This window comes from Staurois parvus, unplaced genomic scaffold, assembly GCF_062004578.1.
Source record: "Staurois parvus isolate SC_StPar_1 unplaced genomic scaffold, SC_StPar_1.0 ptg000346l, whole genome shotgun sequence".
Taxonomy (NCBI): Eukaryota; Metazoa; Chordata; class Amphibia; order Anura; family Ranidae; genus Staurois; species Staurois parvus.
In genome coordinates this window covers 385,989-496,247 of record NW_028318142.1, presented here as the reverse complement: position 1 = coordinate 496,247, position 110,259 = coordinate 385,989, and the positions used below count along the sequence as shown (strand labels likewise).

General features: G+C 42.3%; 1 protein-coding gene across 1 annotated transcript; it reads left to right on the top strand.

Moving 5' to 3' along the window:
• Positions 1-42,192: 42,192 nt before the first annotated feature.
• On the top strand, positions 42,193-97,358 carry GPR157 (G protein-coupled receptor 157). The gene is made up of 5 exons (XM_089684324.1): positions 42,193-42,362; positions 51,493-51,893; positions 83,432-83,645; positions 88,182-88,370; positions 95,569-97,358. The coding sequence occupies exons 2-5, from the start codon at positions 51,511-51,513 to the stop codon at positions 95,794-95,796; spliced, it is 1,014 nt and encodes a 337-aa protein (XP_089540450.1). The 5' UTR covers positions 42,193-42,362; positions 51,493-51,510; the 3' UTR covers positions 95,797-97,358.
• Positions 97,359-110,259: the final 12,901 nt, after the last annotated feature.

Below are 110,259 nucleotides of genomic sequence, written 5' to 3'. Positions count from 1 at the left end.
AAATCAGACTCCCTTCTGCATAGAAACCAATCAGCTTCCAGGTTTCATTGCCAAAGGTTCACTGAACAAGCTGAGGTTAGAAACTGATTGGTTTCTATGCAGAAGGGAGTCTGATTTTGGACTCTCCAGCTTTAGTAAATAAACCCCTCAGAGTCTGAGACTGATTTGCTAAAAGTCTTAAGAATCTTCACTCAAAAACTATATCCACTTTAAATATCCAACCATGCAAAAGTATGATTGGGGATTCAAGGAGAACAGAAATTTTCTTTTCATATGATTGGATAATTGAAGTGAATATACGCACATTTTGTTAATGAAGATTCTCAATTCCCTTAATGAATCGGTCTCCTTGTTTCTACAGTTAAAGATAGGAAAAGCTGGTACATGAAGTACAATATATATATATATATATAGCCTATCTCTTGTTCAGAAAATGTACAGTCGTTAGTGACTGGTTCTCTTTAAAGTGCACAGTGCCTTATTGGAAATGTCACATTAATGAGTGCAGTGATAAAACATTCCTATGATAACTGTACTTTACAAGGAAGCGTTTGCCCCTTGTAGACTTTAAACTTCCTTTTAGCTGAAAAAGTGAAGGTTCACCAAGAGGTTGGTAACACACGTAAAAATAATTCATGGATCAGAGCCAAAGATCACTAATTTCGCTAGTTTCAGCAGACTTACACAAGGAACATACTTTACATAATGTACTGGACTTGTCAAGGATCTAGTTATCACCATGATAAACTAGTTGGGCACTTATAATTTAGATCAGTGGCCTCCAGACTGCAGCCCCTGGCCCTTTGCTAGCCTTTATCTGACCCTTGGGGCACTAATTATTTCGCTGATGCAAGGCCCTACTCTTACCACTGACACCAACAGAGGGGCATAATTCCTGTCACTGACACTGACAGTGCACTATTCCTTCTACTGACACCAACAATGGATCACTATTCCTTTCATTGACACCAACAATGGGGAACTATTCCTGCCACTAACGCCAACAATGGAGTACTGTTCATACCAATATTGTGGCACTATTTCTTCTATTGAACACAGGCATCATGTAATTTATTTTCTCCCACTAACCACCAAGGCTGAGGCATTGTTTATTTCCCTGGAATCCAGGACATGATCTACTCCCACTGGCCACAATGTGCTCCCCAAAAGTATGAAGGACAGTAAACTGGCCCTTTGTTTAGAAAGTATGGAGACAATGCCTTCCTTACAGTGGTGATCAGAATGCCACCCCTACAGACAGCTGAATAGATCATTAGTGTCATGCTGCTGGCTCTGCTAAGTGGCATTGGACCTGGAATTATGGTGGTACCATCAGATGGGAGGTCAGTTAACCACAGCTCAAGGAACCCCTAACAACCTTGGATACCTAGGGATCCACAGACCCATGGTTGAAAATGGCTGAAGTATACCATTCCTAAGAGCAATATGGAAGCTGCCATGATTATCTTCTGGAAGTGTTACTTGTCTCTTTTCCTTATCTGTATACTTGTGTTTTGGACTAGGCCACTTACAGACCATTTACCGTGATCTACCAGTGAGCCAAATTAATATGAGAATACGTGCACGTGGAAGTAAGACACTGACACTTCGCAGTTTGCCAACTTCCTAAAATTCTGTTTTATTGAGGAACTAACAGTATCATTTATAGGGCATATGATGCAGGCAAAGCATATACATTGATTGGGTGAAAAGTCCACTGGGTTTCTGCGTGTTCTTCCATCAGTGTTGATATCCTCCAATCATTGTCCCCAAAGAGACTCATTCCCTTTTATGGGGGTTGTTTACATTAAAAGATACTTTTCTCCTAATGAGTCACCAAGGGTGAGACTCCGGATGAAGGCGCCATCTTAATTATCATCATTGTTCTGTCAACCTATATCTGATTGTTTACTTAAGAGAGTAAGGAATTTAAAGAGCAAGAAACAGAATGTAGCAAGACTATAAAATTGTCATTTTACTGATCATCTAATAAAACGTGGACTGTCTATCACAATCCACTACACTTGTTTCATGGCAGTGACACTGACACCACACCAGTCAGAGTCATATCCTTATCTGCATACTTGTTCTGGTTCAGGGAATCCATGTTTTAAAGACACATAATTAAACTGCACTCCAGGTACAAAATCTTTGATTTGAATATATTCCTCCATAGCCACAAATGATATAAAGCCATGCTGTGTGCACCAAATCTCCTTGCAAACCTAGTTATTACCTTATTAAAGCAGTGGTGATCGCACCGCCATACTACACATAGCACAGAGCAGAGCTGTGGGAGTGCTTGCAGAAAACGACAGGAGTGGGCAGAAACTAGACCAGTTACCCTGCGCAAGGAAAAAAACAGCGGTAACTGGTCTTTACTGCAGGAAGCTCCTGCATGGAGGCAAAGTTTCACACTGGATTACTGGACAGATCTGGAAGAAATACACAAAACAACGTGAGATTTAAAAAAATAATGCACATGTCTCTTTTATTCAGAGATTATTTGCTTATCCTGGAGTCTAGCCAACCTGGATTTGAATAATGAGAAATCAGAAATGGCTGTTTCTGCGTTTCCTTTACGTTTAACAGTAGAGTGCACCATATACATACCAAAAGTAATTTTTTACTTATTTGCATATGAGGTTCTAAGAAGATAGTACTGAAGAACATGTAGGTAGGTCATGAAATCTTACCCTTTTACATAACAGGCTATAGAAAGGATATGTCAATATGTATGTTCAACCCTCTACTCTACAGGGTAGATGGAGGCTCTTATTTTGTCAGGTAGAACTGTCTACATAGTTAGTCTGGCTGAAAAAAGACAAAAGTCCATCCAGTTCAACCATAAAAAAAGTTATAATCCTACTCCAACAGTTGATCCAGAGGAAGGCAAAAAAACCCAGAAAACTATGATCCAATTTGCTCCTGCAGTGGAAAAAATCCTTCCTGATCCCCGAGAGGTAATTGGATATTCCCTGGATCAACTTTACCTATAAATGTTAGTATCCAGTTATATTTTGTGTATCTAAGAAAGAATCCAGGCCTTTTTTAAAGCAATCTACTGAGCTGGCCAGAACCAACTCTTGAGGGAGTCTATTCCACATTTTCACAGCTCTCACTGTGAAGAAACCTTTCCGTGTTTGGAGATTAAATTTCTTTTCCTCCAGATGTAAAGAGTGCCCCCTTGTCCTCTGTGATGACCTCAGGGTGAATAGCTCTACACAGAGTTCACTATATGAACCACTGATGTATTTATACATGTTGATCATATCCCCCCTTAATCTCCTCTTCTCAGGAGAGAATACATTCAGTTCCTCTAATCTTTCCTCTTAGCTGAGCTCCTCCATGCCTCTTATCAGTTTCTTTGCTCTTCTCTGCACTTTCTCCAGTTCCCCAATGTTCTTTTTGTGAATTGATACCCAAAACTGAATTACATATTCCAAATGAGGTGTTACTAATGATTTGTATAGGGCAGGGGCGGACTGACAACTCATGGGGCCCCCGGGCAATAGAGGATCATGGGGCCCCTGTGTCCTTGCCCAAACGCAAAAAAGCCTATGAAAAAGGTACCAGGGGCATCTCATGGGGCCCCCTACTGACCGTGGGCCCTCGGCCAGTACCTGAGTTTACAAATGGTCAGTCCGCCCCAGGTATAGGGGTAATATTATATCTCTCTCTCTGGAGTCTATACCTCTTTCAATACAAGAGTTAGTTACCAGCAAACTCTAGAGTGAAGTGTTTTCTATAGGAAACAAAGGAATATCATGGTCTTCTGATACCAACACCACCCTTGTTCTGATTCTTGTGCTACAGACATAGGAAAGCTCATTTCGAAGATATTACTTGGACTTAGGGTGGTCTTGGCTATGTCTGACTTGGAGATGACTCCCTTTCCTTTAGTTAAAAATAGCACAAAATAAATGATGATCATTGAGAAACCTAATCATGTGGTCATTTGTTTTTCTTAGAAATGTTGGCAGCTTTCCCAGGGGTTTCCAGTGGGACTTCTTTTGTTTTGACCTATTCCGTGGGGGAGTAGGCCACATATATTTGACATTTGTACCTTGGAATGTAGATTACCATCATGTGATCTCCCAAGAGGGGAATTACTAGGTCACCCTTGCCATTATAGTTCTGGAACCTTACCATCCTTCATTTTAGTGACCTTCCTTGCCAGTCTTCCCTCTCGTTTTTGCTTGTTGGTAATTTTTTACAAAAATGATTTTAATATCTTGCTGCTGAAAGATTTAGACCAGATCCACATCAGAGTAGTGCGTTTTTTTCATTTTTTTTGCACATTTTTAGGTGCGCTGCCATTAAACTCTATTAGAATGTACATTTTCTGTAAGCATGTCAAAGATGCAGCATGCAGGCCTTTAATGCATTTTCATGAAAATGCACATTCTAATAGAATGTAACGGCAGAGCAACGAAAAATGTGCAGAAAACCACAGCGCACTGATGTAAACGGGTCTTAGGCTAAGTTCATACTAGTGCAGTTGCCGCACAATATGATTTTCAGTGCGATTTGAGTAGTGCGACATTTTTTGACACAATTTGTTGCCTTTTCATGCTACATGTGTTTTATTGTAGCTTAAGGGGACTGGGGGCTTTTCAGCTCACCGCAGGGATGCTGGTTGTTAAGGAGTCTGTATCCCAACTACGGCACCACCATATTTTTTTATTTATGGAAGGTGACCTCCACTATATAGGCAGCACAGCAGCTATGTGTTTAGCACTTCCATCTGGCAGAACTAGGGTTGATGGTTTAAATCTCAACCATGGCACTGCCTGCCTGGACTTTACATGTTCTCCTTGTGCCTGCATGGGTTTCCTCCGGGTACTCCGGTTTCCTCCCACACTCCAAAGACATGCTGGTAGGTAACTTGGATCCTGTCTAAATTGGCCCTAGTATGTGTATGTAAGAATGTGAGTTAGGGGCCTTAGATTGTACAGCCCTTGAGGGTTAGGGACTGATGTGAATGTACAATATATATGCAAAGCGCTGCGTAAATTGACGGCACTATACAAGTACCTGAAATAAAATAAATACCCGCCGGTGTCCTAACAGCCAGTGACTCATCTCTGCTGTCAGCCAGGAATTTTTCTGCACTGGATTAATGCAGGTCACTGCTAGGACACATAGAAAACAATTGTTCTCTATGTGTTCTGTGCACACCACAAGGCTTGTGTGATTAGAAATGCGGAATGTCTGTGTGACAAGAGTCTCATCTGAAATTGCACTGGAGTGAACCAGGACTTGGGCTCTTGCAGTCGGCTGTATATTAGGGCATATGGCTGTACAGAGTAAAATATGCCTGTTGTATGCCAGCTGCAGCATAATTTGCTCATTGACATGTGTTACAGAAAATGTCATGTGTTGCTATAACTGCCACTAACACATGTATGGGCACATTTTTCAAAAATTTCAATTTTTTTTTTGTGAAAAGTAAACCCATATACGTGTGCCTGTAAACACAACAGGCGTATTATGTTTTTATTTATATAAAATAGAGGGTTTTTAGTGAAATAGAACAAAATACAGAGATAATGAAGTCAAGTGAACATAGACAGGTACATTTTCCTAGCTATCCTGTTCATTGTAAACCTCCATGCAACTAAACCACAAAAGAAGTTTGTCTAGGGGAGTCAGGACGGTTGTGTATAAGACAATAAATGTGAAAGTACACATAAAAATATACAGACCCGCGGGACTAAACTGCAACATTAAATTATAAGCTGCCATCTGAAAGCAACCCAGGGGGTCTGAGCCTATAAACTCCAAAGTATTATCCAAGGCATGACTACAGCACCAAAGTGCTTGCCGGGTACCTGACAACATGGCTATATTAAGGTGATAGCTTTACACTATCGTAGAAACAGACTAATGCAGGCCATAGATGGCTCGAAAACCGTGCGTTTTTTCAACAGATAAAAAAAAATTGGTTGTTTGTTAAACTGACGTAACCACCAACGATTACGAAAATCGGCCGACCATGTCATAAAGTTCACCCCATATAACAGGCAAAACTTCTGTTCCTTCCAGGTCACGGCTCATGCGCGTATTTTTTTTTCATTAAAAACGATCGTACGATTTGGCCATCATTGATGCGAAAATCATTCATTTTCCACGAATTTTCCAACATGACCGATAATCCAAAAGTGGAAAAAACATGAAAACCAGCTGACGAATTAACCCACTAACAGTGCAAAAATAGGCCGATTAATCTTTCGGAGGAAAAATCTGCTGATTTTCGAACCGTCTATGGCCGGCATTAGGGCTCATGTACACTGCAGCTGATAAACTCACCTTCAGGAGCTGTTCAGCATTTTTTTCAGCCTGAACTCTAATGTTTTCCTATGTGTCCATGTACACTATGTCATTTACAGTCGTTTACAGTAGTTTTTTTGAACGCACCAAACTTGCATTCAGGAGTAGATTTTACCGGCGTTTCAAACGCCAAACGCTTGTAAATATGTGTAAATGCTTGTAAGCGCGGTTAACCGCGTTTATACGCATTTGTGTTTAGAAGCGTTTTTTAACTGTTCCATATCCAGATGTTGTCCAGAGCCTTTTTTATCATCAGAAATGCATGCAAAGTGTTTTCTATGTATTCAAATGGACCTAGTACACCAGCGCAGTCAGTTTCAGGTTTCAAATGAAGGAAAAAATGGTAGAATTATGCTCATGATGGGATCCATAGTGAATACAACCAGAAAAGACAGGTCATCTCAACACATACTGCTCTCTCTGCTACTGCTCTCTCTATTTCTCTCAAAATGTCTGAAGCAGTTAATTATTTACTATTTTTCAGTGCATTCTGGGCATTTGGGAAGGTCTCCTGAGGTTATCTTTTAAAAATGCTTCTAAACATAAACACGCATAAACGCGGTATGCAAATGTGGCTAAACTGACATTTTTTAACCTACGCTTTCCAGCAGTCAGTTTCCATCATTCAGAAGAGTTTTCCAAATGCCCCGTATACATGAGCCCTAAGAAACAGAAAGCTGGAGATGGGAAGCTGAACTCCAGATAGAGAGGGGAAAATAAGAAAAAAAAAGGAGTGAGAGGACAAAAAGACAAAAAAGAAGAGGGATCGAAGGGTAAGGGAGGGAAAAAATGTACTATGTATGGCCATGCTCTGCCATTATATTCTATTAGAATGTCCAAGACAAAAGCCTGAAACCCCTTGTTGGCAGTCACCCCTATAGGCTAGAGCTAAGCAGAAGATTTTCAGTAGCTCAATCATATTCTAAAAATCAATAGCGATTAATTGTTAGCTGTAGCAAATGCTCACAAAAGAAATGGAAGAAATTGTTTCCTGTGGAAGAAGCAACATTAGTATATATTTGCAGCACTTGTAGCAATCAATCACGCAAGATTGGAGCACAGCTCAACCATGCAAGACTGTTTGCAACTACATGGTCCATAGAGAGTGAAAGAATAATGGAACTATTGCTGGAATCAACAGGTAATAAAACAATGTTACAGGGAGGACTCAGAAAAAACAAAATGGCTGTGTTAATGTTATTTTCAGTCTGCATCATAATTATGATTTTTGATTTTGCCCATAGCTCCTCTTTATATCTCTTAGAAGCGAGAGATAGAAATCACTTGTGTAGCTTATCCCTTAATTGGGTGCTATAAAATCAGCTCATAATGCCCTGCACCAAGATCTCTGTTGGAAAACACTTCAGGATTGCAGGATTACATTGCCTGCTATTTTGATCCAAAAAAATGAAGACCCACCCAAATTTAATTATAGATATCAGTAAAGCAGCTGATGAGTGGACAGTTTAAAGGTTGTATACACATAAAAAACATATTTAGATGAACTTATAGGGCTCATTCACACTATGTGCAGTAACCTGCACTAGAATAACACAGGTCACTGCTAGGGCACATAGAAAAAAAATTGTTTTCTATGTACCCTAGCTTGCACATCCAAGAAAGCCCACCAAAGCAACCAAGACCACGGCTGCCAGAATGTTTATATTCCTCAACAGGTCAAACCAGACCGCCCAAAGCAACCACTCATCTACTCTCTTCTGGCGTGTCCATATCATGGCAACAATAGAACAGAATACATGCAAAAAAAATATCATACAAGAGCAGATCCTGTGGACAGTAAACCAGTAGGTGTCCAAATCAGTAGGTTTTCCTGAGGCTGGAGTTGTTAGCACCTAAAAAGTCCCATATACCCCTCTTTTCATTTGCTACTATATTCATTTTGATAATGTGGTATGAGGTATTCAATTGTACCCATTGTTTATTTTTGGACTACAGTTGGCAGGATTGTTCCCATGAACATAGCTAGTGAGTGGAATAAGCTAGCACAGGCAACATACATACCTAAAAAGAAAAAAATGTATTTGGCCCCTCATAGTACTGACGAAGAAAGTAATAGCTATAAATGGTCCAAGTCTTTTAATATAATCTTCATTTATAGATAATATTACAGTCAAGAATAGCAAGACATTCTGTTTTCCACCATACCCACAAGCATTTAATAGCTGTAACTGTCCTTATTGTAGCACCCTGTTAGCGTAGGTTGCTAGACACATTTAGTTTTTTTCACTGTTTGTAGTCAAGGGAGCAGTGATTGTTTGCTCTGGTCCGTTCAGGGTTTCACAGGCTGAGAGTTTGACTTCTGGAAGAAGTCTCCAGAATATGTGGCTGTGAGGGTCAAGTGACCAGCCTGAAAATGTATCATGCCCCAGCCAGTCCCTGGAGGGGAATGCCCATAAGGTGGCAGGGGAGATGATAAATAGTCTGGAGCTCTGAAGAGAGTGTTCTTTCCTCGTCATGGAGGGTTCCCAAGCCTCTGAGGCCAATGCCCCCTGTGGCAGCATATGGACTGTATAGCTGATTTCTGAGGCCTCAGCTGTGTCAGAGCCTGAAGTGGACTTTCTTGAGGAGCTGGCTGTGGGACATCACCAAGGGATTTAGTCTGGAGAAGGATTGTCTCCCTCACTGGGCTGTGTCCGGAAGAAGCTAAAAGATGTTCAGCTGTCCTGGGGACTTGTGACTACCACCCTGAATTGTGATCCCTGGTGAGTGTGTGCTTTTTGGATGTGCCAGAGGTAGCTTTGGACTTACATGGCTCTCATCGGGTCTCAGAGTACTGGCCATCCCCCTGTATCATCAGCAGAATATGTGTATGAATTAGAGCAGGGGTCTCCAAACTATGGACCTCCAGCTGTTGAAGTACTACAAGTCCCATCATGCCTCTGCCTCTGGGAGTTTTGCCTGTGGATGTCAGAGTCTTGCAAGGCCTCATAGGACTTGCAGTTCCTCAATGCCTGGAGGGCCACAGTTTGGAGACCCCTGGATTAGAGGATAGTGCCCCCCTGTTACTATGCAGTGTTTTAGAGTATCCCATGCCCTAACCCCTCTCCCCCTTGAGCAATACATTTAAAAAAGACATCCCCTAGACTAATTTATTGGAGCTGGATTGCATGGACTGGTGCCCTGTACCAGCTATTACCAGCTTCCCCTATGGGAGTAGTGCTACATTGTAGTAATCCATTGATCTTGTCACCATGGAAGACATTGGAGGATGGTAAATAGTTCCATTTGAAAGTGTTTAAATGGTGTATCAGACTGTACTATAAGTATTAAAGATGAAAATGAAAGAACCAAACAGCAAAGCTCAATAAACCAGCACAGTTACTCCTACTTCACATTCAGAAATTTAGGGGAATATAGAGTGACACAGACATTTCCAATATATTTCTATATTTATATGCCAAAAACTTTGGTAAATTTTCTCCACTATGTGTATCATTTAAACAATATCTTGTGACTGGAAAGGCCTTAATGTTTGTATACAGAGAAAATATATATATATATTTTTTTTTTGCTCATGAAAAAACATTGATTGCCAATAAACAGATAAACAGCAAACAGAAGAAGAACCTACACATATACGAACATCCTTTTTTTTCTGGCCAAACTCCCTGTAGCCCTCCAATTGTAACTCCTGAAATTCAGAGCATAGACAAACTCCACCAGCATCCCACAATGCAAAGTTAAGTCCTCAGCAACATTTCAAGAACCCCAGGCTTTACTATTTGGGAGGCAAGTCTGTGATAAAGTCTTCTAAAAGTTATATTTGAATAGGCAATTTCTGAATGCTCTAAAAGGCCAGTAAAATAGAAGTTAAGTATTGATATCTAATGGCCACTTTTCTTCTATGCATTTTCTAATTTAAATTGTTTTGTTGTTTTTTAAATGTTATTTTGCAGTCACTGAGTTGTTTAAAGGTGCACTCCAGTCAACCACAGAAAAATTAGATTCTACGGTTACCTGTAGCTTGATGTTTCTATAACATGCAATCGCAAGCCTGAGATTTTGCATACTAGTACTTTTCACATCTATCCACACAAATTTTTCTGCAGACAGGGTTACAGGGTTATTGCGCACACCCCAATCAGGTCTACCCCTTTTTAATTGTTCACTATTTTCATTCACTCGGTTTTCTCCTCGAAGCACAGAATGAAACGAACTGTAGTTTAAAAGGAGTAAAGTTAAAAAATCAGTGAATGGACTGTGCCAGTGGCAGCAGTCATGGTAAGCTATCTTCACATCACCATTTAGGAACGGTAAGCCAAATGCTGACCCCAAATGAAATTCACAGGGGTAGAGGCAACCTACCTAGGAGCCCTATAGACCACTCTGTTAACATACTCTCTTTGGCAAGCTACATGGGATGGAAACCTTCTAGCAGGTGACAATAATGGTAATGAACACTCCAATCATTCCCATCATTGTCACCTGCTCGAAAAAGGTTGATGCAGTTGGGACTGCATGGTCAAGTGACCTCTTCTTTAAACTCTGTAAGGCCAATATTGGTTCCCATATCACCATCCATTATAGCACCCTCATCCTACACCCATGTTTATATATTTAAAAAATGTCTGCATGATTGCTTTCTGTTCTCTGAATTCTGTTTGCCTGCTATAGTTTATTGATTCAGTTGAATGATTTAGGCCTCTTTCACACAGGTGGACTCCAGCAAGTGGATCTGCCTGATCTGAGCAGGCAGATGACAGGGTCTGCTGTTCTTTATGGGGCAGTCGAATGTAAATGGACCGTATGTCCATTTACACCCAATGGCTATCCAAACTGCTAGACGGATGGGGAATGGATCCCCATCCATCTTTTCAGATGTCGGTGGGTGTAAACTAACACATGTCCATTTACACCCGCTACTCCATAGAGGGCAATTGAGGGTCCAATCAGGCGTATCTAAAATACTGACAGGTGGACTCGCTCAGTCCACCTGGGTGAAAGGGGCTTTCCTATGCCTAATTCAGGTTTTGAACCTGATCTCTACATGGGCTTGCAACCACAAACCTGCTAGCCCCAACCACACCCTCCTACCATGGGGATATTCCTGGTCTTTAATAAGCTTATGCCTTCAACTAGTAGCTTATTTGCCTGACTGTCAATTCATCCTATTCATTACAAGTAGTGGATGCCTATCTTTACCCTTCGGGTTGAAATAATCGTTTGCTCATACTGAATTATGCACCCATAATCCTCATAGTTCACTCTTCTTGCTGTTACTTTACAGCTCCTTTTCTGGGTTTTTTTCTCATCCCTTCTCTACCCATTCCTTCCCTGCCCAGAGATCTGGACGGGGGAACCTTTCTGTAATAACTTCCATATACAGGAGCAGTTTAGAGGCTACTCTACTACCTACTGTCTACTGCCTGTTCATAATGGCCTAACATTAAACGTACAGGTCCTCAACACTTCTGCTAAGCGTACCACCATGTTTGACTTCCTGTATTTCCACAGAATAAACATAGCCTGTCTACAAGAAACCCATCTCCTGAACACCCTCATATCAAAATATTTCCACTGCAAATATCCAAGTTTTTTGGCCTCCACCTCTACTAAATACAGGGATCTTGCGGCCTTCTTAATGAATTTTGACTTCTGCTGTTCATAAAAAGATTCCAGGCCCACAAGCCAGGTACCTTCTCTAAAGTGGGTCATTACAATGCTCCAATATTCTCACATATTATTCCCCCAACTCTTCCCAGCTTCCATTTTTGTGTTACTTGCTGAGCTCCTACAGGTCCATGGCAAGGGGCTCTAACCTTGTTTCTAACCCCAAACTAGACTGCTTCCCTTCTTGGTCCCATACAAATGCGTCAGCTCAAAATAATTTCTATAATATTTTTGGGCCTTAGTTCTGTAGACCAACCATGATCCTATCGTAATCCTCTTTTGGTCCCTGATACACAAACCTATAGCTAACAAGTGGTCATCTAATGACTCCCTTCTCTCCCTGCCTGAAATAATGGACAAGCTTTGTTATCTATCTAAAAGTACTACCAGCATAAAATCAGTTTTGCCATTTCCATGATCACACTTTGGGAGGTCTACAAAACAATGCTTTGGGGACACCTGATAGCTTCTTGATGCCACTGGGAATGTGACAAAAACAAAGGTAAACCTCAAGCAGAGTTGAATAAAATATTGCACATTCACAAAACACCCAACCATTCCAACTTTCACCACCTTGACCAACTCATAAGAGAACTTAACCTATGCCTAAACAAACAATCAGAAATTGTGCTGGACAAAACAAAAAATTCTATGCTCAATGCAATAAACCAAGAATGATGCTTGCCAAGAGGCTTTGTTACCTAGAGCCTAAGTATCAAGCAATCTCCCTATAGAAAAACAACTATTCTTTAACTTTCAACCCTGTTGTAATACTAAAGGAGTTCATAACCCAGCTGACCCATCTGTACAACCTTCCTATCCTCATTGTATAAAATTTTTTTTGTGCCATTCTCATTCCCCACCTAACATCTTCCATTAATTATATGAAACAAGGCCACATATTTTAAGGGGAGCCATCCAAAGGAAACCTAGTCATGCTCCCCAAGCCCTTCACAGACCCACACTCTGTGGCAATCTACAGCCTTATTTCACTTTTCACCACTGACATGGGACTCCTAGCAAAGACTTTGGCAAACAAAATGAGACACTTTCTAGGCCAGCTTATTCAAAAGGATCAAGTAGGCTTCATACCTTTTCAAAAGGTGGGAGACAGTGTTTAAATCACCATATAGTTCATTCCTCTAGTCCAATTCTATCCCATACAAACTGCTACTACTGTCCCTTAACATATGTAAGGTATTTGATTCCATATCATGGCAGTATATGTTCTTTGCACTTTGCAAATGAGGCTTTGGCAGTGACCTTTGCTCATGGGTCTCTGCCCTCTATGCCCGTCCTTCAGCTGCTCTCAAATACATAAGCTTTGAAGCAGAACCAAAGCCTTTGCAGAAATCTCAGGTCTATATAATAAAGAGAGGTAGGCTGGCCATGCATCATACGTTTTTCTTTTAGATTTACCAAAACTATATATGAGGTCAAACCTAAACACTTTCAATTTGTATGCAATTAGCCAGGCCCTTACACTACATAGTTGAAGGTAAATGTAAAGAATATTGAACAAGAAAATTGTATAATGTATGGCTAGCCTAAGGCTTCGACTGCCACCCTCCAACAGGATACTCTCCAACAAATCCAATCGATTTATAAATTCACCTGGACTGTTAGTTTGCCTTATCTGAGGCGCTTCCCTGCTTATTTGCAGCATAACAATCCCCCTGATTTTCTTGGTTTGGCAGGATCCATATGCCCAAAATGACATATCTACCCAAGCTGCTTTATTTCCATTGGCTCCTGCATATCCCTGTACCCAGTCATATCCTACACATTGAACTGAATAGGATTCTACATTTTATTTGACACCGCAGACCGAGAACAGCAAGTAAGCTATTCTTTCATTGGATATTGTCTGGAGGCAGCACCGTCCCCATCATAGGCAAGTATTTGGCAGTTGTGCAGATTTACACCCTTAATATCGCTACATACAAATTACTCTTATGGACATATTCAGACATAGTTGAAAGCACACCGACTCCCATTTATATTCTTATTTGTTTACCAGAGAAAGGACAGGCCACTGATTACAGACCTGACACTATGTAACTCTCTTCTATAGTGGAAACATTCTCTAGTGGACTGGCCTTCCTGCATCCACACATGGCTGGCAAAGTGAACCTTTCCCTTTTCCTCCCATCCCAGTCAGCGAAGATCTACTGGCTTTTTGTTGGTGAACCTTCAAGGGTGTGAAGTACTGCATGGAAACCAATCAGCTTACAGCAGGGGTAGGCAACCTTAATGAGGCAGAGATCTACCTGAAAAACATGGGAAAAGTCAAAGATCACAGGGTACAGGGTCACCTCCTCACACCTGATTCAAACCTCTAATTGTCTATCATGTCGCAATTGCACAGCAACCATAGGTGAAGAGGAGGCAATATATCACCTCCTCACCACTTTTCAAACACACTTGGATTGCTTTTCAGAGGAGCAGCAGTACCTGCTGCACTTGTGAATGATCCTTTAGTTGCAGTCAGGAATTTTGGTGCACTTTCAGAAAGTGCACCAAACCCACAAGATATAATACAAGTCTATAGCTATGTGCAGCTAACCCGCAGGAAAACTACAGGTACACTGAAATGCACCCGTGGTGTGGGTAAACCGCAGCACACCAGTGTGAAAGCAGCCCTATACTATTATACTCAGTGTATTGCTTCACACTGACCTGAACATCTCCTTTCCTGCTACTGGCATCACTCTGGAGACCACTAGCTGGGATAAGAGGTGGAGTACAGTTAGTATCACTCTGCATGGGACAGGAACCAGCACTACAGAGGAGGTGTTGGCTTATGTTGCTCTTGATCCCTACTACAGCTCCAACTTTACAAGTACTCCCTCTGCATTGCACTCTGTTTGATACTCTGGGATGGCAGGCCAGCAAGCCTAGACCGTGATCTACCAGTCACCTGGCCACGATCTACTGGTTGCTGACCCCTGGCTTACACATTTTATTACTAAAGCTTCATTGAACAAGCTGATATTAGAAGCTGATTGGTTACCATGCAGTGGTGCATGAGATTCTGAGTGAACCAACTTTAGTAAATCTCCCTCTAAGTGTGCTCCCTTGTAAAAGATTGCACAAACACTCCCATAATCCTCCTATCTTTCAAGGACCAAAGTCTTCAGAACTCCACCCTCATGGGCTTGATTTCTCAACTGCACTATGCTGTGATTTCTCACTCCCTGTTTTGGCTACGGAACAGTAAGTGAGGTGAAATCCCTCCAATGGGACACAAAGGGCAAAAGAAAACTGACAGGCAAGTTGAGTGCTAGACTATTTTGCTCCCTTGGAAAGACCAGCTTGCACCCCCCCCCCCCCCCCAAACACACACACACAAAATAAAAAATTTAAAACAATAGAGAATATTAAATCAACAAAATAAGAAACCACCAGCACCAATAATAATGACAAAATATATATTAAACAAATTTTTGTCCACACAACTGGATATTTTCTCTTTTTCAGACCATTCTCTGTAAACCCTAGAGATGGTTGTGTGTGAAAGTCCCAGTAGATCAGCAGTTTTTGAAATACTTAGACCAGCCCGTCTGGTACCAACAACCATGCCATGTCACTTAATTCCCCTTTCTTCCTCATTCTGATGCTCAGTTTGAACTTCAGCTAGTTGTCTTCACCACATCTAGATGCCTAAATGCATTGAGTTGCTGCCATGTGATTGGCTGAATAGCAATTTGTGCTACCAAGTAATTGAACAGGTGTACCTAATAAAGTGGCTGGTGAGTGTATATGTACTAAATGGTCATGTGTTTGGACAGGCTGTGAGACAATTGTGCAGAGTAAAGATACCATCATTCTCTGTGTATGAGGAGAGGGAGACTGCAGAGAAATTAATAATTCATACAAGAGGTCCATAGGCCACACACACAGAAAGTGCCAGCCTGTGCTGCGCCCAGGTGCCCCTAGTTGGCAGTGCACCCTAGGTGGCTGCCTAGTTTGGCCCTGCTGACAGGGCAAAAGAAAACCCTCCCATACTCTATCCAAAATTAAAAATTCTTAATGCAATAAAATTTATTGGCACATTAATGGCAAGGGCATTATTGTGGGAGCAATCATTATGTTTTTTTCAAAAGGTGGACTATATCTCAGTTGCAGTGACAATGGTTATCATGAAAAATAGAGAAGGTGAAGTTCCGCATGGTAACAGGCAGCAATTAAACCCAGCAGAAATTTTAACTCTTTCACTTTGTATCCAAAGCAAAAGAAAAAAAAAGTGGCTTTAGATACACTTTAAATTCTAGGCGTACTAGGCAAGCCACAATGTAGCAAAACATGATTACAGACACAGTGACGGCATCTCCTGTTATCAGCAGCCAGAACTGTGAGAAACTGGCAAAAGGTTTATACATCTGTCCTATCACATATGTCAGTTTGTGAGCTCCAAGAAACAGCCATATTTATACTATGCAAGTATAACTATTGAAGGACAGAGATGAAGGTATGTGTCATATACACATTCCACAACCAAACACACTGGGGTGTGACACAGAAACTCAGCCACATCCCTTCTCATTAGGAATCATCAAAACTTGAGTGACAATAGGACAGGCTGGATGGGTACAGAAATCAGGCCTCTCTCACAAACATGACATTTAACTTGTTAAAGCTGAACTCCTGGGCTACACAAGTATTGTCTGAATACAAGAGGAAGGTGTATTTTTACTTGAATTTTGGTGTGATTTCTATACTTCTTCCAGATCTGTATAGTAATCCAGTGCAAAACTTTTGTGAGCGAGCTTCCATAATAAAGACCGGTCACTGCTGTTCTCTCTCTTTGTGCAGGGTGGCTGGTCTTGTCTCCGCCCCCTTGAAGTTTTCTGTAGGCAGCATGTAGTGGATGGAGCCTGTTGGTTCCCTCCCACAGCTCTGCTCTCTTCACAGTCTATATATAGCATATTGATGATGTCACTGCTACTTTTACTAGGTAATATCTAGGTTTGTGAAGATGTATGGTGCACACAAAGTGGATTTATATCCTTTGTAGCTGTTGAGGAATATACACTGCTCAAAACAATTAAAGGAACATTTTGAAAACACATCTGATCTCAATGCGGAAAAATATCATGCTGGATGTCTGTTATGATCCGCCAGGTGGTGCCTCAGGCTGCCAACTGACAGACCTACTCAGAGCGTGGGGTCTAAGCCCGGGCTGTGCTTTCACCAGAGCCCCTGATGGTGGGGATGGACTTGAAACAGTCCCGGGCCAGGTCACGACCTCCGAGCAGGCCCACCAGTGGCTGAGGAGACCTTTGGGGACAGGTACCGGGAGAGCCAGATATGAAGAGGATGGCGGCCCCAGCAGGGTAGTAACGGATCGTGGGCCCGTGAGGGTAAGCAGGGTACAGAATCGGTAGGCGAAGAGTAGTCGGGTCACACGCAGGGTCAGCAGGGAAGTCAATCCGTAGAATGGTCAGGGCAATCCGGGTCAAACGCAGGAGCAGGCAGAGTAGTCAGGACAATCCGGGTCAATCACAGGAGCAGGCAGAATAGTCAGGGCAATCCGGGTCAATCACAGGGGCAGGCAGCGTAGTCAGGGTCAATCAGGGTCACTAGACAGGTGCAGGAACTCGGGATCACAGGAAGACCTTGCGGCAAGTGACACTGTGACAGTGCAGGGCATCTTTAAATAGTGCGCCCTGCACTGTCATTGGCCGGCTAGGACGCGCCCCCGGCTGTCATTGGGCGCCTGAGGCGCGCCCCCGGCACCTACTGCGCATGCGCGGCGTCCTGTCAGCCGCGGCTCGCCGGGACCTAGTGCCTGTGTCCCGGCGCGATCTGCCGCCAATGCGCATGCGCGGGGGACAGAGCCGCGATCGAGGAGCACGGAGTCGCGATCCCTGACAATGTCTATACTGATATGGACAGGGTAATGGGTTAGGGACATAAGGATGCCCCATTGTTTGATGGAAATGAAAATGATCAACCTACAGAGGACTGAATTCACAGACACCCAGAAAATCAAAGTGAAAAAATTATGTAGCAGGCTCATCCATTTTGCTGAAATTTCATTGCAGCAACTCAAAATGATACCCAGTAGTTTGTATGGCCCCCACGTGCTTGTACGCATGGCTGACAATGTCGGGGCATGCCTCTAATGAGATGATGGATGGTGTCCTGGGGTATTTTCTCCCAGATCTGGGCCAAGGCATCACTGAGCTCCTGGACAGTCTGAGGTGCAACCTGGCGCTGTCGGATGGACCAAAACATGATGTTCCAGAGGTGTTCTATTGGATTTTGGTCAAGCGAGCGTGGGGTCCATTCAATGGTAACAATTCTTTCATCCTCCAGGAACTGCCTGCATACTTTCACCACACGAGGCAGGGCATTGTCGTGCACCAGGAGGAACCCAGGACCCACTGCACCAGCGTAAGGAACCTGACAATGGGTCCAAGGATTTCATCCTGATACCTAATGGCAGTCAGGGTGCCAATGTCTAGCCTGTAGAGGTCTGTGCGTCCCTCCATGGATATGCCTCCCCAGACCATCACTGACCCACCACCAAAACAGTCATGCTGAGAGATGTTACAGGCAACATAACGTTCTCCACGGTTTCTCCAGACCCTTTCACGTCTGTCACATGTGCTCAGGGTGAACCTGCTCTCATCTGTGAACAGCACAGGGCGTCAGTGGTGGACCTGCCAATTCTGGTGTTCAATGGCAAATGCCAATTGAGCTGTAAGGTTCTGGGCAGTGAGCACAGGGCCCACTAGAAGATGTTGGGCCCTCAGGCCATCCTCATGAAGTCTGTTTCTGATTGTTTGGTCAGAGACATTCATAGCAGTGGTCTGCTGGAGGGCATTTTGTAGGGCTCTGGCAGTGCTCATCCTGTTCCTCTTTGCACAAAGGAGCAGATACCGGTCCTGCTGATGGGTTAAGGACCTTCTACAGCCCTGTCCAGCTCTTTTAGAGTAACTGCCTGTCCTCTGAAGTCTCCTCCATGCTCTTGAGACTGTGCTGGGAGACACAGCAAACCTTCTGGCAATGGCACATATTGATGTGCCATCCTGGAGGAGTGTTGGACTGCCTATGCAACCTCTGTAGGGTCTAGGTATCGCCTCATGCTACCAGTAGTGACACTGACCCTAGCCAAATGCAAAACTAGTGAAAAACAGTCATAAAAGATGAGTAGGAAAAAAATGTGAGTGGCCTCCACTTGTAAAACTATTCCTTTTTTGGGGGTCGTCTCATTGTTGCTCATCTACTGCACCTGTTGCTAATTTAATTAACACCAAAGAAGCTGAAACTGATTAACAACCTCCTCTGCTACTTCACTGACCAGATCAATATCTCATGTGTTTAATTGACTTGATGCTCTACTCTGATTAAAAAGTGTTTCTTTCATTTTTTTGAGCAGTGTATTTAGATAAATGCTTTTCTGTTAGAAGTTCAGCTTTATCTCTTCACCTGCTACAAAGTCCAAATGCACTATGTTGTCATGGCACACTGCTATAAACATTCATATTCTGCAATTTATATCATAGTGCACATTTTTCTAAAGCAGAAACTGGAAATTCTACTTCAGATAAACAGCAGCAGATTAAAGCACTCGCTGGTTTCTCACTCTTCCCAATAACTACAACAAGACTTTGGCAATTGTTCCAAGTCCTGTTACTTGCTGTCACATCAAGTGTTTTAGTCACCCTGGTGGATTCTTCATGTACAGAGAATAGAGCAGGGGAATTTACACTTGTGGCCAAAGCAGTAATATTTTAAGTGAGGGATAGGAAGATGATTTTACTGATTGATATTTATGAGGACATGCAGATCTCTAGGAGACCTCAGTGGCTCCGTTGGGCTCTTGTGTTCTTCTGTATCTTATAGTAGGTTCTTCATAACAGTTTGGGGTTTTATCAAATTGTTACTCATATACAAGATATGGTTTGTGGACACCTGATCATCACACTTATGTGAGTTTGTTGGACTTTTCAATCCAAAACTATGGGGATTTTTATTGAGTTATTATATGGTAGTCACCCCTACACACAAATACACACCAGTTTTTACCCCCACTATTTCTAGGATGACTTTTTACAAGATTATGGAGTATTGGTAGGTTAATTGGCTCCTGTCTAAATTGGTCCTAGTATGTGTATGTATGAATGTGAGTTAGGGACCTTAGACTGTACACCCCTTGAGGGTTAGGGACTGATGTGAATGTACAATATATATATATAAAGCGCTGCACAGCGGTGGACTGACCATTCGAGTACTCGGGCACTGCCCAAGGGCCGGGGTCAGTAGGGGACCCCATGACATGCCCCTTGTACCTTTTATAGGCTTTTTTGGGTGTATTTTGAGTGTGGGCAAGGACACAGGGGCCCCATGATCCCCAATTGCTCGGGGGCCCCATGAGTTGTCAGTCCGCCCCTGGTGCTGCGTAAATTGATGGCGCTATACAAGTAACTGAAAAAAATAAATAAATATTTTGGAGGTCAGGTGCTGACTATGAATTCCTCCAGTAGCTATTTAATAGGACTAGGGTCAGGGCTCTGTGCAGGCCAGTTTAGTTTCTCCATACCAGAATTAATAGGGGCAGTAAAGCCCCTAAGACATCTTTGGCAGTATGACCCCCTTAAAAGGCCCTGCCTTTTAAGGCACAGCTTTGAGAAATTTCTGTTAACATTTCTAAAATTTGCTAAAAATTCTCTAGGAGTCGCTATTGCTGGTGTAAATTCACAAAGAATAGTCTCCAGCTCATAGAAAATTAAACTAGATAAATAAAATCTACTCTATTCTGGCATACAGAGACAGGCCAGAGAACTCAGAGTGGGGCCATAGTGTTTAAACATCTTTGCGTGCACCACTGGGATTCTGTGTATCCAATAGAGTCCTAGCAACCAGTGATACTGTATAGGCAACAGTGTCCTAGCAACCAGTGATTCTGTGTAGGAAACAGTGTCCTAGCAACCAGTGAAGCCAGGGAGCAGATCTGTGATATGGACACTCTGACCCCAGTGCTGGCCCCACACATGCCCATACATGCCTCCATGCGATAAATATATGTATATGTTTCCAGCAGGTACATGAATCTGTTGCATTCATCAGCATTTATCAAGCATAGGTGGGACTTTATTCTCAAAAGTGTCTGCAACATTCTTTAAAGTGAAACTGAAGGTATAATACTCACCTGTGCAACGGTCCTGCAGCAGCAACAGCATATTCTTCTGATTCACAGCTGAATTGATGCTTGTCCCGCCCAGCCATATATATATATATATATATATTTATTTTATTTTTTTCTATGGGACACTATACCATAAATACTCCGACAAATGCCGGCCATTAATTGCAAACAAGATTTGTTAATTTGCACACACAAAAAAGTTTTTTTTTCGAAAGAAATGCATTCAAGACCATGTTGCAAAAATGAATACACCCCAATGAAAGCCTTAGGCTGGCCATACATGATACAATTTTCTTGAGATTTTTGGTTTAGATTTACCAAAAACCATATAATAAGAGGTCAAACCCAAACAATACTTTCAGTTGTATCCAATTAGGCAGGCCCTTGCACTACATAGTTGAAGGTAAATCTAAAGGAAATTGGGTAGAAATTGGACAGAAAACTGTATAGTGTATGGCCAGCCTTAAGAGCAAAGCTACATTTTAGACAACAAAAACCTAATTAACAAGAATTCAGGTGTGTAAGGGACCACCCGGCGGTACCACTAGCACTCCACTAAATAGGTGTTTCCAGAGCACGGAGTCTAAGTCCCAGGGTGCTTGTTCACCAGGGCCCCTGATGGTGGGGATGGACTTGGAGCCCCCCGAGACCAGGTCGTGACTACTGGGCAAACCCGTTAGTGGTAGTGGTATTCGCCGAGGGCTCCTGCAGGGAAGAGCCTGATATGAGGAGGTCAGGAGACCCCACTGGGAGGGATGGACGGATGGATGGATGGCTGAGCAGGTGCGGGGTCAGACAAGCCGGGTCGGTAACAGGGAGGACGATACGGTACAAGGCAGAGAATAGTCGGGTCACACGCCAGGTCAGCAACAGCAGGTCAGATCCAATAGGGGGCATTCAAGAGAGAGGTCAGGCAAAGCAAGGGTCAGGGCAGGAGAAATACAGCAAGGTCAAGCACAATCCGGGTCAGCAACTTACAATTCACAGGTTCGCAGATACAGGATACAGGTAAGACCAGAAGGCACTGAATGACAGCTCAGGGCCATTTAAATATCCCGCCCTGCGCTGCCATTGGTGCCCAGCGGGCGGCCGCGGCTTCTACTGCGCATGCGCGAACTCGAACGCCGCGGCCGGCCCGGACCTAATGCTCGAGTCCCAGCACAGGGCGGCACACTGCGCCTGCGCCGGGACCATCGCGGCGGGGACCGAGGGGATCCCTGACAAGGTGAGTCTAATTATTCATGAAACATGTTTCCAGCAGACAGTTGATTATAAAAGGGCAATGCTTAACAAAGAAAATCCCTTCCCTGTCAGCAATGGCTCTACATGGAAGAGAAATGTCACAAGGCCTAAGAAAGAAAATAATTTCTTTACACAAGAAAGGTGAAGGCTACAAGAAGATCAGCAAAGCTTTACTTATCAGTCAGAATACTGTAGCCAAAGTGATACAAAAATGGAACAAAGATGGAACTGCAACCATCTCACAGAGATATTCCGGCCATCCACAGAAGTCAACACCACAGGTGCGTCTTCTGATGAGAATGGTTGAAGAAAATCGCCATGCAAGTTCACTGCAGTTAGCTAAAGAAGTAGAAAGCCAAACTGGGGTGATTGTTTCCTGTGACACAATACGGCATACACTGCATAGGAATGGCATGCATGGGTGTTGTCCACGAAGGAAGCCTCTCCTAAAGCCCATGAGCAAAAAATCCCACATGGAATTTGCCAGGGCCTATGCTGAAAAAGAAGACTTCTGGGACCTTGTACTGTGGAGTGATGAGACCAAGATAAATGTTTTTGGAAATGATGGCTTCAAAACTGTATGGCATTGCAAAGGTGAGGAGTACAAAGAAAAATGTATTGTTCCTATAGTGAAACATGGTGGTGGCAGTGTCCTTCCGTGGGGCTGCATGAGTGATGCTGGTGTCAGGGAGCTGCATTTCATTGATGGTATCATGAATTTACAGATGTACTGCTCTATGTTGAAAGAGAAGATGCTACCATCACTCCATGCCCTTGGTCGTCATGCACTTTTCCATGATGACAATGATCCAAAACACACATCTAAGGCCACTGTTGCATTTCCGAAGAACAGGGTGAAAGTGGTTCAGTGAGCAAGTATGTCTCCTGATCTAAACCCAATCAAACACCTATGGGGACTTTTGAAGAGACAAGTTGAGCATCACTCTCCATCCAGCATCCAGGCTCTAAAAGAGCTCATTCTTGAAGAATGGAAAAAGACAGATGTTTCAACATGTCTCCAATTTGTTCATTCAGTGCCTAGAAGAGTTTTTGCTGTCCTTACAAATCATGGAGGTCATACAAAATACTAGATGTAGTAGTTGTTGAGGGGTGTATCCATTTTTGCATCAACTAATATGAGTAAAAAGGAAGATTTTGTAATCTAAGTTATTTTATTAACCTTACTTTCATATAATGAGCTAAACAAATGTTCTACAAAACTCAGTTTTGTCAAAAATTTGCAAATTGTTCTTGTGTTCATTGAGATATTGATTAAAATCTTTTCAAAAGGGGTGTACTCATTTATGCTGAACAATGCATGTATGTATATATTGGGAAGTGGTTAAAGTGGTTGTAATCCCTTATATACAGTATACCCACAGGATTGACTAGCCTCAGGTGATACACAGAGATGAAACAAATCTTCCTATATAGGTTGTACCTGTTTAACTGCAGCCTTTCTCCTCTACAGCCTTCCAGAGCACACAAATGAAAGTTTTTTTTCTCATCACCAGGGGGCAGGGATCTGACATCATATACTGTACTGCACAGAATACAGAAGAGAGCTCAGTGTAATCTGAGACCTGAGTTGAGGTAAAGAACACCCTACCCCCCTCTACACAGTCTCATAGGATAACATGGACAGCTGAAGTTGTCAATCACCTGCTGTTTTCTGGAAAGGGAGGGGGTGGCATCATCTCCAAAGATTGTCTGGTGTCGACATAACCAGTTAGAAGTGATTCATGCACATAGAGAATGGAGACAGCAAAGAGAAACAACACTCAGTGGTTTAGATTGAAGCAAGTACACACTATGGAAGGCTTTGTACATTTTTAATTTCAGAGGTTTACAACCACTTTAAAATGGACTTTCATCCTAAATTAACATCAGGGCTGGATCTAGCCTTTTTGAATTGTGGGTGCAGTAAAAAAAAGTCAGGGGGGAATAATGTCAACACATTATCGTTTTATCCCTTCCTTTCCTAGTTTCCTACCTCTCTATATTTCTGTAAAAAAAAAAGGATATATGTTAGGCCAGCATTTCTCATTTTCTTTAGTCATGGCACACTTTAAAATTATGCAACATCCAGAGACACCCCAGTATTGAACTGTATTTATAGGGCTTAAGGACACTGATATCTGCACTGGATTATGATGTCACCCACTCCTTGCCACCACATGGGGAAGATCCCCATTGACATCAACATTTCCCCTTCACATCAGATTCCACCCAGGACTTTAGATTCAGCTCCCTTTACATCACTGTCCCTCCATTATATCCCCTCCTTCAAATTCGAGTCACCCCTATCCCATCAAAGTTCCACTTCCTATTGGAGTCCCCCATCACAACAGTGCCCCCTCTTACAACCGAGTCCCCACATTGCAACAGAGCCCCCCTATTCCTCCAATACAACAGAGTTACCCCCCCCTGCAAAGGAATGATGCTATGCATCCTAGTCCAATCCCCTGCACCATGGAAATAAATTATGCCGTGCAGTGGATAGGGAAAGGGCACTGTGCAGCCATGCCAACTTGGCACTGATGAGGCTGTGCACTGCCTTCAGCTCCTCTATTTTGGGGACACCACTGAATCTAGGGAGGAGGGCACAGCACACCCCAGCACCCTCCTAGAACATTAATCTTCCTGTCTTCTCCCCCCTCCCACTCTCACATTTGAATATATTAAGCTTTTCTGTCTGCACAAACAAAAAAACCCATGTGTGCAGATGTACCACACGGCTCTGCTGGGACCTAAAAGCTGGATAGAGCTCTTTGGTACATCTGCACATCTGCCGGATTGGGGGGGGGGGGGTTAGGGGGCATAATGAAAGAGGACTAATGTTTATTCAACGTTACAGGTTACCGAAAATAATTATACTTATCGCAACAAATATTAGAGAATAGTTGAGCCCATAAGGGGTACTAGAAGGTGAACACTGGCATTTAACTAGTTCCAGACTTTGGGCATGCTACATAGGCTCAGTCCTTCTGCCCTGCTCAGCCCCTCCTTCTGTACCCAGAAATTAGCTGTAGCTCTGATTAATCAATGGTGGATTATTGTGTACACAGAGAAGGTTGTCCGCTTTCAGCTGTCAAAAAAGAGTTTATAAAAAACACTGCTCAGGCACTATAGAAAGATACAATGTAACACATTGGTAATTTTGTATCATTCTGTTCATTCATCAACAGATCAAAAGGATAAACTTTGATTTTCAGATGATGTCAGTTTAAGCAACCTGACAAGTAAAAAAAAAAAGTATTTTATTTTCTTTTAATAAAATGTTTGTTTAGCCCCTTATTAACCCGTAGTTTACTCTATTCAGCCCCAATTCCCTCCTTTTTTTTCCTTATCCATTCAATTATTTTCCTGCTGATATTTTTTTTGTTTATTTCTAATTTATTAACTATTAATATTTAAACATTGTTTTTGTTTGTTAATATTTTTGCACACTTAACACATATTTATACTGTATGTTTCCCATTTAAAAAAGTGCAAAATTTAAAAAAACAAAACACTTTATTTCATTTGGAAATAACTTTGCAATGCTTTGTACCAAAATCACAAATTTAGTGTCATTATAATTAGGACGAATTACAGAATAAATGCACACTTTTATTTGCAATATATGTATTACCTTGTTATCTTACTGAATGACAAACTTTTCTTTGAATAAACAGGTCCATAGCAGAATTGTAAAAATTGCTGTGGTCCAAAGGGGGTGAACAGGTGTGCGAGGCGAAGTGGTTAAAAAAGGGCACATATACTTAATTAAAAACACTGCAGTAAATGGATGACTTTACTGTGAGGTCACCAGCTCATAGATAGTAAAGCGGTGAATCATTACACACAATTACTAAATCCTAATGAAAAACATAACTTAGCAATTAAATTTAATGGGATGATCCAGAGTTTTGCGGTGTTGCCAATAGACCTCACTTCCTCCAGGTACATATTTCTTTCCTGTTTTTAAGTGTTGAAGATATGGTCAGACCCTACAGGAACCCATGTAGTAACAGAACGTATGTTTCTGTAGACTGTGGGGGGAGAGTTACTACAACTGAAGCACTCAGAATCTGGTGCAGCTGTACATGGTAGCCTATCAGCTTCTAACTTCATCTTGCTCACTTAAAGTGTTACAAAACCCAAGACCCTGCATTCACTATATCTGGTGTCCCACGTGGAAATGCAATTAGTTTAGTAAATATAAACTGCTACATACCTTTTCTCATCGGAAGTATATAGCAGTCTTATGACTGCTATCAGTGTCCAGCTGAACACTGATTAAAGCTTGTAGAAGAAGTTTTCATTCTCCTCTCACTGTCCTATGAATCTGCATAACCCCTGAACCTCTGTCTGAACAGTGCTGATTGGCCCTGTGCTGATCACATGCACCCTCCCAAACAAAAACAAAATCTCTAGCAATAGACACCAAACTGAGCATGTCCAGAGTGACTCCAAGATCTCTGTGCTATCAAGAGATGGATTGGGGACAGTAGAAGAAGAGGAGGATCAGAGAAGACAGGATCAAACAGCCATTTCACTCAATGTGGAAGATTAACCCCTTAGGTTCCACAGTGAGTATAACAAGCATGCTTTACTGCATATACAGACCGATTTTACTGTTGTGGATAGTAACACTTTAAGCTTTCACAATAAAACCGTGAAGCTGTTTGGCTACCCCGGTTTTTACAATCTCCAGCCTTTTTAAATCCCCCCCCCCCTTGAGTAGTACTATCAGACAATGTCCATTCAGATTATTTCAAGGCAAGTAATAATGATGGGGAGCGGTTTTTCAACTTGCCTTACTGATTAAAAACAAATAAATACTGCTGCCACTTGAAGACTGGTTTTCAACCTCTCTACATTCTACAAGTGAACGCCTCCACTTTGCCAAACTGCTAGTTCCATATACATAAAAGCAGATGATGTCCATGGATAAGGGGAAACACTGGGAGACTGTATTTCAAAACGCGCGTACAGCAGATCAGTGCTCTAACGCATTTCAAGATACTGTACTTATTAGGCTTATGATTGCACAGTGGCTAAATGGTTGGCACTTTCACCTGGCAGTACTATGGTGGTCGGTTCAAATCCCAACCATGGCACCACCTGCCTGGAGTCTGCATGTTCTCCTTGTGCCTGCGTGGGTTTCCTCCTGGTACTCCGATTTCCTCCCACATGGATGGGTGTACCCATACTACATATCTATAGCAAGATAAATGGGTTGAGGTGGAAGAATAATATTTAGTCAAATAGATTATATCTCAATCTTTTACCTTTTGTATCACCTCCCCCTTCCTTTAGATTGTAAGCTCCACAAGCAGGGCCCTCCTATTCCTTCTGTACTGAAAAGTATTGTAATTGTACTGTCCCCCTTTTATTGTAAAGCGCTGCGCAAACTGTTGGCACTATATAAATCCTGTATAATAATAATAATCTTTCACTGTAAAGTAGTTGACACAATATAATTGACCCTTTTGCTACTAAATTAGTATACTGGTTGCAAGTAAGTATGTTATGTGTTTATTACAACTGGGATGGCATGCATGGTGAATGAATGGATGCTCCCCTTGCCCTATGGGTATTAATCAGTGACAATTCCATATATACCTTTATGACAAAATCCTATATACAGGTTTCTGGATATTTTGAGTGGGCTTCATTGGTGCGTAGGGACACACATCTACGTACAGTTGAATACGTATTGAGGATAAGAAGATTGGAGGTAAAGCACAGAGACCCAGTAATGCCCCTGGGTCCAAAATCAGGTATGTCATGAATATGTCATTAGCATGTATATGAAGGAGGAGGGAGGAAACGGGAGAAGCCAAAAATATGCAGAAAAAACTTTACCTTTAGGTTTACTGGTGATTTTTATCATGACTATCCAGATTTTGTGTTATAATCACATCTGACCACTAGGTGGAGCAGCTTCCAAACAAAGTAGAACACCAACAATCACAAGCAGACTTTGTAATGGAGCCAACATACTGCCTATGCCCCATTGTCACACACCAAAAGACAGATGTTTAAAAATCAGGCAAGTTTGAGGGGCCTAGATGTGCTGACATTTGCCCTACAGTTTATTTATAAAATGATGTATTGTTATAGGAGAGGGTGAATCCAACCTGTCAGTCGGCTATGACAGATTATCTATCGAACAAACTATTGTATAGGGTTTAATATGATCCTTACTAAACTCCTACATCATAATGAAATAACAGTAATAAAAGTGTTCAATTATGTTAGTACATGAGTGTCTTGGAGTAAGGTCCATTACACTAGTAATGGCTTTTATTATTATGCATTTACCATTAAGATCAACAGCACAAGCATTGGTCCTTCCCCTCATGCCAGGGTGCTAGGAGTAGTCCTAGACTCTGACCTCTCCTTTGGGCCCCACATCCAATCACTGGCTAAATCCTGCCGCCTCAACCTCCGGAACATTTCCAAAATCCGCCCCTTCCTGACCAATGACACCACAAAACAACTTATCCATGCCTTGGTTATATCCCACCTCGATTACTGCAACTTCCTCCTCACTGGTCTACCGTTACACGTTTGCCAAGCATCAAAAATGCCCCACAAATGCCTATAATGAAGTTTGAATGGTGTTAACGCTCCGCAAACGCCCCGCAACTGCACCGCAAACATCAACGGGTGTTTGTGGAGCGGCACTATAGACTTGAATAGGAGGCTTCAACTCCTCCTGACTTGACCAGAGGCGTCCGTTTTGCCACGATGCGTCGATAACGCTCCCGTTTCAACAGCACTATGTGCTGCAATGTGCAGAATTTTCTGAGGCGTTTGGAAAATGGTAAAAACGCTTCCCAAACACCTGTCTAACGCTTGCTAACAAAGCTAGTGTGAACGTAGCCTTACACCTTACATCCGATCAGCGACCGCTGCACCTCTCTGCTAACCCCTTCACTGGCTTCCACTAACCCAAAGTATAAAATTCAAAATACTAATCACAACATACAAAGCCATCCAAAACACTGCCCCTAGCTACTTCACCAACCTCATTCGCAGGCACTGCCCAAATCGTCCACTCCGCTCCTCCCAAGATATCCTCCTCTTTAGCTCCCTCATCACCTCTTCCTACACTTGCCTCCAGGACTTCTCCAGAGCCTCTCCCATCCTCTGGAACTCCCTACCAAAGTACATCTGTTCAGCCCCTACCCTGTCTGCCTTTAGGCAATCTTTGAAAACTCACTTATTCAGGGAAGCCCACCCCACCTCTACCTAAGAAATGTACTTGAATCACCTCCGCCAGATCATCCTGTGCAGCTATCACCTTTTGTAGCACCTCCCCCTTCCTTTAGATTGTAAGCTCCAGGAGCCGAGCCCTCCTATTCCTTATGTATTGTAATTGTACTGTCTCCCTTATATTGTAAAGCGCAGCGCAAACTGTTGGCGCTATATAAATCCTGTATAATAATAATAATAATATATACCTATACACAATTATAAGTTGATATATATAACATTTAATATAAAATGCATTTTTCTATTTGTAATAAGCAGCTAAAATGGTGTCTGATTAATTTTTGTTGTTCCTTTTGGTCCACTATACATCACAGCTGTTGGTAAACTGATAAGCAACGATGGGTGTAGCCTGTGCTAAAGAAACTCTATAAAAATGTGAACTGTGATCAACTTAATTAGAGCACTAGGTGGCCAAAGGGCGTGCTCTCATACAGCTGTATCTTCACCAATAAATATATAATTTGAAGCTGTCATGCTGACAGGTTGATTATGTCTGGTTGAAACCTCAAAATTGCATACTCACTATCTACTGTATCTATCTATCTATCTATCTATCTATCTATCTATCTATCTATCTATCCCAATGGTTGTATTTCTAAAAAAAAAATTGCATAACAATTTGTCCAGTAAAAGTGCATGTACTTTCATCCTGTTTGAATAACTGAATGTTATTAGGCTATTTCCTTTGCTATTTGTATTTTTTCATTGATCTAAAATGTAAAATACTGAATTTAGCCACTAAATGGAGCTTAGTATCATAGAAATTTCTATAATTCTTAGCATCATCAGTGCAAGATGCAATATTTTCAGTTTTAAATTAAAACAATCGACCAGCACAGGGAAGAGCCTAATAACGTTCAGTTATGCAAACAGATTTCTATTTGAATAACTGAATGTTATTAGGCTCTTCCCTGTGCACTTTCACTGAGCAAACTGCTGTGCATTTTTTTCACAAATATAACCATTGGTGTATACAGATAGATCAATAGATAGCCTGTCATCTTTCTCCTATAACATACATTATTTCATAATCAAACTGTAGGGCAAATGTCAGCACATCTTTGTGCCCTATTCACATAGAATGTACATTCTTAAAGTACATGTACTTTTACTGGGCAAATTGCTAAATTCTCTACTATGTGTCCTCTTTTTAAGAGATACCTAAAACAAATAAAAAAAACCAGGCAATCGTGTCTGAAATGTCATATGTACAACTCCCAGAGATGGTCATGAAGTTCAGCTGTTCCTAAATAAGCATTAGAGTTGATAAGATGATTTAGGAGACTTCAGAATATAGAATGACTGTTGTTGCCAAATGTCAATGTTGCAGTATTGTGGAAACTGCTGAGCTCCTGGGTTCTTCATTCTACAGTTTACACAGAATGTAATGGAACAAAAGAGAGCAGCATTTTTTGGAAGGAAATCCCTTGTAATTAACAGAGACTGGGGTGAATGGCAGTGTTGAATGGCAGTGTTGTACACAACATGAATCCATACTGTCCTGTCAGGAGATATTTGTACAAACACAAGACACGAGTGAGATCTGCACTCCAATACACACACTGCACTCCCCAGTGTCTACACCATACATGAGATCTGATCATCAGCACACCTCCATATGCATACCACCAATGAGATATCTAGTCCTAGTTAGTCTCATACAACTGCCGCCATTAGCAGCTACAGATGTCAATCAGCAGGTCCCAGACGGAGATTTCTCGCCGGCACCCGGCGATTGCCGAGTATCACTGACAGGGGAGAGACCTCGGGGTGTAAACAATACAGGTCTCTCTTCTGCCAGCAGTTTCACACAGTAAAACAGCACACAGTTAACCCTTTCATTGCCACAGATGTTAACCCTTTCCTGCCCAGTGTCATTACTACAGTGTCAGTGCTTTTTATTAGCACCGATCACTGATTATTATTATTATACAGTATTTATAAAGCGCCAATAGTTCGCTCAGCACTGTACATTACAAAGGGGGACAGAACATGTGACAGAACAATACCAATACAATGCAAAACATGAGGGGATCGAGGGCCCTGCTCTTACGAGCTTACAATCTAGGAGGGAGGGGGTGGTGGCACAGGAGGAGAGAGCTGTGGGGGATGGAGTGGTAGGAAGAGTGGAGGAGGTCGGCAAGTTAGCAGGGGGTGGGGTAGGCTTCCCTGAAGAGATGGGTTTTCAGGGTGCGCCTAAAGGAGAGGAGAGTAGGTGATAATCTGATGGGTTGGGGCAGGGAGTTCCAGAGGATGGGTGACACCCTGGAGAAGTCCTGGAGGCGGGCATGAGAGGAGGAGACCAGGGAACTAGAGAGAAGGAGGTCTTGTGAGGAGCGGAGTGTGCGTGCTGGGCGGTACTTGGATATTAGGTCAGTGATGTAGTTTGGGGCAGTGTGGTGGACAGCTTTGTACGTCAGCGTTAGGATTTTGAATTTGATCCGTTGCGCAATCGGAAGCCAGTGGAGGGATTGGCAGAGGGGGGTGGCGGAGACAGAGCGGTTGGAAAGGTGAATGAGTCTGGCAGCCGTATTCAGGATGGACTGAAGCGGGGATAGCCAGCGGCGAGGCAGGCCAGTGAGGAGGGAGTTGCAGTAGTCGAGTCGTGATATGATGAGGGAGTGGATGAGCTGTTTAGTGGTTTCTGGGGTTAGGAACGTGCGGATTTTGGCGATGTTGCGGAGGTGGAGTCTGCACGAGTTTGTTAAAGATTGGACTTGGGGCTGGAAGGATAGGTTGGAGTCCAGAATGACACCCAGTACTCTGGCCTGCAGGGCGGGTTTGATGGTAGCGTTGTTGGATGTGACGGAGAAATCAATGGGGGGTGGTGTCCGGGCTGGGGGGAAGACAAGAAATTCGGTTTTGGAGAGGTTCAATTTAAGGAAGTGGAGCGACATCCAGTCTGATATGTCGCTCAGTAGGTGTGTGATTCGGGCTGAGACCAAGGGGGTGAGGTGGGGGGTTGAGAGATAGATTTGTGTGTCGTCGGCATAGAGGTGGTAGTTGAAGCCGTGAGAGTGTATGAGTTGGCCAAGGGAGGAGGTATAGATGGAGAAGAGAAGGGGCCCGAGGACAGAGCCTTGAGGGACCCCAACAGAGAGGGGGAGTGAGGGGGAGGTGGTAGCATTATAGGTAACGCTGAAGGAGCGTTGTGACAGGTAGGATGAGAGCCAGGAGAGAGCAGAATCTCTGAGGCCGAGGGAGTGTAGTTTTTTGAGGAGGAGGGGGTGGTCGACTGTGTCGAAGGCCGCAGAGAGGTCAAGGAGTAGGAGCACTGAATAGTGGCCATTAGCTTTGGCGGTTAGCAGGTCATTGGAGAGTTTGAGTAAGGCAGTTTCGGTGGAGTGTAGGGGACGGAAGCCGGACTGTAGGGGATCGAGGAGGTTGTTGTCGTTGAGGTGAGAGCATAGGCGGGTGTAGACTAGGCGCTCGAGGAGTTTAGATGTAAATGGGAGCAGGGAGATGGGTCTGAGGTTGTTCGGGTCATTGGGGTCCAGGGAGGGCTTTTTAAGTATGGGGGTGATGTGTGCATGTTTCAGAGGGGAGGGGAAAGTGCCTGAGGAGAGGGAGAGATTGAAGATGTGGGTGAGGGAGCGTAGGATGGAGGAGGAGGAAGGTCGTAGGAGTTGTGAAGGGATAGGGTCAAGGGGGCAGGTGGTGAGGCGGGCATCAGAGAGGATCTTGGAGACTTCCTTGATGGTAGTAAGGTCAAAGGTGCGGAGTGTGGGGGGAGCTTCAGTATGAGGAATGTAGGGTGGGGTGGAAGAGGAGGTCAGAGCAGTGGTGGGGCCGTGGGAGAGGGGTGATGAGGGGGTAGCTGAGTGAGGGTGAAGGGGGTTGGAGAGAGTTTGAGCAGCGACGAAGTCCCTGCGGGTTATGTTCAGGGGGAGGGGGGATAAGGGGGTAGCTGTGTGAGAGGGGACGGGTTGAGAGGGCGTGTGAGTTGCGGCAATGTCCTTGCGAATTGTGTCAATCTTGTTTTTGAAGTGATTGACAATCTCAAGGGCGGTGAGTGAGGTGCTGGGTGGAGGTGGGGGTGGAGAGAGTAGAGAGTTGAAGGCAGATCACTGTAGATCACTGATCACTGTATTAGTGTCATTGGGATGTCAGTGGCAGTTCGTCAGTTCCCACCCAGTGTCAGAATGCCTGCCGTAGTCCCGCTATAAGTGGCAGATCACTGCCATTACTAGTATAAAAAAAATTAAAATAAAAATTCCAGTATATATACCGCTATTTGCAGATGCTATAACTTTCACGTAAACCAATTAATTTACATGTATTGGGATTTTTTTTTGCCAAGGAAAGTAGCAGAATACATTTTGGCTTAACATTACATTTTAAAAAAAAATTTACTGGATGTTTTATAGCAAAAAGTAAAAAATATTGTTTGTTTTTTTTTTCAAAATTGTTGGCCTTTTTTTGTTTATAGCACAAAAAAAAAAAAAACGCAGAGATGATCAATACCACCGAAAGAAATCTCTATTTATGGGAATAAAAGGACATAAATGTAATTTATGTACAGCGTTACATGACCGCACAATTGTCAGTTAAATTAACGCAGCGCTGTATCACAAAAAATGGCCTGGTCAGGAAGGGGGGTAAATCCTCTGGAGGGCAAGTGGTTAAAGTGAATCTGTTCATTGTCCATGTAAGGCAAAGCACACTTCAGCATGTACTGCACATGTACACTCCTGCAGATACACATGCAAGTAAGTACAACTGTATTGCAAACATCTTAAAATGGGGATAATAGATCTATAGCCCGATGTGGGAGTTCACTACAAATTAGGGTGTAGCTCTGCGTCACTTGGTCGTTAAGGGGTTAAGTATAGCCTTGGTTGCCCCATTTAATAAGAGAGATTAAAATCTTAATCATGTGACATAACCCAGATATCAACTAAATCTAAATGCTGTATAATTATTAATTATGAATTCCAGGGCTGGGCAAGGTTGGAGCTAATACAAAGAAGGAAGAAGTCAGGGACGCCTCATGATCCCATGCAGATCTTCCATAAAGCCTAACAAAAAAATAAGTACTTCAGTTCAATTCTATTTCAGGGATCATATTTTATCTCCTTGGTTTGCATTTATGATCAAATATTCATGACATCCGTCTCTATAAATCTTTATTCCTGAAAGGTCCACACTATAAAATACCTTGTTGTGGATTATTCATTTTAGTCACTAATACACTTGGCTTTTATGTTCATTTTTACTGAATCATCCTAAAAAGAAAAAATATATATGTATTTTAGTATATATATATATATATATATATATATTTATATATAGTATATATTTGAGTTGATGATCTTTAGTCCTCTAAGATAGTAATAGGTGAGACGATGTAGACTAATAAATTGACCGTGTGGATTGCTGTCTCTCCATGTTTTGCTCAGGTATCACTACCCACCAGGCACCCTAAAATATATACTTTTTGAACTATTGGCTTCTTTAAAATTGGTGCTGGTATTGGGATTGTTGCTGTGTGTTGAAATGGCTATTTGTAGTCTCCTTCAGAAGCCTGTGTGGCAGGGTGACAACCCAGGACCACAATTGGGAGACAGGGTCCAAAAGTTGTCACCCTATAATAGGAAGTGTCTGACAAGAATATTCGTGGCAGGTTAACTGGTATTATTTCAGTAAAGGTTAATGGTAATTATAATGGCCTTGTTTAACCACTTCAAGTCCGGACACTTTCACCCTCTTCCTGTCCAGGCCAATTTTCAGCTTTCAGTGCTATCACACTTTGAATGACAATTGCGCAGTCATGCAACACTGTACCCATATGAATTTTTTAGCATTTTTTTTGAGACAGATAACACTTTATTTTGGTGGTAATTATTCAACCCTTGGATTTTTATTTTTTTGCTCTATATAAATTAAAAAAGTCCAAACATTTTGAAAAAAAGTGTTTTTCTTATAAAATTTTGCAAATAAATAATCTTTCTTCAATAATCTTGGCCAAAATGTATTCAGCTATCTTTTTAGTAAAAAAAAAATAACCCAAATTAGTTTAGAACCAAAAATAATAATTTTTTTTTATTATTTATGCTTTTGAGTTTTTTTTTAACATACTGTCACCCTAGCAGTACAGTGTCACCATAGTGACAATGTACTACTTGTGGGGGGTGACGAAGATTTTTTTTCTTTTTTTACACTGATTGCTTTTACACCCATAAAGGCTGTAAAAGCAATCATTTCTATTTCTCACTGGCTGCATTCCCGCAGCCATTGAGAAATACTGTGCGAGCTGTGATTGGTCACAGCTTGTCACATGGTACAAGGATGTTGTGAATAGCCTTGTACCATGTGACCTCGGTGATCATTCACAGATTTCACTAGTAGTAAGCGATGATGTCAGCAAGTGACATCTTGTTTACTACTGTTCATGTGATCACTGATTGGCCAATAAGTGATCACATGAATCGGGATCTCACACAGAGGTCCTCTGGACACAACGGGCACCAGATCGTGGTGCCGCACGCTCCCAGGGAGCGCACAGGCAGTGAATGCAGCTGACATTTAGAAACGTCAACCCGCTTTCAGCAGCACTCCCGTCCAGCCGTTTATAGACATGGGCCAGATGGGAAGTGGTTAAAGCCCAACTCCGGGCAGATAAAAAAATGATCCCTAGAAGTGGGGCTGTGCCCACACTAAAAGGTTTAAGAGCTTTGGCCTAATGGTGAGGAGAAACAGTTTTACATACCTGATCCTCTGCTCCCTGGCAGGGGGCTCTCCCCCACACTCTGGCAGTGGACTGTTCCTCAGTGTCCTCACTTCCTGAGCAAGCTATGGACCCAGCTCAGGTCTTGATGATGTCAGAACCTCAGACCACTGGAGCGTTGTAATGCAGAAGCTATGTGGACCGGTCTAGCTGTGTGGAGCAGTGGAGGATCAGGAAAGTAAATCTCCTTTTATTCTTCCCCTAGACAAAAAACAAACAATTGACCCTTGAAGTGTGGGCATATCTCTACTGCAAGGTTTCACTTTTTATTTGCCTGGAGTTGGGCTTTAGGCTGAACTCCAGGCACACAAAAATGAATTTAAAGAAGAGTTTTAAGTATGAGACAGTCTGCATCCAGGGCTGATCATTTGCAGGTAATTGAGCAAATACATGCAAGCCACTTCTATTAGCTGTGGGAGCTATCAGACTGCCATTGCTTTCAATGGGGTTGCTGCTCGCAGCTGCAGTTCCCCTTTTACAAGCCACGTTTGGGGCGTCATTAACAATTAATAGCACCTCAAGTGAGACTCGTGATTTTCACGCGTTCCTGGAATGTGTGCGGAAATGTGTTTTTCTGGGTGTGTTCCTACAAAGTCCATGTGTGAATGTAGCCTAATGTAGCATGCCAAACGTACATATTCGCCAGCACACCATGGATCTCCAAATATGGTCCAAAGAGGTTTTGAATGGCAAAGAGGATCACATCACAGAAAGAGTGCAACATTTCGGAGCCATGCAGGACCCCTTTGTCAGGCATGTGATGGCCGATGGTGGTCGTGTTCCATATGCTATGGGCACGGTAATAATAAACCCATGAGTGGGCGACCACCAGGGGTGCGAAATGAAGAAACCAGGTACATGTGCCTGATGAAGGAGTCCTCCGCAGCTCCGAAACATTGCACTTTCCTCTGTGATGTGATCCTCTTGGGACCATATTTGGAGATCCATGGGGTGATGGCAAATATGTACATTTGCATATAATGTAGCATTCCGACGCACATCAATGCACAAGCATTTACTTGCGCTCAATGCACTGTTTGCAGTGTGAATGGACCCTAAGGTCTCTTTCACACTAGTGCGCTTAAAACCGCAGTATGCATTTAGTAAAAACACATATTGCATTTTCAATGTATTTTTTTATGCATTTTCTGGATTCCTGACTCCCAGCATGCACCTGTGACACTTGGACATTTGACTTGAACACTAAAAATACACCACGGGTGCATTTTTGTTGTGTTTCCATTGAATTACAATGGAAGGTGCATTCTTGTGCACCTTTGGAAAGCGCACCAAAAGATGCCGCATGCAGGACTTTTCAAAACGCATTGTAAATGCAGCACACTGCTGTGAACAGTACATAGGATTTAAAGGGGAATCATTTTTCTGCATTTTGCTGCTCTGGAAGGCTAGGCTCACACCTGACCGCACTTGGGCGGTGGCTGCTAATACTGGAGATCGCAGCTGTTCCCCTAACTGCAACCACCCGCAGCCAAATTGTGCTGTTCTGTAGCAATGCACATTGCTGCCATTCATTCATAATGGCACCCCAACTCATCTCAACCCGCAGCGGGTTTCAAGGTGCAGGAACTGCAGTGAAATTTCCTTAAAAAATATGTAAATTATACTTGTGAGCCACTAAAACAGTGAATGATTTACTATATTAACCTCCCTGGCGGTATCCCCGAGTGTAGCAGGGAATGAGTCTTTTTGGGGAAAATGATTGGAAGATATCAACACAGATGGAAGAACACGCAGAAACCCAGTGGACTTTTCACCCAATCAATGTATATGCTTTGCCTGCATCATAAGCCCTATAAATGATACTGTTAGTTCCTCAATAAAACAGAATTTTAGGAAGTTGACAAACTGCAACAGTGTCAGTGTCTTTCTTCCACGTGCACATAATTCTGTATTAATTTGGCTCACTGGTAGATCACGGTAAATGGTCTGTAAGTGAGCGAGTCCATAACAAAAGTTTCAGAACCACAAGCGGTAACCCCGAGCTACACTCGGAATAACTTGCAGTGTTGCTCCGGGATCTGTTCTTCTCTTACCTTGTCCTGCGCTCCCGCGATGTCCCTCCTGCAGTGTCCCCCGCAATGTTCTCCGGCCGATACCGGCATCTGACATCCCCTGCGAGCGTCGGGACGTACAGGGGACGGAACTGGCGGGAAATTTGAAAATGACAAAAAGTGACATTCACTAAATACACTAAAATCACATAGTAATACATTACTGTATCAAACCATTTCACATACACTTTGTCCCGAGTGCTTTGTCCTGTGCCCTGCCTGCATTTTTACTGTTCTTTCTGCCTGGAAACTGAGAAATGTCCATGGCGTCCAAAAAGTGTCCCTTTAGGTCAAAATCAGGTTTAGACCAGCTAGAGAACAGCGATAGTAAATTAGAACTACTTGCAGAATTGAGTGATAATGATTCGTGGGGAAATTCCTCATCAGACACTGAAAACAATTTTGCGACTTTGCTCAGTGAAGTGTGAACTTGGCGCTCTATTTCAAATTTCAGTGTTTTTGGTTTGATTATATTATTGAATTAAATTTATTATTATTATATTATTATTTTTTATGATTATTTATTAAATTATAATTTATGATTTTGTGTTTCAAATTTCATCATACCCGGAATGTTTACTAGACTCTTGTTTGGACAGATTTCAGTGAGTTATTCCTAAAAATTACAGGCCTACAATAAAAAAAAATACATATTTCCATGCAAAAAAATGTACCGCTTTGAGCACAGAAATATGGACATAATCAGACCACTAGGGAGGTTAATTAATAATGTTTTGCTGACATTAATCACATCCTCATAATTATGTGTTATTAAACCATATCTTTAAAAACTAAAATGTCGCGCTCCAAAATTAGTACCTGTATGATAAATCAAAAAGATCTCCTATTAAATGATTTAAATCCTATACTGAATAAATATAATCAACTGTGCCATATACCATAATTGCAAAACTTAAATGTGATGTGAATATAATAAATTAATCAATTAATTGAAAAGTGATCAACTGTGCCATATAGGATAATTAAAAAACTCAAATTTGATGTAAATATAATAAATTAATCAATCCATAAATTGATAAATAAATAGTGAGTCTCATAAATAATTAATGTGATCCAAATGGTGTCTCAATTTCTTGTGTGCTCCAATTTGCGCTCACCTCCATGAGAGCCTAATATTGAATTTAGGCAAACATTACTTTGTGTCCATAATTGTAATCTGGTGTATTCAGTTGCTATACAATTGGGATCTAGTGGGTGATGGATATCCCCTGGGATCTCCTATGTAATCCACTCCTTGTCTACAGATATGGCTGTCGGGACCTCTCCCTCCTTGCACTGCAGGATCACTCCTCCGTCCCTCCGATTCTCTCCTTAATTCTCCACCGTTTAGGATATGTGAAAGAAAGGGAATATAGTGCCTTATCCTTTAAAACATTTTATTTGGTGCCCAGTATATTGATGCACTCACACTGTATAAAATTGTTACACACTTTATAAATACATGATCCTCCTCTGTGTGTATGCCGCAACACAGCCTATACTCGCCATCTATTCGTTGGGTGCGTGGTGACGTCAGAGCCCCTCCCCTACGCATTGTGCTACAGGCACAATTCGTTGGGTGCGTGGTGACGTCAGAGCCCCTCCCCTACGCATTGTGCCACTTTGTCAGGGGGATGTGATAGCTATAAGGGAAAATTCCTTGCACCTGCCTTTTGAAAAAGGCGCATGCACCTTTTTTTCTACAGGTAATGCAGGCACAGCAGCCCATTCAAATGAATAGACTGGTGTGCATGCACACACGTGGACTGCAAACCCGCTGAGGTGTGAACCTAGAGTAAAGGCGGCCATAGATTTCTGATTTTCTTGCCGAATTATCGGCCGATAAAAAAATCGGCCGATATTCATACCGTTAGTGGGGGAAAATGTTGGTCGTTTTTCTTAATTTTAAGAGATTTTGAAAATCGTCCAAACTGGAAAATCCTGGGACGATTTGTTAGATCGGCCGATTTTCTCGGTAATTTATGGTCAAATCAGCCGTTTTTCTGGCCGATTTGACTATGAAGAAAAAGAAGAAATAGAAGAAATAGATTTTGCAGGAGAAGAAGAAATAGAATATCAAGAAGAAGAATAGAAGAAAAGAGGAGAAGATGAAATAGATTTTGCAGAAGAAGAGAAGAAAAAAAGTTGCAACATTGTATCTATTTGTATGCATTTGGGATACAGATGTTTCTATTCAAGTACAAATAGATACAATGTTGTTTCTCTACTTCTTCTGTATAATCTATTTCTTCTGTCAAATATAATAGCAGGTCTCTATTAATTGACGGCCGTAGACAGGACTAAAACCCGCCGACTTTTTTATTTAATTAGTGTCAACGTTGGCCGTCTGAATGACCGATTTACAACTTTAAAAAAAATCAAAACGGCCGATTGTCCCCAGGTCTATGGCCTGCTTAAGGCTGGATCCACGCTCGAGTGATTTGTAGCTTGAGGCTCGAAGCTCAAAAACACTTGAGAAAAAAATCAATTATTCTCAATAGAGACGCTTCACATCTCCACTTCAAGTTGCCTGAAGCAAATGCCTGAAGCTCACAAGTTCTGGAGCTTTTTTTTTTGTCAATTTGGACAGATTTTCGTTTTTTTGAGCATCTTAATTCCATAGTTTTTCCATTTTATTCCATTTTTGCATGTGTTTTTGTGCTATTTTCAGCTCAAATGAAAAATGTTTAATAAAAATAGTAATATTATATGCATAAATAAATGATAACTAAATAAAATAAACACACAAGTAAATTAAAATCATCATAGATAAATAAAATAAATTTATAATATGTAATAATAAATAGTAATTAACCCCTAAACATAACCCCCTAACCAAAAAAAAAAGTTATTATTAATAATAATGATCATTTTATTTATTTAGTGTTAGGGTGTTTATATTATTATTTTGAGTAATAATAATACTTTTTTTTAAAGGCTTATTAATTATTACATATTCATTTATTGTATTTATTTATGAATATTTTAATCCTAGATTGTAAGCTCTAACGAGCAGGGCCCTCGGTTTCCTCTTGTACCAAATTGTATTGTACCTGTAATGTCTACCTTCATTTTGTAAAGCTCTGCGCAAACTGTTGGCGCTATATAAATCCTGATTAATAATAATAATCGTTTATTTTACATTTATGTATTAATTTATTATTATCATATATTTTACATTTATGTATTAATTTATTATTATCATCATTTATTTTACATTTATGTATTAATTTATTATTATCATCACCATTGTTGTTGTTATTATTATTAATACCCTAACCTAGCAAAACAAATTAAATAAGAAGATAAAACATAAAATATTAACCATACTTTACCCTACTCTAAAAAGAAACAGTATAATAAATAATAATTAAAAAAACGAAATAAAAGCTGATGGGAAAGCTGAAAAGAAGTTGAGAAACATAGCAACAAATGATGCAACTAATGATTTCTCTATTGGCTAATTAAAAAACCACCAAAGCTCAAAAACGCCTGAAAACGCACAAAATCGCTCAAAGATGCTACGCCGCGTGAATCCAGCCATACGGTCTGTTTTAGTGCAGCAAAAGTGTACCGGGGTGAAAGGGTGTAAACCTGCGTGCCATGGTAACCATGGAGCTGACATGTATTTGTAGTAATGACAGTGAAGGAAATCTCATTGATCTGCATGTTCTGTGGTCCCAGCCCAGACATGAGGGTCATCCTCCCCTCCCCAGGCAGGGTGTGTAGGCAGAGCGCCCAGTAGAGGGCGGTGTGGAGCAGTGTGCGGAGGGCAGTGTCGGGCTCCCGTCTCTCGGTCCGGGTGAAGATTTCTCCCATCCAGATACAAGATCTCTCCTTCCCCTTCCGGATGTCCCGGCTCAGAGCTCCTCCCCCTACAGGACAGAGAGCGGAGACCGCCGACACCGTGCTGGAGGGGAGAGCCGGCCAGGTCAGTGTTGTCGCCTCTTCTCATACAATGTATCAGTCACTGCGAGTCTCTTCCCTTCATTCCACACCCCCTCCCCCCCCTCCCTGGGATCCTCACTTCTTCCAGTGTCTCCAACTTACTCATGGTGTCACTTTCCTGTTTGTTTACCTCTAGTAATATTATTGTTTTCACTGTGTGATTTTATGTTCCCTTTTGATGTTTATAAATAATCCTTCTGTAATGTAATGCCATGTGCGCACTGTGATCATCTACTTATGGTGAGCATACATATATCGATCTGATCGAACGATTCTTCCCTGAATGTGCCAATATGAGCAAATCTATAAATTGTCCAAAAAGACACATCATGGGGGGAGATTTACTACACATGGGGCCCTCAGAATCTGGTGCAGCTGTGCATGGCAGCCAATCAGCTTCTAACTTCAGCTTGTTCAATGAATTCACGAGGCGTACACACATGAGAATGTCGGGCGAGTGAGCATCACGGTTTTGGGGTTTTTTTTGCATGCTAGTCTCATATAAATGAATAGATGCAGCTCAGTGGCTAAATGGTTAGCACTTCAGTCTGGCAGTACTAGGGTCGTTGGTTCTAATCCCAACCACGGAACCACCTGCCTGGAGTTTGCATGTTCTCCCTGTGCGGGTTTCCTCCCACACTCTGCAGTACTAGGGTCGTTGGTTCTAATCCCAACCACAACACCACCTGCCTGGAGTTAGCATATTCTCCTCCCTGTGCGGGTTTCCTCCAGGTAGTCCAATTTCCTCCCACACTCTGCAGTACTAGGGTCATTTTTTTCTTATCCCAACCACGGAACCACCTGCCTGGAGTTTGCATGTTCTCCCTGTGCGGGTTTCCTCCCACACTCTGCAGTACTAGGGTCGTTGGTTCTAATCCCAACCACAACACCACCTGCCTGGAGTTTGCATATTCTCCTCCCTGTGTGGGTTTCCTCCAGGTAGTCCAATTTCCTCCCACACTCTGCAGTACTAGGGTCGTTTTTTTCAAATCCCAACCACGGCATCACCTGCCTGGAGTTTGCATGTTCTCCCTGTGCGGGTTTCCTCCCACACACTGCAGTACTAGGGTCGTTGGTTTTAATCCCAACCACGGCACCACCTGCCTGGAGTTTGCATGTTCTCATTGTGTCTGTGTGGGTTTCCTCCCAGTAGTCTGATTTCCTCCCACACTCCGCAGTACTAGGGTCGTTGGTTCTAATCCCAACCACGGCACTACCTGCCTGGAGTTTGCATATTCTCCCTGTGCGGGTTTCCTTCAGGTAGTCCGATTTCCTCCCACACTCTGCAGTACTAGGGTCGTTGGTTCAAATCCCAACCACGGCACTACCTGCCTGGAGTTTGCATGTTCTCCCTGTGCGGGTTTCCTCCCACACTCCGCAGTACTAGGGTCATTGGTTCTAATCCCAACCACGGCACCACCTGCCTGGAGTTTGCATGTTCTCCCTGTGTCTGTGTGGGTTTCCTCCAGGTAATCTGATTTCCTCCCACACTCCGCAGTACTAGGGTCGTTGGTTGTAATCCCAACCACAGCACCACCTGCCTGGAGTTTATGTTCTCCCTGTGCCTGGTTGGGTTTCCTCTGGATACTCCGGTTTCCTCCCACACTCCAAAGACATGCTGGTAGGTTAATTGGATCCTGTCTAAATTGACCCTAGTATGTGTATGTATGAATGTGAGTTAGGAACCTTAGATTGTACGCCCCTTGAGGGATAGGGACGGATGTGAATGTACAATATATATGTAAAGTGCTGTGTAAATTGATGGTGTTATACAAGTACCTGGAATCAATAAAATTACTAGTTACAAACGTTCTGGTAATACAGGTCATACACGGGTCGAACTCCGAACAAAGTTTCTTTAGAAAATTGGAATTTTCGTGCATTTTGTAATCCGATGGTGCCACCATTGATTTTGAAATTCGGCCAACCAAGCCTTCAATTCCCCCCCATCCCCCCACCCCCTATCCCCCCCATGTTGCTACAGAAAATAATTTTCGTGTCCAAGAATTCTCTTTTCTTTCCAGGTCACAGCTCATGCTCACTTTTTTCATTTGTTTCCAGCACGATTCTCCCATCATTGATTTGAAATTCGTTTGTTTTTAATAAAATTTCCAACATGCGTGATCACTAAGGCCGGCCATACATGGGTCGAAATTCAACAGATTTTTCGTCCGAAAAGCAGACTTAAGAATAATCGGCCAATTTTCGCTCTGTTAGTCGGTTAATGGCACCGGCCAATTTTAGTGGTTCCTCCCCTTTTCAGTGATCGGTCATGTTGGAAAATTCATGAAAAACAATTCATGATTTCCTACTCAATGATGGTCAAATCGTACGATCGTTTTTCCGAAAAGAAGTTTCGCCTGTTATATGGGGTGAACTTTATGACTTGGTTGGCCGATTTTCGAAATCATTGATGGCACCATTGGATTACCGAGCGAACAACATTTTCAATTTTCCGACAAAAAAATCGCTCGTAATACGAACAATGTATGGCCTGCCTAAAATTCAATGGTCACACGAAAATCATCCATTTCTGTGACCCACTAATGGTGCGAAATTCAAACGAAAATCCTTAGAAAAGATTTTTTTAAAGAAAATTCTTTCGGAATTTGAGCCGTGTATGGCCAGCCTAAGACAGACTACAACTTGCTGCAATTATATAATATATTCTCTTGTTTCAGAGCATGCGCAGTCTTGGTCGCTTGATTTGTTATTTTTTTTTCTTTATGCAGGCCATAGACGGGGAGAAAACCAGCCAGTTTTTTTTTTTTTTTAAAAAAAGAAAAATCGGCCATTCAATCAGCCGACATTACCACTATTGGTAAAAAAAAAGGTCGGCTGATTTTCGTCCCGTCTATGGCCGACAATTATATAGAATATATGCAGAAGAAGAAATAGAATATGAAGAAGAGGAAGAAATAGAATATGAAGAAGTAGAAGAAATAGAATATGCAGAAGAAGAAAAAGTTGCAACATTGTATCTATTTATATCCATTTCGGATACAGATGTTTCTATTCGGATACAAATAGATACAATGTTACTATACTTTTAAATGTCAAATATAATATTGGACTGATATTCTTTTTTTTTTTTTTTTTTTCTCCTTCTTCTTCATGTTCTATTTCTTCTTTTCATTCATATTCTATTTTTTTTCCTTTTCTTCTTTTCCTTCTTTCATGTCACTGTTCATGCGCATTTTTAAATATTGGAAAAAGATCGGCAAATTTGTCCATCATTGCCGCGAAAATCGGCAGAATGACAAATTTGGCCGATTATTTTCCAGCTGGACCGATCTAAAAGGTCAAAAATCACGAAAAACGGCCGACCGTTTACCGCACTAACGATCCGAAAATCGGACGATTTTTCGGTCATTTTTCATCTCATCTATGGCCCGCATTAGGAACGAATGCCGCACTGATTAAACAAAAATCGTTCATCCTGTTTTCTTACAACAAAATGTTTTATGCTTGTCCCTCAGATTTTGCATGAACTGTTGTGATTGGCTCTGAAAAGCTGATCAAAAAATGTTTTGGGTCAAAAAACCATCCAAAAAGCCGGTTTCGGCATTTTACACTTTTTTCAGCAATAGAGCGTTTTTACAACTAAAAAACTCCTCTAGAAACCCACTAGTCCTGGGGTTTTTTTCCAGCCAAAAAAATGTTGATTACAGTCTATGTGTGCACGGACACATAGGATAACATGCTGGGGGGTTTATTGGCTGTAGAAAAAAAACATCAAAAGCCAAAAACAGCTGCTGTAAAAACGTCCAGTGTTCATGAGGACTAAAATGCAAAAATGCCTTCCATTGACTTCAATGCAAAAATGCCTTCCATTGACTTCAATACAAAAACAGCGGTCAATCGCAATTCTATGTGAACGCTTATCTCCACATGGCACTATATCACTTGCGAGTCTGGAATGCATCGCTCCGAACTTCCACAAGATCCTTTTTAGAATTGCGCTCAAAACGCAATGTGTGTGGTTCCCTTCTGTGTGAACCACCTCAAAAGGAACCAGGGCATAGGACGTGTGAGCGATCGTTTTGCAAAATCGGTCTGCACCAATCTTTGGGAATTCAAAGGATTGTGTCACTGATTTTCAGGAGGTCACTAATGGGAGCCTATATCTTCCTGTTATTGGATTCCTATTATTTTTTAGACGAGTGTGCCGTGTATTGTATGATGACATGGTGTCACAGGAATTCCTGGCATACAGCATATTAAACATCAGATCTTGTAAACATGTTGTGAAGTGTAGTCTTGGTACATGACTAAGCACAGTGTTTTATTGTTTAGCGAGTCTGCCTAGCAGCACTGAGGTCCTCGGTTCGAATGCTGTTTAGGACACTGTCTGCATGGAGTTTGCATGTTTTACTTCTGCTTGCATGAGTTTCCTACAACATTCCAAAGACATATCAATAGATTGATTCCTATGTAAACTGGCTCCAGTATGTGTGCATGCATGTAAAGCGCTGTGCAAAATGTTGTCGCTGTATAAATCCTGTATAATAATAATAATAATGTGATAAAGGAACCTTCGATTTTAACCCCTTGATGCCAATGTAACACAAATATGCGGCCTCACAGAATTGGACTTTTTTTCCATGGGGCTGTATATTTGCGTACCTGTCTTCCTGCTGGGAGCGTGCCGCACAGTGCGCTCCCAGCACAAAGACCGCGGTGTCACTGAGAGCCCCTGATTCTAATGATTGGGACTCCCAATTCCAAGTCACATGATTGCAGTGATGGCCTAGGATTGGCTGTCACAGTGATCAGTCACTGTACAGCCCGGCCCCTTGTGTGTTTTTTTTTTTTTTTTTTTCTATGAATGGAGGAGAGAGATACATTGTATCTCTCTAACTCCTGTCATAGAGGGGAAAAAATGTTTGTAAAAAAAAAAAAAAAAAAAAGATAAATCTTAAAAAATAAAATAAAGAAAATAATACCTAGATCAAGGTTTGATCTAGTTCAGTGCCAGGGTAAGGGTTTGGGTCAAGGTCAGGGTCAAAGGTCAGGATTTAGAAAATAAAAATTGGTGGTCAGTGTGTTTTAGGTAAAAAAAAAAATGTGCACTATTGTTTCTAGGCTGTACTATGGGTACAAACAACATACACATATATGGTATTGCTGCAATCGTCAAGAGCTAGAAAATTTATTTTGGATGTTCTTTGATGGTAGGTTATGGTAGTAACAAGAAACACAACTAAATTTAATAAAACATTTTTTTTTTTTTTTTTACATTTTTGGGCCAGTTTTCCTTGGATAATAAAAAAAAAAAATCAGGAGATACCCATTACCATTTACTACCAAATGAAAGCCCAATTTGCCCTAAAAAAAAATGCGGTATAATCCACCTGGATGTACAAAGAAGTTGTGATGATATGTACAGTTTTACTAACCCATGTCAATGGTGCAAGATTGTGCTTAGGCGTTAGGATTTGTTGCACCCTTAGGTGTGAAGGGGTTAAATTCCTAAGTGCAGGGATTGATATGAATGTAAAGTATGTAAAGCACTGAGTTAGTTGTCATCGCTATATAAATGCCTGTAATAAATAAATACCAATTGGCGGTGTACTTTGATGTGTAGGGATGGCCCAGACACACACAGCTTTCATTTGGTGTCATCTGTCACCCCGTACCAAGTCTGTGTTGTTGTTCCTGGGATTACATGGAGGAAGGAGCTCATATCAGAAAACAGGTGACACGCTTGGTGCGCGGGATGCCCCATCCTGTGTATTATCCCCGCTCACAATATGAACCACTTATCTCATCTGCTCCTTCCTCTGTCCTTTCTGCTGGCTCAGCATATGACCGCACACACTATTGTGGATTGCAGACATTGTATTCAGGGACTTGCTTACTGGAACTGTAAATGGCCCTTTCTGTAGAATCATCACACTCCTCCTCAGGCACTCCCCGAATGTTGAAATCTTTTTGCTGATTTATATTTATATCTCTGTATGTGTAAAGAATGAATCTGTTATATTAAGCGTGCCAAATCCAGACACTGTGTCTTCTTTCCTGTGCCCACAGTATGGTTCGCCATTGATACCCTTGTGCTGTCTCTGGGTACAGTGTGTGAATTTAAACTTCAGCTATTAGGTTCAAATGTGAGGATTATAAAATAACATTTTAAAAAATATATATTAAAAAAAAAAAAAAAAATTTCTGGAGCACGGTGTAAAGATTCCAGATTGGTTCTTTATTGGCCAGGCCCTGCATTTCACATACAATGCATACTTTAACGTGGTTCTAAAGTCTCAAGGTTTTTTTTACCTTCATGCATTCTATGCACGAAGGTAAAAAAACTTCTGTTTAGCAGCGCCCCTCCCAACACTTACCTGAGCCCCCTCCTTGATCCAGCAATGTTTACGGGAGCCTCGGTTCTCTGGAGACTCTCACTTGTAATTGACTCCTGCTGCTGTCAATCAAAGCCAGTGAGCCAATCAGGAGGGGGCAGGGCGGGCCAAGCTGCAGCTCTGTTTGTGAATGGATACGCAGAGTCGGGGCTTGGGAGCGCACCTGCTTGGGTGCCCCCATAGTAAGCTGTTTGCTGTGGGAACACCCGACAGGAGGGAGGGGCCAGAAGCACCAGCGGGGGACCTGAGAAGAGGAGGATCTTGGCTGCTGTTTGCAAAACCATTGCACAGAGCAGGTATGACGTGTTTGTTGTTTTTAATTTAATAAAAAAAAAAAGCAAGAATTTAGCATCTCTTTAAGGCTTTATTTAGACTTGCAGTTGGGGGCAGCAAAAATGTCCATTTGAGCCACGTTTTTGCCACCTGCCCCCTCTTAAGCTGCAGTACCCAGCAGACGGGGGTGTTTGCATGCCATGGGCATGATGCTTCATGCCCCTTGTAAAGTTTACCTGGCATGCAGCGATTGGCAGGAGGCAACCCTGCCAAACTTTTCACATTCATGTAAATGGAGAAGCGCTGCAAACACCCCGAAACCACTTATAATGCACATGATTGTCAGCAAAAACCCTAAGGCTCCATTCACACTTGTGAGACTCCAAAGTCATGCGATTTCCATTGCAGCTTTACATTGCGTCTTTGAATGGGTGCAACTTGGATGTGACTTCAGCTGTTGAGTTTGTCTGTGGCACAACTGTCGCATTGATAACATTAGGATGCGACATTTGAAAGTTTACATTGCAGTCTGTGGCACTCAAGTAGTGCAGGGACCTTTTTAAAGTCGCTGTGATTTTAAGTCACATATATTTTACTGTCTACCATTGAAATACATGGGCTGCGACTTGCCATGGGACTTTGTGTCCAAAATCACAAAAGTCGCACAAGTGTGAATAGAGCTTTAGCCCGGGTTCACACTGATGCAGAATTCGCAATGCAATTTCCGCACCGCATCATGATCGCACCCCTTCATATGAACCGCTGCAGGTGTGCATTTTAAGTTATCGACACCCCAAAATCAGTTTGCAAAATGCTATGTGCAGAATTGGATTGCATGGGTGTGATCTGATTCTGGTGCGGATAAAAAAAAAAAAAGGGTCCTGCACTGTTCTGGTGTGGATGCGGTCCGATCGCATGAAAGCGTTGCAATGCGGTGCTGGAATTTGCAGCGTTTCCCAAACCACATTGGTTTGAACCCAGGCTTAATGTCAGTGATCATTACAATTTTCACTCTTTGCTTTTCTTTTCTTGGAAATGATCCACTTTGCATGTCAAATACGCTAGATGCACAAAATCCTTTATTCAAAGATTTGTGATTTCTTTTTCTGTTCCTCTTTTGGGAACAAACAAGAAATGTGAGAAAATTTAGATATTCCCTCTCAATTTTCTCTGCAACAAGCCTCCCCATTGAAAGATTTTCCCTCTATTCCCCTTAAATAATACAACTGAGCAAAAACCATTTTAGTTTCTCCCTTTTGTGGTTTCTTTTGAAGAGTCTGGTAAATCATATGAAGGCACTATTTTTATTACTTATATGTACCAAAAGAAAAACAAGAACTTGTATTGCTGACCACCTTCTGAAAATACTCGCTCCCCCTGGCTGGCTGTGGCTTTAACTCATTTATCTCTTATTTTAAGCCTGTTTTTGAAGTGTTTTTCCCAGCATGATGGACAGTTATTGATTTATACTTTGTTTTGTATATAGAAGTGTTGGAAGCAGTTGAAGTATATTTTATATGGTTTACTAGCACTGAACATTTTTATATATCAGATGTAAGAGAGCTTAAGTAGTACTGCACTGTTTGAATTTATATGTTGACGTTGTATGGGAACACAGAGAAGGGCTCAAAATTTTAAGTCCTGAGCTACTAGCCAGGCCTTAAGAGTTGCTGGCAACCATTTGCTCCACCCCTAAACACGCCCTCGTAAATTAACTCATGAAATGACGCTGTTAAATGTTTTATGCAGAATAAAGTTACAAAAATAAATTTTTTAAATAAACGCCCATCAGGTGGCCTCCTTTACATCAGGTGTCCCATCAGAGTCCCCCTTTTACATCAGGTGTCCCCACATGGGACTAACTACTACCATACAAAACTAAACTTTTTTGGCTGCACTCAAGAATGCTATTGCTGGAGGACAAAATAGGAAAGAGGAAGAAATGGAAGGGAGGGGAAGGATGGAAGGAAGGAAGCAAGGGGAGGGAAGGAAGGAAATTAAATGAAGGGAGGGGAGGGAGGGAAGGGGAGGAGAGTCGGAAGGAAAAGAAGGAAGGACTCACATGCTCAGTCAGAAGCATTACAGAGCTGTCGGCTGCTCTGTATACAATTTCCCACCCACAAATCCTCTTCTGAGAAGCTGCACAGATTGGAGTGTGGGCGGGCACAGGGGAAGGCAGAGCAGATCCAGCCTCTCTCTCCTATTGGTGTGGAGGATCAGGGGGAGGAGCTGGGCAAAGAGGAGGGGGGCCAAGAAAAAGAAATCCAATTGACAGTCGGGGATGATCAGTGAATCGGTGGGGGCAATTACAAGTACCGATCTCCCTGTATGGCTTTCAATGAAGCAACTGAAAGTCACTTCTCCTCCTCTCCCTCTTGAGGCTTTCAGCTGCTTTATTGAAAGCCATTTTAGCAGGAGTAGACAACAAATGTCTTTTGCAACCAAAGCTGTATGACTGATACTTTTTGTGTCTGTTTGCAGGTTATGTACTAAGTTTCTATGGATTGGCAGGCGATCCCACGAGAAAACCTGTACTTGTCTGAGCAGGTGATTGTTCTGTTGTCTTGTGCCTTGTCCTTCTTGGGTTCTCTGCTCATCATCTTCACCCACATCCGCTGGCCAGAGCTCCGGAGTCGTCCACGTCAACTGCTCCTCTTCCTGTCAGTTGCTGACCTGTTCTCAGCCGCCTCCTACTTCTATGGAGTCCTGCGCAATTTTCAGGCTTCGACATGGGACTGCGTGGCCCAGGGTGCCCTGTCTACTTTCTCCAACACCAGCTCTTTCTTCTGGACTATGGCAGTTGCCATCTATCTTTACATCACTATTGTCCACTCTCAACAGAGCCTTGCTGAGCATATGATCTACTGGTTCCACCTAATCAGGTTAGTAGAAGCCACAACATGTCTACCCTTAAGGGGAAGAACTGGAGAGGCTGCCATTGATGACTTTTCATTCTGCCTGACTGTCATGCTTACCCCTTTGCTTTAACCTCCCTAGCAGTCTGATTATGTCAGTATTTCTGTGCTCAAAGCGGTACATTGTTTTAAATGGAAATATGTTTTTTTATTGTAGGCCTGTAATTCTTAGGAATAACTCACTGAAATCTGTCCGAACAATAGTCATCCCGGGTAGGATAAAAATTGAAACACGAAATCATAATTTATAATATAATAATCATAAAAAATAATATAATAATAAATTTAATTCAATAATGTAATCAAACCAAATACACTGAAATTTGAAATAGAGCGCCAAGTTCGCACTTCACTGAGCTCAGTCGCAAAATCGTTTTCAGTGTCTGATGACGAATTTCCCCACGAATCATTATCGCTCAATTCTGCAAGTGGTTCTAATTTACTATCGCTGTTCTAAAACCATTTTTGACCTAAAGGGATGTTTTTTGGATGCCATGGACATTTCTCAGTTTCCAAGCAGAAAGAATAGTAAAAATGCAGGCAGGACACAGGACAAAGAACTTGGGACAAAATGTATGTGAAATGGTTTGATACAGTAATGTAATACTATCAGATTTTAGTGTATTGAGTGAATGTCAAATTTTTACATTTTTGAAATTCCCCGTACGTTCCGATGCTCAGAGGGAACAGAACCCGGAAGATGGATGCCGGCATCGGCCGGAGGACATGGTCGGGGACGCTGTAGGGGGGACATTGTGGGACAAGGTAAGTGCTGGAGGGATCCCAGAGCAACGCTGCAGGGTAATCCCGAGTGTAGCTCGGGGTTACCGCTTCTGGTACTGAAAGTTTACCCCGAGCTACACTCGGGAATACTGCCAGGGAGGTTAATACTTTGAAGCACTAACCTAGAGCTAGTTTGTATATAAGAACTTGGAGACTTAGTCTAGTCTGGAAACCATTTTCCATATTGAAGTTGAATCTTGGTTTTTCACTAATGGTAATAAAAAAAGACTCCCAAACCAGGATATTATTACCATAAAATAGGGGCTACTGTTACCTACCATTTGTAAAGTACAGACTGTATCCTTCCGCTTCTTGGTAAGTTGTTGACCAAGAATCCAGTGTGTGCATTATGATACCTCCTCTGGGATCCAACAACATGTGTCCTCCCTGATGTGCAGCTGCCAGCACTTCCCGGTACCATGGCCAATCAGGAGACAGCTGTGTGTGCTCTGGGTACTCTGCATTTCCTATGCACTCCAGTGTCATTTAATGTGCCCTGTACACTCCCCATATTTCCAAGTGTCACCAGCGTGCCCAGTGTGATCCAGTGCTCTCCAGTTTCCTGATAATCTAGGGACTCCAGTGACTCCAAGTGCACTCCTCCATGGCAGCTGTGTCTCCATGCAGCCTCCAATATGTTCCCGTATCATTTGAACTGTATCTAAGTGGATACAAACCTCTGTCCGTGACACATCACTGATTGCATTCTCTTTCCATGTAATGAACTCTATAGGCAGTGAAGCCAAAAAAGCTTGTATTTTCAAAAACAACACAGCAGTGGTTCTGTCAGTTTAAAGTGGATATAAAACCTCTGACGTGAAAAATAAACAAAGCATATCCTTCTACAGTGTGTACTTGCCTCTATCCAAGCACCAAGTATCATTTCTCTTTGATTTCTCTTCCCTCTGCTACCTGCATAAGTCACTCCTAATTGGCTGACACAACAGAATCCTAGGTGATGGTCCCACCCCCCTCCAGCACACAGCAAGTGACTGACAGACTCAGCTATGTATGTTTCTTTATTAGGCTTTGTACATAGGGGTGTGTACCCTCCCTCCTCTCAGGTTTCAGGCTTCACTGAGCTCTGTGCTTTAGCTATCTAGTGTGTGTTTTGTCAGATCCCTGCCTTCTACTGCTGAGAATATTCCTGTGATCTGTGTACTTTGAACTCATGTAGAGGAGAGAGGGCTACAGATAATCAGGTGTAACCTATGTAGGAGAATTTATTTCATCTCTGTTGAACACCTCAGGCCAGTCATTTCACTAGGTATATGTAAGGGTTTACAACCACTTTAAGTACTGCAGTGATGGCCATCTGTATAGTGTCCTGTGGGAACACTTAGTGCATTTTTGAGTTTCCATATGTTCTGCAGTTTGACAGTCTACTTTTCCTTTGCAAGGCAAATACAGTATTACCCCAGTATGTTGGCTTTCTCTATCAGGAGATCAGCATTATTAGCTTTCAGTAAGAAGTTCATATTGCAGTAAGTTAAGCCTAAAAATAATACTATCTTCTCCCTTAATGAAATATAAAGGGTAACTCCACTTTCCTTACATACATTTGCATATACAAAAATATTATAGCATATACAATTGCTATACAAATCATGTAATTTAATGTTATTGAAGCTTACACCAGCTGTCGACTGAAAAGGAAAGGTAATTCTCTGTTAAATTCAATGCAAAATGGCAACCTGGAGGTATTCTGTATATCACTGGTGTACAAAACACCTCCAGAGATATAATTTCCGTCTTGTGTGATTGACTCACTGATATTCCCCAAAGTCTGCAAGTCAAATTTTGGGCACCCCCCTGCAACAGCAATTTTCAGTTTTGGTGAGATACACCCCAAGGGTAAATACCTTTTAACAAACTTATGTCACACAGGGGTTTATTTACTAAAGCTGGAGAGTGTAAAATCAGGTTCACTTTTGCATAGTTACCAATCAGCTTCCAGGTTTTATTGGCAAAGCTTAATTGAACAAGCTGAGGTTAGAAGCTGATTGGTTTCTATGCAGAAGTAGTGCGGGCCATAGATGGGACGAAAAATGGGTGAAAATCGGCCGATTTTCGGATCGTTAGTGCGGTAATCGGTCGGCCGTTTTTCGTGATTTTTGCCCTTTTGGATTATCGGTCCTGCTGGAAAATAATCGGCCAAATTTGTCGTTCTGCCGATTTTCGCGGCAATGATGGACAAATCGGCCGATCTTTTTACCGATTTTAAAAAATGCGCATGAGCAGTGACATGAAAGAACAAAAGGAAAAAAATAGAATACGAATAATACGAAGAAATAGAAAAAGAAGAAGAAATAGAATATGAATAAAAAGAAGAAATAGAATATAAAGAAGAAGAAATAGAATATGAAGAAGAAAAAAAGAAATAGAATATGAATAAGAAGGAAAAAAAAAAATTTCAGTCCGATATTATATTTGGCATTTAAAAGTATAGCAACATTGTATCTATTTGTATCCAAATAGAAACATCTGTATCCGAAATGGATACAAATAGATACAATGTTGCAATTTTTTCTTCTTCTTGTTCATATTCTATTTCTTCTTCTTCTGCATATTCTATTTCTTCTTTTTATTCATATTCTATTTCTTCTTATTATTCATATTCTGTTTCTTCAAATTCTATTTCTTCTTTTAAATGTCAAATATAATAGCAGAGCTCTCTGCAGGGACATCACTGTTATATTAATTGCCGACCGTAGACAGGACGAAAATCAGCCGACATTTTTTTACCAATGGTGGTAATGTCGGTTGATTGACCGATTTTTCGTTTTTCTAAAAAAAAAAAGTCGGTTTTCTCCCCGTCTATGGCCTTCTTAAGCCTGATTTTGCACTCTCCAGCTTTAGTAAGTAAACCCCATAGTGTCACACGTTCTATTGGCCGCAGTGCCGTGCACGGCAGTGGAATGCTTGTCACTTCACTGTGCGTGAAAAAAAAAAAAAGTGCCTCCAGTACTTGTTTTTGACGCACACCCCCACAGTGTAGTGTTATGAGCTGGCCAGATAGGGGGCAACGCATTTGCCTTGTCTTGCAGTGGGACTATGCTAGAATAACCACTAAATGCAGTTCTACCACACCTTAAAGGCATGCGTCCTCATTAGAACACTATGAGTGCACCAGCTTATTATAATGTATCAGCCCCTCCCATTCAAAATCACTATCCAAAGGACATGGTAGAACAAACTGTTATGTCTTTAGAGTAACAAAAGGTAGGGATCTGCTGTTGAGGATGGCCATACACTATACAAATTTCTTACAATTTTCTGTCCAATTTCTGCCCAATTTCCTTTAGATTTGCCTTCAACTATGTAGTGCAAGGGCTTGCCTAATTGGATACAATTGAAAATGTTGTTTAGGTTTGACCTCATATTATATGGTTTTTGGTAAATCTAAAGCAAATATGTATGTGGGACTGACATATTGACAACAAGATGGTTTATTTTGAGTGGATGTTTTTTTTGCTTACAATTTATTTTCTGTTCTACTTTCATGATTTGGTATTTATTTTATTTATCTCAGGCAATTATATAGCACCTTCCATTTATGCAGCGCGCCCTCTCTCTCTCTAATATATAAATATATATATATATTACATTCACATCGGTCCCTAATCCTCAAGGGGCGTACAATCTAAGGTCCCTAACTCACATTCATACATACACCTACTAGGGCCAATTTAGGCAGGAGCCAATTCACCTACTGTCCTTGGAGTGTGGAAGGAAACCGGAGTACCCGGAGGAATCCCATGCAGGTGTTTGGCATTATTTATTTCATAGCTCTGCACACTTTGTTATACACAGATTATTTTGGCTTAATTATTTGATTTAACTCCAGATCTCAAACATGCTGAGAAGTAGCATATTCCAAGAGATGGAATGTGGTTATCAATGGTTATGAATCCATTTACACAACTAATGGAATTCGTCAGGCAACAGGTTCTCTTGGAAGCTTTGTGACCTAATTACAGTATGTGAGCATACTAAATCTGTTGAAAGATTTGCCTCGAGTTTCTGACTGAGCATCAACAAGAAGAACAGCACAATAGTTTTTTTCACCTTTTTTGCAGTTTCGTTATTTCAGAAGTCAGCAGGAAGGGTTAGTGAACCGTGGTGCCTGCCCCGCTTGCAGCTGTTCATTGTTGTCTGAGGTTTTTAAGTCACAAGGAACTTGGTGAATCTAACAGGAACAGGGAGTGTTCGGAGGAAGAACAGCACATTGTGGGTCATTAAGGCATGTTTAAAACCAAATTATTCTCTCAGTTTAAATATTTCACTTTTAATATTTTTGTGAAAAGTTGAACTTACTCCCAGCACCCTCTGTACTCCTCCTGTGCCCACTGCATGTACCATGTGCTGCATAGTGTCAGCAACGGTGAGCACTCCTTGGTCAGTCCTGGTTAGGGGACCACTCAGACCAATGAGGAACTCTTTATGGGACTCAGTCCTGGAAGAAAGTTGCCTTGCATTATGCTCACCCAGGTGGATGCAGCATCGATCCGATGCCGAATCTGTCTTCCGCTGCCTCTAAGACCAAGAACTGAACAATAAGACTGCTGATTACAGTCTACAGTAAGCAAAAAATAAAGATGTTTTGTACTTTGTTATAAAGCATATCCAATAAAATCAAATTTCTTCATAAATTTAGTTCAAAATGTTATCTGCTTCATGTGTTTTGGTTAAAAAAAAAAAAAAAAAATCCCAATTTGTGTATATTAATAGTGTTTTGTGTGAAAGCTGTAGTGTCTACAAACTGTGGCGTATATATACTGGAATTTACACAGCACTAGAGCTTTACTAGTAATGGTGGTGATCAGCAACTTTTAGTGTGGCTGGAAATCTGGCGCTAATTACCACTGGCTGGGGGGTTGGGGGGGTGACACTTGTAATGGTTGTGCATATTAGGCAAAGCTGTAGGCAACATTCATTTTGTTTAGTTCTGTCACCTATGGTTTGTAGGGAAATTAAAGCACTAGGAACACATAGGGTCCCATAAAATCCTAAAGGAATCCTAAAGGAGTCAGGCTTGCAGTGACCTTTTTGAGACACCCTGCCCAGCTCAACATGTCAAAACTTCACACAAATCATAAAATCAGACAGGACCAAGACACACCTATATCAAGTATATATTTGAATGGGGAATATAAGTGACACCCCCATGGCCACTCCTCAACTACTTAATTGGTCAGATGGTCTCTGACAACACCCCCCCTTGATACCAGAGAAAAAGAGACTGCTCCAAAAGTTAACAACTCGTGTGTACCATCAACCAAGGAACATCTGTCAAGTTGTAAGAGCCAAGAACACCTTGCTCACCCTTGACTGAACTCTGCTAAAACCATGGACTTTGCAAGTATTTACCTTTTTTCACCTCTTGTCTTGCTATTGCTTGTTCTCTTTGTTACTTTGTAACATCTTTGTTTTTTGTAAATATTTTATTCTGCCGATTTTGACCCTCTCATTATTAAAGGATAGGTTCACCTTTTGGGACCATATTATATGCTCCACCCTTTTTTAGAACATGTAACATGTTCCCAATACTGAAACCTCCACCTGGTTCCCCCCCCCCTCCTTGTGACAGCAGTACGGGGAGAAGTTCCCTGTACTAGCTGTCACTTTTTAAAAACAGCACAGCCGTGCGGAGCTCAGCCCACACAGCCATGTCATTCATTCATTCACAGTATTCTGTGAATGAATGGACTACAAGTCCCTACAACCTTAGCGCCTGTCGGCTTGACGTTCTCAATGTACTACCACGGCGTTGTGAGCACTGTGGTAGTTCAATGAGTCTTCCTGTCAGAATTATCGACTTGCCCGTATGGGATGTATGAGCAAGCAGATACACTGACAGTCTGCAGACCTGCATGGCATCAGCGATCTACTGATTGCTGGTACAATGCTTTATGGGCTCCTAATACAAAAAATAATAAATGCACATTTTACCTGCAAATAAATGTACATTTTATTATTTTTTGTAGAAAGGTGAACTTATCCTTTTAAACCCTATTTTGAAAAGTGTTGAAATTGTCTCTTAATGTGCTAATGAAAACTAAAAGAATCCCTGTCTCTTGAAGAGGGCTACTGTAGTATAAATCTCTGAACATACTACATAACCATATTGCCAAAAGTATTGGGACACCCCTCCAAATCATTGGATTCAGGTGTTCCAATCACCTCCATGGCCACAGGTGTATAAAATCAAGCACCTAGGCATGCAGACTGCTTCTACAAACATTTGTGAAAGAATGGGTCGCTCTCAGGAGCTCAGTGAATTCAAGCGTGGTGCCGTGATAGGTTGTCACCTGTGCAATAAGTCCATCCGTGAAATTTCTTTGCTGCTAAATATTCTACAGTCAACTATTAGTGGTATAATAACAAAGTGGAAGCAACTGGGAACAACAGCAACTCAGCCACGAAGCATCCAAGTCTTACATCACCAAGTGCAATGCAAGGCGTCGGATGAAGTGGTGTAAAGCACGCCACCACTGGACTCTAGAGCAGTGGAGACGTGTTCTCTGGTGTGACAAATAATGCTTTTCTCTGCCAATCCGATGGACGTTTCTCGGTTTGGCGGTTGCCAAGAGAACAGTACTTTTCTGACTGCATTGTGCCAAGTGTACAGTTTTGGTGGAGGGGGGATTCTGGTGTGGGGATGTTTTTCATGGGTTATGCTTGGCTCCTTAGTTCCAGCATACCAAGACATTTTGGACAATTTCATGCTCCCAACTTTGTGGGAACAGTATGGGGATGGACCATTCCTGTTCCAACATGACTGCGCACCAGTGCACAAAGCAAGGTCTATAAAGACATGGATGAGTGAGTTTGGGGTGACCTGGAATCCTTTGGAGTCCTGACCTCAACCCGATAGTACACCTTTGGGATGAATTAGAGTGGAGACTGCGAGCCAGGCCCTCTTGTCTGGAAGAATGGTCAAACATTCCCATAGACACACTCCTAAACATTGTGGACAGCCTTCCCAGAAGAGTTGAAGCTGTTGTAGCTGCAAATGGTGGGCCAACTCAATATTGAACCCTACGGACTAAGACTGGGATGCTATTAAAGTTCATGTGCGTGTAAAGGCAGGCCGACCAATACTTTTGGCAATATAGTGTACCTGTCTGTGATGACAGTGGATGTTACAGATTGTTTATTCTAAAATCATAGTTATTGCTAAGATTGTGAGTTTCCTCCTTCTCAGGGAAAGCTGATGGTGGTAGCTTAAAGAGTTAATTGCTTAGTTAACAACCCTGTGACAATCGCTGTCAGACTGCTGTCACCTAGATAGGGGTCCCACAAGCTGGAACATCTTTTGCAGGGTGCAGCTGAGAGTAGCATTGATACAAAAATGACAGCGTGGTGTAAGATTGGCTGGTCCTTTGTCACGAGTTGGTGAGAAGGGTAGGGGTCGAGCACCGCATTCATCATAACAGTAACTGACGTCACTAGTGACACTAATGCAGTTATCAGTGATAATGCCTGTACACTGTACTAATGAGCGACAGGGGTGATCAGAAGGGCAATCAAAGGTGTTGACTAAGTGCATGTGCTTTTACTCACATGATCTGGCTGTCTTTTCTCCCTGATTTCTGGGAGAAGAAACAGCCAAATTGCTGTTCATCGTCATGTGTTTGTAAAGGCAACTCTGTGCTGTGATTGGCCACAGTCGATCAGCAGGTGTACAGCCAAAGTCATTGGCTGCAACCTGCTGACAAACTTGTGCTGTGTCCAATAACCACACAGGTCAGCAGAGGGTGCGTGCACTCGAACCCGAAAACCAGAAAGTTCATCTGAGATATACGGGTACATTGCGGTGCCTTGCTGTACCGCCTGCTAGCAGTAAATGTACTAATTGGTCCCAATTTGGACATTGTCACTTAGGGGTGTACTCACTTTTGTTGCCAGCGGTTTAGACATTAATGGCTGTGTGTTGAGTCATTTTGAGGGGACAGCAAATTTACACTGTTATACAAGCTGTACACTCACTAATTTACATTGTAGAAAAGTGTAATTTCTTCAGTGTTGTCACATGAAAATATATAAAATATTTACAAAAATGTGAGGGGTGTACTCACTTCTGTGAGATATTGTAGGTGATCCTGCCAGTTATTCACTTCCCGTCCTACAGTGACAAGTGACAACATTCACTCTCTGGACAATATTTGAATCAGCATAGGACAGGACTGCTGAACATCCCCTTCTCTTCCATCTAAGATTAGGGGGATGTATTCTGTAGTCCACATTGATAGCTGGGAACAATTTAACTGAGAAGAGTGCATTACAGGCAGAGAGCCCTGGAACCTACCAGCTCACTAGACTTTGGCCAGGACAAACAGGTATGCTTTAAAATTATAGAACACATATAATAGAACACTTCAAATATTTTTATTTTACAGACCATAAAAGGAGCAAACAATGGGATAATTGTAATGGTTCATATACACTTTAAAGGGTCAGTTTTTCTAACACTTGTATTTATTTTTAACCCACTAAATCCCTCAGTGGCTTCCTACCTCTGAAGAACTACAGCCTCAAAATTGTGGCACCTCCTTTCCCCGATCTGGCCACCTGCCATGGCCACTAAAAGAGGTCATCCTTTCATGAACAGACACACATTGCCTAGTTTATATCTAAAATAGAATCAGCTGAGTGAGACTTGTTGGGGGGGGGCAGTTAAAAGCTAAGAACTCCAGTGGCAACATGTCAGTGCTGGTGTCTCCAGAAAATATGAATGTTCGTAGGTAATAGAGTTCAGCACTGAAGTATTGAGCTGTGCCTTGTGTCCCAAAAATGAGTGGAACAGTGTCACTTTTGTATACATTCAGTAAACAGACCTTTATTATGTAATTTGCGTAGATCTACATTTGTTGGTGTGTGTAATTTCACTCATTAGTTACAGTTTTTATTCAATTTACTTGTAAAACATTTTTTTAGAGCAATGAGATATTGCTTACAGTAAATCTGAAGAGATTCATGTGACTGGTTGGTCGATCGTTGGTGCTGCAGCTGCAAGTGGTTATGTACTCATGAGAAACAATTATATCTTTGATGTGAATAGTTTAAAAGTTCATTTAAAAAAAAAGGAACATTTGTATTGAGTTTAGGCGTTCTGTTTAAAAATATGCTAATATTGAACACAAATATGGAGGTGGATGAAACAATGGATAGTCAACATTGTATTTTTTTTTAATTCAGTTTGTTTTTTTTTAAGTTTTTATAACAAGTATATAAAAAGAGAACAAAACCTAAATTTAAACAAAAAAAAGAAAAAAAAAGGAAAAAAAAAAGTTTGACAAAGCAGTAACATCAGAAGTACATTTGATTCATTAGCTTTCCCAAAATATTCAAAAGATTTTCACAAATATTCAAATATATATTCAAATATATTCCAAAGCAACCAATACACTGTACTATTAGCAGTATATAAAGATTTTTTTCTAAGAGAAGCCAACCCATTCTCAAAAAAAAAAAAAAAAAAAGCTGGGAGAAGGCACTCCCACTGCTTATTATGAGCTTAAAGTGTTACCCTATATTCACTATTACCACTATATAGCATTCACTATATCTGGTCTCACACAGTACACAGAAATGGAATTGAAATTATTTTAGTAAATATAAACTGCTAAATACCTTTTCTCATCTGCAGTTAGATCAGTCTTGTGACTTCTATCAGTGTCTGGCTGAGCATTGGTTAAAGATTGTAGAAGGAGTTTTCATTCTCTCACTGCCCTATGAGATTGCATAAGCCCCTGACCCTTTGTCTGGACAGTGCTGATTGATTGGCCCTGTGCTGATCACATGCACTTTCCCAAGAAAAATAAAAACAGCAGTACACACCAAACTGAGCATTTGCACATCCCCGAGGATGTGTTCCATCAGGAGATGTAATGGGGAACGTGAAAGGAGGAGGATCAGAGAAGACAGGATCTAACATTTTTACACAATGCGGAGGATTAACCCCTTAGGTTCCACAGTGAGTATAATAAGCATGCTTTACTGCATACACAGACTGATTTTACTGCTGTGGGTTCAGTAACACTTTCAACTGAAATATGTTCAACATTGTATTAACATTTACTGTGTAACTATATATAGCTTACTTGCTGTTTCCATTTGCAATATAGTAAGAACCTAATACTTCAGATGTCTGATACAAGTTAGAGATTTATCATCACTGTGGTCATCACATCATATAGGGGAATCAAAACATCCACTTAAAAAAATAAGATTGGTTGCAGATGTTCTGGGTCATTTCCTGCAGTTGACTGTTGGAAATAAATTCCTTTGTTTCCTGTTCTGGTGACCAAACAGGGAGTGAGGAGATCTCCTTCATGGGAACACAGACAGGGTGAAAAACCTTTTTTGAAAGCATAGGCTGGAAGTACTGGATCCAAACACTATACCATCCATTCTCAACTACGGTTGCTAAGAGCTCCTTGAGCTGCGGCTAATTGGCCTCCCATATGATACCTTTTGGCAGAGACCACTGTAGCACACCAAGGACCCTGATACATTGGTTTTAGCATGGGCTCCTTGCAGCTTGAAATTAATTTCAGAGATTCCTCTGGGTGAAGAGGTTGAGAAAGGCTGCTCTATTATATCTTGCACTGAAAGATAAAATTTGTAATGGAGCATTCACATGTTAGAAATTTGAAGCTTCACCAGAAGTGCTTCAATGCTAAACATGAAGATTTCCAGTATATTCAGTGGTTCCTAAACAGGGGCGGACTGACAACTCATGGGGCCCCCGGGCAATAGGGGATCATGGGGCCCCTGTGTGCTTGCCCAAACTCAAAAAAGCCTATGAAAAAGGTACCAGGGGCATCTAATGGTGCCCCCTAATGACCCCGGGCCCTCGGGCAGTGCCCGAGTTTCCAAATGGTCAGTCCGCCCCTGTTCCTGAGCATAGTATCACTTGAATCTTGAAGCTCGTTGCTCAGAAAAAGTACATGAGCTTCTTTGGAGCAGAGTGATGTTTTGACCCCAATAGATCTCAATAGAAGCACCTGAAAAATGCATGACAACATGCATTCTCCTGCCTAGTAATTAGCTTTTCATTGGCTAAAAATAAAGAAAAAAAAGCTGAAGCCTAAGAAAAACAACCAAAGACACTTGGCTCAAATGGGAATAGGGTCGTAGAACCTGACAGAGGTTCTCATTCTTTTTCACTCTAGAATTAAAAAAAAATGTATTACTCCATTGAAAAGATTTTGATCGCTTTCTGTCTTGGCAACCACACAGGTAGTAAGGGGAAATGAAAGCCACAATAAAAACCCAACAGTAGTTCTTGCCGTACCGCACTTTATCCAATACTAAATAAAGAATAACTGCACCCAAAACATTTGTTAATAAAATATAAAGCAATACTTTTTATATGTTCTAATAGATTGATGGAAATTTATTTTCTTTCTAGTTCATTATTTTTGACAAATGCAAATAAAATACAAAACCACAATAGGTCAGAAGTATACAGGTAAAGATGGGTTATCCATACATTTCCAGTGGAGTACATATAAGGTATTATAATGTAGATCACAGAAGTATAGGAACATAATAGTCTGGTCTGCTATTACAAATGTGGATGGTAGGGGCAAAGAGCCCCCCAAAAAAATTAATTTTCTTTCAAGAGACAAAAGGTCTTTGGAGTGTGAGAGGAAACCAATGCAAACTCCATGCAGATAGTTTAAAGGATAAGTTCACCTTTTGTAACATGTTACATCCATATTCAGGGTGTAACATGTAATGAATATCCTTTTTTTCATCATATCCTCAGTTTGACTTGTCCGAAATTATGATTGGTTTGCTTTGTGCCAACAGTCCACTGTAAGAGGCAGACCAACAAAAAGAGCATCTTTAGTGCAAAGTCAGATGTGACTAAGTCTGCCTAGCAAAATGTATATTCAGTGCCAGTAAACATTTGAAGCCACTGAAGCCTAACTACTTGACATGAGACATGATGGCCAAAAGAGCGTAGAGAGCCTATAATTTACAAATATTGTAATGGCAACTTCTATATACACAGCAGCAAATAAGCAATTCCTCAGTGCAGTCACAGGTGTGATAGCGGGCAGCTGCATTATAAGACGTTCTGCAGACACCACCAGCAGAGACTGTACAACCAATTAAAGGGCTGCTCCATGCACCAAATAATGGTCACTGTTCTGCTAATGCTAACTGGGAACATTGCAGCAGACTTAAAGTACTTTTCCTCTAAACTAGTTTATATACTACCACTTCTGTTCCTGTCTCCTAAGTAGGCTCTTAGCAAGTTGTTAGAAGCTGTAGTCACTGTCTGGCCTCCAGACAGGGCGAGTTATGAACATACAAGTATTAGATTTATTAAACCGTAAACCAGCTTTAAAAAGCCCCCACTGGCCTTTGTAGCTGTTGGCACTGTGGAGCAATTCATCCTCAAAATGCCAGTGAAGGTTCTCATTTATCCATGGCTATAGTAATAGTTAATCGCATTCAATTTTACTTGTTCTGTAATGTTGGGGGCATAGTTTCTCCAAGTCACTTCTTCAGTTTTATTGAGTGTCAGGGAAGATACCCCAGTATTTCTGTCCACACAAGTAGGATAGACACTGTGATGGGAGTCACTTTGGGTGGGGGGCCCACGGAACCCAGCTCACTTTGGAGAGGTGGGGAGACCCCTGTTTCAGCTCCCCATATCCCTATTATGTGTAAGTCACCCTGTGCCTGTTAGGGGTACAGGGTGATCTGTCCTAATATTGGGATGGGGGGTTGTTGATTGTTTAATGCCATGTGGTTGCATCCCATTGTTCTATTGTGTGTCTTGCTTGGGAGCAAACTATTATGGGATGTATGTGTTTGTGTATTGGCTTGGTGGGGGGGAGGGGGTGTTTCCGGAAGCCCTCCCTCCTGATGGGACTGTCTGTTGGTGTGTCTCTTGTTACTAAAGGTAGATTGCCCCGCCCTGTGTCATTATGCAGGGAGGGGGGGGTTGTTCCTTTTGAATGTATATATCTTGTATCTGTGTTTAAAATAAAGTGGTCTATGTCCTGGTTTACTTCAAGATCAGTGTTGTCTAGTCTTGTATGGTCTGCTGTGGTCAGTGTTCGGACAGGGAAGCGGTATCCTAACGGACGTACCCAAGTGCAGTCTGGGGATGGTTCTGTTACAGACACCTTAATCCAATCACCATGGAATGTGTAGATGCTGATTGTCCAAGAACAGGATGATGGTAGGTGTGAAAGTTCCACTTTTATCTAGTTATATAATCCCATTCTCAGTGTCAGAAAGTATTCATGAGTGTTAATTCCCTGATTTACATGGATAAAGGTGTGAATTGTGGTAAAATCACAGTACTAAAGATGTTAAAATGGCATTATATGTGCAACTTGGATCTGAAAGGAAAAAAACTTTTACAATCACTTTTAAAATTTCCATCTTTAAAAACTAACAAAAAAAACAGACAATGGCATAATGTGCTAATATGCATTACATAGTAGCACATTATGTGTAACTTAGGGCTCATGTACAATGCAGCTCCTAAACTGACGTTCAGGAGCTGGTCAGCGTTTTTTTTCAGCAGGCCCTGAACTCTCCCTAATGTTTTCCTATCTGTCCATGCACACTATGTAATTTACAGTCATTCACAGGCAGTTGAGTTTACAGTTGTTTGCACCAAACTTGCGTTCAGGAGTAGATTTTACTGGCGTTTCAAATGCTTGTAAACGCAGTTAACCGCATTTATAAGCATTTGCATTTAGAAGCATTTTTTAACTGTTCCATGTCCAGAGCCCTTTTTTCATCATGCATGCAAAGTGTTTTCCATGTATTCAAATGGACCTAGTACACCAGCGCAGTCAATTCCAGGTTTCGCGTGAAGGAAAAAATGGTAGAACGTGCCGCATTATGCTCATGATGGGATCCATAATGAATACAACCAGAAAAGACAAGCAATCTCAACACATACTGCTCTCTCTGCTGCTTCTCTCTCTATTCCTCTCAAATTTTTTTACTGTTTTCAGTGCATTCTGGGCATTTGGGAAGGTCTCCTGAGGTTATCTTTTAAAAATGCTTCTAAATGCAAACGCACATAAATGTGGTATGCAAACGCGGCAAAAATGACGGTTTTTAACCTACGTTTTCCAGCAGTCAGTTTCCATTGTTCAGAAGAGTTTTCCAACCACCCCGTGTACAGGAGCCCTTACCATTAAACAAAGCCTTCCAGCGGCGAGCTGTCACTGCTAGCAGGCTCCGGCGGCTTAACCTCCCTGGAGGTATTCCCGAGTGTAGCTCGGGGTAAAGTTTCAGTACCGAAAGCGGTAACCCCGAGCTACACTCGGGCTTACCATGCAGCGCTGCTCCGGCATCTGTTCTTCACTTACCTTGTCCTGCGCTCCCGCGATGTCCCTCCTGCGGTGTCCCCGGCAATGTAATCCGGTGGATGCCGGCATCTGTCATCTAGGTTCCGTCCCCTGCAAGCGTCGGGACGTACGGGGGACGGAACGGCGGGAAATTTGAAAATGACCAAAAGTGACATTCACTCAATACACTAAAATCACAAAGTAAAACATTACTGTATCAAACCATTTCACATACATTTTGCCCCGAGTGCTTTGTCCTGTGCCCTGCCTGCATTTGTACCGTTCTTTCTGCCTGGAAACTGAGAAACGTCCATGGCGTCCAAAAAGCGTCCCTTTAGGTCAAAAGTGGTTTTAGACCAACTAGAGAACAGCGATAGTAAATTAGAACCACTTGCAGAATTGAGTGAATGATTTGTGGGGAGATTCGTCATCGGACACTGAAAACGATTTTGCGACTTTGCTCAGTGATGTGCAAACTTGGCGCTATATTTAAAATTTCAGTGTTTTTGGTTTGATTATATTATTGAATTAAATTTATTATTATTATATTATTATTTTTTATGATTATTTATTAAATTATAATTTATTGTTTCATGTTTCAAATTTTATCATACCCGGGATGTTTACTAGACTCTTGTTCGGACAGATTTCAGTGAGTTATTCCTAAAAATTACAGGCCTACAATAAAAAAAACTATATATTTCCATGCAAAAAAATGTACCGCTTTGAGCACAGAAATATGGACATAATCAGACCGCTAGGGAGGTTAAATGACCAAGCCACGATGACGTCACTCCCACGCATGCACGCTGGAGTCACTTTTTACAGCACACAGCTCTGAAGGAATGGCACGGGCATGCCGTTTCTACAGAGCACATGCGTCGGTACTCCTTTAGTAAATATCTCCTAAACGGTGCACTTTTAGGAGATATTTACAGTACCTACAGGTGAGCCTTATTATAGGCTTACCTGTAGTTACAAGTGAGAAAACTGACTTTACTACCAGTTTAACACTCCATATGTATGAACCCTTATGGGGTATTATGGGGACCAGCACTGCAGACTGTGTACAGTGTATATTCTCTATTAACCACACTCCTTTAAGCCATCCCATATGTTCAGTGCAATTTCAGCGTGCCTGTTTTTGTGTCTGAGTGCTGCATATCTCCTCCTCATTGTGTCCCTCATTCTTAAGGTAGAAAGTTGAGGTATGCACTAAGCCGCTGTTGTAAAGTACTGAAATACAATGATGTAGCTCTGTCTCGTCCCATCTGAAGATGACTCTTGACTGCCATGTTGTGTAGTACTCCGTGTGAAGTGCATGTAACTCATGCATGACAGTGATTGCACAGTGTACTCAGCACACACAGCCATTCTACAGTGTTTTGAAACTGGAAATTCATGAAGGATCTCTTTATTATAGCGGAACCACAAAACAACAAATAGAGGCTTTGAATGCCATGGGGAAGCACGCAAGTAGATGGTAAACAACCACTGGAAATATGTCTCTCATGATTGCTAGGCCTGCAGGCACAAAAAACTTCTTCAAATTCCATTGATCCATTATAAACATAAGCACAATATAAACTACATAGAAAATGTAATATTCATTAAAGCTAAACCCCACTTGAATAGAAAAATATTATGGACTGCGCCACAGGCAAAATAGTGCTAAAAAATCGAATTACTCCCGGCAACTGCTATTCTAAATGTTGTAACCATCACCAATCAAGACTGATAAAATATAGAACAGTGCATGCCTGCACTAAACCCACAAAACTACAATATATGTTACTCCATATGGAAGTGCAATGTGCAGAACCCCAATCTGTATATCTGCATACAATACTCTCGGGAAATCGCTTTAAACATGCAAAAAATCAATATGCAAATTATATATGACATCCCTATACAATAACGAAAGTGTAATCTACTCAAGTGCTATGCAGTACAATAAATAATCAGCATTCACTAATATTCATATAAAGGGCAGGGGGTCATCAGATACCCTCATTTACATCCTTATAAGGTGCATATAAACAAAGTGCAAAATATATATAACATCCCCTTAAAAAAAAATAAATGTGCAATCTACTGGAATTAGAGCCTCATTTGCTCAAAGTGCACAAGACGCTGTGCAAATAACCATATATAAACTTATAAAAATATCATATAACTCTGATATAGTTCCTTATTGATTGTAGTGTCCGTACAACATGTAAAAGAGTCCACCAGTGCAAAATGAAATTCTGGATCTACTCTTAACACCCCCACAGTGCTTTTCTACCACCAAATTAAACTCACCAGAGTGATATGCTGGTCAAATCATAAAACAGGAAAACCGCATGTTGCTCTGGGAGTAATGCTCTGCAGTTCCGTGGTCTTATTGTCTCAGGCTTCTCGGAACAGCACACTCATATATCTCATTTGGTCAAAATGAAAAGAAGAGGGGAGCTTCCATAGCTTAAAGCTATCAGGCTAGTTTATTATGTAAGGTTTCATAAAAACACTCATAGTCAAGTGTTGCCACTGACACAAGTATGAAGGCATAAACATGTACCAAGTTGTCCCTGGCCACGACCGCAAGAACTACTGCCCTACGTGGTGACGTCACCTCCAAAACCCCACCCTACGCATTTTGTCACTTGACATCCTCATAAGGACATAAGTGAGGTTATTTGAGGACCCTCTGCACTTTATGTGAATATTAGTGAATGTTGATCATTTATTGCACTTTCGTGAGTAGATTCCACTTAGCTTTCATTATTGTATGGGGGTGTCATATATAATTTGCATATTGAGTATATAAATACAGACCTCTGAAGGGCGAATCCTTTGTAAGGGGCTTTGCTACACTAGTGTTTCTGTCCTCCAGGAGAGGTGGTGGTTTATACTTGCACCCTCCCTGTTTGTGTTAGGGTGCTAAGTGCAGCTGTGACCTTTTTTTTTTTTTTCTTTTTTTACCGGATGTCTGTACATCTGAAAGACTGGCTGCACGTGGACCTTCAAATGAAACCTGCTACCTCAAACTCAGTGCCAGCCTGCAACCATTTGTTTTTTGCTTTCCACTTTTCTGGCTGGTCCTTTATTCTCTATGCTGCGTTGTCCTACTAGTTCCCTTGTAGTGGCTTCCCAGAAGGAAAGATGGAGAAGTGAAGATTAATTCTTCTGGTAGCTCAGTGGAAAAGGAGGGAAGCTTTGGAAGAATCGATGGAGGACTTGCACCCTTCCAGGCATTTATTTTCCTTGGAGGAAATGTAAGATTTTTTACACAGAACAAATTTATGATCCAACCAATTTTTTCTTCTACCAGTGTCTTAAGGATTTGATCCTATAATAAAAGGATCCAGAAAGGAAGGTAGTTGTCAGATCATGGAAGAGGAAGTTTCCATTCAGTGCTGGTGATGAGGAGAGGTGTTTTGTTTTTCATGTCTAAACTGGATGCAGCACTATCCCAGGTTTCTAAAACTGCTGAACTTTCATTCAGTGCGGGTAACATTAAGCATCAGATGGACAGGGAATGCTGAGGCCTTAATGAGGAGAACTTTGGAGGCCAATTCTTGGGCTATGATTCCAATCTTAGAATCCACTTGTGTGGCCAGGAATATGGACTGTTGGATTGAGTGGATCTCTCAGCTTTAGTAGCCAAACAGGTTATAGATCCTTTGTCAGGTGTAGGTATAGCAGTTGCCTATCTGGCAGATGCAGTAGTGGAGACAGTGAAAGCTTCTGTTAGATCATCGGCTTTGATTAACTCCGCCAGGAGAGCCATTTGTCTGAGATCTTGGAACGGAGATGTGCCTTCAAAATCTACTGTGTGTGTGTGTGTGTGTGTCAGTCATTCGGTTTGAAGAAAATTTCCTTGTCAGGTCTAGATTATGTTGTTTCCAGTTCAGCGTAAAAGGGCAAACATATTCTGAAATAGAAGAGTGCGCAATTGGAGGTTTTCTTGAGGCTAACAATTTCTCAGCGATCAAGCTGGCAAAACCCACAAGCCAAACAAAAAGTGGTCCTCCAGGAAAACGAATACAAAGGGTGGATGCCTCCTAATTCCTCCTGAATCTGTCAGCAGGTGTCCAAATTATGCCAAAGGTACAGTAGGGTAAGGCTGTCCTGATTCCATCCTTGTTGGGAAGTGTTTTGGGCCCTATTATATCCAATAAAGATCATGGATGCAAGTGCTTTGGGAGCTTATCTACATAATTCAAAGCCCAAGGGATATGGTCCCGGGAGTTAGCTCATGCCTTCTGAAACCTAGGGAAGCTCAGAGCAGTAAAGCAAACCCTGCTAGCTTTTAACTCAACGAGGGGTCCGGAGGTAACTATTTGCTCCAACAATCCTACCATGGTGGCTTACCTGAATCATCAAGTACCAGATCCTCCTCCTTTTGCCAATTTAGGACCTTCTGTTTTGGAACAGAACATAACCTCTACCTCTGCAATCCACGTAAGTCAGGCATTAGACTTTTAAGAGTCCTAGAAAACATTGTAACCAAAAATCTTGTTGCAGTGGATGCCTCCAATTTGACTTGAGGAGCAGTGCATTGGGTTTTTGTTTTTTTTAGAAAAGCAGAGAGCTAGTCACAGAAAACTGAAAATTAGATTATTGATGAAGTTGTATACCTGCACACCAGGTTTTCATTTGCAAATGAAGCAACATTTTGATTTTTAGGGCAGTTTTAAAAGCAAGAATGAAGTACATAATAAATATGCAATGTAATTCTGGTTAAGTGTCCATGCATACATAGACTTTTGGAAACTTTTAGTGGCCGGGGCTTTTAGAGGCAGAAAAAAAAAACCGCTGCCAGGGAGTCCAGGAGCAGCAGCGTTTGGGCAGAAAAAAACATTTGACGCTACTCAACATGCCTAAACGCTAGACTCGTATGGCTTTTGAGCATTAATTAATTTCATTGGCTAGAATAAATTATTTATTCTGGCCAAATAAATTAACGCCCAAGAGCTTGACGCCTGTAAAAGCTTGTAATAGCTTTAGACACCTTTTACAAGCAGTCATTTTTTCTGCAAAAAATGCTGCTGGCTTCTAGGAGAGTTAAATAAAAATCCTGTGTGCATAAGGCATTAAAGAACTGGAATAGTAATGTCAAGTTGGAATACACTTAATGGCAAGTTAAAGCGTATGTCCAAGCACACAAATTTACCTTCTGTAGTGAAAAACTGCTTTTATTACTCACTGTGTGTTGTCACCAGACTTCTTACTTGCAGAGGCAGCTACTTGGAGGACAGTCTCTACTGATGTAGGCATGCCTCCAGCACTACAGTATATCCCCAAAAAGAGCCCTGCATGCAGTGTGACGTTGGAATTCTAGAGTCCATTTAGCAGAGCTGACAACCCTGGTTCTGATTTTTATGCAGAAAAGGTACTGTTGTCATTTCTAAGCAGTTGGAAGCACACTGGAATTTTGGCAGATCAACATTTTTTTTTTCTTTTTCTACTTGCAGTGTTTTTTAAAGGATAAAATAGGGGACCTATTGGAGAGCTGTACCTACTTGAACATAAACCAGTTCTGGCAGTTATGCGGTTTGTTTTGCAACACAGAAAAATACATTTCTTACAGAACAACCAGTGCCTTAGTGTTGCTTTGTATACCTTTTGTATTAGAAGTAACAAAACTGTCAACCTTAATAGAGAAGACTAGTGAGAAGACTGCCTGTAGGCTTTAAACTTTTACCTAGTACATATGTGTAAAGTACATAAGACAGAAAGTGCTCTTTTCAGTCATGTCAGGTAAAAAGTTCAAGTTTTGTTTGTATGCCCCCAACATTTTTATATTGGTCCCCCACATCCCAAACATAATAGTACAAAAAAGTCCTAAACTTTGCAGCAATATATCCACATTAGCTACTGATTACTCCTGAGGGCTGCCTTCCTGATCACTGACAATAAATTAACTTCTTAAAATTCGCTCTGGTGCTTAAAACTGAACTCCAAGAATTATCCACATCTTTCATCGCCCCTCCAGATATCTTCTATCTGTTCACTTATATACATCTACAGTATATTACCAAAAGTATTGGGACACCCTTCCAAATCATTGGATTTAGGTGTATAAAATCAAGCACCTAGGCATGCAGACTGCTTCTACAAATATTTGTGAAAGAATGAGTTGCTCTCAGGAGGAAAAAGATCCTTCTTGAATACATCCTCTTCAAGGAAAGCATGGGAGTCCATGACCTTTCTAGTAGGGTTATCTGTATATTTCAGGAAGAAAGGGGCGGTGCCCTCTAAGTGCAGTATAAAAGCTTTTTATTGAATAAAAAAATGTAGTAATACAGGCCACTCACAAAGCACAAGTAGGTTTGCGCTTGTAAATTAATAAGCATCTGCTGTAGTGAAGGAGTGTGAAGCCTCTGGATGGATGGTGGTCACTGGCATCTGGCGGTGGTGCTGGTGGCTTCCAGCATGTCGTCCTAGTTCCGGGATTCCCTTGGTTAAGGCATTGCTTCTGGTCACGTGATAGCAGGGGATGGCGCGCATTTAGATCATGCATGCTCCCTCATCAGGCAATAAGGACACCATCTTGATGTAGGGCATTTATACTCCCAGCAAGAGGAGTAAGGGTACTCCTCCAACAGGCAGACACAGCTTGAGGAGTAAATGACCCACAGCAAGAGGGCTATCATTAAGCGCAAGTGTGGACAATTAAGGGATTAAAAAGGTGATAAAATGTAATAAAAATAAGTAAGAGAAAAGATGTATATCGCAAGTGTTAAAGCATGTAAATTACCTTTAGCACTATGTCCATGTGTGAGAACTAATACATATGAAAACTACAATAAGGGTTCATAGTGTTATACAGAGTGCAAGAAATTATTGAAAATTTATGTAAAACCGATAATTGAATACTGAAATACATATGTATTAGTTCTCACACATAGATATAGTGATAAACGATGGAGATATATATATATATATATATATATATATATATAATACAGGTGAAATGCGAAAAATTTGAATGTCGTACAAAAGTTCAATTATTTTAGTAATGCAACTTAAAAGGTGAAACTAATATATGAGATAGGCTCATTACATGCAAAGCAAGATAGTTCAAGCCGTGATTTGTCATAATTGTGATGATTACGGCTTACAGCTCATGAAAACCCCAAATCCACAATCTCAGAACATTAGAATATTGTGAAAAGGTGCAATATTCTCGGCTCAAAGTGTCCCACTCTAATCAGCTAATTAAGCCAGAATACCGGCAAAGGGTTCCTGAGCCTTTAAATGGTCTCTCAGTCTGGTTCAGTAGGAATCACAATCATGGGAAAGACTGCTGACCTGACAGTTGTGCAGAAAACCATCATTAAAACCCTCCATAAGGAGGGAAAGCCTCAAAAGGTAATTGCAAAAGAAGTTGGATGTTCCCAAAGTGCTGTATCAAAGCACATTAATAGACAGTTATGTGGAAGGGAAAAGTGTGGAAGAAAAAGGTGCACAAGCAGCAGGGATGACTGCAGCCTGGAGAGGATTGTCAGGAAAAGGTCATTCAAAAGTGTTGGACTTTCACAAGGAGTGGACTGAGGCTGGACATGGGCTTCAAATGTCGTATTCCTCTTGTAAAGCCGCTCCTGAACAACAAACAATGTCAGAAGCGTCTTACCTGGGCTAAAGAAAAACAGACCTGGTCTGCTGCTCAGTGGTCCAAAGTCCTCTTTTCTGATGAGAGCAACTCTTGCATCTCATTTGAAAACCAAGGACCCAGAGTATGGAGGAAGAATGGAGAGGCACACACTGCAAGATGCTTGAAGTCCAGTGTGAAGTTTCCACAGTCTGTGTTGATTTGGGGAGCCATGTCGTCTGCTGGTGTTGGTCCACTGTGCTTCATTAAGTTCAGGGTCAACACAGCCGTCTACCAGGAGATTTTGGAGCACTTCATGCTTCCTTCCGCAGACAAGCTTTATGGGGATGCTGACTTCATTTTCCAGCAGGACTTGGCACCTGCCCACACTGCCAAAAGCACAAAAACCTGGTTCAATGACCATGGAATTACTGTGCTTGAATGGCCAGCTAACTCGCCTGACCTGAACCCCATAGAGAATCTATGGGGCATTGCCAAGAGAAAGATGAGAGACATGAGACTGAACAATGCAGAAGAGCTGAAGGCCGCTATTGAAGCATCCTGGTCTTCCATAACACCTCAGCAGTGCCACAGGCTGATAGCTTCCATGCCACGCCGCATTGAGGCAGTAATAGCTGCAAAAGGGGCCCAAACCAAGTACTGAGTACATATGCATGCTTATACTTTTCAGAGGTCCAATATTGTTCTATGTACAATCCTTGTTTTATTGATTGCATGTAATATTCTAAATTTCTGAGACTGGATTTGTGGTTTTCATGAACTGTAAGCCATAATCATCACAATTATGACAAATCACAGCTTGAACTATCTTGCTTTGCATGTAATGAGTCTATCTCATATATTAGTTTCACCTTTTAAGTTGCATTACTGAAATAAATGAACTTTTGCACGATATTCTAATTTTTCGAGTTTCACCTGTATATAAATAATGTTTGGGGGTTATAAGTAATTTTCTAGCAAAAAATACTGATGTAAACAACAAAGTGCAAAAAAAATGCTTGGCCTTCAAGTGATTACTGGCTATTTCACAATTTTCTTATACTTTCCTATATTTTCAGATGACTGATCTGCAGAGGCTAGCTTGTTGCTTTATAGCCTAGCATGACATTAGGTGGAAGACCAGGTGGGGATTATTCTGAGGGAATTTGGATGTCCTTGTTATTAGATTTTATAGTTTCCATAATTTGTTTGCATGGTTTGTAGTAATAGTTTGACCAGATTACAGATTACACAGCTCAGGATTGATTGAAACTCTATGCCCCTTTATCCCATGAAAGGAGCTGATTACAGACCTATTAGTGTTCGTTCTTCAGTTTCCAAATGAGAAATAATGTCTTATTGTTCTTCCACTAGACTGCTGAAAGCTGAAATTGAAATGTTTTGAATAACTATTTTAAATTCCAACTGAACTTTTAGTGTAAATCCGCTAAGGACATTCCAGGTACATCAAAAGAAAAGGTGTACAAAGTCTTAGGTATCATGTATACACGGCGTTTGGAAAACTCTTCTGAACGATGGAAACAGACTGCTGGAAAACGTAGGTTAAGAAAACGTCAATTTGACTGCATTTGCATACCGCGTTTATGTGCGTTTGCGTTCAGAAGCATTTTTAAAAGATAACCTCAGGAGACCCTCCCAAATGCCCAGAATGCACTGAAAAATAGTAAATAATTAACTATTTTAGGACCTTTTGATAGAAATAGAACAGAAGCAGAGAGAGCAGTATGTGTTGAGATGACCTGTCTTTTCTGGTTGTATTCACTATGGATCCCATCATGAGCAGAATGCGGCACGTTCTACCATTTTTTTCCTTCACACGAAACCTGCAACTGACTGCGCTGGTGTACTGGGTCCATTTGAATACATGTAAAATGCTGTGCATGCATTTCTGATGATGAAAAAAGGCTCTGGACAGCATCTGGACATAGAACAGTTAAAAAACTCTTCCAAAATCAAACGCTTATAAACGATGTTGTCCGTATTTACAAGCGTTTGGCATTTGAAATGCCGGTAAAATCTACTGAACGCAATTTTGGTGCGTTCAAAATAATGATACTGAACTCAACTGCCTGTAAACAACTGTGTACATGGACACATAGGAAAACATTAGGGAGAGTTCAGGGGCTGCTGAAAAGAAACGCTGAACAGCTCCTGAACGTCAGTTTATCAGCTGCAGTGTACATGAGCCCTTACAGTTCTTTTCTTTAGAAAGCAGCCACTGTCCGAGTTGAAAATCCTCTCCCCTGCCATCATGCTGCAAAGAAGAACCTTTGCTCTCTGTGTGGAAGCAGTAGTCTCTCTGCAGATGTTGCTATGTCAGACCTATAACTCTGCAGTCAGCAAGGCTCATGCTTGTCTGCTGATTGGAGAGCTCTAGGTCTTTGTAGCTGTTGGACATGAATGAATAGTTTATCTGTAAAATGTTATTATTTCTATGGATGAACTGCATGATGGTACAATGTTGGGATTCTTGCCTTATAATTTTGAGGATAACGGTTAATTTCCCACCAGAAACACTGCACTGCATGGAGTTGGGGGGGGGGGTTGAAAACATGAGCATTCGTGCACTACTTTTGGTGCGGTGTGATTTCAGCACATGTAAAATTAATGGGCTGAAATTGCACTGAACAGAACTGCATGTGATGAGCTACTTTGCCACATGTTGACAGCCCATTCAAATAAATAGGCTGCCCTATGCATGTGACTCAGAAAACATTCATATGCACGTTGTAATTTCACCCGTGTTTAGAGAATGCTAAGTGTGAATACAGGCTTAAAGTGGATCTAAACCCAAAAAAACAAAAATTTAATATCCTCATATTTAGTGGCTGCATTTGTTTTCTTTTTCAGGCTCTTTCCTCTTTATTTTCACCTGGTAATACTGAGATTAACACATTTCCTGTTCCTTCGTGTCAGTTCTAACTTCTCCATAGTAAGGAGCCATGGTTGTCACATAGGGGTTAATTTACAAAATCTGGTGCAGCTCTGCAAAGAAACCCAGGTTTTTTTTTTTTGTCAACGCTTATTTGAACAAGCTGAAGTTAGAAGCTGATTGGCTATTATTCACAGCTGCTCCAGATTTTGCACTCTCCAGTTTTAGTAAATCAACCCCATAGGCTCGGCTTCAGATTTCCCCTTATATATCTCCATTACATGGTGAATTGATTGGACTTGCAGTTTATAAGGGCTCGTTCACACTTGACTGTTATACCAACGCTTGCCAAACGCCCCTATAGCATTAAAAACGCCCCACAAATGCTTAGAATGAAGTTTGAATGGTGTTACCGCTCCGCGAACGCCCCGCAACTGTGTCGCAACCGTGCCGCAAACACCGGCCGGGCGTTTGCGGAGCGGCACCATAGACAAGAATAGGAGGCTTCAACGCCCCCCGACTCGTCCAGAGGCGTACATTTTGCCACGCCGCAACGCTTGCGCTCCCGTTAGAACAGCACCATGTACTTCAGTGTGCATAATTGCCAGAGGCGTTTGGGAAGCTGTAAAAACACTTCCCAAACGCCTCTCTGCCGCCTGCACACAACGCTAGTGTGAACGTAGCCTAAAAGAGAGAGATAGCTTTGTGCCTTCTTTCCTGCAGTACACTGCATTTGTAGCAAGACACGCAAGTATTTTCTGTATCTGCTAAAAATGTTTACAGCCTGAAAAAAGAAAACAAATGCAGCGATCACATCAAAGGACTGATAAACTACAATAAATTACATTTTTCTTTTTGAGTTTATATACACTTTCATGCTAATGAAAAAAAATGGCTTCAACCTCTGTCTGGGCCAGAGGTGTATGAATCATGAAAGCGACTGAACAGAATCGCAAATATTTTCCCACGTAGAAAGGCAAAAAAATGCTGAATGTCAAACGACCTGTAAGATTTTTTTTTTCTACACTTGTCTTTTGTCTTTGAGATTGGGGTCAGCGTTAGAGTTAGCAAGGTTAAAAGGAAACTCTGGTCCATTCTGTACAGCAGCGCTGGCTCTGTGTCCTGACATCAGGTGGTTTAAGAGCCGACACAAGGTTAATAGACTGTGTCACCAGACGCAATCTGAGATGCTTCGGCTGCTGAGATGAGGCTATTTATAGAGGATTGAAAACAGCAAGAATCCTAAATCTGCTGCTTATTCTCTTCTGTGTATTTCTATTTCATCATTCAGATCTCTATTTAGAAAAAAATATTTAGAAAGCAAATTACGAATTGGTCATGTTTTTAGTTAATGCTAGAATTAAAGAGCCGACTTTGGTTGTTACAGCTTTTATCTGTAACCTGTAAAAACCCAGCAGGGGTTCTAAAGCTGCCATACACTGTATAAACTTCGCTAAGTGGGCATCCCTCTCGGCCGCCTCCTTCTCTACATCTTTTGATTGAAAAATTGAAGGAGCCCTGCGGAAAATTGTCAGCGGGCTTCAATCAGCTGCAGTCGCTGTATGGGTATTGGAAAAAGAATAGTGCAGCGCTTAAAATAAATATCCCTGTGCCATAAACATAAAATGTACCTGTGAATAAACACCAATCATTATACTAGTGCAAAAAAGAAAAGGAAAGGGGACATAGAAACATAGAAAGATTATGGCAGAAAAAGACTGAGTGGTCCATCAAGTCTGCCCGTTCTTTGTGTGTGTGTTTTTTTGTTTTTTTTTTTTGCTTTTTCTTGGGGGGGGGGGGGGGGGGGGAGGTTGTTTTTTTTGTTTTTGTTTTTTTTTGTTTTTGCTTTTTTTGTTTTTTTTGTTTTTGTTTGGTTTTTTTTGTTTTTGTTTTTTGTTTTTTTTCTGTAACTTTTTGAGTATAGATCTATGCTTGTTCCAAGCATGTTTGAACCTATTTAGTGTTGACTGGCTCACTACCTCTGCTGGAGGTTCATTCCAAGCATCAACTACTCTCAGTAAAATAGTACTTTCTGAGATTAGTTTTGAACTTTCCTCCAGTTAGTTTAAGGTCATGTCCCCGTGTTCTTGATTTTGGTTTCGTGTTGAAAATACTGACCTCCTGAACCTTATTCACTCCCCTTGATGTTTTTTAAAGGTTTCAATCATGTCTCCCCTTTCCCTTCTTTCATCCAGACTGTACATGTTAAGTTCCTGAAGTCATTCTTGATATGTTTTATCCCCCAGACCTTTCACCATTTTTGTTACTTATCTCTTGCCCACCTGTGTGTCCCAAGTGCTCTCCTCAACATCCAGGCCTCTGGGTGTCAATCAGATATCCTCTCCCAGTTCTCCAGCACAGCTCCTTGGACTGTTATACGTGGGTGGACGTCTCTGATTTCATGTTTATCTCTCTGTGACGACGATGTCAGCTCAGGTACCACCTTTTCTACCTGCCACTGTTTGGGCCACTATAATTATCGCAACACTGTCCAGACAGTGGCATGGAGAAGAGGTGGCACCTGAGCTGGGGTCACCATCACAGAAAGATACGATGAGAGATTCTCATCATTTCCTGTTCTAGTCAACACTTTTTACCAGGACAGGAAGCGAGGAGAAATCTCTACTTTGCAGCACACTCAAAACCAAAAAAAGGTTTGGTTGGAGATGAACTTTGACTTTTAGTGTTCCTTTGAAATGATGTTTACACATGAAAAGATATACTGATAGGTGTTTTGAATTATTAGTATGCTCTTTTTTTCTTCATCTTTCTTCATCTTTTAAAGATTACATGTAAACTAAAATATCAATTGCCCTTCCTCAGTTATTTGCTTCATCATAATGTTAATAGTTATTGATTGTTTTTTTGTCTTTTATACTGTTTGGGAGTTTAGTACTGCTTGGACCTTGAAAAAGGGGGGACACCCGGAAATCTTGTCCTATAAATTTTGGTGTTAGTGCAAATAAAAAAAGTATCACTGACATTACTCATTTGTTTCTAATGCTAACCATGTACACTTCTTGCCAGCCCTGGGGACAACAGGACAGTTCTACAGCCTGTGAAATGACAGGTTGACACACCCTCTAGTGTGATTAAAGCAGAACTATACTTCATCTGAGCACCACGAACCAAAACACTATTTCATTCATTTTTGTAATATTCAAAGCAAATTCCCCCATCCATCCATGTCTCCATATTTTATTTTACTGAGAAGTCACTTGGAAAAACACCTCCCTTAGCATTTCTGGTCATGGCCATCTTGAATAAGGGCAAATGTTTCATGTAGCAATTACTTCCTGGAATTTATCTGACCTTGGCTCAGGCATGCAGACAGGAGGATGTGGTTAGCTGAGAAATCCCCTCCTCCCCTTCTTTGGAAGACTCCTGGGATGTATGACATGATTGAGTGTGGAAATCAGGAATTACTGAATTAAGGTACAAAAAAAAAAAGAAAAAAATGTAAAACAGTTAAATGATATACTTTCCTCTCTATTTACTAATGCTGGCAGCATAAGGATTAAAAATAGTCAATGTTGATTTAGAGAGTGAAGTTCTGCTTTGTACTGGGAGTCACATGACCGCTGAATAAAATTTATTTTCAACTGTTTAGGTATTTAGGAGACTTTTTTTTTTAGTTCATCAGTGAAGTGTCATGTGCATGGATTAACCATAACATATAAAGTCATGTATAACTCTGCCCCAAATTACAGCACCAATCTTGTCTCCAAATATCACCCAAACCGTACTCTCCGCTCCTCCCACGACCTCCTGCTCTAGCTCCCTTGTCTCCTTCTCCTATGCTCGTCTCCAGGACTTCTCCAGAACCTCCCCCATCCTCTGGAACTCTCTAGCCCAATCTATCAGACGATCGCCTACTCTGCCCACTTTTAGGCAATCTCTGAAAACCCATCTCTTCAGGGAAGCCTATCCTGCCCTCAGCTAATAATGGAATCTTCTATTCCTCCTACCAGTCCATCCCCCACAGTTATTACCTTTTGTAGCACCAGCCCCTTCCTCTTAGATTGTAAGCTCCAAGGAGCAGGGCCCTCCTAACCTTTGTATTGTTGCTGTATTGTCTCCCCTTATATCAGTGGTTCTCAACCTTTCTAACGCCGCGACCCCTTAATACAGTTCCTCATGTTGTGGTGACCCCCAACCATAAAATTATTTTCGTTGCTACTTCAGAACTGTAATTTTGCAGTGGGAGGAATAGTGCCCCATCATTGGTATCAGTGGGAGGACTAGCGCCCCATCATTGGTATCAGTGGGAGGAATAGTGTCCCATCGTTGGTATCAGTGGGAGGAATAGTGTCCCGCCATTGGTGTCAGTGGGAGGAATAGTGCCCCATCATTGGTATCAGTGGGAGGACTAGCGCCCCATCACTGATGTCAGTGGGAGGAATAGCGTCCCATCGTTGGTATCAGTGGGAGGAATAGTGCCCCATCGTTGGTGTCAGTGGGAGGAATAGTGCCCCATCATTGGTATCAGTGGGAGGAATAGTGCCCCATCATTGGTGTCAGTGGGAGGAATAGTGCCCCATCATTGGTGTCAGTGGGAGGAATAGTGTCCCATCATTGGTGTCAGTGGGAGGAATAGTGTCCCATCATTGGTGTCAGTGGGAGGAATAGTGTCCCATCATTGGTATCAGTGGGAGGAATAGTGTCCCATCATTGGTATCAGTGGGAGGAATAGTGTCCCATCATTGGTGTCAGTGGGAGGAATAGTGCCCCATCATTGGTGTCAGTGGGAGGAATAGTGCCCCATCATTGGTGTCAGTGGGAGGAATAGTGCCCCATCATTGGTGTCAGTGGGAGGAATAGTGCCCCATCATTGGTGTCAGTGGGAGGAATAGTGCCCCATCATTGGTGTCAGTGGGAGGAATAGTGCCCCATCATTGGTATCAGTGGGAGGAATAGTGCCTATCATTGGTGCCAGAGGGAGGAATAGTGCCCCATCGTTGGTGTCAGTGGGAGGAATAGTGCCCCATCGTTGGTGTCAGTGGGAGGAATAGTGCCCCATCATTGGTGTCAGTGGGAGGAATAGTGCCCCATCATTGGTGTCAGTGGGAGGAATAGTGCCCCATCATTGGTGTCAGTGGGAGGAATAGTGCCCCATCGTTGGTGTCAGTGGGAGGAATAGTGCCCCATCGTTGGTGTCAGTGGGAGGAATAGTGCCCCATTGTTGGTGTCAGTGGGGGGAGGAATAGTGCCTATCATTGGTGTCAGTGGGGGGAGGAATAGTGCCCCATCATTGGTGTCAGTGGGGGGAGGAATAGTGCCCCATCGTTGGTATTAGTGACACAAATGATGGGGCACTATTCCTCCCACTGACACCAATGATACTTACCTTGCTGACCCCTGCTCCAGCCTGGGCTCGCTCTCTCCCTCTCCCATCTACAGCCTGCAGAAGCAAAATTTGCACTTACCTGTCAGCTGTCTTCCTTCTCTGGCCTCTCTCCTCTTCACTCGGTCCTGCAGCTCCCTCGATCTTCTTCGATCTGCGTGCTCTGCCGCTCGGCTCCTCCTCTCCAAGCTCCACCTCCTCGCCTGTGATTGGCCGCCTGTGTGCCTCTCCTGAGCTACAGTTCCGGTGGCCAATCAGCGGCGAGGAGGCGGAGCTGTTGAGTGATCCCGGAGGTGTGGCCAGGTTACAGGGGCAGCATATCATCCCGCCCACAGATCGCGAGACAGAGCAGCGGTGTCTCGGTTCCTAAGACCATCGGAAATATGCGTTTTCCGATGGTCTTAGGCGACCCCTGGGAAATGGTCGTTCGACCCCCAGGTTGAGAACCGCTGCCTTATATTGTAAAGCGCTGAGCAATCTGTTGGCACACTATAAATCCTGTATAATAATATGGTATTACAGTAATCTGCTGACTGTACTTCAGATACTTTCATTTCTCTCCCACAGTTGGGGTGTTCCGCTGGTGATAACCGTCACTGCAGTATGCCTACAGAAGATTGGATATGACGCATCCTATGTTTCAGTGGGTTGGTGCTGGATCAGTATAGATGCGGAAGACAAGCTCACCTGGATGCTGCTGGCTGGAAAAGTGTGGGAGATCCTGGCTTACCTGGTCTTGCCCATTCTCTACATCCGTATAAAGAAGCATATTGGCAGAGCGGTATAGTATTCTTCATTTGTTGCTCTTAATGTCTACCTTTGTAGTCTTAGTATAAAAAAAAAACTGTAATGCACGGCAACTTTTTGGAATTTTCTGTTTTTTGTAACTTAAAGTGGTATTAGAGGCTGTTAAAAAAAAAAAAAAAAAAAAAAAAAAAAAAAAACTTCCCCCTGTAAGTCAATGGCATAATGTACAGTATGTGCTGCATGCTAGCACATTACGGAAGACTTACTTTAAAAGGAAGCCCTCCAGCAATGCCCTGTCACCACTGAGAGGGCTTCCATCTTCACCTGTTCGTTCTTTCGGGTTTGTGGGCTCCGGCTGTTTAAATGGCCGAGCCGCGATGACATCAGTCCTGGCGATGCACAATCGGAGCACAGCACTTTGCTTAGACGGCATACTCAGTATAACGTCTATTCAGAGCTCCGTGCGTATATTCCGGTGACTACACTGGCTGCAGAAATAGTGAACATATCTTAAACGGTGCGCGTTTAGGCGCTATTCCGTGTACCTAAGTACAAGTCACCAGGCGGTGTTTACTACCTCTTTAAATTTAATCGAAATCTAAATTCAGTTTATGGCTGAATAAAGCAGATTACTTACAGTGGGGCAAAAAAGTATTTAGTCAGCCACCAATTGTGCAAGTTCTCCCACTTAAAAAGATGAGAGAGGCCTGTAATTGGCATCATAGGTAGACCTCAACTATGAGAGACAAAATGAGAAAAAAAATCCAGACAATCACATTGGCCGATTTGGAAAGAATTTATTTGCAAATTATGGTGGAAAATAAGTATTTGGTCAATATCAAAAGTTCATCTCAATACTTTGTTATATATCCTTTGTTGGCAATGACAGAGGTCAAATGTTTCCTGAAAGTCTTCACAAGGTTGGCACACACTGTTGCTGGTATGTTGGCCCATTCCTCCATGCAGATCTCCTCTAGAGCAGTGATGTTATGGGGCTGTCCCAGGGCAACACAGACTTTCAACTCCCTCCAAATGTTTTTTATGGGGTTGAGATCTGGAGACTGGCTAGGCCACTCCAGGACCTTGAAATGCTTCTTACGAAGCCACTCCTTCATTGCCCAGGCGGTATGTTTGGGATCAACCACGTTTCATCTTCAATACCCTTGCTGATGGAAGGAGGTTTGCACTCAAAATCTCAAGATACATGGCCCCATTCATTCTGTCCTGTACATGGATCAGTCGCCCTGGTCTCTTTGCGGAGAAACAGCCCCAAAGCATGATGTTGCCACCCCCATGCTTCACAGTAGGTATGGTGTTCTTTTGATGCAACTCAGCATTCTCTCTCCTCCAAAAACGACGAGTTGTGTTTCTACCAAACAGTTCTATTTTGGTTTCATCTGAGCATAAGACATTCTCCCAATCCTCTTCTGGATCATCCAAATGCTCTCTAGCAAACTTCAGACGGGCCCGGACATGTACTGGCTTAAGCAGGGGGACACGTCTGGCACTGCAGGATCTGAGTCCCTGGCGGCGTAGTGTGTTACTGATGGTGGCCTTTGTTACGTTGGTCCCAGCTCTCTGCAGGTCATTCACTAGGTCCCCCCCGTGTGGTCCTGGGATTTTTGCTCACCATTCTTGTGATTATTTTGACCCCACGGGGTGAGATCTTGCGTGGAGCCCCAGATCAAGGGAGATTATCAATGGTCTTGTATGTCTTCCATTTTCTAATTATTGCTCCCATAGTTGATTTGTTCACACCAAGCTGCTTGCCTATTGCAGATTCAGTCTTCCCAGCCTGCTGCAGGTCTACAATTTTGTTTCTGGTGTCCTTCGACAGCTCTTTGGTCTTCACCATAGTGGAGTTTTGAGTGTGACTGTTTGAGGCTGTGGACAGGTGTCTTTTATACTGATAACAAGTTCAAACAGGTGCCATTGATACAGGTAATGAGTGCAGCACAGAGGAGCCTCTTAAAGAAGAAGGTACAGGTCTGTGAGAGCCAGCAATCTTGCTTGTTTGTAGGTGACCAAATACTTATTTTCCACCATAATTTGCAAATACATTATTTCCAAATCAGCCAATGTGATTGTCTGGATTTTTTTTCTCATTTTGTCTCTCATAGTTGAGGTCTACCTATGATGCCAATTACAGGCCTCTCTCATCTCTTTAAGTGGGAGAACTTGCACAATTGGTGGCTGACTAAATACTTTTTTGCCCCACTGTATATTATGCATTACCGGGGTCGGATTAGCAAATGATGATTGGTCATTTATTTATTTTATTTCAGGTACTAGAATAACGCCGTCAATTTACACAGCGCTTTACATATATATTGTACATTCATATCAGTCCCTAACCCTCAAGGGGCATACAATCTAAGGTCCCTAACTCACATTCATAGATACACATAATAGGGCCAATTTAGACAGGAGCTAATATACCTACCAGCATGTCTTTGGAGTGTGGGAGGAAACCGGAGTGCCCAGAGGAAACCCACGGAGGCACAGGAAGAACATGCAAACTCCAGGTCATTATTGGTTGCTGCACTTTGCTTATATTTACTTCCTGCGCCACATTACTTACTAAGCCCACATGTTTAACCACTTGCCAACCATGCTATAGCCGAATGACTGCTACAGCGTGGTTGTCCTGTTCTTGGAGGGTGTCATATGATGTCCTCCCAGAATGCACCCTCCCGCACGCCCCTGGCAATGTGGTAAAAGGCCAATGACAGCGGCTTTTTACCACGTGATCAGCTGTGTCCAATAACACAGCAGATCACCGGTAAATGCAGTTGTTGGTTATCGGCTGCATTTTCCTCGTGCTGTCACAGCATGAGGAAAGTACTGCCGAGAACCGGCAATTGTCAGAGGACGGATCAGCACCGATCATCAGGGCACTGATTATCAGTGCTGCCCATCAGTACCACCCATCAGTGCCGTCAGTCAATGCTACCCATCAGTGCCGCCTATCAGTGGCCATCATTGTTTCATATCAGTGCCAGCTCATCAGTGCCATCTATCAGTGCCCATCAGTGCTGCCTATCCATGCCACCTCATCAGTGCCGTATATCAGTGCTGCCTGTCGGTGCCCATCAGTGCTGCCTCATCAATGCACATCAGTGAAGGAGAAAAATTACCTGTTTGCAAAATGTTATAATAGAAACAAAGAAAAACTTTTTTTGCACTTTTTTGTTTATAGCACAAAAAATAAAACACCCAGCGGCAAGTAAATGCCACCAAAAGAAAGCTCTATTTGTGTGAAAAAATTATAAAAACTTCACATGGGTACAATGTTGCATGACCACGCAATTGTCATTCAAAGTGCGACAGTGCTGAAAATTGAGAAAACCAGTCTGTGTGCTATATGTCCACATCCCAGCAAATCTCTTTTTGTCCACACAAAGTCCATGACTACATATTCTGTTCATACTTGTACAAGTTTAATGCTTAGGAAGCCTATAGCTTAATCATTTTTTTTTTTTTTCATTCAACCAGCAGGTGGAACGAAGAAAAAATGACCTGATTCCCCCAAACACACACTCAATGTGGATAGGGGAATCCTACCCACTGAGTCATTGTTTTCTGATAGTGGGGAGATCTGCCATCAGAATACATAGATCAGCGTTGCAGGTTATAGTCAGTGGCACTATTCGTTGAGGAAAAGCCCAACAGACTGGTTGTACAGAAGTTTGATAGGTAGATTGTACAACCAGCCTGCCCATACATGGATGGAAATTTGGCCAGTCCCTACTGAACCAACTGAATTTTGATCCATGTATGGCTGGCTTTAATTTTTCAACAGGCAAGTGTGTTGGATAGCTGGTCTCCTGCTGGGTGCTATGGTTTCTTTTGCTTGCCACTACAATTACAGATCACGGTAGTGACAGAAGGGTCAGCAGGAGGAACAACAGCACGTGGTAAATATTAATCCTTTTATGTTACTGGGTGCTTGTGGTTCCAATTTTGTAATTGAAGCTACGAGTCACTGGGAAGTTTAGTCTACTTATATTTTTCTTCTGCTGGTGATAACATTTGCATACATTTGCATTTCTTTTAGATAACATATATTATACCCAGTGAGGTTATCACTGGGTCACTGTGCTTCTCTATGCAATGCAAGCAGATCATGACTTGCAGAATGGACCAGCAGGGTGCTGTACATAGCATCCTGAAAACATCACAGCACCCTGCTTCAGACTGCCTTCTTCATCGGCTGAGAATCTGCATGGAGCTGCTAGTCTCGTATAGTATGAGCCAGGGGCGGACTGACCATTTGGAAACTCGGGCACTGCCCGAGGGCTCGGGGTCAGTAGGGGGCTCCATGAGATGCCCCTGGTACCTTTTTCATAGGCTTTTTTGAGTTTGGGCAAGGACACAGGGGCCCCATGATCCCTTATTGCCCGGGGGCCCCATGAGTTGTCAGTCCGCCCCTGGTATGAGCCATAATGGAGAAACCTTTACTCCGACATAGTTTATATATGGAAAGTTTATCGGTCTTCCTCCAGTCTATAGACAGTTGATGTTCATGTGCTCGTATCATTCATAATGTGACCTCCTTCTGTCTCTCCAGCATGAGGCTTTATCCGAATATCGTCCAATCCTGTCCACTGCTCCTGTTCAGCCCAGAACTATAGCTGACAAAAAGCTGATCTTCATCCCAGTTATCTTTATCTTTCTCCGTATCTGGAGCACCATCCGCTTCATCCTGACTCTTTGTGAGTCTCCAGCAGTGCACAACCCCATCCTCCTTGTACTACACGTAAGTAATGGTTTAATAATCAAATGTAAATTGCAGCTCATTGCACTCCGCGAAGTAATAATGTCCAGGGAACATTGCAGCTGTTTACATTCAGAAAGTCAACTCTATTAAAGTATAAAATCCAGTGCTTCTGGGCAGCCTCTGCCTGTTATAATATTTATTTATTGCAGGTACTTATATAGCGCCATCAATTTAATGCAGCACTTTATTCACATCAGTCCCTAATCCTCAAAGGGATTACAATCTAAGGTCCCTAAATTACATTCATATACATCATTCGCTCCCTCACCCACATCTTCAATCTCTCCCTCTCCACCGGCACCTTCCCCTCCCCACTAAAGCACGCACACATCACCCCCATAGTCAAAAAACCTTCCATTGACCCCACTAACCTTAACAACCTTAGACCCATCTCCCTGCTGCCTTTCACTTCCAAGCTCCTTGAGCGGCTGGCCTGCAATCGCCTAAGTGTCCACTTCACTGATAACAACCTCCTCGACCCTCTACAGTCTGGCTTCCGTCCCCTACACTCTACTGAAACTGCCCTTCTTAAAATCACCAACGACCTGCTAACCACCAAAGCCCATGGCTACTATTCTATCCTCCTGCTCCTCAACCTCTCCGCAGCCTTTTACACTGTTGACCACCCTCTCCTCCTTGCCAAATTGCACTCCCTTGGCATCAGGGACGCTGCTCTCTCCTGGTTCTCCTCCTACTTTTCCCAACACTCCTTCAGCGTCACCTACAACACTGCCACCTCCCCCTCTCTGTCGGGGTACTCTAAGGCTCTGTCCTCAGACCCCTTCTTTTCTCCATCTGTACCTCCTCCCTTGGCAAACCTTTTCACTCCCACGGCTTCAATTACCACCTCTATGCCGACGACACCCAAATTTACCTCTCCACCCCCCACCTCACCCCCTCACTCTCCGCCCGCATCGCCCATCTCCTAAACGACATATCAGACTGGATGTCGCTCCATTTCCTCAAACTTAACCTATCCAAAACCAAGCTCCTGGTCTTCCCCACGCCCCCCCCCCCCATCCTCTCCATCACTACTAACAACGCCACCATCTCTCCCACCCCACACGCCAAAGTCCGGGGTGTCACCCTGGACTCCCACCTCTCCTTCCTACCCCATATCCAATTGCTATCTAGATCTTGCAGGCTCCACCTCCGCAACATCTCTAAGATACGCACATTCCTCACCCCAGACACCACCAAACAACTCGTACACTTCATCATCATCTCACGCCTGGACTATTGCAATTCCCTTCTCACTGGCCTACCCAAACAAACGCTATCCCCACTCAAGTCGATCCTAAACTCAGCAGCTAGACTCATCTACCTCCCCCCTCTGCCAATCCCTTCATTGGCTCTCGATTTCCCAACGCATCAAATTCAAGCTGCTTACTCTCACCTACAAAGCCATTCACAATGCCGCCCCGAACTACATAAATGACCCGATACCCAAATACTACCCTACCCGTTCCCTCCGCTCCTCACAGGACCTCCTACTCTCTAGCTCCCTGGTCTCCTCCTCCCACGCCCGATTGCAATACTTCTCTAGGACTTCCCCCATCCTCTGGAACTCCCTACCCCAATCCATCAGACTGCCACCCTCCTCACCTTCAGGCGCACCCTGAAAACCCTCCTCTTCAGGGAAGCCTACCACAACCTCACCTAACACCTGACCTCACCTAACAACTAACCTCCTCCACTCCTCCCACCACTCCATCCCCCACAGCCATTTCCTCCTGTACCACTTTCCACTCCCTCCTAGATTGTAAGCTCGAAAGAGCAGGGCCCTCGAACCCCTCGTGTATTGTATTGTTACTGTCTTGTCTCATGTTCTGTCCCCCTTGCTACTGTACAGCGCTGAGCAAACCCTTTGGCGATATATAAATACTGTATAATAATAATAATAATACTAGGGCCAATTTAGACAGGAGCCAATTCACCTACCAGCATGTCTTTGGAGTGTGGGTGGAAACCGGAGTATCCGGAGGAAACCCATGCAGGCACAGGGAGAACATGCAAACTCCAGGCAGGTGGTGCCGTGGTTGGGATTCAAACCAACAACCCTAGTACTGCCAGGCGGAAGTGCTAACCATTTAGCCACTGTGCTGCCCATTATAATTGTGTGCTCTGAAACCTCCTTCTAAAGCTACAGTGAAGGTGTTCCAAACGACCAGGAAGCCACATTTGTGAAGACTTTGATATGGGATCGTCGGTTAGTTAAGGCTACTGGCAGCTATTGGGATTTAGCTAGTAAACAAAACAAAATGCAAGAGAAAAAAAATTAAATCACCTTAGCGGGTAGGCTGTCTGTGTGAATAGGGTTAAATTCAACATTTATTTATGCCCTGGAAGCTTCGAAGCACACCTATCAACAAAAAGAAAAGTCTAAAAAATAAAATGATTTCTTAAAACCCAACTCCAAGCAGAGAAAAACATTCTCTTTTGCAGTGGGGCGGTGCCTACACTGCAAGGGTTAATAGCTTGTTATGTCTAGGGGGAGAGAAGAAAGGTAACTGATCCTCTGCCCTCACAGCAGACACGCTCCCCCATGATCCATGATTGATTGTCCCTTGGCATCCTCACATTCAGGGCTATGGACCCAGCTCTGGTCTTGGTGATGTCAGGACACTAGACCGCTGGAGCAACGGGGTGCAGAAGCTTTAGAGACTGGTGTAGCTGCAGGTGAGAGTGGAGGATCGGGTAAGTATATTTCCTTTAATTGTTCCCTTAGACATTAGCTAGCAATTACCCTTTGCAGTGTGAGCTCATATGCTTTTATTTGCCTGGATTTGGGCTTTAATAACCCCAGGTGTCCCAGTCACTTTGACAATTCCAGATAGTGTCAAAGTCTGTTCAACCTTTGTGCACCCTCCTGTTGGCCACTGAAACTGCCCATTATTGAGCAGGCAGAAAGGGGCTGATTCGTGGCTGATTGGTTAGGTTGCGCAGGGTTTCTGGGCTTTGCAGCACTTCTGCAGAGGGCTGAAAGTAAGGCATGAGTTCAGGTTATATAATCCCTCTGTACAGCTTATGCAGAATTCAGGGTTGCCAATTCTGCTCTACTCAGGGGCGTACTGACCATTTGGAAACTCAGGCACTGCCCGGGGTCAGAAGGGGGCCCCATGAGATGCCCCTGGTACAGTTTACATAGGTTTTTTTTGAGTTTGGGCAAGGACACAGGGGCCCCATGATCCCCTATTGCCAGGGAGCCACATGAGTTGTCAGTCCGCCCCTGGCTGTACTCCATATTTCTACATATTTAAACTTTAAAATCACTATCAATGATGCCAGGGCCCATTTCATGGTTGTCCTTTATTAGGTCCTTTTTGAGGACACTATTAGGAAAGGACTCCAAAACAAGACCCAGTACTTTATTGAATATGATCATTTTGTAAGAGATTTCATTAGCCCTACTTAGTCGGTCTTACCTAAATACATAAACATTTAGGAACTAGTAAAAAGTGCCTGGGACATATTTTGTCTTAACTTCGTCTCAAGTGGAGAGCAGCCAAAATTTTTAAATTTAATTTTATAAACTGTGTGGGGGGGGGGGGAAAAAAATGAAAGATAGAAACTGATTTGTTGCTATAGGCAATGGCACCAGTCAGTATAGAACTTGTCTCAGACACATTTTAATAATCCCCCCCCTTTGAATTATTGTAAAGAAACTATAGCACATTGGGTATTGACACATGGTCTACACAATAAGGCCTCCTGTACACTGGACTTTATAAAAACGCCAGTAGCGTTAGCTGTAGAATGCCGCGTCAAAAATGTGAGTTCTGTTGTGTTTCTTAGTGTTTTTTGATTTGCGTTTTTCAGCGTTTGTGATTTTTAGCGTTTGTTTAGCAAAATTATACTCCCACAAAAGCTTGAGGCTCAAAAACATTCATAAAGGTTGGATAGCCTTTGCTTTTGCTTTTTGCAGCAATTTTTTAGCGTTAGAACTTTTTTACAGCTGAAAAACACCTCTTCAAACGCATTAGTTCTGGGGGGGTTTTTTCAGCCTGAAAACTCTCCTGAAAAAAAACACTGATAAAAGCTTTGGATACATAGGATACCATGCTGGAGAGTTTACTGGCTGTAAAAAAAAAAAAAAAATGTCTGATGCCCAAAACTGCAGCTGTAAAAACGCCCAGTGCACATGAGGACTTACTATTAAGTCTTTGATTTTAGAATATTATAACTTTCAAAATTATAATCTAATAAAGGTACCAGAAAACATTTTTAGAAGCGCTTAAGTGTATATAAAGCCAAAACCTTTTTTTCTTTTAATCATGGCTAGAATGGGGAAGTGCATTCTGGGGACAATTTACTAAAGGTTATCACATGCGTTATGTCGGTCAGGTGCCCACAAATCGCATGCAATACTGAAAATATCAATTCACTATTGCTAGTGGTATTTACCGCAAATAGCAGGGATGCTCGGTAAATACTGCATAAGAAGACCTTAAAGTCAATTCACAGAAGGAAATAAATAATTCAATGCATGTGGTAAATAACCACTTCCCGACCGCCCTATAGCAGAAATACTGCTACAGGGTGGCACAGGGGTGCAAAAGTGTGTGTGTGTGTGATTTCGCATAGGGGGCGCACGGCATTTGTAAACTTTCACGTAAACCAATTAATTTACACGTATTGGAATTTTTGTTTAGTAAAAACATGTAGCAGAATACATTTTGGCATAAATTTATGACCAAATTTGATTTTTTAAATTTTTTTACTGGACATGTTTAATAGCGAAAAGTTAAAAATATTGTTTTTGTTTTTTTTTTGTTTTTGTTTTTTTTTAAATTCTCTGCTTTTTTTTTTTTTCTATAGCACAAAAAATAAAAAACACACAAGCGATCAACTACCACCAAAAGAAAGCTCAATTTGTGGGGAAAAAGGACGTAAATTTAATTTGGGTGCAGCGTTGCATGACTGCGCAGTTGTCAGTTAAAGTAACACAGTGCAATAACGCAAAAATGGCCTGGTCAGAAAGAGGGGTAAATCCTCAGGAGGGCAAGTGGTTAAGTAGTGGTTGAGGCATGCAATATGTAATGGTTGTTAAGGAGTGGGCGGCCACCGGTATCCTTAACAAACCAGTAACTGTCATGGTTGTTAAGGAGTGAGTGGGTGCCGCGTCCTTAACCGATCAGTCATCAGCTGTTAGTGGGGTTCCCTGCTGACAGCTGAATGTAAAAAAACACAATTTCCTGCAATTAAAAATTGAGAACAAAAATGGCGTGGGGTCCCCCCCCCATCAATGCCAAGCCCTTCGAGTTTGGTATGGATTTGAAGGGAACCCCCACGCCAAAATCATTAAAAAAATGGTGCAGGGTCCCCCCCCCAAAATCCATACCAAACCCTTATACAAACATGCAGCCCGGCAGGTCAGGAAAGGTTGGGGGACAAGCAAGCACCCCCCATAAACTATAGGGCTCCGCCCTCCCCCCCAAATCACCATGTCCCCATGGGGACAAGGGCCTCTTCCTCACAACCCTGGCCGGTAGTTGTGGGGGTCTGAAATCGGAATCTGGGAGCCCCTTTCAACAACAGGGCCCCCGATCCTGCCCCCCCCCCTCCTATGTGAACGAGTATAGGGGACATGGTACCCCTACTCATTCACCAAAAAAAAGTGTAATGTATAAAACACAGGAGGCAGTTTTTGCGAAGTCCTTTATTAAAACAACAAGAATGTCCCCGGTGTAGATCCATAGTCAATCACGATACCTGCCGTCACCGCCGATTCGAGGGGAAAAAAAAAAGGATCGTCTCTCAATGCCTGACAGGTCCTAACTAAGGGCCGGGGCCACCCGGTAATGTCACCTGGTGACCCTGCCCCCTTGTGATGTCGTCGACCCAGCATGCAGTGATGTCGGGTGTTGTGATTGAATATGGATCTACACTGGGGGACTTTTTTTTTTTTGTTTATTTAATAAAGGACATGTCAAAAACTGCCTCCTGTGTTTTTTGCATTACACCTTTTTTTGGGTGAATGAGTAGGGGTATCACGTACCCCATACTCATTTGCATGAGGGGGGTGCCGCGATCTGACCCTTGTTAAAGGGGGCTTCCAAATTTCGATAAGCCCCCCCCAGCCCACTGGCCAGGGTGGTGGGGAAAACATGGGGGCAAGGTGCTTTGGATGGGGGTTGGCAGAGGCCGCCCCCAAACACCCTCCCCCATGTTCAGGGCAGGTGGCCTGGTATGGTTCAGGATGGGGGAAGAGTGCTTGCTCATCTTTCTTAAACTGCTGGGCTGCATGCCCAAATAAGGGTCTGGTATGGATTTTTGGGGGGGACCCCACATACATTTTTTTTTTATTATTTTGGCATGGGGGTTCCTCTTGAAATTCATACCAGACCTTAAGGTCTTGGTATGGATGGGAGGAACCCCCGCTATTTTTTTTAAATTAATTTATCATTGCCGGCAATTCTTTTTTACGTTCAGCTGTTAGCAGGGGACCTGCTGAGAGCTGATACATTACCGCATGTTTTCACTACTAAAATACCGCATGACTTAATAAAATAACTTGTGTTATTTTAGTAGCATTTTTTAGTGAATGCCAATGTTTTTGTTTAAATGCAGTGTGGTTACCACATACTTGGATGTGGTAAGATACTGCTTAGTGAATTGTCTCCTCTGTCTCTATCCTTGCTGGGCAGATTCACCCCTCTGTGATCATTGTCACCAGGAAAGTCCAAAACAGGAATAGAGGGACATTTTTTCTCTTTTTTTTCTCGGTGACAGCTGTCTTGGAGGGAATATCCTCTGACTTTGCAGACATTTTCCCTCACTTTCTGTAAGGCAGAAAGTAAAGGGAAATCTCTCCAAGGGGACAAAGGCATAGAAAAAAATGTGACAGTGGTTCTAACCATTCCTTACTATGTCCTTACCTAGGCACTAGATGCAGAGCAGGGCATTCAGCACCATTGCTGAAAGAAGTAATGGAAATTCATTCATTCAGGCTGAAAAGTACCCTAGAGTACATTTTCAAAATGTACTCAAATATATTCTCTTACAATACTCAATATCCCTCTACTTGGTATTTCAGTATTCAAGTAAAGTGTTGCAATTTTAGCTCCATTTTTGGTTGAGAATAACTTTAGGAGACCACCCCATGTGTGAGTGCATCAATGAAAAATGTTATGACTTTTTCATGTTCTGATCATTTTTTGTTTTTCCCTATTTGCAGGGTATTGGAAATAGCTTCCAGGGTGGCGCAAACTGCATTATGTTCGTCTTATGTACACGTGTCATCAGAACCCGTCTGCTGAAATCACTCTGTTGGTGTTGCTACGGATCGTCCAGCCCTGGTGACATCAGGGAGAGTGCTGTGTCTGAGGGATATCCATCAGGCTATGGTACCACATCAGGATTTCTCGACAGCCAGAATTGGTCACCACATCAGCCTAGTACTTGATTGTGCTGCAGGATCCTCCAGTCCATCCAGAGGGTCTTCTTTGTCTTCCTGATAGACTTCAGTCCGCACAGCTACTGCTTTCACTGGCTTTGTGTAGTTACAATGCCAAGCTACCTAAATGGAGCCTTGTGTAACAAAGCTGTTAAAATTCACAGGATTCAGAAAGTCTGTTCTACGCACTTCTCATGAGGTTATTTTCTATGCAATATTTATCGTACAGAATTATTGAACAATGCGCACTTTGGAAGAACCACTGTTTACAATTCATTAGAATACAGCCGTGAACTGGCTGTGTGAGACCTTTTCAGTCTTTTCTTGGTGCTTATTTATAAAAGTGATTCCAAGAGTATCGATGTGATGTGTAACCCACAGCATCTATTCAGTCTTTTGAAGTCTGAGAGTATCTTTCTGAGTGGCAGCTATGGGTTATAACATTTCCAGAACCTGTGCAGCTGTCTTCCTGATAATGCAAACTTTTAATAATCTGCCTAGTAGGCTAATACAGTTTTTAAATGTTTCTAATAAAATGTTTGATCATCAGAAACTCTGTAACCTTTGGACAGACTTGACCATGTCTCTGTTGTGTATTAGTTTACTGGTCCAGTTGCATAACAGCTGATCACCAAAATTCATCAAACGTTAGGATACATGTAGAATTAGGTCATGCTAGGATTTATTACCAGAATACAAATACTTATCTATGCAATTTTGTTTTTCAAAACTGGTGATAAAATGTCTTAGTGTTTGCCTACTATGGTAATGTACATGTTTTGGAATTTAGATATTGGTGGTATTAAGGTTTAATCCTTGGGTGGATGCTGGTTGGATGAATCATTATGTGCCTTTGTACATTTTTAGGGACTCAATTAGTAAAACGGCCCTGCTAGAGGTGTTAGCTGTGGCCTCCTGTAAGAAAGCTAGAAATTAATATTTCTATCCTGATCCTTGTTTTCTACAATGTAAAATGCATGGCAGTGAGTGTTACGTTGTAGCAGGTGGACAGAGCAGAGAACTCCTATGCAGAGATTGCCTGTGTCCCCAGAAAGGAGATTCAGAAAGCTGGTTGATAATGTAGCAAACTTGTAGTTTCCCAAAACTGCAGCAAAAAGTCACTGGCATGGGAATTTGGGAAAATTTCCTAATTGGGAAACAGACAGCTTAAAACACATTTACATTCAAATCCAGTGTATAGCTTCCTTTATGGCCTCATCATAGTGATCAGTGAAGAAGAGTCGTACTCCTGCTGGACAGAAATGTTTAGCCTTGCTCTGCAGATCTTGAATGATCCATTATGCCAGAAAGTGGCCCCTTTTCAGGATTGATTTTTTCACCCATAGGCCCCATAGCAGCTCTGTTCCCTGTTATTGTGATAGATTGACGTACCTCTGATTTTCTGCCACTGTCTGCATACTTATTTCAAATGCATATATTCACTTGTTCTTGCTGGATGATTTCTGGTATTTTTAGATGGGTAATTGCCTCCTTTATAGAACCTAGAGACCATGTGATTTTTCTACAAACTGATGTGAGTTATATTAAATAAAGTATTTATACATATTGAACTTGTGTTTTTCCAATGTCTAGACTTAGATCTGTATATCTGTTGTATGTTCGGCAACCAGTAAGTGGTTCGTGGCTGCCATCTTTTTCTAATGGTGCTTACCCCATGGCATTCAGGTAAATACCCATCACCTGAGCAGCGTTTACGTTCTATACTTCCCATAAAGCTGAGCATACACTTGGAATTTGGCCAGATCAGAGACTGGCTGAATTTTGAGGAGTTAGTGGTTGTCGATCAACTTCTGTCAAAGGGACATGTTGGAAAGTTTTATCCTAATTGGGGGCTGTGGTGAATCAGTGGGTGCTCCTGTCAGAATACAATGTCTTCTGGGGTGAAATTCCTCCATCCACCTTGTGTGTGTGGATGGAGGAGTCTGAAGAAGACAAAAACTAACCATGTACTGTATGGCCAACTTTAGTGGAGGTTGTGTGATCTGGGTAACATAGAGGTAAACTCCATCATTCAAATTTTATATAAACTTTAATCTGTAAAAAGGGACCTTGCACTTAATTCAATGTCCACTTTTAACTTTAGCAAGGTAGAGTGAAGACATATTTAAAAAGTAAAAAAAAACCTGTAGAAGGAAAAAGTTAAATATTTTGCTTACCTTTCCCTTGGCTTCCATAGTGCAGTAGGTGATGGGGAATGGTGAGTACTCCAAGTCAGATAAGAAGATGCTGCAGCAGTGTTGGGAGCGCCTTGTCACAAGATTTAGATCTTTCTGAAAGGAGAATGACATCACAGTTGCCTGCCTACACACCATGGGCAGAATTTGGGGGAAGGTTATGTATTTTATCTAACCAACAGATGTTTTTTTAACTTTTTACTAACCTTTAAAAAAAAAAAGGAGGGGAGGGGGGGGCATTGAAAAGCAAACCTTGCTTTTTAGGTGCAAGGTCTTCTTTATTTTAATTTGAAAAATAATTTTCAATCTTTTTAAATCTGCAACTCTCATTAAAATTTTACTTGGCGATCCTGCCATAAAGGTTATTGTTTATGCACTTCCTGTTATAGGGTTACAACTTTCTATACCTGTATCTAAATTGTGCTGCTTGGTCATCATATCACAGGGGCTTCCAATAGAAACAAATGGTTGTTTTACTGCATATTACAAAGGTATGTTCCACTGTTGTCACCATCAGAATACCTGCCCTAAGAAATGCCATGTATCCATCACAAGAGTTAATGTATGCATGCAGCAAATGGCTTTAAGAAATAATCACTGAAATAATACAAAGGATGGGGAAAAAAAGGAGAAAGTAAGTGTTTTATTGCCAAAAAATAGCAATTCTATATAATACACATGGTTTAGCAAACTAAATGTCATTCAGGTATGGTTTATATCTATACTGAAAGCTAAACATGAGAAAAACCTTTGTAGTGTACATTACATGGGGGCAGCACAGTGGCTAAATATTTAGCACTTCCGCCTGGCAGAATTAGGATTGTTGGTTCAAATCCCAGCCACGGCACCACCTGCCTGGAGTTTGCATGTTCTCTCTGTGCCTGTGTGGGGTTTCCTCCCACACTCAAAAAGATATGCTGGTAGGTTAATTGAATCCTGTCTAAATTGGCCCCAATATGTGTATATATGAATGTAAGTTAGGGACCTTAGATTATACGCCCCTTGAAGGTTAGGGACTGATGTGAATGTACTATATATATGTAAAGTGCTGCGTAAATTGACGGTGTTATATAAGGATCTGAAATAAATACATTACATGGCACCAGACAGCATTGATTTGCCTCTTGCATGCACACCAGCTTTGCTTTGGTATTTAGTTTCATTACATTTTTCCTTCAATAGAGGGCACCACAGTAGAATGTTAAAGATCTCTAAACGAGTATGCATTTTAACTTCAGCACAGAGCAGTACGCAGGAAACTAACTTGTAAAACATTCTTTATGTAAGGAGATCACTTTTTATAATGAAGTTTAGGTGTAAATGTGAGCAAAACCCAACCCATTTTCTAAAAGAAAGCACACGTTGTCAATGTTCAATAAATGTTAAAAATTACTTATTTAAAAAGCCTTACTTGTTTTTTGCAGTGTGTTCAGTTACAGTTTGCCTACCTGTGCATATGCAGTGTATGCTAAATTCAAGGCATGTCTCTATGAATGCCAATGTGCTTTTGAGCACTCAAATGCCGGTGTCATAGCTAGCCACATATGCAGCACCTTGGCAACATTAAAACGGCAGCAAAGATGTCATCTTCGACAGATGGGAAGACACGTAGTATTGTATAGTTCTGTTTGAGGTGGTGAGTAAAATGGGAGCACTGTAGGCTGCCACTGTCCTCACTGCAACTGCAAGCAAAGCTGTCTATACGAGTCCTAAAATGGTTTAGGAAAAATTACAAATTTAAAAACTGCTAGGTAGCAAATTGTTAAATGTAATGAGATGTTTGCCACGTCCAGGGTCATTGGATGTTCTTTACAATCTGCGCTTTTATTCATGCCAGGTAATATTGTTATACAGGATTGATATAGCACCAACAGTTTGCGCAGCGCTTTACAACGTGAGGGCAGACAGTACTGTTACAATACAATTTAATACAGTAGGAAAGGGAGGGTTAATTGATACAACTATGATAATTGATACCTATGGGGGATGATCTGATAGAGAAAATAAAGTACAGATATTAGGTGGGGACAGGAAACGCTTGTCTGAAGAGATTGGTTTTCAGGGATCGTCTAAATGTAGACAGAGTGGGAGACAGTCAGACAGATTGGGGTAGTGAATTCCATAGGATGGGAGAGACTCTGGAAAAGAAGTGGTGTGACATCCCGGCCAATATGTCTGTTTAGTAGATTAATGATGCTTGTGGAGACTGATGGAGTGAGCTCTGGGGTAGAGAGATTTGAGTGTCAGCAGCGTTGAAATGGTATTGTAAGCCATGGGAGGCTATGAACTGACCCAGGGAGGAGGTTTAGATCGAGACTAGGAGAGGTTCAAGAATAGAACCTTGGGGGACCCTGATGGAGAAAGGAAGAGGAGAGGGGGTAGTGAGATTGTAATTGACGCTGAAGATTCTGTGAGATAGGTAGGATGAGGACCAGCGATTAGTACAGTCATGGAGACCAGTGGAGTGGAATTTTTTGAGGAGGTGGCTCACTGTGTCAAAGGCAGCAGAGAGGTCCAGGAGCATGAGTACAGAATAGTGTCTGTTGGGTTTAGCTGTTAGATTGTTTGTGAGTTTTAGGAGAGCAGTTTCTGTGGAGTGTTGAGAACAAAATGCAGACTGAAGAGGATCGAGAATTTGCAGACTAGATGCTCAAAGAGTTGGGAGGAAAAGAGGAGCAAGTTGATGGGGCATAGGTTAAGATTGGTGGGGTTCAGTGCTTTTCCGTACTTCCAGGTGATCCGACAGGAAACATGCACTTCCCCTACACACAAACCTCACTGTCTGCCCCATCTCTTCTTGCCCATTTACAGAGCACCTTGTATTCTGTGAGCTCATTTACAAAATACAAGATGTCCTGGGGAGTCAACTTGTGTACAAGCAGCGGTTTCTCTGCAGAGGTGTGCCATGACCCCTCCTAAATCAGACCTATAGCTGTTCAATAAAATTCATGCTCCCTACTGACTGGCACAATATAGCTCTGACTGGCACAATATAGCTCTGACTAGCACAGGGTTTTTCAGACCTCAGCAGAGAGAAAAATGCTTCCACATGGAAAGAAATGCTCTTATTTTTCTGCATGCTGTCAAGGGAAGGGCTTTTCTACTCCTGATGTGACTAAATTCTTAATGCCTTCCTACCCAGCCCTGGTGTCCCTTTAACTGGGCATTTATGCCCAGGGGGCAGGAAGGCCTGCCTGATTACATGGCAACTATGATTGGCTATCACACTAGTCACATGATCACAGAGGGGCACTAGGGGTGCATAAAAGCTTAGTCAGAATCCAGCTTGCCTGATATCAGAAATGTACCTGTCTTCATATACAGGCAGTGCCTGAGTTGGGAACATTCCACTTACCTACGACACGTACTTACAAACAGAGGCAGAATGATGTCACTTCCAGCTGCTTTCACTCCACGCTGGTCCTATAAACCACTGGACAGCCATCTTGCTACTCAACCCATGCTGCCACCTTGACCTGCTGCCATCTTGACTACGGGAAACTGGTGGTGAAGCCGCAAGCTCAGTGAATTCAAGCACAGTACCGTGCAATAAGTCCATCTGTGAAATTTCCTTGCTACTAAATATTCTATGGTCAACAGTTAGTGGTATTGTAACAAAGTGGAAGCAACTGAAAACAACAGCAATTCAGCCACAAAGTGGTAGGCCACATAAAATGACAGAGCTGGGTCAGCGCATGCTGAAGTGCACAGTATGCAGAGGTCACCAACTGTCTGCAGAGTCAATAGCTAAAGACCTCCAAACTCTGTGTGGCCTTCAGATTAGCACAACAACAGTGCGTTGAGAGCTTCATGGAATGGGCTTCCATGGCCGAGCAGCTGCGTCTATGCCTTATATCACCAAGTTAAATGCAAAGCGCTGGCTGCAGTGGTGTAAAGCACACCGCCATTGGACCCTAGAGCAGTGGAGAAGAGTTCTCTGGAGTGACGAATCGTGCTTCTGTGTCAAATCGATGGACTTGTCTGGTGGTTGTCAGGAGAACGGTATTTGCCTGACTGCATTGTGCCAAGTAAAAAGTTTGGTGGAGGGGGGATTATTGTAGTGGGGTTGTTTTTCAGGGGTTGGACTTGGGTCCTTCACACCAGCGCACAAAGCAAGGCCCATAAAGACATGAATGAGTGAGTTTGGGGTGGAGGAACTTGACTGGCCTACAGAGTCCTGACCTCAACTCGATAGAACACCTTTGGGATGAATTAGGGCGGAGACTGCGTCTGACATTAGTGCCTGACCTCACAAATGCACTTCTGGGTGAATGGTCAAACATTCCCATAGACACACTATTAAACCTTTTGGACATCCTTCCCAGAAGAGTTGAAGCTGATATAGCTGCAAAGGGTGGGCCAACTCAATATTGATCTCTATGGACTAAGACTGGGAAGCCATTAAAGTTCATGTGCGTGTAAATACTTTTGGCAATGTAGTGTATATCTGAGTGTATACGTACAGGTGAAACTCAAAAAATTAGAATATCGTGCAAAAGTTCATTTCAGTAATGCAACTTAAAAGGTGAAACTAATATATGAGACTCATTACATGCAAAGCAAGATAGTTCAAGCTGTGATTTGTCATAATTGTGATGATTATGGCTTACAGTTCATGAAAACCACAAATCCAGTCTCAGAAAATTAGAATATTACATGCAATCAATAAAACAAGGATTGTACATAGAACAATATTGGACCTCTGAAAAGTATAAGCATGCATATGTACTCAGTACTTGGTTTGGGCCCCTTTTGCAGCAATTACTGCCTCAATGCGCCGTGCCATGGAAGCTATCAGCCTGTGGCACTGCTGAAGTGTTATAGAAGACCAGGATGCTTCAATAGCGGCCTTCAGCTCTTCTGCATTGTTTGGTCTCATGTCTCTCATCTTTTTCTTGGCAATGCCCCATAGATTCTCTATGGGGTCCAGTTCAGGAGAGTTTGCTGGCCAATCAAGCACAGTAATCCCACAGTCATTGAACCAGGTTTTGGTGCTTTTGGCAGTGTGGGCAGGTGCCAAGTCCTGCTGGAAAATGGTCATCATCCCCATAAAGCTCATCTGCGGAAGGAAGCATGAAGTGCTCCAAAATCTCCTGGTAGACGGCTGCGTTGACCCTGGACTTAATGAAGCACAGTAGACCAACACCAGCAGATGACATGGCTCCCCAAATCAACACAGACTGTGGAAACTTCACACAGGACTTCAAGTATCTTGCAGTGTGTGCCTCTCCATTCTTCCTCCATACTCGGGGTCCTTGGTTTCCAAATGAGATGCAAAGGTTGCTCTCATCAGAAAAGAGGACTTTGGACCACTGAGCAACAGACCAGGTCTGTTTTTCTTTAGCCCAGGTAAGATACTTCTGACGTTGTTTGTTGTTCAGGAGTGGCTTGACAAGAGGAATACGACCAGTGGCGGACTGACAACTCATGGGGCCCCTGTGTCCTTGCCCAAACTCAAAAAAGCCTATGAAAAAGGTACCAGGGGCATCTCATGGTGCCCCCTACTGATCCCGGGCCCTCGGGCTGTGCCCGAGTTTCCAAATGGTCAGTCCGCCCTTGAATACGACATTTGAAGCCCATGTCCAGGATCCATCTGTGTGTGGTGGCTCTTGATGCACTGACTCCAGCCTCAGTCCACTCCTTGTGAAAGTCCCCAACACTTTTGAATGGCCTTTTCCTGACAATCCTCTCCAGGCTGTGGTCATCCCTGCTGCTTGTGCACCTTTTTCTTCCACACTTTTCCCTTCCACATAACATTCTATTAATGTGCTTTGATACAGCACTTTGGGAACATCCAACTTCTTTTGCAATTACCTTTTGAGGCTTTCCCTCCTTATGGAGGGTGTCAATGATGGTTTTCTGCACAACTGTCAGGTCAGCAGTCTTTCCCATGATTGCGATTCCTACTGAACCAGATTGAGAGACAATTTAAAGGCTCAGGAACCCTTTCTGGTGTTATGGCTTAATTAGCTGATTAGAGTGGGACACTTTGAGCCTAGAATATTGCACCTTTTCACAATATTTTAAATTTCTGAGATTGTGGATTTGGGGTTTTCATGAGCTGTAAGCCGTAATCATCACAATTATGACAAATCACGGCTTGAACTATCTTGCTTTGCATGTAATGAGTCTATCTCATATATTAGTTTCACCTTTTAAGTTGCATTACTGAAATAAATGAACTTTTGCACGATATTCGAATTTTTTGATTTTCACCTGTATGTATCTGAAGTGTGTACATGGTGACATCATGAAGATTCACCTAGCGCACACCTGTTTCATACGCACTTTCATATGAAGTCATTGAATCTACACATATGAAATATTTTTTTTATGTAGTGTAGATTTTCATATATATGGAATATTGTGTTCATTACTTTTAGGTGTATATATAGGGGAATGATTATGAATCAGTTGCATTGGCCAGGGGGTGGTAAATCCAGGAGGCTGAGCAATGGTTTTACTGCTCCTCAGCTGCCTGCCTGACATGCAGCCACTCACAGCTGTACATATACCATGGCAGGGGCGGACTGACCATTTGGAAACTCGGGCACTGACCGAGGGCCCAGGGTCAGTAGGGGCCCCATGAGATGCCCCTGGTACCTTTTTCATAGGCTTTTTTGAGTTTGGGCAAGGACACAGGGGCCCCATGATCCCCTATTGCCTGGGGGCCCCATGAGTTGTCAGTCCGCCCCTGTACCATGGCCACTGCAAAACTTAAACGGCATGTCACATTTGGCAGGCATTACCACCGCCAAACACGACTAAAGTAAGTCTGTGGGGCCACGCTGTAACTACGTGCTTGTAGTATGGTAATGCGGCATTTATAGGTGAAGGCAAGCTGTGAGGACGCAACATAACACCTCCTTACTGCCCATCAAAAGCTATCCAGAATTGAACAAGCCAGCCCTAAGAGAGGGGATTTGGGGGGGAGCATTTGTCCAAAGAGGGTGATGGGGGAATTTGTGCTTGAAGGGTGGCTTTCTGCTAAGAGGACTTGTTCTATTAGGTGGATTGAGGGGGGATTGTACTAGTAGGTCTAATGTAGAGGAACTGCAGTCACTGATCAGTGTATTCTGATAGTATTCTGATAGTGCTTCTGTCAGAATCCAGTATCCTGACAGGGAGTTTCCTCCATTCACTTTGTGTGGATCAAGGAATCTGTCTATTGTTTTTGTTCAGCCTGCAGGTTGCTGTGTATGGCTAGCTTAACAGACTCCTCCATTATACACATTATATTGTACATTACATACTTCTGACCAAAGTGTTCATTGTCTCCACAGTTGCTGGTTGCTAAGCAGTCTCTATTAGTTCTTCCTTAACCAGTTCCACGCCACCCTTATAGCAGAAATACTGTTACAGGGTGGCACGGGTGCGCAAACTCACACACATACAGAGGCAGACTGACCATTTGGAAACTCGGGCACTGCCCGAGGGCCCGGGGTCAGTAGGGGGCCCCATGAGATGCCCCTGGTACCTTTTTCATAGGCTTTTTTGAGTTTGGGCAAGGACACAGGGGCCCCATGTTCCCCTATTGACCGGGGGCCCCATGAGTTGTCAGTCCACCCCTGCACACATACACATATATATATATATATATATATATATATATATACATACATACACACACACAAGATTTAGTAGTTCCTGGTAGGGGGCGCGCCCGACCAGCGCCGTCATTCACGGCATTGGCTGCCAATCACCAGGTCCCGGCCGGTGATTACTCATCGGCACCCGGTGATCGCCGAATATCTCCGACGGGGGAGAGACCTGTGTATAAACAACACAGATCTCTCCGCTGTCAGCTGCTGTACACTGCTTTGTATGGCTCTGTATAGCAGTGTGCTTACAGTGGAAAGCACAGACACAGCTTACTGTGAAACAGCACACAGTTAACTCTTTGATTGCCCCTCATTTTAAGCCCTTCCTGCCCAGTACCATTAGTACAGTGTCAATGCTTTTTATTAGTGCTGATCCTGTATTGGTGTCACTGGGGATGTCAGTGACACCAAGTCAGTTCCCCCCAGTGTCAGAATGTCTGCCGCAGTCCCGCTATCAGTCGCTGATCACTGCCATAACTAGTAAAAAAAAAAAATTCCAACTGTAAACATAACTTTCACATAAACAATGAATTTACCTGTATTGGGGGTTATATTTAGCAAAGACATGTAGCAGAATACATTTTGGCCTAAATTTATGACGGAATTTGATTTTTTCACATTTTTGTTAGTGGACATGTTTAATAGCAAAAAGTCAAAAATATAGTTTTTTTCTCAAAATTGTCAGTCTTTTTTTGTTTATAGCGCAAAAAATAAAAACCGCACAGGTGATCAAATACCACTGAAAGAAAGCTCTATTTGTGGGGAAAAAGGGATGTCAATTTCATTTGGATGCAGTGTTGCATGACTGCAAAATTGTCAGTTAAAGTAACACAATGCCGTATCGCAAAAAATGGCCTTGTCAGGAAGGGGGGTAAATCCTCAGGAGGACAAGTGGTTAAAGGGTTCACCTCTACCAAAATGCTGCCTATACAGATAAAGGATGTCGATAGATAAAAACAAACTGTGCACCTCTGAAAAAAGTTGAATAATGCCATTGCTATAGGTGTAGGCCATTTACACACCTCCTAAAGCCTGACTGGAAAACTCCCAGGACATTGCTAGGTGAGGTCTAGTCATTACTGCTCACCTCCACCATCACAGGACTGAGCTCAGCCCCATGATCCCCTATTGCCCGGGGGCCCCCAGGAGTTGTCAGTCTGCCCCTGGCCGCCGCACACTATGCATGCTGCATTACTGCTCTACGTTGGGTGTCCACAGGTTCCCAAGGTTTTTTACAACTCTAGCAACTAGTAGCAATATACCCAGATCAAGCAAAATGACCACCAACCCCATAGGGTACACAGTATTCCACTCCTGGGCTGATTTCACCTGACATTTAAACAGACTGTTTGCAAGTGTTCATTGAAAAAAAGTTTAGGGGTGGTGTGTTTTGCACCTCATCGAATGCGCTATTGAATAAATCCATTTGATTTACCCCAAATTTTTTTCAGAACACCCACAGGCCCTGTTTTGTCTAAACAAAAGGAAAAAGATGGCACACTACAAGTTATACACATTGAAGCAAGACCCAATTTATTGACAACACCCTTTTTTGGCAAGGCTTGCAAGTGTGCGGCAGGTGGCATGCTGCATTGGCTCCCCCAAATACACTCCCAGCACCGTACAGCACCCCCCAAAAAATTGTAGCTGTCCCTGCATTATTATTACTAAAGACCAGGAGCTGTATTTGACAGCTCAGTCACTGTGCTGTGAGGGTGCTATTGGCACAGAAACCTCTGCTGCCCATGAGTGCATGTGTGCGGTGACCTCTGGTTCACAGGGCCATGTCCATTTGAATGGACTCCCGTGCCCCGTAATACGCAGGGAAGAAGTCCCTGCACTTCTTCTGAAAACGCAGCCTGCAAGGTAACCTCGGTTCCCAGTACGGCTGCATTTTCCAGTGCGGGCAGTTTGTCATTAGAAGTAATGGCACCCGCCCGCGGGTCCGCATTCCCCTGTGCGGGAGGTGCGGCTGCATGGATGTTTGTGCAAATCCGCAGCCGCACCACCCATACAGATGTGAACCAAGCCTGAGAGGGCATTAAAGACCTTCCTCTTTGGCACCACACATATGCTTTACATGGGCAGCAAGAGATTAAGCAGATGAATTTTAAGATTTGCTCACCTGGAATCTATTTAGCTGATATAAACTGAAGATTCAGCTGAGTTTTAGGCCTCTTTCACACGGACGTTCCGATCGGGTCCTGTTTTTCAGGTGGATCTGATCAGAAACTCCATTCTTCTCTATGGAGCGGCAGGTGTAAACAGACATGTATCCGTTTATACCTGCCAACATCCAATCCGATCTGACCCACAAAAAAGGGATGGATAGGGACCCAATTCCTCTTCTTCTGTCAGATTGGGTCTCATGGAAACATCCGACTGCCCATTGAGGAGAGCAAGCTGCTCTGTGTCCTCTCTGCGGCAGTGGAGCGGACACAGACTTTTCATCCGATTGCTCAGCGGGGATCAGCAGAGAGATCCCCCACTGAGCAAGTGGATCCGCTAAACGGGTCCATCCCGTGTGAAAAGACCCTTAAGGCACCCAAGGTTCTGCGTCTATATAAGGCACCAGAGGATCAATATTGGCCTTGGCTATTCACTTCTTTACTGTTGTACAGTCGTTCATACATTTAGTTTACTACTAAATGTAAGCTTGGAAAAATACCAACTTGAATGGTGTTGGCATACAACCCATTTCCAGCAGTTAAGCCACAAGGGTGTGTGCACTAGCTGGCATAATCATGAGGATACATTTACTTTATTTACTGTGTGTTATGAGAAAGCAGCAGATAACGTGGCTCTTCATCCTCTTATAGGTGAGTAAATGCAGATACATTGGTAAGATCAACAAAAAATGAATTCTACCAGTACTCACAACAACAAAAGTTCGTTTTCTATAATTAATTGAGCAAGGAAGGGTTCAAGCCCCTGTCATGTCTTTACTGCTCTCCAAGGCTATACTCTAGAGATTTCCCTTCACTTCTTGGCCCAGTGACAACAATTTTGCTAGACAGGAATTAAGAGAATATCTCAGTACACAGTAACACAGACAGGTATAAATTGTTTAGTAAAGTAGAGGAAGAATAGGACTATTGTCTCTGTCTTACTGTTACATATTTATTTATTTTTTTTAAACAATGTTGAATGTACTCATAGCTGAAAATCAGAGATCAGTAATTAATCTATCAGTGACTTTAGTTATGGGTGGATGTTGATGTGGTAAACAAACATTGGCTTCTAATATCCATTCAGTAGTTTAGGACGTTGGAAAGTCAAGCCAAGAAATTGTATATATTGTTTGTAAAACAGACAGGGAATCCTCATGGTTGAAGTTAAGGTTCTCTTGTCATGGCTATTACATGTAGGTGGTCCCAGGAACTTGGGTGCACAACCCTTGATTTTGCAGTGTTACCAGTTTTGGGTAGATTGGTGTCATCATAACTGTATAAATTGCATTTTTCTAAATATAGATAATTGTTACAATCTTTACAAAGAATCTAAGGGTGGTACCATTCCGCTATCAATATATACCGAATGTTCCCATTCCACTGTCAGTATATACCGATATTGTCATTGCTATCGTTGGAATTTATCTCCTTTAGCCTGAATGTAGCTGTGCAGCAATAGCTTATTTCATAACACTGCAGAATAATATGGGGCAGCCCTCGTCGCTTCAGTGTGATTCGTGATACTACAGCTGCTGGAACTTTTTCCAGCTAGGAACCTGAGACTGGCCGCTGCTTTACACAAGGGGCACCTTTACTTGAACAGATGACTGAACACTACTAAACTCTCTCGATGTTAATGTACACCACTACTTCATTTGTTTCATTTAGGGCTCATGTACACTGCAGCTGCTAAACTGACCTTCAGGAGCTGTTTAGCGTTTTTTTCAGCAACCCCTGAACTCTTCCTAATGTTTTCCTATGTATCCATTTACACACAGTCGTTTACAGGCAGTTGAGTTTACAGTAGTTTTTTTGAACACACCAAACTTGCGTTCAGGAGTAGATTTTACTGGCGTTTCAAATGCCAAATGCTTGTAAACGCGGTTAACCATGTTTATAAGCATTTGCGTTTAGAAGTATTTTTTAACTGTTCCATGTCCAGATGCTGTCCAGAGCCTTTTTTCATCATCAGAAGTGCATGCAAAGCGTTTTCCATGTATTCAAATGGACCTAGTACACCAGCGCAGTCAGTTCCAGGTTTCGTGTGAAGGAAAAAATGAACTTGCTGCATTATGCTCATGATGGGATCCATAGTGAATACAACCAGAAAAGATAAGTAATCTCAACACATACTGCTCTCTGCTTCTACTCTCTCTATTTCTCTCAAAATGTCTGAAATAGTTAATTATTTACTATATTTCAGTGCATTCTGGGCATTTTTGAAGGTCTCCTGAGGCTATCTTTTAAAAACGCTTCTAAACGCAAACGCACATAAACACGGTATGCAAACATGCCTAAACTGACATTTTGTAACCTAAGTTTTCCTGCAGTCAGTTTCCATCATTCCAAATGTCCTGTGTATATGAGCCCTTAGGAGGGACATGCAGAGCCAATTCCCTCTCCACTTGTCCAGCATATCTCTGCCACCTCACTCCCAGTAATGGAATAGGGTCCCACCATGCTCCTCAAAGGACTTCATGCATGCACTCACGTGACTCTTCTTCT

What these genes read in the sequence shown, in the direction of transcription:
- GPR157 (XM_089684324.1), top strand. Translation starts at nt 51,511, where the DNA reads ATGGATTGGCAGGCGATCCCACGAGAAAACCTGTACTTGTCTGAGCAG. An exon ending in TACTGGTTCCACCTAATCAG is followed by an intron (nt 51,894 to 83,431) that starts GTTAGTAGAAGC and finishes TCTCTCCCACAG; the next exon opens with TTGGGGTGTTCCGCTGGTGA. An exon ending in CCATCCTCCTTGTACTACAC is followed by an intron (nt 88,371 to 95,568) that starts GTAAGTAATGGT and finishes CCCTATTTGCAG; the next exon opens with GGTATTGGAAATAGCTTCCA.